This window comes from Pipistrellus kuhlii, unplaced genomic scaffold, assembly GCF_014108245.1.
Source record: "Pipistrellus kuhlii isolate mPipKuh1 unplaced genomic scaffold, mPipKuh1.p scaffold_m20_p_7, whole genome shotgun sequence".
Classification (NCBI taxonomy): domain Eukaryota; kingdom Metazoa; phylum Chordata; class Mammalia; order Chiroptera; family Vespertilionidae; genus Pipistrellus; species Pipistrellus kuhlii.
Genome location: NW_023425573.1, coordinates 32,644,114 through 32,771,628, shown reverse-complemented (window position 1 = coordinate 32,771,628; position 127,515 = coordinate 32,644,114). Strand labels below are relative to the sequence as shown.

General features: G+C 37.1%; 1 pseudogene; it reads left to right on the top strand.

Annotated features, from left to right (window-relative positions):
• Positions 1–7,877: 7,877 nt before the first annotated feature.
• Positions 7,878–85,500, top strand: LOC118709263 (annotated as a pseudogene).
• Positions 85,501–127,515: the final 42,015 nt, after the last annotated feature.

The window sequence follows — 127,515 nt, the reverse complement described above, 5'->3', positions numbered from 1 at the left end:
AGATGCAGAAGAGAGATTGAAGGCATGAGAATCTGGGAATGAGTGGCACAACTTAGATGTTCAATAACTCAATAACAAACAAATGCACTGAATGGCTAGATGAATACTGTCTCTTCATACAAGCCTTATCTGCAGTTACCCAATATGCTAATGAGTGTTGTGATTTATAATATCTATTTGATCTCAGTCCAGTTTCTGGCACAGAGTTCCTAAAACCCTTGGAATTTCCTAAGTGGTGAGAGCAACCAAAGTGTCTCTTGTTATGTTAATTACTTAAGGATGAGAGTTGGTTCCCAGGAGATCTCAACATGTGATAAGAGGATTAGAACTAACTCCCTCCTCCTCTCAAGGGGAGAGAAGCTGGAGATTGAGTCAGTTGCAGATGGCCAGGGACTGGATCATGCCTGTGCCATGAAAACACACAAGAGAACAGCTTTGGAGAGCTTCCAGGTTGCTGACCACTTGGAGATTCACCCTTTCCCCATGCCTTTCCCAGCGCATCTTTGTCATCTGGCTGATCCTGAGCTGTGTACCTTTTTATAATGAACTGGTGACCTAGTCAATACCATGTTTCTCTGAGTTGCTTTAACAAACTGATTAAACCCAAGGAGAGGCATTATGGGGACATCTGATTTATAGCTGATTGGTCAGAATTTCAGTCTGGACTTGTGAATGACTGGCATGTAATGAGTTGCCAAAATGTGTATGTGGGGGAAAGGAGGAAGGGGTTGGTCTTTAACCTTCAAACATAGCTGATTGATCATGGGGGCAGGCAGTCTTACAGGACTGAACCCCTTCTCTGTGGAATCCAATACTCTCTTTGGATAGATAGTGTCCAAGAATTGCTTGCTGGTGGGGAAGACCCTCCTTCCTCATGTTGAAATTGATTCTCCGAACACTAATAATAGCTTACCTTAGTATTGTGTAGCCTAAACATCTAAACTGTGCCAGGCATTGACCATTCCAGACTCCTGCTTAAAGGTAGTAGAAACACTGTGAGAATCCAACCTTGTCATTTTAAAGATTGTGTGGCCTGTGTGTTTGGGTAGGTATAAAAGACTGACACTCTGACACTGGGCCTTGCTTCCCCAAGAGTCTGCCTTGACCAGCAGCTGTGACCCATTGCTCTTTGAGGCTTTGCCTACAGGCTTCTCAACAGAGCTTGGGCTTCTGTGAGCCACCACATCTGCTCGCGGCACACTAGGGAGACCTGCCTCCCTTAAGATATGTCATGTCTATCACGGAGGCACCAGATGCCTGACAGCAGGAGAATATGAATGAATGCTGTAGAAGATGGTTCAGGAAAGATTACGGAATTGTTTCAATTGCCTGCATGGGTTTCCGTTGATGGTTTCTATAAATAAAATGTTGTTCACGTGATTATTTAGAATCATTTGGCAATTCAGATTGTCTCCAGATATTCCAGATATTGTCTACTCGTCCTAGAATCACGAAGTGGTTGATAAGATTGACTGCTACTGAGTGCTTAGCAGTGTCTCTTATTTGCAAGCTCCAGATCTCAGTGCCAATATTTATTTGAGAAGTACTTTGCACGTCTCTCCACAGTGAATATTTGTGCTGATTACAGTGTGAACACTTCTATGGTTATGCAACCTTATTTTGGTAATATGTGTTTTTGAATGCAGGGCCATAATTTGCTCATAATAAAAATAAATAGATATGCAACAATACTTGACCATAGCTTTTTAGAGATACTTGTTTCTGGTGGAGTGTCTGTTCATAAAGATCTTTGCATATTTAATACCTTTACTTTTGCAAATTACAATCAACAGTTTTTTTAAGAGAACATTGGAAACCCATGCTATAGACTGTGTAAAGCGTAATACATTTAACATCTTAACAAGAGCTACTGGCACTTGAAAGATGTTAAAATGAAAACTTGGCTGGATTTGATTTTTATGAAACCAGCTGCTTGCCTTTTATCCCTCTATGAATTAATGGATACTTTTTTATTATAGGGCAAGTAGGACTAGGGGGATCGATTGTTTGCACTTCCCTTCGGTCATACTTCTATTGATGTGACAAGGGAGTAACCTCCAGCCGATTTTTGACCCCTCAGCTTGACGCTCAGGCAGTACCAGTTTTTGTTTATTCAATTATTTCAGTGCCAAAGCCACGCCTGGATGCTCCATGTCATTCAGCTAGTGTTAAGGTACAAGGAGAGGATAAATGAAAAATGTTTAAATGCATAATATCCATAGCACTGGTTTGGGGTTGGGGGCTCTGAGGTGTGAATATGTAAGCTGTTACAGAGGCTGAAAAAAACAACAAGCAATTGTTAAATAATAAAAGCTTTTGGTAATTACTAGTCCCACCGCCTTAGCTATAACCTGCAAAATATTCTGCATGCCATTACATATCCTGTGATCCATCCCATCTCCCATGAGACAGAGATGAATGCTGCAATACCAAAGAAGGAAAATGTGATTACACCAGATTTTATTGTAATACCATTATAGATTTGTTGCCATAATAATGTAGGATGCACATTGCTTTACTTCAGTAAGTTTTTATTTTTCACATTCCTCCCTAGAGATTTGAGAGCCTCGGTGTCTATAAAATTGCAACGCTGAATCTATACAATTGGAAAGCCCATCTATTGTTCTAAAGCTAGCTTTAATCTGATCACACAGGTAGGCATAAACCATCATAGTAACAGAATGTATATCCCTTGTTGTGTAAATTTCCCATCACTGGGCTCCTGTCTTCAGTGTACCTTAATATTTAAAGTATATCTAGACACATTGAGATTTTCCCTCCATTTTAGTCATTTTTATTCATGGGATGAAATGGATTCTGCAGTATTATGGATTTCAAACTTAAACAACCAAAAGCAATGGTGCCAGCCTTCCTCACACTATTTCCTTTAAAATATTGATAGAAAACATATATCAGTCAGTCTTATTAAAACAAAGCAAAGGGCTACCCTCTCACATTTTTGCTTGTTCCTGTGCCAGTACTAATATGTTAATACCATCAAAATTCATTGTACATTATTAATTCATGGAGTCAGGTGTCTTCTGAATATTACATTTTATGCAATTAGAACCTTTTTGTAAAACAAACACTATAACTGTACTATGGTCTTGTATTCCAGATTCATCCACCTCACTCCATACACACCCTCACTCCCCTGCCCTAGCTACCACCAGACCGCTTTCCCAGTGCCCACTTTTAAATTCTCTTATCCATTTCCCACATAGGAAACACAGTATTCTTTTAAACTAGAGGCCTGGTGCACAAATTTGTGCATGGGTGAGGTTCCTCGGCCTGACTGGTGATCAATGCCTATCAGGGGGCCGGCTGGCCAGGGGGAGAGATCGGGGGAGGTTGGCCATCAAGGAGGTGTGGGGGCATGGGAGGTCAGCTGTGGGAGCACACTAACCACCAGGGGGCAGCTTTTGCATTGAGCACCTGTGCCTGGTGGTCAGTGTACATCATAGCAACTGTTTAACTGGTCGTTCCAGTCATTCAGGTTATTTTGGTCATGCTGTCATGATTGCTTAGGCTTTTATATATATATATAGATTATAATATAGGTTATATCTGTTTACATAAACATAGAAAACTTTTGATATTACATTTAAAATCAAATATTATATAAACTTTGTATTCTGGTTTACAAAGCCCAACTCCTGCCTACCTCTGCAACATTACTTCCCGTTGCCTCCGCTCAGCCTCACTTACACTCCCAGCTTGGGGACTATGACTGTGCCAGTCCTCTGCTGTGATGGCTCTTCCTCTGGCTTTTTTAATTCCTGATTCTCCTTTGCACCCTCCAGGTCTTAGTTTAAATATCACCTGCCAGAAAGGTTTCCTTCCTGACCACCTTGCTTTAAGTATGATCCCAAGCCTCCTACATCATCGCCATTTTCTTTCACAGCACCCCCTTCTGTTTTCAAACGTCTGTCATTATTTAATTAATATTTAACTGCCTATATTTCCCCATAGGCTAAGTATTTGATTAGGACAGGAATGTTGTCTGTACTTTTCACCTTTATAGCTCAAGAGCCTAACTGTGGAGACAGTCACATGGGAAGTGGTAGGCAGGCAGACTGATGTTCCCGTGGTTACCGCTTAATATATTCTTATCTATTTCTGCTTACTCACTTCTGCCCCATCATCTACTTCACTTTCTTTTTTTCAAAATAGGCATTTCAAAGTTATTTTAAGTTATATTACCTTGTCATTGTCCATTTATAATTCAAAAATAATCCTAATGTTATTATTTGACTACCGTATTTTCCGGCATATAAGACGACTTTTGAAACGAAAAAGAGTCAACTGAAAATCGGGGGCAAAAGACCAAAATTGCACAAAAATTACCTGCAGATCTTGACGGCAAAGTAAGTCTTTTCTTTGAAGTGGGGGGTAGTCTTATACAGCGAATATAGGCCTAAACCTATGTTTTAACTGTAAAAATGAGGGGGTCGTCTTATACGCTGGAAAATACGGCTGAGTATTTTCTTCTGTAACTAGGATTGTTTCTTCGTATATCAAGTATATTAGTTGTGTTCAGTAACAAATGATTACAAAATGTCGGCTTAGACAGTGAAAGTTTGTATCTGCTTTTGTTTCATATCCCAGGCACATCAGCAAAAGCCGTTGCTCCACATAGTCATTCAGAGATACAAACAAATGAACAGATATCTCCATAGAAGGAAAGAGAAAAGCACACTGGGACTCAGAGGAGGTGCAGAAGTAAAGGCCCAGCTGTGAAGCAATGCAAACTACTGTGGGGCCTTGGGCCTTCTTTTGGCAGCTCTGGGGCTCTCTGACCCAGCTTCAGTTTGTTAGGTAATTTCAGGTTACAAAGGGCCAGGCCATTCATATGCAAAAGCCTCTGCGCACAGCTTGGGTAGGGTTGTAAATTGGGTGGGGCAGCGTCTCAGGGCAGAGCAAACAGCTATGGCTGATCCTCAGCCCTGCCTTAAGAGGCCCCTGGGTCTCAGTGTCCCTCAGTAATCGCTGCAAGCACCTCTGAGAGAAAGCTGCCCTTGCGTAGTGCCTGAAGCTAGACAGTCCAGTTTCTCCCCATATGAGTCTGGGTCTCCAGAGTCTCACCGGGGAACTGGAGTTCAGTGCAGCTGGGAACTTGGGTCTCCCTCCCTACTGAAAACAACTGTGTACTCAGTTGCCAGCCCTTTCCGTGCACGTGTCTCTGTACCTCAGCACTTTACTTCTGCACCTCCTCTGAGTCTCAGTGTGCTTTTCTCTTTCCTTCTAGTTGTAGAATTTCCACTCAGCCAGCCTTCCTGTGGTTCTGGATGATGTCCATTCTGTCTTTTAGTTGTAGTTTTGAAGTGGTTGTGTGAGGCAGCAAGTTCAGGTGTTTACCTATGCTGCCATCTTGGTTTCTCCTCATGTGTTTCTGTTTTTAAGGATCCTGCACATTTTCCATTGCCAAAAAATTGCAAGTATTCTAAATAACTTCCCTCCTGTGGCAAGCTAATGAAATGCCTACTTTTCTTAAACCGTATATAGGAACACTGCTTCTAGAAAGTTTTTTCCAGCTAACACCATCACTTTAAGTGTTTAGCACAATCTTATCATCATAATAAACCTTACAGTTATGACATATAACTGTGGTTCATGTCCTTTGGAAAAAAAAAAAAAAAAAAAAAAACACCACAGAAATCTTAGATATTTGAGGCAATTCGTAGGGGTCAAAAGAAGCAATTTTTTCATGTATGGAACCCACACCTCTTGGCCTTGCCCCATTTTCACCTCCTAGAATATCCCATTTCTGCTATCAGACTCAGAAAGGCTAAGACCAAAACCAAAGATTTAACTCTGAGATGTCTGTGAGCAGTGGATGGTGGTGGTGTCTCCTTGCAAATAATGACCAGAGAAAAATCCACAATATCTGAGGGTAGAGCAAATTGCTAATTGGAATATAAGAAAATCAGTTTGTATACTGAAATAGGGTGGTTCTAAAGGGGAAGAACGTTAGAACTGGTGTTGAGAAACTAAGTTTAGCTGAGTAACAAGACTGGAATCCAGGTTAAAGATAGAGTCAAGAGAAACAGATGGGACAGGCATTGAGCAGTAAGCACTGTTGAATAACCAGAACAGAAATAGTGTCAGAACTAGAACCAAGAAAAATACAGAAACCAATTCACTGAAGAAGCCATGGACATCGGAGTCTTCCAGGCTTGTTAGGAGAAAGAAAAACCTTCCCTTGAGGTACAGGGTAAGTTTTGAAGTATTAGCCAAAAGCTTCACTTGCCTTAAAAGAACTTTGTTTCTGGGTAGTCAGAAAATTGTACATTGTTTACTACACACAATTACACGCTATTCATTATACACATTGGCTGTGGGAAAACTTAATTGTACCATATTATAGACTTTAGGTGAGGATTAAATAAAATTAAGTACTTAAAGCACTTAGCACAGAGCTCCTTAAAAGTTAGCTTCAAAATAATAACTGATGTTGAAGGGAGGTTGTGTATGTAAATTATATTGAAGGAGGTCACTAAATCCTTTTCTGTTCCTAAGTCATTTCTACTTTGTTAAGATCTTTAAACTTATTTCTCCTTGACTTCCATACAGACTTGGCCTTAGTTTAAATCAGTGGTTCTCAAAGTGTCATCCAGGGTCCCTGGGGAGGGGAGTGTCTTCAGGACTCCTTCAAGGAGTCTGTGAGGTCAAGATGATTTCATAATAATATTATGATATTATTTGCCTATTTTACTCTCACCTCCTCTCAAGTATTCTGCAGACTTTTCCAGAAGCTATGTGATAGGGGGTGATGGCATGACTGTCATGTAGATAGAATATGTGTTTGTATGCTCTTCTGCTTTAAACTTCCCTCATATTTTGTTTCTACTATGGTGCATATTTGTAAGAATAACCCATATAATTATAAGCTCTTTGAGATGTTCAATAATTTTTAAGAGTGGGAAGGGATCCTAAAACCAAAAAGACTGAGAAATGCTAGTTTAAGCTGTCATCTATTGCCTTAACTTTTACGACTGTCTCCTAATATATTTCTGTCTTTCTCTCATTTCTCCCAGGTGTTCATTCAAAAATGAAAAATCTGATTATATTGCATCTCTTTTTAAAGTTTATAGATATAAGGTTATTATATATAGGTTACTATATATATAATAACTTTTAAGATGGGAAAGTAGCATAGCACAGTGAAACAAACAAGAGAGCCTTTGATTTCACCTATGGCTGAATCTGATTTCAATATGTGCAGGACTCTGCTAATTGCCCTCCAGTAACAATTTCTCTCTTTTTCATTTTTGTAATATAACCCCTGAGTTTTATCTTAGCACATGGCATTATCACTAAAAATTATTTCTTGATGATGTGTGTGGTTCTATGATGGGCATTGGGAGATGAACACAAGTGACATATATGTAATTTCTGGGTCAAGTTGTAAAAAAAAGAAAGAAGTTGGCTTATTTCCACTTCTTTCTTCTCTCCTGCAAGCTTCAAAGGGGGCTAGAGGGTGCTGAGCCAGCCAGCTTTAAGCCTGTGGGTGAAGACCATACTTACCTACTGGAGATTGTCTGCCCAAGTCTGTACTGTTTCAGTTGGGCGGGGGCGGGGGGGGCAGGGGATTAGCCCCTATCTTGAATCCATTTTGACCAAGCAAGCAAAGACTTGGGCTTAACCTTGACTAAGTGCCTACATGACCTACATCTCTGAGGTAAATTTGTATAAAAGGCTCTTTCTAGATATTTTTAGGTTCCTACACTGAGTTCCCATTAATCTAGACTTGCTCTGAGCAATCTTTCATTTTTTATTTATTCTTTCTTTCAAAATTAATGAAGTATGGCAGGCACTGTGCACAATAGTATAACATATCTTTAGTCACCATTCAGTGCATCCATCAACACTACGGGATGCAGAATGAAGAAAGCAGTACCCTGATGGTCAAGCAGAGCAAAGTGATGCTTGTTGAGGTCCCGCTGCTTGTGGATAACCCCCAAAACCATGTGATTTGGCTTTTAGCTATTGAGCCTCCAGAAGTGATCAGGTTTCAGATTTATTAGAGGGGAACAATTAAGAAAAAAGGGGGTCACTAGTCACTGGTTCAGTATTTGAAGTGCAGGGTGGGGTCTGTGCAAAGAGTATGTGTTTGTGACTAAAACCATCTTCCATGAAGCCTGGGCTATTTTAGAGCCCAGGGTAAGATTGAATGTGCCTGTAGAAGATAAATGAGCTAAGCTCATCAAGAGCTGGCGAGGCCAAATAAGGGTTTGTCTGGGACTCTGGAATTACATCTTTCAGCAATATAATTTTCCATGTAAAAAGGGAGCATACTTTCCCAGCCCATTTATTGTTTAATATTGAATTTTGGCCAATTTGGGCAATTGACAGTGTTGTTATTACATTTTTGCTGAAAATGATTTAAAATTATATATTGTTTTTAGGTCAAATCATATGAAATTGCTGCTTTGTGCATCAAACATGGAGTTAAAGGTCCCCAAAACTGACCTGAAGTACAGGAAGGCTTCTTTTCAGAGATCTCAATGTGCAAGAATTGCAGGTAAGTCACCACCAAAGGACTGCAGCATCTTAAGTGGCTGAATCTCGGAGAGATGTCAAAATGCCAAAGGTAAAACCTTAACCTCTACATCTGCCTGAGGTCTGTCTAATGCTAAATTATACAGCTTTTCTTCTCTCCTTACATATCTTATGCAAGTGCTTCTCAATGGGAGATTCTAATTGGAATCCTGCTGGCAAGGGAATCTGTGGACTTTAGTTTCTAGGTTTTGCACCCTGTGATGCAGTGGGGAACCTAAAAGAGTTTCAGCCTATGTAATATTATTTTTATTAGACTACTAGAGGCCCGGAGCACAAATTCGTGCACAGGTGGTGTCCAACTGGGTGGTCTGCTGGTTTCAGGCGAAACCTGCAGTTCAAGGCTGCCTGCAGCTCCTACTTGCCGCTCCTGCTCATCCCACATCCACTGTGCCTGCTGGCTTCACTGTGCCTGCTGTGGGCTAGCACCCAATCAATCCCAATTGGGAAATGCTTGTGCTGCCACAGTAGCACTTCCAACCATGAGCCCTGTGTCTTGCACTCTCCCAAGGGGAGTGGCCTGCAGGACCAGGCTGAAACCATCTTGCCCCAAATGATCCCTATTGTGAAAGAATGCAGGCCAGGCTAAGGGACCTCACCAGTGCACAGTAGGGCCAGGGAGGGACTACAGGAGGGCTTCAGGGCATGTCTGGCCCATCTTGCTCAGTTCTGATTGCCTGGACAGCAAGTTAACCTACCGGTCAGAGCATCTGCCCTGTGGTGGTCAGTGCATGTCATAGCAAGTGGTTGAGCAGCCTTAGCATATCATTAGCATATTATACTCTGATTGGTTATTCAGTTGTTCTGCCATTTGGTCTATTTACATATTACCCTTTTATTGTATAGGATGGATAGCATTTCCATAGTGGAATAAATAAGAGTTTAGGCAGAAAGAGATAGTAGAGGAGGAGTGTGTCGATTCGTACATCAGACTCTTACTCTCAAGTGGCCCTTTCCCTTTGGTCCCTCTGCTTCTCAGCTCCCCCTCTGTTGTGGATAAGCAGAGATGCTAGCACTCATACTCCAGGTGTGCGTGTGGACTTCCTCTAATATCCACAAAAGAAAGACTTTCAGAGTTAGTTTTCTGTTAGTATTTCTTCATTCAAGGACTGAAAGTCACATCTATTGTTTTAAAATTGGGGTAGTTGGAATTGTTTGAAAATATATTACCCATTAACTAGGAATGAGAGATGTCTGGGATTCTATGCTATGACATTAAATATATGCTTTATTCATTGGTGCTCATTCAGAATATAAATTGATGTGTTATTGTTAATGAAAATATAATTTTTTGTTTGGTAAAGATGCCCTGGGACTCACTACTTCTGATTTTCAGATTGATTTTTTAAGAAACCAGTGGCATATCTAAGCCATGGGGCTTTCACTGTAATTACATCTGATTCCTGGACATTACTATATTAATGCTGAACTATTAGTTTAGTAATGGCCACTGATATACTTTTCATTTTTATTTTCATAATATCATCTATCTATGGAAGGCACCTAATTTGTCATAAATGAAAGTTGGTATTTTTAAGATATACTTTTAAATGGTAATTCCTTATGGCTGGACGACAGCAGCTCATGTTGAGAGATTTTATCATTTTTTTCAATATGTCATTGTTAATTCATTTTGCAATCTGTTTAAACCTGTTTTGGTTGTCAGTCATTAAAGATGAAATCATCAAATGCCTTGCACACTGTCCTTTAGGCATAAATTTAAGTGCAATTATCTGTGAAAACAGTTTCATGTTTCTTAGAATTGTTTATTTTGAATAACTTTTGAGATTTGAAAAAAAAAAAGAGAGATGAGTAAAATTACTTAGGGATAATACCAATGTATCTTTCTTCAAATTACCTTTTTTTTTTTTTTTTTTTTTTTTTACATTTTTCATGGATCTAAATATTCAGACCTGTTGTAGAAAATATATTTTATTTATTTATTTATTTTGATTTTTTTCCTCCCTCCCTCCCATACATACCCTCCCTCCCCAGAGTTTTATGTTCATTGGTTGTACTTATATGCATGTATACAAGTCCTTCAGTTGATCTATTATTGTAGAAAATATATTTTAAAATGAAAATTCAAACCATATGTAATTCTACTACCTAGAAATACCACCATTTAAAAAGATATATTTTCTCCTTGGTCTAATGGCTTAGTTGGTTTGAGCATGGTCCCATAGACTAAAAAGGTTGATTCAATTCCCAGTCAAGGCACATACCTAGCTTATGGATTCAATCCCTGGTCAGAGGATGTACAGGGAGCAACTGAGCGATGTTTCTCTCACATCAATGTTTTGATCTCTCTCCCTTCTTCTCTCTAAAATCAATAAAAACATATCTTTGGGTGAGGTTTGGAAAAATCTTATCGATCAATAGATAAATATCTCCTTTCTTCTATTTTAAAATTTGAATGCAGTAGTAGATATGCATGTTGTGGTATGCACACATGAATAAGGATGTATATTTTCTCTAAGAATTCAAATTAGATAATTAGATAATTACATCATTATCTCAATTCATTGGGGTTCTGCTTCCCAGCATATATTGACAGTTTAGCTCGAATAAACTCACAAAAATTTTTTTACAGGTTTCAATGTTTGTTTTTTTACATTAACATTATTATTTCTTACCATTTCTTAACATTACTTTTATTTACCATTTAATAGAAAACTTCATCAGCATTTCATGTTGGAAAGTAAAATTTGAGTGCAGATTTATTTTTACTTGTTTGTTGATGACCTGAAAGTTTTATAGATCTAGATTTTAGTTGTTATGGGTGGATCAGCTCAATATATATATTTCTAAATGTCAAACCAGCCTTGCATCCTCAGGGGGGAAAATCAATTTGGTTATGACACATAATGCTTTTTTAGGTATTTCAGAATTCTATTTGCTAATATTTTGTTAGAGACTTTTTATGTCTATATTTGTCTGTAGTTTTGCTTTGTTTAGAATTAGTACTGTATTAATGCGATTTGTTATGAGGTTAATACTGGCCTCATAAAACAAATTGGAAATGTTCCTTACTCTTCTGTATTTTAAATGAGGTCCGTGTAGAATTCATGTTCATTTTTCTTTAAATACTTAATAGAATTCTCCAATGAAACCATTTTGTCCTGGAGACATCTTCTTTGGGAACTTTCAATTTATGAATTCAGTTTCTTTAATGGTTAGATGACTATTCGGATTATTTCATCTTGGTTGAATTTTGGCAGTTCGTGGTTTTGAAATTGGTCCAGTTCTTTTAGGTTGTTGAATTAAGGAGCATAAAATTGCTCATAGTATTTCATTTTTAATGGCTGCAGGAGTCTATAGTGATTTTTTTTTTTTTAAATCAGGTTAATTTTACAAAAAAAATAAAATGCACGGATCTGAACAGCATAGTTTGATGAGCTTTGAACTATATACACCCATATAACCATTGCTGAAATCAAAATGAGAACTATTTCCACCACTCTGAGAAGTTCCCTCGTGCTCCTTGTCAGCCAATAAACAGCACTCCGGAGGAGACCATTCTAGAATGGGGTTGGCTGGTTAAGCTGGTTTGCTTGTATAAATTCATTTTTTAAATGTACCTGTACTGCTTGCTGCTTCCATGCACAAGGGTGAAGCTGAGTGGTTGAGACTGAGACATTATGACCCTGCACTGGGTCTTTTCTGGATTTGTAAGTGTTCCTGTGGAGACCCAGCCTCCTCAGCAATGGAAATTGGCATGCCATAAAGATAGAGATTGCCTCCTTGTGTCCCACAGAAACATTTACTCTTCTCCTTGGAAGAGCATATATTTACATTTCAAAGAAGGATGAAACTGGGAGCCATTGGTTTTCATTTCAAAGGACTGTAAAATAGGAACCTTCCTATTTTCCTTCCCAATAAAGATGTATTTACATTAGGGAGATAAGACTGATGTCCTTCTCTCAGGAGGAATGGCGGACAGATGTATAGCAAATCCTATACAAACTTCCAGATTTATAACTCTGGGGTTCTCCGGTGGTACAAAAACTTCCTTTTTTGTACTTCAGGCCAAAACTGATGATTTTCATTACATCAGCCTGAAGGGAGAGAATGGGAAGTGAGACCTATGCAGTGATTGCATGTAATAATAGTCTGCCTGCGATCCAGAAACTTCTTGTTTGCTTTCAAGACAGCATAAATGAATATAGATACTGAAAATTTATTATCACAAAGCCTAAAGTATTTATTATCTGGCCCTTTACAGAAAAAGTTGGCCAACATCAGTTCTAGAATAGTGCTTGAACTAAAATACATAGGATCATAAGTTTATATAATACTCTGTCTGGTTTCTTTTGTTCAACATAAGGCTTTACAGATATATCCATATTGTACATATCCAGGGTTCTTTTAATCTGTAAGTGAATTCCATTATGTGACTATTTTTTACAATTTTACAATTTGATTATGAAAACAGACAATGAGTGGTTCTGGGCTGCCTGTCACTACTTGAGCCAATTAAGCAGAGACAGGATTGAATCATATATGAGCGTTTTTATTTTCCAATATTGCCAGCAGCATGGGGCTACTGTTACAGATTCCAGGCAATTTGGGCTGGGGATTGGAAAGGGGGAGGGGGGGATGCCTAAGGACTCCATTGTTTGACAGGAAGTTCTGGGAGAAGGAGAATGAACCACATTTTGAGGTGAACTCCTAGGTCTGGGGTGTATAACTCCCAGCCAGGTCAGAATATGCTTTCTTTAATCAGAACAAAACAATCTCAGGTAACAGAGCATGATTACTGTGGATGAAAGGGGCCACATGCTGACCTGACAAGCTCAGGGGAGGCCTGTGTGGCGATCTTGCAAACTCATAAAACCACAAAGGATGGTCTGAAATTAAACTTTAACTAAAAGCAGTTACAGTGGGCAGTTACGTCCTAAGCCGGTATCTTTTTTTTTATTAATATATTTTATTGATTTTATACAGAGAGGAAGGGAGAGAGATAGAGAGTTAGAAACATCGATGAGAGAGAGTCATCGATCAGCTGCCTCTTGCACACCCCCTACTGGGGATATGCCCACAACCAAGGTACATGCCCTTGACCAGAATCGAACCCGGGACCCTTCAGTCCCCAAGCCGACGCTCTATCCATTAAACCAAACCGGTCCTGGCTAGACCGGTATCTTCACTGACAAGGTCAACCTTTACCTTAACTGAGTCTTTTTGCATCTATAATAACATACCCTTGAAGTATCTGGGTAACTTGTAACTTCCCATTTTCTGGAGTCCTTGGGACACAACCAAATATGCTGCGCACCAGGATAGATACCACACATTCCTTCATTATCATGTTAATTGTTCCTGTACCCCCCTAAGTATGTGTCCATCATTTTACTTTTTATCTAATCCCAGGGTTTCCCCACTTTTGCTTTCTCCCGGCCTCTCTAATCCATCACCAATGGATTTCATGTGACTCACCTATGTCCCTTCCTTGATTGCAATGTATAAATACAGATGTAACCCACCAATTTCCAGAGCATCATCTCAATTCATTGATGTTCTGCTTCCCGGCATATGTTGGCAGTATGGCTCAAATAAACTCCCAAAATTTTTTCACAGGTTTCAATGTTTGTTTTTTTATGTTAACATTACTATTTCTTATAACTATAGCTAGTCCCCACTATCCTATTTCTCCCTCCCAGTCCAAGTTATTCATTTTCTGTTGATGAACGTTTGAGTTGTTTTCAGTTTTCATTTGTTGGAAATGAAGTTATTATGAGCATGCTGGTACAATTCTTTGTAGACATATGCTTTCACTTTCCTTGGGTATAATTTCTGAGTCATAGGAAAGAAATACCAGTATGTTTAACTTTATTTTAAACAAAAACCTCATTTGCCACAAGTGGTTGCATCATTACACATTGTCAATGTCAATGCATTAGAGTTCCAATTGATCCAAACCATTAGCAGTACTTACTATGTGTTAGGTTTGATGGAGCAATGGACTTGATACCCTTCCCCCAGGAACTGGCTTTCCAGGTCATTTCGCTATGGACGTTCCCTTTGCTGAAGACCACTTTTCGATTGTGGCGACCACATTCCAATCTCTCCGCTCCGGGTATGCATAAAGAGGTCTCCGCCCAGAAAAATCCCACCAAAAGCCATTTAAAAGCCGCTGACTCCCCTCACTGGGTGCTGGAGTCCTCCAGGCTCAGCCACCTGGTGTGAGGATGATCGAATTCGTAATCCCTCACCACTCTGGCCTCCTGTGCTCCTCCTTTGGTGACCTAACACTATGATCTTTTTAGTTTAATCCGTTCTCTGGGTGAGAACTGGTACCTTTTTGTGGTCTTGTTACTGGAAAGGGGACCTGGCCCTTGGTGGGTCTGCCTAGAGCAAGCCAGTCGTGTGTGGGTTCTTGACTTGGTACAGAAAAAATTTCACATGAGTCCAGGTGAATTTTAGAGGATGTTTATTAAAGCTGGGGACAGTGATCTAAGAAAGAGCTGGGGCAGGTGCCTAGGCTGGTCTGCACTGACTCACTAAGAAGTCCAAGAAAAGGGACCTTTGGAACAGATTCAGAGGGTTTGTCTGGGACAGACTGCTGCTGCCCTTTGCTGCCCTGGTTGTAAGCTTTGTCGGGTCCCTTAGAGTTTAGCAGATGCATGCCTGTGGAGGAAGGAGTTGGCAGAGAGTGTGGGGGCAGGGAGGAGAGGCACTGTGTGCTCCTGAAAGAGAGCACATGCTGGACTTTCCTTTTGAGGGATTTTAAAGGCTGGGCGGGAGTGGGGGGGTGGGGGTGAGGTTAGACCTCGCTGGTTTTGCTCGGTGGTTAGAGCATCAGCCTGCAGACCAAAGGGGTCCAAGGTTGGACTCAAGTCAAGTGATGCAGAAGACCAGAGAAAAACTAAGCAATGCTTTTAGAGAAAATGAGTTACGCTGTTAATTCGCCTGCAGACTCAGCGCAGAGTAACTTCCCAAATCTGAGTAAAGTAACATGCAGGGGGCTTCTCTTTTATATCTTTCTGGGGCCTTTGTCCCACAAATATGGATTATGCTTCTGGACTTTTTGTGGTTTTGCAAGAAGGCCCCCAGGTGTTGGGGTCTCCAGGCCATATCTGATGGTCTGGCCTGGCTCCAGCATTAATAACCCACCCTCCCCCTCCAGGGCAGTTCACTATTCCCAGTTTTATGGCCTCTGTATTTAGATAACAGGTTCTGCAAGAAGAGTTTCTGGGAAAGAGGCAATGACTTAATTATAGGTTACCAAGAATGTACACTGGGCTTGCTGGCACAGATACAGATTGCTAGCCCCACACATATCAGGGTTACATTGGAATTAGCCCTTTTCAGCCTTCTCAAAGGACATGTACTTCAGTTGCAGGCTTGATCTCCAGCCCTCATAGGGGTGCATGGGGAGGCAACCAGTCCACGTCGATGTTTCTCTCTCTTTCTCCTCTTCCCTTCCACTTTCTAAAAATCAATGGAAAAATATCCTCTGTTGAGGATTAACAAAAAATAGATAAATAAATAAATAAAGGCTAGGTATTTAGGGTATGTCACAGAGGATGACCAATAGAATATTCATCAGCTTTATGCTGTGATACCAAAATGAGATTTATTCTCTTAACTTCATCTGTCCTTGGGTGTGGTTGGCAAATGGCACTAATTGGAAATGTGCTATCTGCCTCTCCCTGAATAGAGTGATTTAAGCTTTGTACCATCATTTGGGAAGAAATGCAAGCCATTTGCTCTTAGGTGTTTCTGGTTTAGGGAAAATAGGACTTACTAGATGGCGGCAAACTGCTGTTGAACTATCTACGTCATTTTTCCTATTCTGCTCGTCCTTGCTTACCAGCCTGTCTCAGTTTTAATTACATTTTTCTAATTACTAATTATGTTGCTCTCTTTTTTATATACTTATTATCAATTAAATGTCTTTTATAAGTACATGTCAAATATGTATTGTTTGTTTTTTAATTTTTTTTTTTGGAAGTTCACTTTATATTTTGGAAAAAGTCATGTATCAGATATATATAATATATATATATAGTGGATATTTTACCCCTATGTGTCACTTACCTCTTCATTTTCTTAAGAATAATTTTTAATGAGAGGTTTTTAACTTTTTGTTTGTTTTGTCTTATGTGTTTTTTAAAGATTTAAAAAAAATTTTTTTAAATTGATTTCAGAAAGAAAGGGAGAGAGAGAAAGAGATAGAAGCATCAATAATGAAAGAAAATCATTGATTGGCTGCCTCCTGAACACTCCACACTTGATCTCGGAGGATTAGGTCCTGCCCAGTGATTGAGCCAGGACCTCTTGTTACATAAGTCGACATTCAACCACTGAGCGACACCAGTTGAGCGAGAGATTTTGAATTTTGATCGAGTCTATTTATCAATTATTCTTTTGTGGTTAATGATTTCTGATCTTAAGAAATCTTTGCCTACTGTGCCATCAGAAAGGTATCCTCTTATGTTTCCTTCCGGAAGCCATGTCCTTTTAGATTCTACATGTAGGTCTATAGGCTGCTTTGAATTAACTTTTACATATGGTGTTAGGAAGGGTGTCAAGCTTGTATTTTTTAATTTGCTTTTATTGTTGTTTTCTATAGAATACCAGGTTTTTCCAGCAACATTTGTTGAAAATATTTCCTTCCCTGATTACTTTCTTTGGTGCCTTTATTGAAATTCATTTTGCCACAGGTGAGTGAATCTATTTCTGACTTCTCTATTCTGTCTGTTAGGTTGTTTGTCTATTCCTATGTTGATACTACACTCACTTAATGTTGGCTTTATGTCATATCTCAAAATTAAGTTGTATTCCAATTATTTTTCTTCAAGAGTTTCTTGGCTATTCTAGTTCTTTTGAATTTCCATATGAATTTTAGAATCAGCTTGTCTACTTCTACAAAATAGTCTGCTGGGATTTTGATTGAATCTATAGATACATTTGGTAACAATTAACATCTAAAAATACTGAGCTCTTTAAATTTATGAACATGTGGGTGTGTAAAAAAAATAATTTTCCTCCCACCTTCTATGTTCTTCTAGCTGGGCTAATAATCAATTTAACAGAGACAAATGAAGAGAGGAAAATTAAGTTTTAGTATGTGCTCACAGGGAATTCAGAAAAGCATGAAAATTCCCAAGACAGTGAGGCAAAATGAGGTGTATATTGTCATGTTGGACAAAGAAAAAAAAGGGGGGGAGGAAAGAGTCTGGGATTTCAAAGAGCAAATAGGCAATTCACAAGCAGCTGAGAAAAATGACAAATTCTTACTAGGCAACTCAGAAACAATGGGGCAGGGGAGAGTCTAATGAACAGGTTTTTACATGGAACCTTCCTATCTGCCATACTTAATTCAAATGTGCTAAGGCAATTATGCTAAGGTTCCTATCCCAAAGTAGGTTTTCCTCTCCGAATCTTAAAGAGAAGGAAAGGGGACTGTAAAAACAAAGCCCAAAGCTCTTCCTGAGTTTGCTGGGCTTTATTTCTTTTCAGCTTGAAATAATCTGCATGTCAGGGTGGCACATCCCAAAGAGACTCGCCCGTGACCCCCAAAGCATATCTTCTTATTTAGAGCTTCTTTAAGTTCTCTAAATAACATTCAGTCCTCAGTGTACCTGACTTGTAAACTTTCATTCAATTTATGCCTTAGAGTTCGATGGGAATGTTTTTTAATGCTGTTATGTCTTGTCTTTTATTTTCAATTGGTCAATGCTAGAACGTAAAAATACTATTATTTTAGTAAATGGATCTTGACTCATACAGTCTTACAAAACTCAGTAGTTCTACTACTGTGATTTGCTTATAGATTCATCTGGATTTTCTCAGTACATTAGCACATCTTCTACAAATAGACAGTTTTACTTCATCCTTTTCTAACAAGACACAGATGTAGAGTGGATTTAGCTAACGGGCTACCAAGCTGACACCCTTAGGAGTCTACACTCTTCAACATGCAAGTAAAAATCTTGAAGTCTGCCAAAACCGGTTTGGCTCAGTGGATAGAGCATCGTCGGCCTGCAGACTGAAAGGTCCAAGGTGCGATTCCCGTCAAAGGCCTGTACGTTGGTTGTTTGCGGGCACAACCCGGTAGGGGATGTGCAGGAGGCAGCTAGCTGGTCGGGGTTTCTCTCTCATTGATGTTTCTAGCTCTCTGTCCCTCTCCCTTCCTCTCTGTAAAAAATCCGGACATCCAAAAGGTCTGTGCTGCCCATCACTGCTTGAGCCAATTAAGCAGAGAGAGGATTGAATCATATATGAGCATGTATTCCAATAATGGGAATGGGATAGCAGCAGGTCATCTACAAACATCTGCTCTGCCTCTCCCCATAAGCCATTTAATTATATTGGGTGGAAGGACAATGATTACATTGGAAAGTAGGAATAACAAGCATGAAAAAGTAGGCACAGTATAATCATTACAGTTACAAGTAATGTGGGCTGGGGAGAGTGAGTAGAGAGAGGGTGGGGGAAGGTGGATAGGAAGGTTCCTCCTGGTGCTCCAGGACCAGATTCCAGGCTATAAGGGCAGAAGAGTGTGTGGAGGGGGGAGAGGGAGGGTCACAGAAGACAGGTGCCTCAGGCACCTCTGGCACCAGATTATAGGCAGATAAGGGCTGGGGTTTGCAAAGGACAGATGCCTCCAGGGCTAGATTGTTTCATCCATGAGGTTGTAAATCTTTCTATAATGATAGGTGGGGGACTGCATTCTGATGTTAGCTCCTGTGTCCCAGAGCGTACAACTCTCAGCCAGGTTCCAATGTGCTTTCTCTAATCAGAACAGAACCATCTTACTATTGTAGCTGGTCCACAATATTCTATGTCTGCCCCTAACGTAATTAATACTTACTTGAGCCTAGAACCTGGTCTCTAAGTCGTAGGCCAGACGCCTCCCTTTGACCAAACTACCATTATTTCTGTGAGTATAGAACAGCTCTCAGATAAATGTCGCTTCTATCTTCCCTGCAAGTTAAATTTAGCTGCCCTTTCCAAAACAGCTTCCATCTAGGATGCCCCTCAGCAATGCCTGCTCCCTCCATGCTGAAAAGTTGTAAAAAGGCTGCCTTTCCTAAATCCTCCTAAGTAGTTTTCTTTATTCTTGAAATTAGAAGGAAAAAAAAAAAAAATCCCAGCATATCTGTAGGTATGAGTCTCTTGATTTTGCCTCAAACTAACAGGGAGCTTTCAATCCATAGCCATACGTCTTATTTAAGCCCAAGCACTTTTTTTTTTTTTTTGCTTGTTTTTAATTTTTATCAATGGTCTTCTAGTTATTGAGTTTCAGTTCTTACTAGTATTTTTATTCATTCATTCAGAAATCTTCAGTCTATATATTCTGGGTTTTGTAGTAGGCCCTGGATTAAAAAGTGTTCAAAAAAAAAAAAAAAGTCCATTACAATTGAAATTAGGGGACTGCTGTTTAATTTTGTGCATGGTTCAAATTCTTAGCTCCTAAGTTACAGGTCAGAGAATAGGGAATAAATAAAATACCTCTCCCATCCACTGCTATTTTTTCCCCCTAAGTAGATGACTCTGCTTGGTTATACAAGGCAAATATAGGCTGGCCATTAATCTAATGCTTAGTGGATCTTATCCCCAAATTCTATTAATAACATGTCAGGCAGCAGTGGTTTTCAGTATCCTTGAAAGTTTCCATCTTTTTTAGTGGGAAGTCAGGAGCAGATGTGTCAAAGCCTAAAAGATAGATATTATTCTAAGACAGTATGTGAAATGGTTTTTAATGTAATCATTTTCTTTTCCTAAATAAAAGTGGATTAAAAGTAGGTTTACAGTTGTTCACATGAACAATGATACAATAATTAGTAAATAATAATATCTTTTATTAAATTTCATTTTAAGTTGCCTGGAAATAAGCATCTTATTGTTCAAACCAGTTATCTTTTGTGAACGATTTTGGAATTTATTGCCTTTAAAAAAATAGTCCACTCTTCTATAATTATTACTATCATTACTTCTAAAATACATTCCTTGTTTTGAAATTAAAACACATACACACACACACAAACATGACTCTATAGAGGAAACTAGCCCAAACTAAGACAAATTGCCTGCAGGAGAGGTTAGTTACAAAAGTCAGAAGAAAAATTATTTATACAGTCACTCAGCATCTGATTTTCTGCTAATTCTCTTTAGTAGAGTACCCATTTCCTGAGGATAAGTTTTATACTAATTTTTTTTTAATCACAAAATAATTGCTGCTTCTCCAGGTAACTTTGAACTGTAAGTGAAAATGTTTTGTGCATGAATTTTAAGTCTTTTCTTAGGGCCATCTTTTCTTCCTTTTGTAATAAAATGGACATATAGTTTGCAGAAGAATACTATGCAAATTACTCATGTAGTATCATTTATTCTTTTTCAAATTATACAATTCTCCCTCAGTGCTGAGATCATTTATATTATAAAAGATATGTACATGAAGGAACAATTCACTTGCTTTTATTCTAAGCACCATAATCCTCTGTCCTAAGGCCAGCAGTGTTTTTATCCATGTCTGACCTTCACCTCCTCAGCAGGGATGAAAAGGTGAAGGGAATTTCCTCTGTCAGAGAAGCCTGACCTACAATTCCGGAAGACCATTGTGTAGCAGTACAGCAGGATTTTGAATTTTAGTTAGCAGGAGGAAAAAATAAGAGAGAATAGTCTGATGTAGTGTGATACTACAGAGGACTGGGTCTGAGAATCTGCTCTCAGTTGAGGAACAGACCATTTTAGCATTTAAAGACAGAATTTAGCAAACACATGCCTCTCTTCCTCCCAAAACAAACTTATGATGTTTAGGGTTTCTCTATTATTTGTTTCCACTAACTGGTTTCTGATTTGCCTGAGAAAAGGAGTATAACCTAATGCACTGTTCCTTAACTAATGAGTTTGGATGCTTGTGGATGTTTAGAAAGAATTGCTGTCTCAAAATGCTCGTGGTTTTTTCATTTCTCCTTGCTGACATATTTCAAGGATATAAATTTATGGACCTACAGGGCCCAAGCAGGTAATAAAAGTCATGATTCAAAAAAAAAAAAAAAAGTCTTGATTCCAGCTTGTTATAAAACACTAGCGGTTGGCAGGTCCTAGAGATTATGAGACCACCTACAGCCAAACAAATCCTAGTTTTTAAACATTGTTTTAGCCAAACCAAAACATGGGAGGGAGTGTGAAGGGGGATATGCAAAATTCAGTCCTGAAGACACCAGTTTCTTTCTCTGATTTAGGTGTCTGACACTAAATATATTTCTCTTTAATTCTATCAAAGCCCTTAGAGGGAAGCAGCATTGTTCCCACTTGATCAATGAACAGAAGGCCAAGACTGTGTGTATGCATTTATAAATATATGTAAGTAAATGTGTCTATATGTACTTATATAGATTATTATCATATATGTAAAAGAGGCAGAGTTACATAGCAGAAGGAACACCAAATCTAGGGACAAAGTGGACTTCAGTTCCAGCACTGCCACCAATTCCACATACTAGTACAGCCCCTCTCTGCTTCATTTTTCATCTGTAGAATGAGGATTTGTCATACTTGAGAATTGAGAGGTGAGATGTGTGAAAACACTTCATAAACATAAAAAAGCAAGAGTAACCCAAGGTATGAATTAACTTTCACATAGTGCAAAATGAACCAACACCCATGACTATACAGAGACAATACAGAGTGGGTGGGGAGATGGGTATCTATGGAACTGTGTTGGGCAGAATAAAGGTCTCCCAAAGACGTCCCCATCCTAGTCCACAGACCTATGAGCAGCCTACCATACATGGCAGAGGGGAATGAAGGTGGCAGATGGAATGAGAGTTGCTAATCAGCTGTCCTTCAGGGAAGGGGATTAGCCTGGTTCCCGGATAGGTCCCAGTAATCACACGGTCTCTAAAAGAGAGGCAGAAGCCTAGTCAGAGTCGGAGAAGGAGACGTGATGACAGAAGAGGAGATTGGAGCAATGGGACGGGAGGGCTCAGCCTGACACGGCTGAGTGACTCAGCTGCCAGTAGCTGCCAGCTGCCTGGAGAAGCTGGAGAAGACCAGGAAATAGATTCTCCCCCAGAGCCTCCAGGAAGGTGGCAGCCCTGCTGGCACCTTGATTTCAACCCAAGCAACTCTTTTCAGAACGGTGACCTCCAGAGCTGTGAGACAATAAATTTGTGTTGCTTAAGCCACCACGGTACGGCCATTGGTTACAGCAGCAACAGGACACTAACACAAAAGCTGACTGACGGAGAGGCTGTCAGCTGCTCTCTGCCAAGTTCATCAGTGACTCCCAGCGATTCCAAGGAATGCTAGAGACTGAATACCATTGGACTAAGCCTCTCCTTCGGATCTGATGTCTTTCTGGCTGCTCTGCTTGGTCTGTTTCCCTGCACACAGAGATGCTCATCAGAGAGAATTCCTTGGGCAGGATTTCATGAAATGAGGAAATGTTTGAGGGAGGTAAAGATGCCACTCTCTTAATTGGACTGCTGGTTTCCGGGATGTATACATATACTGAAACATTAAATTCTGTACTTCAAATATTTGCAATGTGTTGTACATCAGTTACACTACAATGAAGCTTCTTTAAAAAAAAATCATGATTTTTAAAAATAGACATTTCTGATTTCCAAGTGTCTCTCGCTATGCTAAGCACAGCAGCAAGCTCAGAAAAGTCCACGGCGCTGACCTGTGATGTGTGCTATGAATTTCACGTGATTCTCAGCTTGCTTCTCGGCAGGAGTCCTGAACAGCAACTTCTTGGAGGCTGTAAAAATGGGATCTGGGTTTTCACTTGGCACCTCATTTTCTCATGTAGCAGTAGCTAATCCTCTCCTTTCCCTTGATAGCTTCATGTGGTGTGAGAAGCACAAAATCACCCATATGCCTGCTCCTGAGTTTCATTGTCCTACCCTGTCTGGACCCGAAGGGAAAGTCTGCCTTTGTTTCAGGAGGCATGTGTGGGGAACAAATTAACTTCCAAGTGAATCCAACTTGCTTTCTGGGTTACCTCATTCATCGACTCTCAATCATACTGGGCTCTACTTCATTTCCAGAACTCATAGTTCAAGACACATACCTTGATGCATGGCAGTGCTGTGATGTGATATTGGAAGGAACTGTCCCCTTATGTTCCCCATCTCTGCCTGTAGCCCGAAGGACACCTCACTGGCATATTTCCCAACTTCCAGGCCCCACAAATACAGTAGTCAGGTTTGGGCTAATCAAGTCACGTAGTTTACTTTATCCACCTGCATTCACTTCAGGTCCTTGCTATAAACTCAAGCAAGTCAATTCTTAGGCTCTTGTCTATTAAATGGGAATGATATTTCATGGTTGTTCCCTCCTTCATACTAATAAACATGATTAATAATGGAAGCTGAAAATATTCACACAGTTATGAGCCCCTCAGAGATGTGGCTAAATAGAAATTATGTGATACGGGTAAGTATTTATTGTAGTCATGCCTAATTGGACAAAGAGAGTGCTGGGGACATTAGGGAGAGTTATTACAGACTCTACAAGTCTCTTTTTAAAGCAGAGATTAAGCCTGCGTCTCATTAGTAAAAGCACCTATTTCATTCAATCACATAACCTCAGGAAGAGTCTGAGAACCTTTTCTGTTCTTTTGCTTCCTCTGGACACCCCCAAATTTCATTTAGGATTTTTACAAAAGTAGATGTATGCAGTCAAATGTTTTTCTCTTTCCATCATTTTTTTCCCTTGAATATAAACTGAATTGATTTAAACACTCTTGTATCAGTAGTTATGGAATCACTGTGATATTTCAAACTTATATTTTTCTATTAGTAAGTGTTTGAAAATTTATAAACCTTACTTAAAATGGATTATGGGAGGCTAGAAGATGAAACTCTGACACACTTGTCATTCAGTGCACACTCCTGACTCCCACAGGAAGAAACACCCTGCATCTCTGACATGAAGTGATACTAATGAACTGACTCAGCAGGAGGAAGTAAAGGTTCCTCCTTGCCCAGTAATAGCTTAGACAATGGAGGCTGCCATGGCTCAGCCAATGGAAGGTCACTACACTGTAAACTTTGAGTTTTTCCCATAGACCCTTGGTTCCTAGAAGAGTGTTCCTCTCCTTTGTGTCTCGGGACTTGTGCGCGATTCCCAATCAGACCACATGTCCCAAAGTACAATTGTTTGCTGATCTTGAATAAATCCATTTTTCTGGAGAAATATCTGTCTATTTGTTTAAGGTCAACAGTATATTACAAAATTGTGTTTCCGGTCTCTTTTTAGAGGTGCAGAAAAGGGTAGCATTTAAAATAAGGCTATGAGGAAAACTTTCCTGTCTGTCTGTCTCTCTGAAAGACACACATGACACACCCACACAAACACCCCTTCTTCCCCGCAGTGTTATGTAGCTATATGGTGAACTTGAGGAGAACCTCAGCTAGTATGGTCTTTGAAATCTTTTGTAGTTGCTTATGCTTTTAGACTTCAGAGTCGTTTTTATCTGCACTCCATCCAGATAATGAAAGAGATGCACACAGCATTCTGTATATTAATGTCAGAAACACCTGCCTCTGGCAAAGCCTTAATGTGTGAACAAAGAAAGGAATTGTTCACACAGCAAAACATACAATGAGAAATGACTATCAGTGGCAGGAACCTCTCTGTTAGAGGAAATTTCAGATCATTTCAATGTTTACATTTGCAACTCAAGCATATTGACAGAGCAATGCAAATAGATGTACACTACGAATTCTAGGAAGAAAATTATTTGCACAGATACTGCAAAGATTTTCTAGCTATGTGAGAAATGAAAATGCATTTTTGCCATATTTGGCAAACTGAATGTTACTTAGAGGACAAACCTCATGTAAACGGGAGATAAGCAGAAATTGATTTGAATATTATTACAGGGCAAAGTAAATAATCATGATGCATTCAGCCTTTATAAATGTGCAAAACCAGATTAATTTTCCCAATTACAAATCTTAGTAATATTAAATGACTTTTAAACATAAAGAAGGATAAGAGGTTGATAGTAATGATAACCCACAAATGTATTATAAGGGATATTAATAAATGTTTGATTAAACAAAAGAGGCAAGGGGATGGGAAAGAAAGGAAGAACACTGTGTTAAAGAGATATCCCCAAGACTTTGCAAGTCTTTAAAAACTAGTACACATTCTGAATATCTAAATAGAGAGTGTGTGATGTTTCCAAATATTTTAAACCCATAAAATCTTTCACAAAGCACTTTAAGGGACTATGAGTTCTGAAGAACATCTAAGTAGCTGAATGTCTTTCCAACTGATTTAAACTTAACTGAACATTCTGGTCTAGTCACTGCTACAATGACCAACATTAAAATCTGATTTTCTACAAATGAATAGAGAGTTTATACAAATGCAAGCAGAGACATCATCATTCTACAATTCAGCTCCTGAAACTCAGGTGTCCATTGCTGAGTGTTGAAGAGGCTATGCCCGAGAATTGCTGACCAGATAGCCACAAAGAAATATTACAAACAGATGCACAAAATATGGGTGAAGTAGCCATTATCCAAGCCGAGAAACTTGATTGTCATGACCAACATCATAATATCAATCCCAAAAGTACAGGCTCAGATTAGTTTTTAAAATTTTACTTACATATAACAAAAAATAAAATGATCAGGGCAACCAGGCAACTGTATCCTCTGCCTAGTACCTCTTCCCTTTGCAATTCAATTCAACTGAGGAGCCAAATTAAAATCAGAGGTTATTTAGTGGCCATGGATCAGAGCAAGAGGAGCTGGCAATGTGACCCACATCATTAATGACATGAGTCCTAGCTTCGTTCCTGGGAGAGCAAGATGGGAGCACTAACAACTGTTTTCCCTTTCATCAGCAGATTTAGACATCGTGCTATAGGCAGTTTACCTAAACCTTTACCCGAATAAATAGGTTGAAAGAACCTATTTTTGCCCATTTTGATTTTTCCATACCATTTTCATAGTCACCTAATCCCCACATTCTGAAAATATGTCTACTTCATTCATAAGAACCTGGTAAATTCAGAGTTCCCACATTGCTCCACCACTTGTCTAGAGGTCTCAACTAATCAATTCCTTTACATAAATTAATCAGAAGTACTCAGATATTATTATCTTTAAATATAATTTTATTTTAAAATGAAGAACTGTGCCAGTGTCTAATACAACTGAGCAGGTGCCACCCACACCCATTAGAATTTTCTCTAGTTACAGCCAAGAGGAGGGAAAACCAAAGTGCTAAAAGGCTAACACCCCTGGGAGCAGGCCACAATTAATGACACACTACAAACTCCTCATCCCCAGATGTGACAGCTCTGGAGTTTATTTTACATCATCTCCCAAGGGTCTCCAGGGCGACTGAGTCACTATTACCCACTGTGATAAGCTGCTCATTAAACACTTTATCATTTATTGTCTTCCTTTCCCTGTCTCACTTCTCCACTTCCCAATTGTTGCTTGGTATGATCATTCCCAAATAAGCTTCCTGTACCTTAAACACTAGTCTCAGAGTTCCAGGGGAACCCAACCTAAGACAATGTATAACTGTAGAATTGAATTAGAAATCTGGTCTGCATCCAGAAATATTTCCTTTCCTCTTGACAGCTCAGTGCATTTTAACTCATTTAAAAACCTATGCCCAGACTTGTATGATTCTGTAGAATTTCAATTTGCATCCATATTATCAATCCATGTCATGTAGTTGCTACTCTACCCTTCTTGGAAAGATCGATGTCCCACCTGTAGTTCGGACCAGGTGTGGAACCTATTGCCTGTGTCATGAAGGGAAGCGAAATGAAAGAATTCCAAACAGCTGGGCTCACTGAGCTGTGTGTTCAGTCTTGGGATGAGTCAAGGTCCAGGCACTGCCATGGCTATCTGCACAGCATGCTACCTCATTTATAACAGAGGAGGTGGCAGTTAGTGTTTTTATGGAATTTTTCTAACTTTAAATTTTTAATTTCTGTGATTCTAACTGCCAAAAATTATTGATAGTTTTTGTTTAATCGATGTAAATTATAATTATTAAAACCACAGAAAAAGATTGGCTTCTAGATTTGCTTCTGGAATATGCAAGATCATGTGCACATTTTTGCATTAGAATTTAGCTTTACACTAATTTTAGACTAACAATGTTTTAAAAATAACTTCTCATTAAGGTCAGTATGGAACATTAAAAAGAATGTGTGTTGTGCTATTTCATTTTATGCTTTACACTTAAGTATCCCAATTGGGAAGTATTGCAATGATCCCTAATGAAAGAAGGAACTCAGTAAACTCAGGTTTTGATGTAAAGAATTGCTAATTTGATTGAACCACTATTGCTTTTTATTTTTTGTGTTGTTGTAGTTTTGTTTTTTTGTGGGGTTTTTATTGGGGGGGGGGCGGCAAGTAGCTGGACACTGGGGACTGTATAGTTGGTTGATAGTTAAGAAAGTTAAGAAAGGCCCATAAAATCGCACTAGCCAGTTTGGCTCAGGGGCTGGAGCACCGACCTGCAGACAGTAGGGTCAAGGGCACATGCCCCGATTGCAGGCTCGATCTCCAGTGCGGGGAGTGCAGGAGGCAGCCAATCAATGATTCTCTCTCATCGTTGATGTTCCTATCTCTCTCTCCCTCTCCCTCTCCCTTCCTCTCTAAAAGTAAAATAAAATAAAAAGGTCCGTAAAAATCTTAAACTTTATATGACCCTGAATTTATGTAAGTTAATCAGAAATACCCTGATTTTAACATTTTTAAAACATATATGTATTTTAAAATGAAGAATATGCTAATTTTCTTAAGTCGGCTCATTAAAAGGAACACACACACATGCGCGCGCGCGCATGCACACACACACACACACACACACACACAACTTCATAATGTTTAAGAAGCTAGGAGCAGAGCAGGTAGTACTCAACTAAACGGAACTCACCTATAAAAGGCATTGTCTCTGACCATGGGAAAGAGACTGGCATTTTATTTTGTAAGTTTCAATCTTCCCAGAAAATGAAAGACCGGCTTTGAGTTGATGTTTTTCCATAGCCTCTAAATACAAGATGGATTAGTAAAAGAAGAACCAAAGCTAGCATCCAAGTGAAAGAGAAAAATCTCTTGTGACTAGATTCCAAACTGGCTTGGGCCAGTCTGACACCTGATGGCCTGCCCTGTGGTCTTGGTGGTGTCTACTCTCCACTGTGTTGCTCTCCAGAGTGGCTTTCTGGATCCCAGTTATGTCATGCTTAACTTCCCTTCTCTCAGCAAGTACCTGTTTGTTCATCTGCCATTCTTTTCTCAAACATTCCAAGTTCTTATTCTGTATTTCAACATCTCTTAGTAAAATAAGAGAACATCTATGTATGTTCCTAGACTTTTTAATGTATTAAATTTAAATTATAGAACTACTTTCTGGATATTCCTGGATACTGGAAATAGATGCCTGCCAAATGGATTCTGAAAACAATTACTCACTATTGTAAGCAATCATTATTCTGATATCCTTCATTTTGTTTCACATAAACATGAGAATCCCCAGTGACATTTCCTCTTGCTTAGGATAAATGGAAATATTTCATGGAAGAAATGAGGAAAAATATGCATGCCTGGGCTCTCATAAAGCCTATGTTAAATGATAGATTTTTTTTTTATATGGAATAACTTGTTTCTTTCTCACACTGTTTCTTGGAAACTACTCATCTGTATTATTCTAATGTAAGATTCTCAGGACCTGTGATATTCTAAATTTAGTCATCATTGATTTCAGAGTTTCGTTTATATTTTCTTTAGCCTCCAAGGGTTTCAATGTCTGGATATAGTCCAACTCCGCTGGATGATAACAGCAGGTTACATTTTATTGACGACTTCCTATTTGCAACTCCTGTGTTGTGCTAAGAGCTTAATCTTCTCGGTAACCCTATGAGATAAGTCTTTATTAATTAGATACATTTTACAAAATACATTTTATGAAAACTAAAGCCTATATATGGTAAGTGTCATGCTCACAGTTACACAGCTAGTCCCTTGTAGGACTAGAATTCAAACTCACACTGATCACAAAGCTCTAAGTAGGGAATTTTATCTAACTTCTCAATTCCTCTTGAACAAAATATTTCAAAGAATATCCTTGGAAAATATTAATCAACTGGAAATAAATTACCAGCTGTCATGATCCTCTCATAGCTCACACATTGCACCCTTCTACCATATAAATACACACCAACAATAAACATTTGGATACACTCCAGTGTCAATTAAAAGAAAATGCAGAATAGAGAATTCTACAAGAGCATTTCACATTTAAAATCATATTCCATTATTTCCCTCATAAATGCCCTTTTCTCCTCCAAATCAGGACCAACTGGGGCTTACTTGTTTACTTTTTCTTTTTTTAAGTACATTTCAGGTCATGTTTGTCAGACATTGCTGTTTGCCCCTGATGTTGCTGAAATGATCCGATGAGTCAGTTGCCCTTCACCGGCATGCCGGGGCATATGAGGATGTACCACAAATGCTTCCCGGCTGTGCTGCCAAATCTCCAGCAATGTGTAAAATGTATTTTGGTTACAGCTAAAGATACATATGGCCATTGAGATGTCTGTCAGATGGAATATGGCACAAAAGAGGTCCCGCGATTTGCTCTGGAGCAGGTTTTGACTTGCTGAAAGGAAGAGGTAAAAGCTGGTTGGTTTTTTCAAGCTGGCTTCAGAGTAACATGGAGGGTTTCTTAGTCAAGTCCAGATCTTAGCCACTTGGGTTTTAAAGGAAGCATTTATCTGCAGTCATTTGTTATTCTCAAGCAGAAACCCCGTGCTAAAGGCCAACTGCTTGAATCCTGTGATGCCTGTGGCTGCTTTTATAGGTTGGTGAAAACGTTGCTATACTATCAATGAGAACATGTGCTAATCCCTGTAAGTGGCGAAACAATTCCAAAAAGCTCAAGAACCACTGACATAGACCGACTTTCGAATTTTGTATACTATTGGCTTTGGAAAAAATTATCTTCCTCCTTTTGCTTCTGGTGACTTTGTTATATTTCAGAAAACCAGTATCTCTTGCTCACCCTACCCTCACCCCCCGAATCTTTTATGATCCCGCTGGAGTCTGACCTTCTGAACAATAATCTATTTTTTTTTACCTGAATAATAATCTTTTTTGTCATACTAGTTTCTGGTTATACCTCAACAAACCAAACCAATTTAACTATTTGAAGTAATTGACTACCGGTAGTTTGTTAGCAGTACTAAGTTAGATATCTGAACAATATGGGTTTCATAACCAATTCTAATTTTTTTACTGCAACTTTTATTTCATTGCTTATAATAGTCTGTTCAGATTTTCTGTTTTTTGTTGATTCAGTCTTGGAAGGTTATATGCTTCTAGGAATTTATCCATTTCTTCCAGAGTGTCCAATTTTTTAGCATATGGTTGTTCATAACATTTTCTTATTAATCCTTTGTATTTCCTGTGGTGTAGTTGTTATTTCTCCTCTTTCATTTCTGATTTTATGAGTATTTATTTAAATCTTCTTTTTTCTTGGTGAGTTTACCAGGTGTACCGGTTAATAATGGCAGATTTTATAATCAAAGACAACACAATAATTTCAAGAGAAACATCAAAAGTGCTTAATTCAAAGTAATGTCCATCGCTAGCTACATATTTCCCCATCTTTCATGTAATTTGTAGATACCATCTCAATAGAACTTTTCTTGTTTTGAGGCAAACCATTCAGAGACCCAATTTTCCACTTCTCTGTATATTTTGAAGTGCTGCTCAAGTGGTAATTGAAGGAGCAAGGTCTGGTGAATACTGCGGGTGGGTTAATTCTCCACAAGCAAGGTCTTTTAACATGTCTTTAACTACTTTTGAGGTGTGTAATGGTGCATCATCATGAAGCAAAATTACTCTGTTCTGTCTTCTGGCACATTCTAGACATTTTACCATCAAAACGTGGTTCAAATTATTTGTTGTCGGTAGCAATCAGTATTAAAGGTTTCACCTGATTTTAGAAGCTCATAGTACACCATACTTTCCTGATCCCACTAAATGCAAAGCATTGTCTTCTTTCTGAAGCAATTGGCTTTGCAGTCAATGTTGATGGTTGACCTGGATCAACCCATGATTTTGTGCATTTGGGATTCTCAGTATAAATCCACTTTTCATCACCAACCACAGTTTGATGCGAAAAAGACTTTCTATTGTGCTGTTGAAGCAACATTTTACTTATGACTTTTCGGTTTTCCATTTGTTTTTCGTTCAGTTGATATGGCACCCATTTTCCTTCTTTTAAAATCTTTCCCATTGCTTGTAAAAGACAGGAAATCGTTTGCTGAGCAACGTTTAATCTTTCTGCAAGTTGTTCCTGAGTTTTAAACACATCTTCATCCAATAATGCTTGTAATTGTTGGTCTTCAAACTTTTTCAGTTGACCTGGACATTCTTTGTCTTTCACATCGAAATCATCACTTTTAAAGCATTTAAAACAGCATTCACAAGTATATTGAGAGGAAGCATGTTCACCATTAGTTCTCTGAAGTATACAATAACTTTCAGCAACACTCTTCTTCAAAATAAAATAATGAATCAAAACTTCCCGCTAATGCTCTTTTTTTGGCATGAAATTCGACATTTTTAAGTGTAAAAATATCTATGATGTTAACACCTTCAGCAAATTTGACATGAAGTTTTGAAGCTTGTTGTCAATACAACAAAATAGCATACATATCAAATCGGATATATATCAATATATGTGTAACATCTATTAGAGAAAAAATCTGCATTATTAACTGGTACACCTGGTAGTTAAATGTTTATCTTGTTTATCTTTTCTAAGAATCAGCTCTTCATTTTGTTGATCTTTTGTTTTTAGATTCTATTTGTTTTATTTTTATGCTAATATTATTTCTCTTCTCCTACTCGCTTTGGGCTTTGTTCTTTTTCTTGTTCCTTTAGGTGTAAGTAAAGTTAGATTGTTTATTTAAAATGTTTGTTGTTTCTCAAGGTAGGCCTGCAATGCTATGAATTTCCCTCTTAGGGCTGCTTTCTCTATGTCCTATAGATTTTGGGGTTGTTGTGATTTCATTTTCCTTTGTCTCAAGATATCTTTTGATTTCTTCCTTGATCTCATTGTTAACCCATCCATTATTTAGTATTAATAACATATTATTAGTTTTATGTGTTTGTGTATTTTTCAGTTTTTTTCTTATAATTGATTTCTTATTTCATACCATTGTGGTTGGAGAAGATGCTCACATGATTTCTTAAATTTACTGATACTAGTGTTTTGTGTCCTAAAATGTGGTCTATCCTGGAAAATGTTCCATGTACACTCAAAAAGAATAAATATTCTGGGGTGAAATACTCTGAAAATATCAGTTAAATCCATCTGGTCCAGTGTGTCATTTGAGAGAGAGAGGGAGGGAGGGAATGATTTTTAGAGTTAGAATTTAAAGCTAAATTTAAGCAAAGTCATAAGGACCCTTGGTTTCATTTTGACACATCTTTATTCTTATATTTCACCTATCTTCATAAAAGCTTTCACTTTCATGTTTTTATCAAGTACAAAAACTGCTCTGGAAATGTGATCCTATATTTGCCTATAAATGTAACTGTGTTCTTGCCAAGAACACAAATTTGTTTGTTTGGCTCATCTCCAAATCCTACCAGTTGCCCTCAGTGAATGTACTGATTTCTTTCCTTAGCTATCCATTTTCCTATCTTAGCCTTTGTGGCTTTATGCACATTTTACTAGATGTTACACTTCCTTGTGTTTAGGTTTTATTTGTATGACACCAAAGTATGAGTCAGTTGGCTCATTACATTTTGCATAGATTGTACATAATGATTTCTAAAATGAAGATTATCATTTCAGTGAGCAAAACTGAAAACATGTGTTTCTTTACCAGAACTGCTTTGACGAAAAACAGAGAAACTTAAAATGTTGAGCTATACATAGTAATCTTTCTACAATCCAATCTTCTTAGCCATGGGAGGTTTGTCCTTCGCTTTCTTTTATATGTACCTTAATATTCTTTAATTTCAACAAGTGAGATCAAAGTAAAGCCTACTTAAATTCTTCAATGTAATAAAAGCAGATATATTTGTGTATGCATGTTAATGTATATATATATATGGTTGCCATATGATTTTACATTTTAATAAAATATGCTCTATATGCTGTGTTATAATAAATATTTATTCTTAAAAATTTAGAAAAGGGAAATAACCATAAAGGAATACAATTAAAATAAACCCAAATGTTAATAGCATTAGCACATTTTTTAAACACCATTTTTCTTATGCTGAATTTTTGTCAGCAATAAGACATTTTATCTATGATTGCCTCAGTGTCCTGTTTTCATTACTTTAAATTTACAATATGTTTTACTACCTAATATTGCAAATACCTCCCTCAATACTTTAAATTTAAATGCATTGCATCTCTGGGATAATTTGGGAGAAAACCTTGTGCCATCATTTCATATAGTTAAAATTCTACCTGGAGGTTTCCTGTTTCTTCAACTTCCCACTCACTTCAGAGAGAAACCAAGCCTGTGCAGGGTTTCTTCCGAGAGAAGCACCTGTCACCTGTTTTTCATCTGTTTGCTGACTTGCTTGTTGTGCCTTAACCTCATCAAATTATGGGCTGTTTGGGTTTCCTGAAGTTACTTTTCAGGCATCCCACACTTCCATAGGCAAGAGAACATAAGTCGCTTTTATCTGGCTCCCACTGCATAGTTCTAGAAGAAATTTTCTGGAGCTTGGAGTCTGTAGATAGTAACTTTAAAACTTTACAACATGGCCCTAGCCATTTTGACTCAGTGGATAGAGCATTGGCCTATGGACTGAAAGGTGATGGGTTTGATTCTGTTCAAGGGTATGTACCTTGGTTGCAAGCTCAATCTTTGGTCCTGGTTGGGGCATGCAGGAGGCAACCTATCAGTGTGTCTCTCTCACATCCATGTTTCTCTGTCTCTCCCTCTTCCTTCCAGTATCTCTAAAAATCAATGGGAAAATATGTTTTGGTAAGAATTAATCAAAACACACACACACACACACACACACACACACACACACAGCAAAAAAACTTTACACCATGGATGAAGGTCAAGGTACACAGAATAATAGCATCTTAAAAGTGTTGGAGTATACACAAGTGTGTGATAATTTGTTGCAGCAGCAATAGAAAACTAATACACAGGTTTTCTTGTGTTGTTTTTATTATTATTATTATGTTGGACATTTCCCTGGGTTTGCTGAGTAGAAAAGGAGATGCAAGGTATTCAGATACCTGCGCTCATGGCCATTATATCAAAAAGTTCTGTAGTGAGAGCATTCAGGAAGAAAGGGAAGAAGGCAATAAGGAAGAGAGAAAGGAAGGAAGGAAAGGGAAGGACAAAGGAGAAAAGAAGGGAGATACTTCAAATATTATGGTTATATTCCAGTTTTAAGTTTTGTCCCCAAGAGATAGAAACTTGCCAAATAATCGTTTTAGTTTGGGGAGAGTCTTAGTCTGACACATGGCACAGTGTCACTAAAATGGTAATTAATGTCATTGGCAGAAAACTGTAAGGAGCATGTTACACAATGTCATGCTCAGAATTGATTGCTAGTTTTATCAACATTTGTAATTGAAAGTGTTCTTGAATTTTTTTCTGTTACTATTATTAAAATATACAAAATTCTATTTTTCAAGGTTATTAGCATTGATAAGAACTCTCATAAGTTACAAAATAAAATGATATCCAAGAGCATCCAAATAAATAATCCTTTCTATTTAAAAAAAAAAAAAGTACCCAAAACTTGAGAATTTAAGAAAAAGAATGGCTACATATCCTTTCAATGTCTCCATGGAATACTGTCTGACAGGCACATCCAAGGACTATGTAAGTCCTGGGGGCAGAACTTTTGCTGCACATACTATTTGCTATTGAAGAAGGCCCAGTTCTGAAGGTTACATGTAAAATTGTATATTTTTGTCCAGTAGAGATGCACATTACTTCCTTACAGTAGAAAAGATAAGCATAAAGATTATGTGTTATTGCCTTATAGGACATTAATCAGTTTTGTTTCTAACATGGCCCATTTATTTCAGCATTCCTTTCCTGACTGATAATATAAACTGCTATTCATCAAATTTTCTCTTAAAGCTGGCTTACTCTTTAGTGGGTTCAAAAATCCTGATGTGTTCTTTTTTTTTTTTGTATGAGAATCATGTTTATAAATTTCTGAAAATTATATTTTGGCATTACACAGTATTTTAGCTATGTATGTATGAGGGTGTGTGTGTGTGTGTGTGTGTGTGAGAGAGAGAGAGAGAGAGAGAGAGAGAGAGAGAGAGAGAGAGAGAATCATTTATGCCATATTAATAAAAAGGATTCTGTGTTGGTCTTAATTATATGTTAGGAATATTAAGAAATATTAGAGAAAGTCAAAACTGTCTTTAATGTCTGAAAATCACTACCCAAAACTGCTAAGCATAATAAATTATGTCTTTTAATACTATTTCTTATTCTGAGATTAAAGTTTCTATAAAAATATTTGAAAAACCAAAATGTAGAATCTAACTTTTGAGTTTGAGCCCCAGAAAATTATTTCTTCTTCTCTTTTACCCTCCATATAGTATATGCAACAGTTTGGGTTTTTTTAATTTGAAATTTAAATACTAAGCAATGAAGAGATTTAAATTTAAAAATTTATAACTGTAGTCATTTGCAGTGTAAAAATGTGGTTTCTTGTGATTTCAAGCTTTTAAAATGTTAATGTAATGCATAGCTATGTAATTTTACAGGACAGTTTCATTTCCCTTGAAAATATGGAGCTCAGTAAAGAGAAATTAATTAAAAAGAAACTAATATGTTTTGCCCTGATTAGTGTGGCTCAGTCAATTCAATATCATCTCGTGCACTGAAGGTTAAAGATTCGATTTTCTGGTCAGGGCACACACCTGGCTGCAGGTTCGATCTTCAGTCAGGGAACATACGGGAGGCAACCTATAGATATGCTTCTCTCACATCATTATTTTTCTCTCTTTCCCTTCCTCCTTCTCTAAAATCAACTAAAAAATCTTTCTTAAAACAAGAAATTAATAAGTTTTAAATATTAAGTTATTTTCCTGGTCCTCTGAGTTCTGTAACATCTAGGCCAGGTGACAAATGTTACTTAAAAAAGGTATTGAACAAGCAATCCTAATTAGGGATTTTTCACAATAAAGGTGCTTTTAGAATGTGTGTTCTATATTTGTTTCACTATATTAATTACCACCAAATATCACAATAATAAAAGTTATGTTGGCATGGAAACCAGTAGAAACATATCTATCAAATACACTAGTTCTCCCTACATGGAATAAAAATCTTCAACATTTGCTCTGCTTAGAATCTTTCTAGTTTGGGACCACATCTGATTTAGAAGGGTAAGTTGATCCATATATGTAAAAATTTTACTTATAGTCTTTAATAATAGATAATATTAAAACTTCAATATTCGTTTAATAGAAGCAAGAGTTATATCTAAATTGTAATAGCAGATTATGTCTTTAATGACAAGTTTGAAAAACCTGAGTATTGTCTTTCACTGTCCAATATGGTGATCATTAGCCACATGTGATATTTGTGCATAAGATTAAATTAATTGAAATTAAATAAAATGTAAAATTCATTCCTTTACTGAATACACTTCTAGTGCTCAGTATCCTCATGTTGTAGGTGGCTCTAGTATTGGACAATGCCAGTGCAGGACATTTCCCTCATTGTAGAAAATGTTACGGGACAATGCAGATTTAGACTTTATCATGTTGATCATGCTTTTCTCTTTTCAAATGTTAAAGAGAGAGTCACTCTTATCTAAACTTAAGCAATATAAGCATGGACAAGTATTCAAGGCAGCAAGTTCAACATCCTTAATTTACTTATGAGGGGAATTTCAATGTGTTTCACATTCATGTACCTACAGGTTTAGTACATAAAACAGTCTCTGCTTGTACTTTAGATTAAAATGCATAGAATGTGTTTCATTCATTCTTAAGATTTCTTAAAATCGTTTTGGTGTTGAGTGATAATCATTTAATTAAAATTAATAAAGACCCAATGAAAATTGGAGAAAGAGACATTTATAGAATACTAAGGGCCCAGTTCCTTTTAAGGTGCATGAATTTGTGCACCTAGAAAGGAAGTGTGGGCCATGAGGCTACAGTGGGCACAAGGGCAGGTCTCAATCCCACTCCAACTGCAGTCCCCTGTCTGCTGGCAGCCCAGCTCCCACTGTCTGATGGCCCTAGCTCCCGTTGTACCCCCTGTCAGATTGGGGCTGGTGCCAGCTGCAGGTGCAAGTGGGGCTGGCACCCTCAGAGAGCGTGAGTGGCAGCTCTAGCACCAGCAGTGGGTGTGAGCAGGGCTGGTGCCAGCAGCAGGTACACCTGGTGGGACCATGGCGTGCAGGAGCAAAGAATTTCAGTAACCACCAGAGGCTCACCCTGATGACAGTAACCAGCACCCCGCCTTGGTCTGGCGCCCCCACTCACTTGCTCCACCATCCCACCACAGCCAGTGCCTTCCATGTTCCGCACTCTGCCACCTGCTGCCAATGCCCACCATGTTGCACACACACTCCCTGGTGGTCAGCACACATCATAATGACCAGTTGTTCAGTTGTTTGGTTGTTCTGCCAATTGGTCTATTTTCATATTAGGGTTTTATACATAGAGAGATAAGTTGTGTTTTATCAATTCAAATTCACTACCCTTAGACCAAAGCCCAATAAAATATATATATATATGGCCCACCCAGCATGGCTCAGTGGTTGAGTGATGACCTATGAACTAGGAAGTTCAATTCCAGGTCAGGTCTTATGCCAGGGTTGCAGGTTCCATTCCCAATGTGGGGTGTGCAGGAGGCAGGTACTCAATGATTCTCTCTCATCATTGATGTTTCTATCTCTCTCTCTTTCTCCCTTCCTCTCTGAAATTAATAAAAATATGTTTGTTTTTTTTAAAGAATGTGGGTAATTTATCTCATGATAACTTGATTTTCAGTCTAAGAAATATTTATTATTTTTATTTAATACATCCATGATTTCCCTTTTTTGGTCCAAATTCTGTAGTCATTACTCTATAACTCAGCAGGATGAAAGGTTAAATCAGCAATTGTTCCAGGCATCTTGTTTCCTGTCCATTCTAATCATAGTCGGGTGAGTCATACTGGTGGTGATAATGATTGCTTTAAAATAACTTAATTTAAATAATTTCTAATATAAAATAAAGGTAAACGGAATACCTTCTATTTTACACTGAGGGATTTTACATGACAATCATTCACTTCTTAATATTAAGTCTATATTTTAATCTTTTTTGTAGACCATGTTATGTTTTTATTCCATTTAATGGAAAGAATGTAGAAACCCTATAAAATTCCTGAAGAATCCCCCCTTGTATGAAAATTTCTAGGCATTATTTATAATTTTAATAACAGATGTTTGCACAGCGATTGATATAACTTGAGAACCGCTGGAAACAATGTTTATGTTTTCAGTTTTCAAGCAGTCAAGCCAATTCCTCTAACATGTTATTGAGAAAAATATGAGACAAGAGGGACATTACTGATATCCTACCCCACCCAGGATCAAGATAACCCAATATTATGTGGAAAGAAAATGGTAATTTGAGTCTTGAGCTAAAGATTCTGATTATTTAAATGTTATTTAAGAGATAAGATACATGGTAAAATGACAATTACATTTAAACATCTTATTTGTGTGTATGTTTAATATAATCTCTCATGTAAAGAGAGCCAAATTGAGTAATTTTAAAACCAAATATTAGCAATGGGGGAAAAATTTAACCTAAACTAAAATTAAAGTATGTTTTTCATCAAATTATATTGATTTACATAAAACCACTTTTGTTCAAATCACTGATGTGTAGCAGTGAAAGATTCATAATCTTACCTAATTACAGCAATCAGAATGTGAATTTCTGAGTCTGAAAAAATGGTTATGTCTCTTGTAGAATACAACAAACGCTCACAAGTTTGAGTTAAAAGCACTCTAATTTCCAACTTTGTATTTAAAACAAAACATAGTACTAGCATGAAAGAATGCTTAACTAGCACAAGATTTATCAGTGTAATTTAACTACGTTAACAGATTGAGAAGAAAAATTATGTTACCATTTCATAAGAAGCAGAAGAAGGCATTTGATCTAATAGACATACAACCATGATTTTTACAATAAAATTTCATTAAACAAGAAATGGAAGGCAATGCCCTAGCTTTATAAAGTATATTTAGCAAAACCTATGCTAAACTCCATACTAAAGAGTAAAATTTTAGGAGCTATCCTATCAAAATCAGGAGGACAATAATTATGGCTTTTATGTCTAGTACAACAACATTGCACTGCAGGTAACTGCAATAATTAGACAAAGAAAAATGCATAAAAAGAATGCAAGAAGCAAAATGTTTGTGTTCGGGCAATATAATTGAATGTAGAGAAAAATCAAAAGACATGCATAAACAAAATCTTATTAATAAGAGAAGACTGAAACTTTGTTGGATGTAAAACTTTGTTGGATGCACTCCCAGTGCGCAAGTGAAAACTAATTATAAAACATAATAGTGAAGACAATGAGAAAATATAATAGTAGCAACAATCAACAACAGTAACAATAGTAACCACTAGCAAAAGATGAGACTTTTATTGAGAAAATTGCAACCATTATTGAAGGCCATGAAAAAGACCTAAGAAATTGTCAAGATACAGTGAGCTCACTAATGAGATGACTCAATATGGTAATTAAGTTAATTCTCCACTCACTCATGGAAATTGAATGAAAATCCCATGGGATTCTATGTGCAACCAGGCAAACTGAGTCTGCAGCTCTTTTTTTCTTTTTCTTTTTCTTTTTTGAGTCTACAGCTCTTATGAAAGAATAAAGTTCCAAGAATTGGCCAGACAATTTTGTAGAAAGTGAAAAGAGATAACTTTTTTTGCCACATATCAAGATCTATAATGAAAATATAATAAAACAAAAAACATTATTTATTGGGGCAAGGATAGCCAATTAATCTAATCAGCAAGTTAGAAATCCCAGAAAGGGCCATACATATGCAGAAACTTGACAGATGATTGAGTTAATAATTGACTGTCATATAGAAAGGAAAAAAAAGGTATCCACCTTATAGCAGAACAAAAATTAGTTGCCAACATATTAAAAACCTAAATGGAAAAAATAAAACATTTAAAAGGCATTAGAATATCCATAACAGAAAACATTAATACACTTATCTATACTCAAAATTTAATTTAAAAAACCACATCATGCCCAAACCGGTTTGGCTCAGTGGTAGAGTGTCAGTCTGTGGACTGAAAGGTCCCAGGTTCGATTTCGGTCAAGAGCATGTACATTGGTTGTGGGCACATCTTCGTTAGGAGGTGTGCAAGAGGCAGCTGGTCGATGTTTCTCTCTCATCAACATTTCTAGCTCTCTATCTCTCTCCCTTCCTCTCTGTAAAAAAATCAATAAAATATATATATTTTTAAAATACATCATGGAGATATATTAAAATACAAACCACAGTATGGAAGAAGATATTGTAATGAATATATAGAATGTTCCAAAAATGTATAAATTTTTGTGTTAAGTATGAGCATCTGAAATCCATAAAAACTCTTTCCAAATCAGTAGGTAAATAGTGAATGACTGAATGGTTTTAAATATATAAAAAGATGCTCAGCTTCACTAATAATCAGCAAAATGCACATTAGTACAATGAGACACCATTTTATAATCATGAGATTGGCAATATTTTTAAAGTTTTACAACACTAAGTTTTGTCAAAGATTAAGGAAAAGAGTGAATTCTCATGTACTGTTATTGGAAATATAAATTAGTTTAAGCCACCTTGGAGAGCAATTTTAAAATATTGAATAATGTTAAGGCGTGTATGCAATTCAATCCAATAGTTCTACTTTGAGAGATACAGATAGAACTCTCTCAGTATGTAGAAATTCTCACTCATACACATAAAGACAGTTATATAAGGATAACCATTAAGGTATTATTGGCATTATTTAAAAATTAGAAATAACTTCAACATCCACCAACAAGGAAATAAATAAGCAAATTGGTGTATGTTTATATATATATTGGGTCGGCAAGTAAGTAATTGCGGATTTTTTAAAGAAAATCAAAGACAATTTTTTCATGGAACTAAATAACTTTATTCTGTAATGTATTGCCCATTTTGATCAATGACCTTTTGCCATCTTTCAGGCAGCATCATAATCCCACGTTCAAAAAACTTCTGGTTTTTATTAGCAAAAAACTGAATCAGGTACAATTTGACATCATCATCATTATTGAAATTTTTACCATTCAAGGAGTTTTGTAAAGATCGAAACAAAAAGTAATCAGATGGTGCAAGGTCAGGACTATATGGTGGATGTGGCAAAACATCCCAACCAAGCTCCATTAATTTTTGCCGAGTGACCAAAGATGTGTGTGGCCTTGCATTGTCATGATGGAATACAACACCTTTTCGATTTGTCAATTTGGGCCGCTTTTCTTCAACTGCATTGTTTAATTTCATTAGTTGTTCAATGTAGACATCAGAATTGATCGTTTGGTTGGGTGGTAAGAGTTCAAAGTAGACAATTCCTTTGTAATCCCACCAAACTGATAACAAAACCTTCTTTTGATGAATATCAGCTTTTGATGTTGTTTGAGTTGGTTCACCTGGCCTGCTCCATGATCTTTTCCGCTTGATATTGTTGTAAACAACCCATTTTTCATCGCCAGTTATCAGTCGTTTTAAAAATGGATCATTTTCATTACGTTTCTTTAGCAAATCGCAGCTGCTAATGAGTTGCGTTAACTGTGATTCTTTCAGTTCGTGAGGAACCCATGTATCGAGTTTTTGAACATAGCCAAGTTGTTTTAAGTGATTTTCAATGCATGTATGTGATACATGAAGCTTCTCTGCAATCTCACGTGTTGTACTGTGACAGTCCGAATTGATTATTGCTTTGATTAGGGCGTCATCAACTTCAACTGGACAACCAGAGCGTTTTTCATCTTTGAGTGAAAAATCACCAGAACAAAATTTGGCAAACCAATTTTGACACTGCCGTTCTTTTAAGGCTTCGTCACCATAAACAGCACATAACTTTTTATGAGCTTGTGATGCGTTTTTCCCTTTGTGGAAATAAAAAATCAAAATATGACGAAAATGTTCCTTTTGATTTTCCATTTTTCAACGAACGCCAAACGAAAACTACAAAACAGATCAAAAAACTTTTTTTACTGATTAACAGCTGAATAGCCAACTATCAAATAACAAAATGTGTTTTACATTTTTACTACGTCTGCAAACCTAAAAATTCAACTGAAGCCATATATGTGTGAAACCCGCAATTACTTACTTGCCGACCCAATATAAAGGAATACTATTTGGCAATGCAGTTAATGAACTGGAAATAAATGCCTGGGCATGGCTATATCTCAGAAACATGATTTTATTTTTATTTTTAATATATTTGTATTGATTTCAGAGAGGCAGGGAGAGAGAGAGAGATAGAAACATCAATGATGAGAGAGAATCATTGATCAGCTGCCTCCTGCAAACCCCCTACTAGGGATAAAGTCTGCAAGCCAGGCAGGTGCCCTGACAGGGAATCGAACTGTGATCTCATGGTTCATAGGTTGATGCCCAACCACTGAGCCAAGGCAGTCAGGCTAGATACATGATTTTAAAGTAAAACTTTTCAAAATTTCAAGCTACTTCAGGGAAGAGTTTTCAAATACTTTGACAAAAAATGTTTCCATTCCTCCCATGCAGCAGGTAACAGCAGGTTCTCTTTTAGAGAGAATCTGCTGTCACATTCACTTTGGTCTCCATCCCACCTTTCTATATCTCCAAAATGCAGACCAAATGTCAGTTGCTATCTTATATTATTTTGATAGAATTATTCTTATAGTATACAGTGTTTTATTTTGTCTGTGTTTTCCTCAAAAAATATATATGAAGTCTTTTGATATAAAGATTTCAAACACAAATAATAACACAACATATTATTTGTAAATATTACACAACTTAACATTGCACATATTGTAACATTTTAAAAACATGAATAGGAAAGATACATATCTTAAGGAAATTATTTATTTCTGAATAAAAGAGTGAATTTGATTAGTAGAAGGAAACTATCTGAGCATTTGATTAAAAGTGAAAGATCAGCAAATCTGGTAAAATATTAAGTTTAGTTAAATCTAGCTTATGGGTTTACAGTTATTTGTTATATTATTCTTGTTTGTACTTCTGAATTATTGTGAAATGGCAAAAATAATTTTAAAAGCGTTCTGTGCAAACAGAAAAACAATAGAGAAAAGTCAATGAAATAAAGAGGAGGGTTTTTTTTTAATCAATAAAACTGACAAATCTCTAGTAAGACTAAAAAGAAACAGAGTAAGAGAGAGAAGACTGAAATTACCAATTTTTTTTTTAATGTAAGACACCCCGTATATGAACAAAATAATAAGGGAATATTCTAAATAACATACATTTGAAAACTTAAACAAAATTGACCAATTCTTTAAAAAAACAACACCATAGCTCATCTATGATGAAGTAGATCATATGGATATCCATATAACTATTAAGTAAATTGAATTCATAGTTTTAAAATCCACCCCCCTCAAAAAAAAAAATCTCTATGCCCAGAAAGTTAAACTGAGAAATTCTACCAAACATTCAAAGAAGTAACATCAATTCTACACAATCTTTTCAAAAACAAAAAAACAGAAGATAAGGAAACAACTCCTAATTCATTTTATGAAACTCGTTTTGCCATAATAAAACCAGACAAAAAGAAAGAAAAAAAACCACTAGGGCCGATATCCCTCATGAATATAGATGCAAATCCTTAACAAATATTAACAAATAGAATGAAAAAACTCTTATAATTCTTTTTAAATTATGCACCATAACTAAGTGGCATTTATTCCAGAGATGCTTCCTCAACAATAAAAATAAAACAATGGAGAACTTTCCCAACTTAATAAGGAATATATACAAAATCCTTTAGCTAACTTAATAGAGAAACACAAAGCTTTCCCACCATGATCAAGTTCAAAGTGCGGATGTTTCCTCCCCCCACTTCTCAGCATCAATCTGGAAGTTCTAGGTAATACAACAAAGCACCAATAAGAAGGAGGAGGAGGAGGGGGAGGGGGAGGGGGAAGGGGAGGGGGAGGGGAAAAGAAAAAGAAATAAAAGATATACAAATTGAAAATGAAGAAATAGAACTGTGTTTGTTTGCAGGTGATGATTGTCCATGTTGAAAATATGAAAGAATTGACAAGAAAATTTCTGAAACTAATAAGTAATTATAGCAAGATTGCAAGTACAAGCTTAATATGCAAACTCAATCACTTTGTTATAATAGTGGCATTGACCAAGTGGATTTAAATTAATACACAGTATCATTTATAAAAACATCAAAAAAATGAAATACTTAGGTATAAATCAAATAAAATATGTATGAGAAAAACGACATAAACTGCGATGAACAAAATCCAAGAACCAAATATGATATATGGAGAGAGATTTCATGTCCACAGAAAGGCAAACTCTATGTTAAGATGTCAGTCCTTTCCAGCTTGATTTATGGATTCAAGACAAGTCAAATAAAAATTTCAGTATGTTATTTTAAAGGTATAAACAAACTGATTCTAAAGTTTATATGGAGAAGAAAAAGTTTCAAAGTATCCAACACAATACTGAAGGAAAAGAACAAAATTGTTTGGTAGACACTACCCAATTCAAGATTTGCTATAAAGCTTCAGAAATCAAAACATGCATTGGCAAAATAATACACAAATAGATAAATGGACATAGTAGAGTCTACTGATCCTGGATAAAGAAGCAAACAGCATGGATGGACAGGGAGAGCATTATGCTAAGGGAAATAAGCAAGCCAGAGAAAGATAAATATCACATGATCTCATTCATTTGTGGAATATAAGGAACAACCTAACTGATGAGCAAAAACAGACCCAGAGACATATACGGATTGAACAGACTGTCAAACCTCACAGAGAAGGGAGGGGAGTGAGGGATAGGCTAAGAGATCAACCAAAGGACTTGTATGCATGCATATAAGCATAACCAATGGAACAGACACTAGGTAATTGAGCGCATGTGCTAGGCAGTGGGAGTGGCAGGAGAGAGGTCAATGGGGGACAAAAGAGATATATGTAATACTTTAAACAATAAGGAATTAAAGAAGAAAAAGCAAAGGCCATAAAATGCAGAAAAGATAATATTTTCAACAAATGATGCTGAGACAGCTGGATATCCACATGCAAAAACATAAATCTTTACATAGACATTACATCTTTCTCAAAATTAATTCAAAATAGATCACAAACCTAAATGTAAAATATAAAACTATAAATGTTCTCGAAGATAACATAGGAGTAAACCTAGATAATCTTGGCTGTGGTGATGTCTTTTTAGATTCAATTCCAAAGACAGGATCCATGAAAGAAATAATTGATAAGCTAGATATCACTAAAATTAAACATTTCTGTTCTATGAAAGACACTGTGAAAAGTGAGAAGACAAACCTCAAAGTGGGAGAAGATACAACAGGTAAAGTACTGTTATCAAAAATACACAAAGAACTCTTAAAACTCAAATATAAGAAAGAAAATGACCCAATTAAAAAATGGGCAAAAACCCTAACAGATACCTCATCAAAGAAGACAAGCAGATGGCAAGTAAGCATGTGAGATGTTCCACGTCATATGGAGTCAGATATCTCATCAACAGTGAAATACCATGACACACTTATTAGAATGGCCAAAATATGAAACAGTGACAACACCAAATGCTGGCAAATGTATGGAGCCAGAGGAACTGCCATTCATTGTTGGTAGGAGTGCCAAAGGGTGCATAACTACTCAAAGACAGTTTGTCAGTTTCTTACAAAACTATGTCCAGTTATAATAGCCTCTGGTATTTATCCAAAGGAGTTAAAAACTTGTGTGCATACGAAGCCTGTGCACAAACGTTTACAGCAGCTTTATTCATAATTGCCAAAAATTGAAAACAACCAAGATATGTCCTCCAATAGGTAACTGGATAAATTATATTGCAATTAAAATGAAATTATAAAAGCAAAATAAGCTATCAAGTCATGAAAGACATGAAGATGTATTTAATTCACTACACTATTCAACAGAAATTATATTGAATACTAACTATGTATGCCTGGTATTGTGATATTCCAGGAACTAGAAATAACATTACAAGCAAACAGATATCATTATCTATGGAGTTTATAGTCTAGAGAGTTATTTAAGAAAAAGAAGACAAAATTGGTAGCTATCAATAGATGGGTGATGTAATGGATGAATAGGGGTTGAAGCTGAGGAACATACATTCGTTTCCAGGGTTCTAAAATGAGTGGTTTTTTGTTCGTTTGCTTCTTTCATTATTCATTTATTTCTATTTATCAGATACCCATATAGAATTTACTACATGCTAGGCTCTCTTCTAGGCACATATTAATTCTTTAAAACAACCCTCCTATTATTTATCCTTATTTTGTGATTGAGAGGCCAAGTAGCTTTTCCAAGGTCACAGAGCTATTGTGTGGGAGCACTGGAATTCCCACTCAGGCAATCCGGCTCATAAATCCGTATTTCTAACCACAAATCCAAGCTACCTCTCACGTGTAACATGTGACAAAAGGCATGTTCCAAGTTCCATGAAAATATAAAGAAAATAATAGCTCTGGTGGGGAAGATGTCAAGCTGAGCTCTTAGAGAACATCCTATTGGTAGGTAGCTTGCTGGATATAAGAATTTAAGAAAGTTAAGAAAGAGGACTGGGCTAAAAGAGTTTCTAATTTATAGATCTAATGAAGGCCTAAAGAGTAGGTGAGTTCACTTAGTGGTGTCCAAACACCAACCCATAGACCATTTCTGGGCCATATTGAAGTTTAGAGCAGGTCTTAGCAAAGTAGTGAAAGAAGGATTGTTGAGGGTTTAGTGCCTATGATGGTTATTTTTATGTGTCAACTGGACTGGGTCCAAAGATGCCCAAATAATCTAGCCCAGTATTATTTCTGGTTGTGTCTGAAGGTGTTTTTAGAAGAGATTTACATATGAATCAGTGAACTGAGTAAAGCAGATGGCCCTTCAATGTGGGTGGGCCTCATCCAATCCATTGAGGGCCTGAAATGAACAAAAAGGCTAAAGAAAGCTGAATTTCCTCTCTCTGCCTGACTGTGAACTGGGACACAAATCTCCTCTTGCTCTGTTCTCCTGGTTCTCAGGCCTTCAGAGTGGGACTGGATTCTACACCATCAATTCTCCAGGTCTCAGGCCCTTCCTGAGTCTCCCAACAAACAGATCATGGGATTTCTCAGCTTCTGGAAGCACATGAGCCACTACCTTATAACAAACCACTTTCTAGAAGATAGATGATGATAGATAGATAGATAGATAGATAGATAGATAGATAGATAGTTCTATTATTCCTGTTTCTCTGTTGAACTCTAATACAGTGCCCAAATTCTATTTTGCATCTTTTACCCCGTACACAATTACAATAGAGAATGCGCACCAAGAACAGTCACCAGAACCTAGCTAAGAGCTAAAGTCAAATAGATCCTAACTTCACACTCTTATCTGAAAAGGACGGAAGGAGAAGAAGGAGTAAAGGAGAGAAGAAAAAAAATAAAAATTTTAAAATACTGGACTAGCCCAGCTGGTGTGGCTCTGTGGTTGAGTATCAACCAGGAGGTCACGTTCAATTCTTGGTCAGGGCATATGTTCAGCTTGTGGGCTCATTCCCCAGTTGGGGGGCCTGTTGGAGGCAGCCAATCATCAATTCTCTCTCATTACTGGTGTTTCTATCACTCCATCCCTCTTCTTTCCTCTCTGAAATCAATAGAAAATAAATATATATTAAAAAAAAAAAAACTGGACTGAAAATACCTATCATTTTCTAATTAAGGTATCGATAGTCTGATAAATTTCTATTTATGATGTAACTTGTACATATACTTTCTTACTCTCTTAAACCTATGGAATTCCTAAAACACCTAAATTTCAGTTATATTAGCATCATGTATAGACTCTCCTGTTTTGAGCCAAACAAGGGTCAAGGACCTAACACTAAATTGCAGACATTACCCTCACAGGCCTCAGGACTTGACTCCGGGGTTGCTATGTATATGGAATCGGGGAACCTTGAAGCAAATGTATTCACAGAGTTTCCAAAAACAATTAGCTCCTGGACTCATATCAGTGGTAGAATCTCTGATCTTTGGATTTCTTTCTGTGTTTCCCTCTTATTAGTAAGCAATGCAGCAGTTTTCTAAACTATTCTTTTGTTTAAAACATTAATTCTTCATTCTTTCATGGGATTATCTTTTGTGATTAGTGTAGAATGTTGCCACCAGTCTTAAGATAATAAAGTGTGAACAAAGTATGTTCAGTAATCATTATTGCAGGCTCGTGCTTTGATTATGGGGGGCTTTTTTTATTGCAAAGTAAGTGGTACAACTTCATGATGGGATTTCCAGTCTCAGACAAGAGCTAATGTGGGGCATTTAAAACAGGAGTCGGGGAATTCCAGAAAGTGGGGGAAGTTTCTGAGAGTGACAGTGAGCAGGCAAAGGCAGCAACATTTGCAAAGTGAGTAAATGCGAAGGGAAGATAGAAGATAACCATTCAAAAATAATAAGAACAAAAATAAAATAGGAATATTAGTAAAATATTTGCTTCGGAAAATGTTATACTCATTTCATTCAGCAACATTTATTGATTGCCCCCTCTGTGACTGGCTCTGTGAGAGAGAGCACAGCTGTGAATAAAACATTACCTCAGAACTAGGAGTCTAGTGTGGAAGACAGGTTAAAAAATAATGAAGATTCAATGTGTTAAGCACTATAATAAGGTTATAAAAATGCTGTGAAAAGGCAATTGAGAGTAATTCATTCTTACCACGAGGATTAAGAAAGGATTCACAAGGTGGCATTTGACCCTCAATCCAAAATTGAAGAGCAAAGATTATTTGAGGATAATTATTGAGTAAATAATATATTCTTATAATTTATTCTTATTTTATACTTACTAACAACCCCTAATTTTAGAATGTTCTCTGGCTATATGAATACAAAAATCATTTAAAAACTTTATTGTGAGCTAACTACGTTTTGGCTAATTCTTTACTTTTAAATTTTTTTCATTTACAGTTTACATTCAATACAGGATAGTGGTTAGCCAATCATTTACTTTATAAAGTGTTCCCCTCCTTATATGGCCAGTACTCACCTTGCTCTCTACATATGTGTAATTCCTTTGATAGAAATATAATTTTGAAAAATGATTCTCTCTGTATAATTTTTACTGAGATGTTTGACCAGATTTTCTCTAAATTGGCCTAAAAGTCACTCACTTCTCTCTTAAAATTTGAAAATTCATTCCTCTCAAAAATGATTAGTTTTATTTGAATTTACAGCAACTCCTATAATTCCAGCATAAATTAATTAATGCAGTTTTAATATCAATAATACTAGAGTATTATCTCAGTTTGGGTCTGAAGATAACAGAGCAAGTGACAAAAAGACTAAAATATAAAGTGATCATATTGGTTACTGCCTAGCACATTGCCTGCAGGCCATGGGTTTTCCTGTTTAAATAAGTTATAATATATCAGCATGAACAATTTAATTATTTAAAACGAATTTAATAAATCTATTTAGAATGAGATCAGTCAAACCACTTACTAAAATAAACTGCCCATTTGTCTGAATAACTCAACTATCTAATCAGATCCTGTAGTCAAAACAGTTTTCCATGTGGAAGAAGATTTAGTCTTTGTCTTCATGTAGATAATACGCACTGACAATAATTAACATTAATGGAGTCGTCTAGTGTGGAAACAAGAAAAGCTCCAGCCCTTACTACATAACAGCAGTCACTGGCTTTCCAGTCCTTCTCAGTACTTTCCTGGTTTAAAAACTGTTGAATTTTTATCTGCCAACCTGCAAATCACAGTAGCAGGCAATATGCTGAATCTTCTTCAGGAGGAGAGAAAAACAAAAGAAAAACATGCAGGGATTCTTGTGAACACAGAACAGAAAGTGTAAGAGAATGGTGTCAGATGCTAGCACCTTCCTTTTTTGTATAAGTCAGTGCCTGTTTTCATCATGGAAGATATGACAAATGCAGAGCTCCCTTTGAAATCAGAAAGTAAATGCTTCAACCTGAACTTCAAAATCTGTGCTTCGAGCTTCTTGGAGAGCTAGAATTTGAGTCCCGAGCTGTCATTTGTTTCCAAATTGTATTTCAGTTTCCCAGAAGACATAGTAAAAAGGAAAAACAAAACAACAACACACACACACACACACACACACACACACACACACACACACACACAAAAAGCCCTTTTCCAGAAACCGCAGCAGTTTGAAAGATTTATTTTGCTGTTGTTTAAAAAGAAAGGTTGGCTTTGCATTCCCTAAGAGTAAATAGCCAATGGAATGGTACCATTGTAGAGAGACTCTTTGAAAGAATTGTAAGTACATTTGATTTGAAAGCTTAAAGTAATTTAACATTTTCTAATCATCTGCTTTTTGTAATAGTCTGATATTTTCTTATAAACCATGATTATCTTAAACACTTTAACATGTTTGAGGACTCTTTCAGTCGGAATTTTTAGAGAAGAAGCTAACGAACTTACGGATTTTGTGGATTGATATTTTGGAATGAAAATTACAAATATTTTTCCTTGACACATTAAATGTATGTGTGGTGAGATAGTTTATGCATATTAGACAAGAAAAAAATAAATAATACTTAATCTATTAAACTCTGTGTATATATAAAATAAAGAATAAAATAAAACTAAAGGTTGTTTAAAAAGTAATACAGGTGACTCTTGCAGAGAGGACACTGAAAAGTGAAGTCACCTGTCAGGAGATGGTCTTAATGCTCCCCTCATATAAAAGAGTTCCTCCAGAAATGGCATAAAATATACCTTTGGTGACAGGGACCACCTTTTCTTCTGAAAATGAGTAATAGAGGTTTATTTAATCAGTAATTTCAAAACTGTCTGAATGCTTTAAAATTTTACAATTTTATTTGTCACAGATGCTTACATATTTATGTTGGTCAGTCATCATTTTCAAGGGTTAGAGGAGGATGGGTTTTTATTTTTGTTCTGTCAAGAATCAGGCGCATGATGGACACAAAGCAGGTCCGTCACATGATCACAATGCCACATGGGCTCCTCCCCACAGGGGCAGGTCAGTGACCGGAGGGTCTGTGCAAGCAACAGAGCCAACTGGCTGTCAGGTGTGAAGGGGAAATTCCTGGAAGAATATAGTCTGCACACTGTAGGGAGGTTGTTCTGGGAAATACGTTAATAGCTAATAGCACAGGCCAAATATAATACATAACATAGCAGTCCAAAGGGATTCTGGAAGTTAGGACTTTCTGGCCAAGACCACAAAAACTACATCGCACGTCAGAATTAGACACTCATAGCAAGGCACACCCCATCTTCATTCGAAGCCCTCTGTGCCTGGTTCTGGCTGGAAGCGGGTGAGGATGGCGAGGAATCCCCCCTTCCCCTGCTGTCACAGAAGTGGGGTCCTGCCTCCCATGGACACTGCACCCAGTGTGATCTTTTGTTTTTAAAAAATGTCAACTATTAGAAGCAGAACAGAAACAGAGAAGAAAACACACAAAAAAGTCTGTGACATAACTGTTCCCTTTTCTTTTATAAATGATATAAAATATGAAGACAAGTGCAGAAATACAAAGCCCATCTTTTAGTCTCGCCTGATTTTCCTCCAGAGCCCTCTGACACATTCTGGAAGCTAATTTAAATGACTGCAATGCATTTGAATGTCTTAAATGAAAGACCATTTTCAAAACATTTTTTCATTCAATTGGAATTGTAATGAAACCTCAAACAATCTATTTATACACATTTTATAAATGATATGACACTACACTGCTGAATAAAATGTGAAAGAAGCAATAAGCTAACAGTTGTTCTGTGAACATGGTATCCATACATTTGAAAAAATACAGAATGACTTTGAGTGTAATACCTTATCTTAGGAGAAAATGTCATTGAAGTAGATCGATGATTTGTAGTAAAAATGGAAATATGAAGAGATTAATAGCTAATAGCATAGGCCAAATATAATAAATAGCATAGCAGTCCAAATTTGTCTGTAACATAAAAAATAAAACAAAAATCTAGTACAGGTAGAGTTCTCAGGAATTAAACAAAAATGAAATCCACCCATGGAAATAATTTTCAAACGATTTTTCCCCAATAGTTCCTAAGGAGTGCTCGGATGGTTGAGTTTGGAAATCTCAGTCCAGAATACTAAAAACCTGTGTCCAAATCCATTCTCCACACAGGCACCAAAGCTGACTTGCTAAAACACAAATCAGATCAAGGCCTCTGCTTGTTTTCTATGCTTAGAATGTCCTTGCTTCTTTCCTACCTTCCTTCTTCATGGCCAGTTATTTCTCAGCCATCATATCTCAGCTTAAATGTATACCCCCACCCACCCCAACATTTAGCAAAGAAAAATGTAAAATTCTTAAATTCTTATTGTCTATGATCCCTAACCCTTCTCCTCCCCCCAAGGACTATATATACATCTTGAGATTAGTGGACCGGTCTGTTTCTCCCTACACATTTCACGGTATCTGGCATGTAGCAAATAGTCAATTAATATTGGTTGTACCTATTAATGTTTTAAATAAAGATTTTAATCTATCATTTTCTACATTTCTGAAAGGTCGGGTATATTTTATATGAAATAGTATTTTGTTTCATGATTCATATGAATTCTTTTTAGACAGATGAGATGAAAGTATAAATCTTCCATTTCAATAAGGCAAGCTAATTGCCTGTAGTTTCAGACTAAGGAGATGTCCTATGATTAACATAGAACTCGTGTATATATAGCAATTGCTAAGAGAGGAGCCAAGGAGACAGGCTGATGGGATAGGAATCCGGGAGGAAATATATATGAACTGTGGAACTCAGATAAATTACTCTGACACGCAACTTACTTTTCTGAAAAATGGGAAAAAATACTCCCATCATTGGATTGAGATGAGGATTAAATAAGACACCACAAAGAAAGCATCTAATATACATCTGACATAGTATGAGCAGTCATTATTGTTACCCAAGTGAAGTCTCCAAGTTCAGTCCACTTTCGTATATTCAAAATTGCAACATTTTTCACAATCATTAGAAAGCGATCTTTTTTAGTTGCTTGCCAAGTTGCCCTAGTGATGAAGTCATTTTAGAGTTTGTGTTATGCTATCTTTCCAAACTCATGCCAAAAGCTATTTTTCCCACCATTTTATTTTATTTTATTTTATTTGTTTTATTTTATTTTAAATGCATGGGAAAACTGAGGCACAGAGAAGTAAAGTGATGTATGCTGGTCATGTAGCAAGCTAGTGAGCTCCACCAGTTACTTTGGAGTATCAGCCTTCATCAGTTATTCTGATCTGTTTCCAACTTTAACATATTTTGGTGATTTGAAATGTTGGATTTAACATTTTAAAAAAGAAATTGAACCTGATCTGCACCTGGCATTATTTATTATTCCAAAGTATTTGAATTCCACCCAGTTCCAAATTCTCATCTGCAAAAAGTGCTAGCAAGCAGAGAAGCTATCTTTGAAACTATTACTTTTTATAATAGTTTCCTCTAGCTCTTATCTCCACGTGCTATGGCATAATTTCAAAATCTGTGGTTACACAATACTGGTCTAATAATTGTATACTCATTGTTATCAAATAGTGTTCAGAAAAGAATGAATAGTATTTTTATAATAACAATAAAAGCAAAGGAAAATATACCGTATTTTTCGGACCATAAGACACACTTTTTTCCCCCCAGAAGTGGAGGGAAAATGTCCCTGCATCTTATGGTCCAAATATAGCCTACACATATACTTTAAAAAAAAAAGTTTTTTTATTTGCCCGGCTCTGTGTGATCTCTGTGTGCTTGCCCGGCTATAAAATGGTTCTAAATGCTGCTGTTTACTTTACAGGGTTGATTACATGTGTTTATGACTGTGATGTCGGGTTTTAATGCACATAAAATATTTTAGGACACTATTTGTTTCAGAATCTTTTTTTCTTCATTTCCCTTCTCTAAAAACTGGTGCGTCTTATGGTCCGGTGCGTCTTATGGTCCGAAAAATACGGTAAAGTTGTCTTTTTTTATGAAAAATAAAAAGACTCATCACCTGAACTCATAGCAGATGATCCTGGTTATTAACTTCATGGATAGGACAATGTGTGCACATTAACAGGCCTTGTAATCCTTGTCAGCCCAAGTCCTATGATTATTGCATCTTCTTTCAATCTACAAATGCTTCAGTTGTTTCTTCCAGGAGGTTTTGTGAGCACTGTTACTAAACAAAACTTAGTCAGTGGCCGTAGATTTGAAAAATATCTATAAGAAATTTTTGCTTGCGTATAGAAAAATAAAATTACAGAATCATAGAATGTGGACTTGAAAACATTCAAGCCCCACCCCTGACACCAAGCTGGTGACTTCTGAACAAAATACTCACAACTCAAAATATAACTCATTCTCTTTCTACTTATCTTTGCTATTGGAATTGTTTGGCTTCATTAGGTTCAAATAAGCCTTCTTTGGAAGCTTCTGGATATGCCTTAAAGAGCTTCACAAAATACTTTTCTAATGTGACATTCCATAAAAGTAAGAAGACAGTGATTTACTCCCACGCCCAAAATATTTTAGTTAGCATTTGAAATATTGAATTAATTATCTTCAAAAAGGTGGATTCAGTCTGCACCCTTAAGTTACCATTTCTACAGTGTAAATATTTCAGGTCCTTTTGTCGGTGGGTGGTTTATTCATAACTAAGAGTTTATTCTTGGCTTCTTACTTAAGAAATGGAGTTTTAAAAATTAAATCTATTTAGACTAATCTTATTCTTCCTTTATTTGAAGAATTCAATAAAGTTAGAGCATCTATTGGGCTAAATGGTGGCCCCCACAGATATTTATATATATATATATACTGACCCCTGAAATCTATGAATGTGACCTTTGGAAAGGGGTTCTTTGCCAATGTAATTAAGTTAAGGATCTGGAGGTGAGATCAGCCAGGAGTTAGAGCGAGCCATAAATCTCATGACAGGTATCCTTATGTGAGATTCACAGAGGAGAAATGCATGGAGAGAAAAGAACACACAGAGAAGGCCATGAAAAAACAGGGACAAAAATTGAAGTTAGGTAGCCACAGCCAAGGAAATCCTGAACCTCCAGAAGCTGGAAGAGTCAATAAAGAATCATCAGAGGGAAAACAACTTCATTTTAGACTACACTCCAGAAATGTGAAAGAATAAATGTCTGTTGTTACAAGGTACCCAGTTTGTGGTAGACTGTTATGGCCACCCTGGGTCACTGATTCTGAGCTTTCTATACTTCTGCATTCCCAAATCTATTACGCAGAGCACGTGCCAAGTGTGATAACCTGTTCTCCCTTTGTCTCAGAGTAACTTCACCTTCACCTTCCTTGTGTTTCATTTAAGATTGATATATTTGTGTTTTTTAATCTCACTTTCAATGCTTACTATTGGGGAAGATCCAAGAGATACCCTTGTACTCAAGCTGCTAACTAAAAGCTTAGATGGATCTGGAAAATCATAGCTATACTAGAGGCCTAGTGCACCAGGGAAGGAGGCTGTCCCTCAGCCCGGCCTGTGCCCTCTTGCAATCCAGGACTCCTCCGGTAGGGTCCCTAGGCCTGGCCGGCAATCAGGGCCGATTGGGGCTTTCCTTTCCTTGGCTGCTAGCAGCTGGTCCTGCCCCCACTGCTGCCACTACTTGCCATCTGTGTGGCACTTACCTCCCCAACACTGGTCTCCTCCCTCTTTGGGCAACAGGTGTGGGGTACAATCACTTGGCTGGCTTGGGCCTCCCTCTTCTTGGACATATAGTATCCTCCTTATGTTCTATCTCCAAATGTCTTCTTTATATATTGATATAATGATACCAGTCATACTGGATTAGAGACCCAACCTACTTAAATAAGATCTCATTTTAACTCAACTAGTTACTTCTTCTTCAATGACACTATCTCCAAATAAGGTCATTTGCTGAGGTACTGGGGGTTGGGACTTTAATGTAAGAATTTTACAGGGACATAACTTAACCCATAGCAGCCATCCAGATTAAGTACTTTTGAGGTATGCACTATATGTTCAGCATTGTGCTCTCCCATATGAAGTGGGGAAGAAAACTTTTACGATTTCTACTCTCAAAAAATTTCCTTGAATGGACATATGAACAATGACTAAAAAAAAAATTGATTATTTAATTTGTGTACTAATATGGACTTAAGGTAACAAACATGTTCTGGGAAGGAGCAAACAGGTGTTTGTTTTTGTTTGTTTGTTTAAATATATTACAAACATTAGAAAGGTTACTTTAAGTAAACATTAGAGAAAGTAGGATCTTAAAAAGATATTTACATACCCATGTTCATAGCAGCATTATTTACAATAGCTAAGTGGTGAAACAACCCAAATGTCTATCAACATGGGTGGATAAACAAAATGTAATCTTTAAATATAATAGACTATCATTCAATAAGTAATGATATAAAAAAGAAAGGAAATCCTGTCAAATAATACAATGTGGATGGACCTAAAGGACATTATTTTAAGTGAAATAAGCCAGTCAAACGAAGAGAAATACTATATAATTTCATGTATATATCATTGTCAAATCAAATAAATAAGTAGAATGATGGTTACCAAGGGTTAAGGGGAGGAGTAACAGGAGAATTGTTTAATGGAGACAGAGTTTGTTTGATAAAATGAAAGAACTCTAGAGATGTGTTTCACAGCAATGTAAATACATTTGACAATGCTGAACTGTACACTTAAAATGTTTAAGATGATAAATTTCATGCTGTTTTTAACAACAATAAAAATAAAAATAAAAAGCCAAGAACTGATTTGTTCTAGGATTAAGAAGCAATTAAACACACACTCTAAAGAAAGAAGTGAAAATAGTACAGGGACAGCACATAGTTCATGAAGGTCATGAAAGACAAAAAATGATTGGTGAAATATGAAAGGACAGAGGCAACTAAAGAGAAATCACTCCCACTTCCCCTGAATCAGAAAAAGGACATTAGTAGAAATTTGGTGAATAAAAAATAAACTAAATAAAATTTAAAAGTTTTAAAGATAAAGTTTAGTTTAATTAATAAAATTGTCCCAAAATTTCTTTCCTGTTCTTGATAATTTACTATGGTAAGATAAGATGTTAACATTAGAGAAAAAGAGGATCCTATCTAATAAAGAGGAAATATGCTAATTGACCATCACTCCCCCACAAAACAATGGTGCCCACAGCCAATAAAGAGGGAATATGCTAATTAACTGCCATGCCCTCACAAGATGGCAGCACCCACAGCCACAAACAAGATGGTAGTGCCCAGTCTCCTCAGCCCCACCTCATCCAGTTGGAGTCCCCTAGTCCCCTCAGCCATGCCTCATCCATCTTCAGACCCCAAGTCCCCCCAGCCCTACCTCACCCAGTCCCCACAGCATCCAGCCTCATCAAGCGGAGTCCCCAGCCCCCTCAGCCCCACAGGGGAAGGCAGTTGGGGGCAATCTGGCCAGCAGGGAAGGGCAGTTGGAGATGATCATGCCAGCAGAGGAGAAGTTAGGCATCAATCAGGCTGGCATGGGAGCAGTTAGGGGGCTATCAGGTTAGCAGGCAGAGGCAGTTAGGGCGATCAAGCAGGCAGGCAGGTAAGTGGTTAGAAGCCAGCAGTCCCAGATTGTGAGAGGGATGTCTGACTGCCAATTTAGGCAATCAGACATCCCCCAAGGGGTCCCAGATTGGAGAGGGTGCAGGCTGGGCTGAGGGACATCCCCCACCCTATGCACAAATTTTATACACCAGGCCTCTAGGAGAGTTATAAACACCTTCTTTGAACTATTTTTACACATTTTCTGTAAGTCTAAAATGTATTCAGAATTTTAAAAAATGGACATTAGGAAAGATACTACAGCACAGTATAAACTGCTATGTTTAAATTCTAGTGTTGCCACTTAATAGCTGTGTGATTTTATTTTTTTTTTTAAAGTTACTTAACCTCTCTGGTACTCACCTACATAGCATATATAAATTGCGGATACTAACAACATGTACCTAATGTGCTTTTTATGATGATTAAATGAGTCAATGTTAGTAAAGTAGCATATTACAAGCACTACGGAAGTAATGGATATAAAGTAAATAATTGTTAGGAGAAATGTTGGCTACTTCAGAATGCAATTAGATAGTCTTGCAATTGGTTCATAAAATATCCAGAGTCTCTGAAGAGAAAGCAGAGAAACAAATCACTTAGAAAAGGCGTAGTTTTGGATAAAAAAGAAACAAACACAACACACTTTTTTCATTGACGCTAGAGGATGAGGGTGGGATGGTATGTATCTAATTGCAAATAGAAGATCTAAGGACTTTCTTGCCTAAGATACGCTTTTTGTTGTTTTTTGTGTGTGGTTTTTGTTTTGTTTTTAATAAAGGAGAGAGCAGGATTCTTGACTAAATATGAGAGGGAGGAAGGAGTTACAGCAATTGGCCTATTTGTTTGTAGTTGGGCATTAAGGAACCTTCTTGGGAAGGAAAAAAAATCAGATGACTACTGTAGACATGCTGATAACTCAACTCTTATAAATAGATGGATGATTTTTGCTAGAAGGAGAGCCCTTATTTATGGTATTCTTTTAGCAGGATATTCCCATTTTAAGATTACTTATGATAAACAGACCCAGGTTGTATAGATTTATGGAGCATAGCACTCTGGAAAATGTCATGCAAGCTAAGTGACTATTTGGGGTACAAACTGGAGATATTTCATAGCCTAAATGTTTCCACCATATAAGGTGACAATGTGAGTATCTTTTTTCTTTTCTTTTCTTTTTTTAATATATTTTTATTGATTTCAGAGAGGAAGGGAGAAAGAAAGAATATCCATTACAATGAGAGAGAATCATTGCCCCCCTCCCCACTGGGGATGGAGCCCACAACCCAGGCATGTGCCCTTGACTGGAATGGAACTCGGGACCCTTCAGTCTGCAGACTGATGCTCTATCCCAATGGTTGGCAAACTTATTCGTCAACAGAGCCACATATCAACAGTACAACATTGAAATTTCTTTTGAGAGCCACATTTTTAAAACTTAAACTATATAGGTAGGTACATTGTTATTAACATAATTAGGGTACTCCTAAGCTGGCCTTTGCTAAAAACTCAAGGGGCCAAAGAGCCACATGTGGCTCACGAGCCGCAGTTTGCTGACCACTGCTCTATCCACTGAGCAAAAGCAGTCAGGGCCATGAGTATTTCTTAGAGACCCCATCTATTTTTCTGACTACATTGTGCATATCTAATGCAGCAGTGATGGATTCTGAGAGCTATGCAGGATGTCTTAGATCTCTCCATGGTTCCCCTGTGCCTTTTGATTGTTTGTTATTTTGAAAGAATTAGTAAAGCTTGATACTGGATGAGATGGGTCATTTATGTGAGCTAATTTGACAGTCCAATCCTTTGGGTTAGCTCAGTGAACAGGAAATGATGAGCAAGAGGTTTGAGGAAATTAAGTTTGTAAAAGAGAAGGGAGCTGACAAAGGCACATAGTGTTGAAGACTCAGCCAGGACCAAAGGCAATGAGTGGGTAGTGGCTCCAGTCCCCAGAGATGTGTGATTTCTCCAGTAGGGCTACGAACCTGAATATACAAACAGAGAGGAACAGAGAGGGTGGATGGTTCAGCTAACGGAATTGGGTGTTTTTAAGGGTGACAGACAAAATGAGAAGATGAGGAATTGAAGGAAGAGGGAGAGGGGAGGAAGAGGCATTTTGAATTCATTGTCCTCCCACTTCTCATAAGCACTTTATTTAATCTCTCTTTGCCTAATTTCCTCATGCATGAAATGGGATAATAATTCCTGCTTCATAGGCTTGTCATATGCTTTAAATAAGATAATGTGTATAAGGCACTTAGGACAATATTAAGTGCATGGGAAATTATAATTTTCAACTAAATTAATCAAAACAAAATGAAGAGATCAAGAAGATCAAGGCCTTGATGAAATCAAGACATGATTAGTAGTAATAAAAAATTGAGAGGATTGAAAGAATCTGAAGATGGTCTGGGAATGGGATATTTGAGTTTACAATTTCAAGGATGAAATAGTTCCAGGAAATGAAATGATCTAGGGTGGGGGCCCCAGGGTCTCATAGGTAGCTAACATGCATGCCTGTGCTGATCGCTCTCCCTGATAAAAATCCCACAACTGTGAGACTTCTGGAATAGATCCCAAAACAGTCAGTTTTAACATTTTTGCTTTTCACTAAAGTAAGCATTATATAAACACAACTTACCTCTAGCTTATAAAAAAAAATTTTGCTACACCAAATTTATTATTTTTAGCTTATAAATTCTTAAGTAACACTTTGAAGAATCCTATTGAAATAGATAAATTTGGTTTTTATTACTTCCTATGTAATGAAAATATTGGTGAGAACAACTGTGCTTCTCCAATCCTTTTGACCCCAGTGGATCTACCATTTCCCCATGAATAACATATTAACTGAGGTCCATTAAGCAATGAGCCAAGAATGGCAGGTTTCATTTAAATTACATTATAAACAACACTCCATTTGGCTAATTTACAGGATCAAAGCATAATTATTCGAGCATAGTTTTCAAAGAACAAATTAATTCAAATCACTAACAGATTTGCAGAAATTGGTTATGAGATATAGTATTTCAACAGGATAAATTATTTAAACTAACATTACTTATTGAAGTTAATAGTAATGCACTTGATAATAATTCGCAGAGATGTTTAATCAAAGGAAAACTTGTAAAAATGATCCCTGGCCTATGTGACTCAGCCTGCACATCGAAGGATCACAGGTTCGATTCCCAGTCTACAGCACATACTGGGTTGCAGGTTCATTCCCCAATAGATGTATTTCTCTCACATCAATATTTCTCTCTTTCCTTCCTTCCTCCCTCTCTTCCACTCTATCTAAAAATAACTCCAGCCAAAACCGGTTTGGCTCAGTGGATAGAGCATCAGCCTGCGGACTGAAGGGTCTCAGGTTCAATTCCAGTCAAGGGCATGTACCTTGGTTGCGGACACATCCCCAGTGGGAGGTGTGCAGGAGGCAGCTGATCGATGTTTCTCTCTCATCAATGTTTCTAACTTTCTTTTTCTCTTCCTCTCCCTTCTTTTCTGTAAAAAAAATCAATAAAATGGTTTTTTTTTAAATACAGTGTCTTAAAAAAAAAAAAAAGCAATTGTAGGGTTTTAGGAGAGTGTGAGGGGCTTATAGGTCAGGTTTACATTGAAAACTTACTCTAAAAAGATTCCTCCTCCTGAGACCCTTGCCCGTTGACTTTTAGTTTCTACTTACTTTTTGGAACTCACCTCTCCAAAGGCAGTTTCTCAGAGAAGCCCTCTGTGGTACCCCAGATTCCACCTGGTTTTCCTGTCACACAGCTGGTGTTCTTCCTTCAAAGTATCACAAATAGAATAGAATCATTAATAATATATTTTTAAAAAACCTTACATATAAATAGGATTTTAAAAACAAATCATTCCATGTGTATCATATTTGCTATTTAAACAAATTCTGTCGTTAATTTTTGAAACATCATCTCCTCTTAGATATATTTTCAGTTTGAAGCAATAGACTGAGTATTCTAAGTTACTTATTTAACAGTGCACTTATGTTTTCAAATATTTCCAGATTTATAATTTTTAAGAGTAAAAATAATTTACTGGGTTTTCTCTTAAAATCATGATTCTTGTGCTAAAATCTTTTTAACTCATTTCTCTTTGTTATAACACCTAGCTTCTTTCAAATACTGAGAAATCTCTTATGAACAACATGTTTTTCTCATATGTAAGATAAACCAATTGATTTTTTTTTTTTAGCAAAAAAAATCAGGTCATGGGAGAAAGAGCAAGGTGTTTGATATATTCATTCATTCTAAAATGGGCAGGCTTGTGTAAATGAGAAGTAAAAGGTTATTTAAATGAAGAAGGTTAAGACCCAAAAGGTTATGACATAGTTGGATCATTCTCATTACGGAAACATTAACATAGATGAGTACAATCTGCAGACCAGCTAAATCCAAATTGCACAACTGCACCCAAGGGAACTGAAATGATTTTAATAGTTTCCTTAAACATAGAGCTAAATAATCTGAGTTCAAAAGAGTTGCTAAGTTATTTAGAAGGACTGTTTAATCTTTCACAGTAAAATATTAAACCAGAGATTTTTTTGATCTATCACTTATTTTTAGAGAGTAATAAATTTATTATTCACATATTCTGAATGAGCTTGCATCAATCACTATGAGACATTCAATCAAATTCATATTGAAAAATGAAATGGTAAATGCATTTAAATTCAAGAAAGCCAATTTGGGGCAATTGACTATAATTAAGAATGTTCACTGGAATGAAGACTACTAGATTCATGAATTTATAAGAAAGAGCCTTGAAAACACTAAGAGTTAAATATCAGAGTTGGAATTTTAACATCCAACTGAAAAGAATGAAACAGGAAAGGTTTGTATGAGTGAACAAGTAGCTGAGTGACTATATATGAGTGTGTGTGTGTGTGTGTGTGTGTGTGTGTGTGTAGAACCACAGTTAAAGTTACCAAAAGAAATTGTGATTCTTCCTCCTTCTCAACCCCCACAGCTTTACCACCATCAGAGAGTGATATTACAATCATGTGTCACTCAGCAACAGGGACACATTCTGAGAGATGCATCCATTGGCCATTTCATCATTGTGCAGACAGGGGCCATGATGAACAAAACAACACGGTACTAAATCAAGCACAAGAGAAAACGATGAGGTCAAGAGACACCATAGACACAAAATGTATGATGCTGCTACCAGCATAACAAGGCACACTGTTTTACAGCAATTTTTTTTTATAAGTTGGAAAATTACACCCTAAAATAATGATAAAAAGTCTAGTGTAGTAAATACATATGAGTCATTTATTATATTACGAAGTGTTATGTAGTGTGCATAACTGGATATACTATGCTTTTATACCTCTAGCAGCAGTAGGTTTGTTTACACCACCATCACCACTAATGTGTAAATGACTGTGCCATTTAGACATCACTAAATGATAGAGATGTTTTTTGCTCCCTTGCAATCGGAAACCAGTCACAGATGTGATCCACTATTGTCCAGAACCGTCATTATGCAGCTTACAACGGTATCCTTCCTCCCAGTAAATAAAAGTTTGGAATCTGAGTTTCTACATAAGTTAAGAAACATTGACAGAAAAGGCGTTGAAGGATATACTTTCAGAAGTCTATGCCCTGGTGGTATAGTAGTAGACAAATTCACTTCTAAAACCATGCTTTCAGGGAGAAGCAACACGTTTCCTGCCACCCTCTTGAGTATATACTGTTTGAGCAAATAACATCCACAGTTATTATTCCTGCAAGCACAAGTCAGCCAATTCAGAATAAACTGTGCCTGCTTGTGAAACAGATATTTTCACCATTAGTTTGAAGTTTTAAAAAGATGGTGCATCCTTAAATGCAATTAAATGCGATGCCCTGAGCTTGGTAAAATGCCAGTAACACCTTCAATTGGCTTTTCCCCAAGAAGCACCATATTGATGTCACTGGCAGGCACTGTTGCCAATTTAGTTCTTTTGACTGCACAATCTTCAAAAGAGGAGTTCTAAATTTAACTAAAAGCACTTGCCATAATGCCAAAAACTAACATATTTGGTTGCCTTCACTCTTCCAACAACGGTGCTTGAAAAACTGCCAAGTGCCTAACAATCAGGTAGGAGCCATAGGCAGAGTGAGGGGAATACAGAGTTAGGTTTAAAGGCTGTGGGTGTTCGGTGAAGGAGAGAACCTATTCTCACTTCTTCAGCGATTGCAGCAACAGCTTCCAGCGACCTGCTCTGCCTGACCCCACCAATCCAAGCATTATTCCTTTCCTGCCCAGCAGAAACCTAGCACAGGCTCCAGTGACTCTTAAATTTTCTAATCTTTTTGTCTGTTAACTATTTCCACCCTGCAAATTCTCAACGAGAGGACATTCCAAGCTTCCATTGTCTCTATTCATAAGTCTAGGGGGGTTTTTTTTTGTGTGTGTGTGTTTTTCTGGGAAACTTTTCATAATGAAGAGAAAAAAAACACCACTATTACAGAGTTTAGACATCTAACCTCAAAGAGGCCTTTAGAACAACCTAGTAATCCTTTGATTTCTATAAGCATCTCCTTCTCTTATTCTTTTCTGCAAAAACTCATACCCCCAATTAGTCTCTGTAAATCCACTGTTCAATCCCTATTCCTCATGCTCAACAGAGGTTGCCTAAAAACACAAAGAGAAAATCAGGGTTATAAAGCATGAACTCCCTCAAAGTCTGGATTTCATACTCGCTTCCTAAGGCTTCCCCCACAACCCCACGACCCCACATACACACACACACACACACACACACACACACACACACACACACACCCATACCCTCCTCTCTGAGCCTAATTTTCCTACCAGGGCTCCAGAGCTCACGAGTCTCCTCCAAGGCCTTCCTGCAGCCATTTTTAGTCCTTGACATCTTCACTTGGTTCCCCCCCACTGGCTCTTCCCTGTCCACCTGCAGACTTTGTCAATCTCTCCTCTTTGCAAACAATGCCCCCACAGCACTGTGCCACTCCATCTTCTGACTTCACCTCTTTGGTATCTACAACCACTGCTTTTTGTCAGATTATAAAGGTTCACTATAGAATAGTTATTTGGAAACTTTTAAAATGTATAATTAAATAAGAGTTGCTATAATCCCATAGTCCAGAAATGAGCATTTTACTTAACTCTATAACACTTCAGTGTATTCCCTCCAGTATTTTATTCTACATATTTATTGATATATGAATGGATTGTTTTATTTTGTAACAAAATGTTAACCTACGTTTAACATACCTTAAATTCTAATGTTTTCACTTATTATGACAAGAATATTATCTATGTCACCATTAAATTATGAAAAATAATTTAATGGCACCATGTTAGCTCATTTTTTGCTGCTCATTTCTTTTCCCCACATGGTGGTATTAACAATATCTTATAGTATTTGTAAGTTTAATGGATAATTAAATACACATGTATTTAAATTTGGGGGAATTGGGGCATTATTTTATCTGTGTTTACTGGCCATTTGATCTTCTCTTGTGAAATATCTGTTGGGATTTTTTGCCCACTTTTCTATTTTCTTCTGAGGCTGTTTAATTAAGAGTATTGACCATCATTGTGTGTTCCAATAATTTCCCCACTTTTTTATGTGCCTTTTAATTTTCATGATGTTATTTAAAATTTAAATACTCAGATTTCCTTTTAGACTCACTCTGTTGGTTTTACGTCCTGTACATCGTCTCCTTCCCGAAAATCTAAATAATTTTCTTTTTCATAGAGACTTGAACTATTTACATTTAACTCTTTCACAGCCCCTATAATTTACTTTGGGCTACAGTATGAGGTGAAAACCCAGATTAACTTGATATTTTTCTTAGTGATGTCAGTAACGTTTATTAAGTCACATCCCTGTGCTTTCTGGTGACATATATGCCATCTTTATCCTATGTTCTGTGATGCCAATTGCCCTTCTGTGCTCTGCTCTGTGTCCTAAGCATGCGGCCTGCATAGACATGTTCCACATTAACGGGCTGCCAGGGTTCCCAGCAGGAGGCACTGATGGGAAGGGGGGGAAAGCCAAGGATTTCTCCCCTTTTTCTGCTCCAGGTGGTATCTTGGGCAGGGATGGACTTCCCCTCAGGCACTCCTTCCCTCTGCAGACAAGCATCCCATGATTGCACCCAGTTCCCTAGCTGGCCCAGCCCCTGAGCTCAGGGACTCCACTCCCCCTTTTTGTCCCTGCAGAACAGGGGGGTGGCAGCTGTGGCTGATTGTGAATCTTTGGGGGCTTTTCAGGCTCTTCTGTTATCTGTGCCACCAGTTACTTGTATTACATTCCCTCTGCTCTGAATATTCAGTTTAATATCAGTTTTCAAGCTCTCTTGCTATTCATTGATATATGTGTTCTTTTCTGGACCAGGGTTACAATTTTAATGATTGTAATTTTTCTTAAAATATTTTCATTTCAGCCGAGACCGGTTTGGCTCAATGGATAGAGCGTCGGCTTGGGGACTGAAGGGTCCCAGGTTCGATTCCGGTCAAGGGCATGTACCTTGGTTGCGGGCATATCCCCAGTAGGGGGTGTGCAAGAGGCAGCTGATCGATGACTCTCTCTCATCGATGTTTCTAACTCTCTATCTCTCTCTCTTCCTCTCTGTACAAAAATCAATAAAATATATTAAAAAAAAATATATATATATATTTTCATTTCACTCATCTTTTTTAAAAAATGTTATTGCCTAACTTTGTTCATAAAAACAAATTTTTCCAAGTGAACTTTAAAAAGATATTGTCAATATATTTTACATATTAAAAATATACTCACACGAGTAAACAAATCTACATATACAAAATGTTTATTAAAGAATTGTTTATACCCTAGCTGGTTTGGCTCAGTGGGTAGAGCCTGCAGACTAAAGGGTTCCGGGTTCAATTACGGTCAATGGCATGTACCTTGGTTGCAGGCTTAATCCTTGGTTGGTCCTGATCGGGGCACATGTGGAAGGCAACCAATGGGTGAGTCTCCCTCACATCAATGTTGTTTCTCTCTCTTTGTTGCTCCCCCTCCCTTCCACTTTCTAAACACCAATGGCAAAAATACCCTCGGTTGAGGATTAATTTAAAAAAATAATTGTACTCATAAAGAAAACTGGGGGGAAAATGTTAAATAAATTTATGATATATTTATACATTGTGATACTCTAGGACTTTAAAAAGAATATGACATGGCGAAACCTGTTTGGCTCAGTGGATAGAGCATAGGCCTGAGGACTGAAAGGACCCAGGTTCAATTCCCATCAAGGGCATGTACCTTGGTTGCGGGCACATCCCCAGTAGGGGGTATGTAAGAAGCAACTGATCGATGATTCTCTCTCATCAATGTTTCTAACTCTCTATCCTTCTCTCTTTTCCTCTCTGCAAAAAAATCAATAAAATATATATATATTTTTTAAAAGAATATGACATGTATATGCTATGGGAGCATAAATTGCTATAATTATTTTGGAAAATTCTTTGGCCATACCTACTAGAACTAATTATGTGAATGCTCTATCACCTGGCTATTCCACTTCTAGATATAGACCCAACATAAATATGTACATATGTTCACAAAAAGACATACAAGAATATTCCCAGCAGCTCTATCCATAAAATGCTCAGTGGGGAGACAACCCAAATATCCACTAACAAAAGAGTGTATAAACTATATTATATTCACGTAATGTGCTATGGCAATGAAAAGCCAAACTACTGAATGACTCATAAGTGTAATGTTGAGTATGAAACCAGACACAACAAAAATATGATGTATGAATCCACTTAAAGTTAAAAAGTAGGTAATAATAATCAATGCTGTAGAAGTCACAATAGTGTTTACCTTTGGAGAATTGGGATCAGAAAAGGATGTAAGGAAGGATGATTTCTGTACTTTTTATATGTAGATAAATTTCAGCTTTCGAAGTTTAAAAATATATAAGGTAGATCCATATGTATTGATGTAGAAAGATATCCAAGTTATGCTGCTAAGTTAAATAAAATAGTTGTTAGAGGGTACATAAAGAAAGAGTCCCATATGTGTTAAAAAAAAAAAAAAAGACTATCATATATGTGTGTCTCTGTGTGTATAAATATATATCTATGTCTGAATGAATACATAGACACATATGCTTACACACAAGAGAAAGAGAATGAAAAACTTGATTTGATTTTATCCCCCCATAAAAATTGAAGTATTTTCATAATAAAAATTATCAATAAAAAAATGAATGGAATATTTGTGTCACAATGCATTGAAGCTGTAAGTTAATTTAGGGAAATAAGTCTATCTGATAGTACTATATTGCGAGCCAGAAACATGGTATGTCTCACCATGTGCTCACCTCTTCTTTTATACCTCCAGTCAAGATTTTTTAAAAATATATCCTTATTGACTTCAAAGCAGGAGGGAGAGGGGGAGAGATCTGTTGCCTCCTGCATGCCTCCTACTGGGGCTCGAACCAGCAACCTGGCATGTGCACTGGGCTGTAATCGAACCTGGGACCCTTCAGTCTGCAGGCCCACACTCTATCCACTGAGCCAAACCAGCTACGGCTCTTCAGTTAAGATTTTTAACTTCCTTTCTATAAGCCCTGCATGACTCTTGAGAGGTTATTTCTGTGTGCTATTTGTTTATTTATCATTGCTCTTATGAATTAAATAGTTTGATAGCTAGGTTTCTCAAGAGAGAAATCTAACCTCTTTATTTCCCATTCATTTCTAACCTGCTCAACTCTAATGAAGCTGTTCTGGCAGATTATCAACTGCCAAGTACAACAGATGGCTTCTATTTTTTAGCATGACACTTTTAGACAGTTATAAGTTCATTGATTCAATAAATATTTGTTGATTACTTGATATATGCTAGACCCAGTGCTATGCACTGTAGGTAAACACAAGCCCTGCTGTCAAGCTTCTTATACCTTAATGGAGAAAACAATAAATGGGTACTTTCAACACACTGAAGTACAGATGTGCACAAGACTCTATGGCAAACATCAGAGCGACACCTACACAGACTTGGATGACTAGAAACCACTTCCCAGAACAGATATTGTATAAATTGAAATTTAACTCTTAAGAGGAAGATGAGAATGATGACTATTTTAGACATAGATAAAATTATTTAATAATCTGCAGAAGGTCAGAATCAAGGGAAAGAACATATTTATGTGCATGTAAGGAAATGCTAATAATTCAGTATGGCTGGGTCATAGAATTTGAGGTAGGAAATTATAGAAAGTTAGACTACATTAAGAAGAAAGCGGGTCATAATGTCATTCTAAGGAGTTTAGAGTTCAGTGACAAGCCACTAATGCTATTGAAGGCTGGGGCTGATTTGATAAAATGTGCACTTTAGAAAACGGAATTAAGCTCAGGGTGAAGAATAGATTAGGATAGTGGGGCTACTGGAAGCAAGGAACCCCTTCTTAGTAATCTGGACAGTGGAAATGAAAGGGAGTGATAAGATTCCTGAAGTCATAAATAAGTAAAAGTGAGAAGACTGTAATTAATCGACAGGTAAGAATTGAGGGGAATCGAGGATGAAAATCAGGTCCTCACCTGGCAAACAAAGTTAATTGTGGCTCCACTGACTAAAATGAAACTAACAAGAACTATTTTGGGAAGATAGGAAGCGACGCGATGATGAGTTTAGTTTGAGAAATGTGGGTTTGGGGATGCTTGTACAGCACAGCAAGAGGCAGTGGGGGTTTTCAGCCTTGTCTTCAGGAGCTGTATTTGGGAAGGAGTGCTAGATTTGAGAACCATGAGCATTTGGTAGGTGAAAAAATTCAAGTGGATGAGACCACAGAAGTTAAGAACACAGACCAAGTGGTTAAGGAACAGGCTCTGTGCGGTCAGATTTGGGTATGCATCTTGCTTCAGTTACCTGCAATGCTCAGGCTCCGTAACTTCTTTATAAGGAAGGAATAATACCAGTACCTACCTCATAAGACTTTATGAAGATTAAAATATTATCTATAAGTTTGTTATAAGTTTGAAGATAAACTCTGATGATCTGACATCTTTAAAAGGAAAACAGAAAGAAAAAAAAGAAGAAAAAAACAAACAAAAAAAAAAAAAACCACTTCATAAAAGAATCTGAGAAGCAACAGCCAGAAAGTTTGGATGAAAATCAGGAGAAGTAATGTCATGTTGGTCAAAAGGAGGGGTGGGGAAGAAGGAAGGAGCATTTCAAGATGATAAGTGGACAGCACTTTTAAAATGCAGTGATAGAGGCAAATAAAATAGGGACTTCTTTCTTGAAGGAGCGTGGTGTTTTAGAAACAGAAACCAGATTACAATTAGGCTGAGGAATGAACAGAAGGTGAGAAAAATGAAGACAGTCTTTATGTTCATTGAATGTTAAAAGAGAAAAGATGCTAGTGAATGATAGAGGGCTGGTTGTTAATAAAATTAGAGGCTTGACCACGTAAATGCTGACAGAAAGGGATCTTGGGATGAGATTGGTTGTATATGTTGAAAAGAAAAGATAGGCGATAGTAAAGATTTAAGGATCAGGTGGGAGAAGATGGATCCAGGACACAGGAACACAAAGGTCCTTTATTAGAAGGAAGGACATTTATAACACTGAGACCTAAAGGAAGGGAGGCAAGAGAAGGGCAGGAGCTGGTAGGGCTGCAAAGGTGGTGGGAGGAGTTTGAGGAAAGATCCATCTGATACTATTTCTTTTCTCTTTAAATTGCCTGCCCTGAGTGAAGCATGAGACAGAGAGATCAAAGGTTGGTGGGGGGAAAAATAATTGAAAAAATTTGCTGTGGAAATGGGAAGAGGGAATCAATTAGAGAAACTCAGAAAGTTTTCCAGGCATCTTTCAGGACCTGGTTATTGTTAAAACTGTTAACTTGTCAGATCATTGGACTGTGTGTGTGTGTGTGTGTGTGTGTGTGTGTGTGTGTATGTGTGTGTCCACACGCTAATTTTCTTTAGTAGTATTTAGTAGCCCAGGAATGAGAATGGAGAAAGTGAGCAATGAATTAGGCTTAAACTTTCATTTTGCTGGTGGATACAGGGAGGAGAAAATATCAAGAACTAAGAAAAATGGCAAGAAAGGAACTCAAATGGTATAGTAGGGCCAGAGAAGGAAGTGAAGAAAGGAGGGAACAATGATTAAAAGTAAAGAGAAAGAGAGCAAGGAATTGTAGATCCTGAAAGGTTATGAAGTAGTAGTGGGAGGATCTGGAAGAATAAGAGCTTGTGATACAAGAGCAAGTTGTGAGTATTTCAGAAATGGAGCACTACCTGATGAAACGTGAACTGAGTTGGAGGCACGAAGGTGCCTATCTGAAATGGAATGGATGTGAAGATCATTGGTGTGGATAAAACCAGCCAATGTGAAGCTAGGCTACTCTGAAAGACCAATCAATGATCACTGCAGCTATGCCAGATAATGACAGTATAAAGGTAGAAAGAAAGATGCATCAGGGGCCAAAATATATAATGGATGAAAGGCAATGGCTGGAAACTTTATGAGAGCAAAATAGGTGTAGAAGATGATGCTATAAGGGGGTCATAAACCTCCAAGGAGGGGAGAGGTGAGGAATCATAAAGCCTATGACTGTGGCATTGAGGCAGGAGAATCTGGGGCTGGCCCACCCCACCCCCAGCCTGGTGTGGGAAAATGAGTGGCACCCACTCAAGACGGATGCTGGAGAAGCCAGTTTTCAGTGCAGGCCATGAAGTGGATCCAGGGTAAAGATGCAGGAGAGGTAGATTGCATAAAACAGGCATCACACAGGGAGGTGTGGAAGGGAATGGGAGGTGGAGAACAAGCCCTTTTGAACTGAGTATGAAATGGGAAACAACACACTATGGGAGACTTTAAATTAGGGGTAGCGACTACAAATAATAGGAATGCGAGGCACTATGGGATCCATTGATTCTCACTGCAAGCATTTCACACCTAAACTATTCTAATAAGCTCCTGGCTGGCCACTCTGCTTCCAGCTTTGCTCTTTTAAATTCATCATCTGGATTCGATGACATGAAATGTAGCTTTGATTCTGTCATCTGTATCCCTGATTCAAATTCTCTACTGTTTTCATCAAATCTTCAGGACTGATTGCAAATTCCTAAAATTAGCATTGCATACAAGTTTCTGCAGCTATGTGGCTCCTGCCCACCTTCCCCGTCTTACCTCCCAGAACGTCCTAAAAATGTACCCTGAACCCCAGACACCAAACAGCACAAAATTTCCCCAAACTCCATACACTCTAAACAGAGATTAGGGGGAAAGAACATTCCAGGTGGAATAAGCAGTTTGAAGAGAGATATAAACTCCAAGAAATGTCAAGAGGTAAAATTTAACTGGACTCCAAAACATAACTAGATAAGACATGAAAAATAAGAATTGCTCAGAGCTACGATTCTTGAATGAAGCCCTGCCTCTTGGCAATGTGTTAGAAAGTAGGTGCTATTAATTTTTCTCAAGGAGTTACATTCTAGGCACCTACCAGACTAAATATTTTTTTATTAGGATACACTTGTCTGATGTTGCTCTTAGTAATTACTGTACACATGACCTTTCCCTCATCTTTCCGGGTTTTATATAGTCCAATTTTTTTCATGTCGAGAGACATGTTGGTTGAGAAGGACCCTTCACAGCATGGAACATAACTGACACCTTGCAAAAATGTGTGCAAGTTTGTGTATTTTTCAAAGATAATGAGGACAAAGATTTAAAATCTGTTTAAACATTTCCTGGCAAAATGTATATACATCGTGCCAAAAAGGAATTGCATATTGCATGCCTTCAATCTGTTTTTGAAATATTTGTAGACACAGGCAACATCTGTTCCACTGGACCAAGACACACTGCAAGTGCTAATAACTTTGAACAGCTCTGGTTTGAAAAGTTGGTACTTGAAAATTAAGTTTTTTTAAACAGATGCACGCTGAAGTTCTTCTCTAACTGAATTTTAAAAAATGTTAAGTTAGGGAAATTATAAAGAAAATATTTTACAAAATAAACCAAAGTCAAAAACTGAAGGAATTCGCTGAATGATGTAATCATGAATTAAAAAATACTATGCAAAATATAAGATTGTAGTCCAATTCTGTTAAGTATATAAGGGGGTAAGGGAGTGAAGCACTAAGGGACCTATCTACAAATATATAAAAGAGATTCCCATTTTTCTACTAAAAATATATTGGCATACACAAAGTCTCTATTTAAAATGGACACCAGCTTGCCTGGCTGGTGTGGCTCAGCAGTTTAGCATTGACCCAGAAACTGAGAGGTTGCTGGCTTGATTCCCAAAAGGGGGTGTGCAGGAGGCAGCTGATCAATGATGCTCCTCCTTATCAGTGTTTTTATCTCTCTATCCCCTTCCCTTTCTCTCTCTCTAAAAGCCAATAAAACATATTTAAAAAATAAAGTAAACACCAGCTCTACATAATTAGAGCATTATAGCAATAGGTCTTACACATGGAAATGAGCTACTATATTCATGTATACTTTTTGGCATGTGTTATTAGAGAAACTTTAGTTTCACTGTGGAATTATGTATCTGAAATATGATCAACTTTATATTATAAACCCTAATTAGAACTAAAATTGCTTAAAAATGAGAAAAAGTATTCAAAAAAATAAAAACTCAACCTGATTAATGATTAGAAAATACATAACGTACCAGCAGTGACCAAATTTGTCAACTGGAGTAACTTCATCCCAGGAAAGTGTAAGTCTGAATTAAAGTAGATGACAGTAAGATTCACTTAATAAAAAATCAGTTTTGCAGTAAATTACATGGAATGGTAGACATTTCTTTTTATGGTAACAGAAGGAAAGTCTTTGGCAAAGTGCTGGTTGTCATCAATCAGTATTTCTCTAATCCTAGGAAGCTATATTTTAGTGCATTGTGATATTCATTTGAGTGTGATATTCATTTGAGTACAATTTTTAAAAATATTTTTTATTGACTTCAGAGAGAAAGAGAAAGGGAGAAAGAGATAAAAACATCAATGATGAGAGAGAATCATTTATCAGTTGCCTCCGCACACCTCCCACTGGGGATCAAATCCACAACCCAGACATGTGCCCTGACTGGGAATGGAGCCATGACCTCCTAGTTCATAGGTTGATATTCAACCACTGAGCCACGCTGGCCAGGCAATACAATTTTTTAAATGAAAAATAACATATTAGAAAATATGAAATTGCATGACATATAGAAGGGGTAAGAATTGTTCTGTTAAACCTTGGTTTCAAATGTGTATGTGTGAGAAAGATATGACATGTATTTCTTATTGTAGATCATAGTCCAAAAAAAATGGTTGAAACCCACTACCTCTGTGGAAAATATTATATTTCATCCTCTTTGGAGGCTAGTGCAATTTGTGCTAAAGAGCAGATATAAATCAGAGAAGATTCTGGGCCAGATAAAGTCTGGGGTATTACAGACTCCTTGGATGGCCCAAGAGAGGAAACTGAGGCAATTATTAAGATGCAAATATACCTGTCAGTGCAATTCCTTCCACCTTCCCCTCTTATGCTAAGCCAAGAGAGATAAATTATTTATTTATAGCTAAAGCAATTAAAATATTCTCTCTCTCCATGCAGGAAATGATCATCAAAATTAGCTTTCAAAGACAGGTCTTCTTAAATACACACATAAGAAAACTATGAAAATCATAAAACATCTGAAGTAAAACCTTACAGGAAGGAAGCAACAAAGAACTGAAAGAATCATAAATATTTTCCGGGGCATATGAAAAATCGACTTAACCATGAAAAATAACAGGCTGAATTATAAATCTTAAAAATATGTGATCGTTAGTATTAAGTTAATTACAGAGGAATGAGGTTGAAATGATAAATTTGGCTTTAAAAAAAAAGAAAGAAAAAAGGATGCAAAAAACAATTGAACAATTCCGAAAAGTTTTAAAGGGGAAAGATATATGAAACGAGAAGTTAATGCCAACCAAAATGTTACCGAACTCAAAGGGTTTATTACTTGGGGTGCTTTATTCAAGAACTAGATGTTGTCATAAAGTAGCTCTATTTACTTGCAGCGAGTAGAAGAGACAGGTGGATTCACAGCCAAAGCTCTGTTTCCAGGAAGAGAAGCTTAGTCATTGCTTATATACGCTATTTGGTCAGTTTCATGTTGATTTCTTCTTTGCAGTTGGCTGCACTTATCTGGTTGAGTTCCTATCAAGCTCATTCCTTTTATAGCTGCATCTGCAAAATACTGTTCTACATGTTAACATTTAGCAAGATAGCAGCTAGTAAGAACAGCAGAGACTCTGAGACACTCTTTATCTAAAAAAAAAAGAATTCACGTAAAAGACAAATATTGAAATAATAGAAGGCAGGGAAAATGTATTATATAATAAGAAAGTTTGATAACTATAAACATATTTTTAAAATTAGGTCAAGTAAAGCTCAAACATATAAATTACAAAACAGGATATGTGCTACTTATTAAAAGTTAGGGATTTTCAAGTGTGTAAAAAAATAAAATCTAAATGTATGGTGTTTACAAAAGATTTATTTGAAACTATGAAACAAAATTGTTTGAAAAGAAAAATATATCAGAAAATTATTAACAAACACAAAGCAGATCTAAAAATGTCAATGTCGGACAAAATAGAAATCAATAATAACATGAAAAAGAAAAAGAATGATAAATATAAATGAAAGAAACAATATAAAATGGTACATACTCTTTATAGTTTAAGTTCTTAAAAAAATATATAAAACAAAAATGGGGAGAAATGCAAGTGAAATTAATAAGTATGCAATATAGTCAGAAATTTTAATATATCTTGCTTACAAATTGACAGATCAAGTAAACTAAAATTAATTAAAGCTACTTAGAACTCAAAACCACAGACAATTTTCAAAATTGGTTTTATAAATAATGAATATATGAAGAACTTTGTACACGAGGGAACATTCATTAAAATTTACCAAGTTTTACTCCACAGTCTGATCTCAAAGCAGTAAAATCATCGAGCCACTCATATTTACATTTATAAAGTGTTTACTATGTGCCTGGCATTGCTTATTCCAAGCAATGGTTTTCAGATTTAGCAAATAAAGGTACAAGATGCCCAGTTAAATAAGAATTTAAGTATACAGTGAATATTTTTAGGGGATTTTGGAATTTTTAGAAATTTGAAGAGATAATAAATTTTTAAAGCTTTGTGAGAAACAGAGAAATATTCTCATATATTATATTTTTAAGATAAATTTGTAACCTGGATGCCCAAATTAGACAAACCTGACACAAAAAAATGGACCATAGACATATCTACTTTTAATTACACCTGTAAAATTTCTAAATGCTAATTTAATAGATTTAATATAGCAGTGAATTAAAAGTTGCCTGACACCAGAAATAGAACGAAGATTCAACATCACAAAGTATTTTAATGTAACTTACATTTTTAAAATTAAGGGGGGAAAGCAATAAAATATTGCAATTAATGAAAAATCCACTTATTAAAAGTGACAACTATTTATAATAGTTTTTATATTTGATAAATGTGTAATACAAGAACAAAGTTTTCTAACTTGAAAAATATCTATCTAAACATCAGCAATGACAAATTTGAAAGTGTAATAAATAAATGTCCTAGTCATATTTGAAAACAACAGCAAGTGTAAGAAAATATCTAGGAATAAAATTAATGTAAATGTATAATAGCTATATATATATATATATATATATATATATATATATATATATATACACATACATACATATATGTATATATATGAAGCTAATATGCAAAGTGTCCCCTCGGGAGTTCAACCAGAGATCAGGAATTCAATCGCTCACTATGACATGCCCAGGGGGTTGCTGGAATGAAGGAAGGCCCTAGCCAGCAACCAGAAGGAAGGCCCTGGCCTGCAGCTGGAAGGTCCAGACAGGCCCTGATAACCAACCAGGCCTAGGGATCCTACCCATGCACGAGTTTTGTGCACCGGGCCTCTAGTCTATAATAAAAACTTTACTGTGGGACGTAAAAGAGAATATAGTTAAATTAAAAAATAAAAAATAAAACATTCCCTATTCTAAATGGAAATAAAGTATAATAAAAGTAATTATTCTCAAAGTAAATTACAGAATAAATGCAATCACAAATCAAAGCCTAAGATTTTTAAAAATAAAACTTGACAGTAGTTTCCAGAAAAGATGTACAAGTAGCCACACACATACACGCACACACACAAAAATCAAAATAAGGAAGAAGGTTGAGAATTTATGCTATCAGATTTTTAAATATACTTGTAGCAATTAGCCCTAGCCAGTTTAGCTCAATTCCAGTCAAAGGCACTTGCCTGGGTTGTGGGCTCCACCCCCAGTAAGGGGCATACAGAATCAATGATTCTCATCATTAATGCTTCTTTGTCTCTCTTCCTCTCCTTTCCTCTCTGAAATCAATAAAAACATCTTTAAAAAAATAAAATAGCTGAAACCGGTTTGGCTCAGTGGTAGAGCATTGGTCTGCGGACTGAAAGGTCCCAGGTTTGATTCCGGTCAAGAGCATGTACATTGGTTGTGGGCACATCCCCGGTGGGGGGTGTGCAAGAAGCAGCTGGTCGATGTTTCTCTCTCATCGACGTTTCTAGCTCTCTATCTCTCTCCCTTTCTCTCTGTAAAAAATCAATAAAATATATATTTTTTAAAATAAAAAATAAAATAAATACAAGTGTAGCAATTAGAATAAATTGACAATAATGCATTAATATATAAATGGAGGAAAACCAAATCTATGATGAAGAACACTCCAAACCAATGAAAATAAGAATAAAAAAAATGGAGGTGGGGGCAAAAATTGTTAGGTTCCTAATTTGGAGCCAAAGGAAAAATGAACATATATTCTAGGTAGTTTAAAAACACAAATGTCTAAAGTAAAACTATAAAAAGCACCCAAAGGTAATATATTTGTAACCTTGGGTTACAGGGGACCTTTGAAAGATATAAAGTGCAAATGGCATAAAAAAAGAAACTATTGATACATTTGGCATTAATATTTAAAACATGTGCATAAAAATAATAATATCCCTACCACTATTTTTAGTGTTTACCATTAAGCTATTTAGAATCTTCAGAGAAAATGGCTTAAAACTAAGAACATGAACAAGAGCAGAGAGAACTACCACATGTTCGAGGTCTACTCTGTAACTGACATCAGGCGAGGGGCTTGACCTTGGCTCTCCCATTTAATCCCAGGGAATCCGCATCAGTCCTGAAGGGAATGTCACTGTCATCATGTTGCTGAGGAAGAAGCACAGGACAAGAAGGAAACAGTAGGCTCAGTAAGAAATGATTTAGTGTAACATTGGTAGAGTCTGGACCAGATTTCCGGGTGTGAGCCTGTAATATGTTACAAAGTGCTAAATAACACTTTTTTAACATTCAGTGGTGAGAGCAATCGTTTAAATCTACTCCCTAGGTTTTAATGAGACTGCTGGTGTGCTGAGGACACTGATACTGTTAGTAGAGAGTAGTGGTAATCAGCTAAGACTGTGTCTTGTGTAAATTGTCACTTCATATAGCACTTTTATTCTGAATACTAGATGCAGTAATTTTGTTTTTTTGGAAGTTTGGGGACCACTAAGTAGAGTCAGTAAAAGACTTAACGACAGAGTACTCTGGGAGAAATTTCGGGTCTTCAAAGTGCCTGCTGATTTTAAAAAGACGGAATCTGCCGAAACCAGTTTGGCTCAGTGGATAGAGCGTCGGCCTGCAGACTGAAAGGTCCCAGGTTTGATTCTGGTGAAGGGCATGTACCTTGGTTGCGGGCACATCCCCAGCAGGAGGTGTGCAAGAGGCAGCTGATCGATTATTTTCTCCCTCGTCGATGTTTCTAACTTTCAATCCCTCTCTCTTCCTCCCTGTAAAAAATCAATAAAATATATTTAAAAAATAAAAATAAAAAGACTGAATCTACTTAAAGAAGCTAAGATCCTATTACTCAAGTTAACAGATAATAGGTAGATATCTTCAGTGTGTGGGTTTTTGTCTATTGCTAAGAATAATTCTAAAATATTTATAGTATTTTAAATCCTGCCAGTCCCTGCCCTGCATGGTTAGTCGAATTGAAATACCTTCAGTCTACTAGGTTAATTCCAACCACCCCATCCTGAAGTCCTTCAATCTACTATGTGCTTTCCAAATCCTACAGTGGGTAAAGGACACTGGTGAATATGGTCACTCAAAATATAGGATTTGGGATGGCTAGAGTAAGATCTTGGCCCAAAATGCCAACAAAAAATGTGGAAACTTGTCTAGTGAGCTCTCCCCTCTGAACCCCACTTATGGGACTTGATGTGTGCCCCATATTCAGGGCCTGGCAAGTCTATGACTCTTCCCAGTCTCTTAGGTGGTTTAGTTCTGCATCTGTATCCACAGGCAGTTGTTGGATGGGCTTTAACATGAATGAATGGCCTGGAATCCAAGTGCTGCCATTCCCTGACTATTTCTATGTTTGCTGAGTTCCCATGGTCAAGGTGACTTAGATTGACAGCCCACCTTTTTGAAAAGGAACATTCTTTCGCAGATGTGAACAATTCCCCACCAATAAATCTGGAAGAGGGGAGAATACAAAACATTGCTTGAATTAAAAAGGAAAAATTAAAATGTTGGTGCTCGGTTATTATGGTACATGATCTCAACAAACAAACAGGTAAAAATATTTATTTTGATGCATGGTTTAACATTTTTTAAACTCATATCATTTGCCACAGCCAATAGAATTTTTAGTTGTTTTCACTTTGAACATTTGAGTTAGAGTGTAACATTTGTGCATAAATGTCATTTGGCCAGAAAAAGACTGCTGCCTTGTATAAGCTGAAACAATCAGAGTTTTCCATTGAAACAAATTGGAAAATATGTAAATGGAAAGCAGTGCAGTTATAGTTCTGTGAGATTAATGCCATCTACAACATGAGAAAAGGATGAGTCTAAGCTTTTCTCTTTCAGTAAGAAACTTATAAAGTAGAGAATCCTTTGTTCTCCTTTTTGAGAATACAGTCTCATACCTTCAGTGTTTTCCTTCTCAACACATAATTGATCTCGGAATGACATTCACTTTGAGTGTGGATAGTTGCACCTTTGGGATAGAAGCGGTTGTTTCTATCTTTATCATTTTGTACAATAGCTCTAGTAGGAGAACTATTTTCTCCAAAAATTACCACTTCAGAGACCTAGAAAACTCAACAATGTCATTTTGTATGTTTATAAAAAACAAAACAGTCTTGCTACTATAAACTGAGTAAAGGAAAAAGGCAATTGAACTAATAGTACTTTATTGCTGGAAATATACCACAGGTCATTAAAAATAGAGGCATGTAAAATATTTAAGGACATAGTTAAAATAGTCTTGTATTAAAACTTTTGAAAAGGATTTTAAAAATAGGAAAGATTTTTGTAGACTAGCAAAAAAAAATTAGTGGAACTTTTAAAAAAGTACAGATATAAAAAATTTTCAATGTATTTTTCTTATCTTTTTCCTTTTTGAGAAGAGACCTTATACATAAAAGAGAGAATAAAATGTTCCATACTTACTCAGTGAATATTGAAAAATATGGATTATGAATTAATAATTAAGTAATTTTTTTCTCTTAGCTAAATTAGCAAATCATCATTGTTCTTTTATAATTTTTTAAAATATATTTTATTGATTTTTTACAGAGAAGAAGGGAGAGTGACAGAGAGTTAAAAACATTGGATGAGAGAGAAACATCGATCAGCTGCCTCCTGCACACCCCCTATTGGGGATGTGCCTGAAACCAAGGTACATGCCCTTGACTAGAATCAAACCTGGGACCCTTCACTCTGCAGGCTGACACTCCATCCACTGAGCCAAACCGATTAGGGCTGTTCTTTCATAATTTATTTTTAATTCTAATTAACCAAAATAGTATATTTATCCAACTATAGATAAAGACTCAATATCATATAACTTGAGTGAACTATATAAACATCATGGCTGGAAAAAATAAAAACTAAGGATCAGGTAAGTATAATTTAAGTATAAATATATGACCAATGTTGTACATGTATTTTTTTTCATGTATTTTTTTTTCCTTCTCCAAAGTTTATAGGTAGACTTAGTGATTATTAAATGAAGAGACTAGTGATGACCTGACTCAAATATTTTACAATATTTGAAATATATAGGGTGTTCCCCAAAATGTATATACACTTTGAATGATTATACCAGTAAAGTCAGTGTTTATTAACATGCAGTTCATTTTCAAAATTTAAAAGAATCTACAGAAATGAATAATTTTTTGGTCCAAACCTGTTTTCAAACTGTTGACTGTTTTGGTCCAGGCACCACTGATAATGTGAAGCAACGGGATTGCAAATATAAAAAATCATTTGTTCAGTATTTGTCTGTCCTCAACTCGTCGATTTTTACCAGTTTTGTAATGTAAACTTTGTCTTTTATGTATCCCCATTAAAAAAAGTCTAGTGGCACTTTAGGAAATTTTCTTTGTTCAGAGCTTAATCTGGCTTCACCCATTATTTCAAATCAGTTAAATGTGAAAGGAATGAAAATTAAGTGAGTTATCAGCTGTTAAAGTATTTATATTTTTTGACACCCTATATTTATAAGCAATAATTAACTTCAGTCACTGATTAGATTGTGTGCCAGTTAGGTTCAAATTGACTTTTCATTAAATATAAATATTTAATATTGTATTTGTTAAACAACATACAAATAGCAAAGTATTGTATTTATTAATTATTAATATTTACCAAATAGCTTGATAAGAACTTTTTATACTTGCCTTCAAGTTGAAATTCTAATTTACACACTAAAATTTATTCTACATTGTCCTCTATTGATTTTATTATATCTTTATCAGTATTCTAAAATCTCAAAAACTTTTTCAAATTTATCTTTTTAACTTGGTATTTGTTTACGTAAGTACCTAAAAAAAGAGAAAATCAAGAAAGATAAAAAGGAAAATTTTATGTTAGCTAATATTTGATCATTTTTTACACAATTAAAAATATTATTTATGAGATTTATTTAGAATGTTGGCCTTTCTATAATTAAAAAATATAATGTCCTAAAGTTATTATAGCTTTCATTAAAAATTTTTCATGTTTTTTATATGGTTAAACATATTTTTCTATTAGAAATAAATGTATTATATCTTAGCCTAAAAATACAAGACATTAAGAAGAAATATCATTTATAAAAGAATTCAGTATACATTTCCTAAAAACATTTATCCTCTGCTTTCTAATTCAAACTATGGAAAGCAATTTGCACACAATTTTTACAAGTTCAATTATTCAATAATGTATTAAAAAGATATATTTTTCTCATATCATGAGCACAAAATCAGTATGGGCCATTATATCCTATCTCTGTAAAAGAGAATATGAAAATCCAATGAGGTCATGCCTTTGCCTCATTATTTAAATACAGAATAGGTTCGTTGTGGATATTTCCTATTCAGCAATGAATATCCTAGTTTACTGATATTTTCACTCAAAGAAGCTCATGTTCACAGTTTTATACCTGAAATAACCACAGTCCAGAAAAAAATTTAATGAAAATGACCTTTAATATTGGTATTATATATCTAGTGATCAGCATATTCAACTGATTATCATTTTCATAGGGGCACATGAATATTTTATAAGTTAGCATTTATTTTTTGCAGAAAAAAAAAACCTATTTTAAACCCATAAGCAAGGTATTATGTGCTTTACTTATAGTTTATTTATGGTATCTCTAGATTATTTTGAATAATAAAGCTTAAAGTGTAGAACTGAACCTTAGATACTTGACAGTGTAAGAAATCTCTTCATATAAGAGTCAATTAAGAAAGTTTTAGCCTGACTGGTGTGGCTAACTGGTTTACTGTCAGCCTGTGAACCAGGAGAGTATGGTTCAATTCCCAGTGAGGGTACATACCCAAGTTGTGTGCTCGATCCCCAGTGTAGGGTGTGCAGTAGGCAACCAGTCAATGATTCTCTCTCATCATTGTTTTTATCTCTCTTTCTCTCCCTCCCTCTCTGAAATCAATAAAAAAAACTTTTTTTTAAAGGATTATACTAGCATACCTCATTTTATTACACTTGGCTTTATTGCGTTTTACAGATACTGCATTTTTTACAAATTGAAGATTGTGGCAACCCTGCATTGACCACGCCTACTGGTGCCATTTTTCAAACAGCATTTGCTCACTTTTTGTCTCTGTGTCACATTTTGGTAATTCTCACAATATTTCAAATGTTTTCATTATTATGATATTTGATATAGAGATCTATCATAATTGATTTTTGATGTTGCTATTTTAATTGTTTTGGGGCACAATGAACCTCGCACAATGAACAACAGTAAACTTAATTGACAAATGAGTGTGTTCTGACTGCACCACCGACCTTCTCTCCCTCTCTTTGGGTTTCCCTGTTCCTTGAAACACAACAATATTGAAATTAGACCAATTAATAACCCGATAGGAGCTCCTGTGTATCCTAATGAAAGGAAGAGTTGCACATCTCCCACTTTACATCAAAGCTAGAAATGAGTAAGCTTAGTGAGGAAAGCCAAGCTAGGCCAAAAGCTGGGCCAGCCAGCTGAGTTGTGAATGCAAAGAAAAAGTTCTTGAAAGAAATTAAAAGTAATATACTCAAGTGAACACAAAAATGACAAGCAAGAGAAACAGCATTATTGCTGGTATGGAGAAAGTTTTAGTGATCTGGAGAGAACAGCAAACCAGCCATAAAATTATCTTAAGTCAGAGCCTAATCCGGAGCAAGGTCCTAACTCGCTGCAATCCTAGGAAGGCTGAGAGAAGTGAGGAAGCCACAGAAGATATGTTTGAAGCTAGCAGCGGTTGGCTCATGTGATTTAAGGAAAGAAGTCAGCTCCATAACATAAAAATGCAAAGAGAAGCAGCAAGTGCTGATATAGAAGCTGCAGCACATTATCCAGAAGACCTGGCTAAGATCATTCTAAAAGGTAGCACACGAAATAGACTTTCTATGTAGATGAAACAGCTCTATATTGGGAGGAAATGCCATCTGGGACTTTCAGAGTTAGAGTCAATGACTGGCTTCAGAGCTTCAAAGACAGGCTGAGTCTCTGGTTAGGGACTAACGCCGTGGAAGCCTACATATTCCATTCTGAAAATACAAGGGCCCTTAAGAATTATGCTAAATCTACTCTGCCTGTTCTCTTAAATGGATCATCAGAGCCTGGATGACAGCACATCTGGTTTACTGCATATGCTAAGCCCACTGCTGAGACCTAATGCTCAGAAAAAAGAAAAGATTCTTTTCAAAATATTACTGCTCTCTGACAATGCACCTCGTCACTCTAGAGCTCTGATGGAGATGTACAGGAAGATGAATGTTGTTTTCAAGCCTGTTAACAGAACATCCACTCTGCAGCCCACGGATCAAGAAGTAATTTTGACTTTCAAGTCTTATTATTTAAGAAGTATATTTTGTAAAGCTATGGCTGCCCTATATGGTCATTCCTCTAATGGATCTGGGTCAAGTAAACTGAAAATCTTACAGAAAGGATTTACCATTCTAGATGCCATTAAGAGCATTTGTGATTCATGGAAAGACATCAAAATATCAACGTTGATAGGAGTTTGGAAGATGTTGACTCCAACCTTCAGGGATGACTTTGAGGTGATAGTTCAGTGGAGAAAGTAATTGCAAATGAGGAAATAGCGAGAGAACTAGAATTAGAAGTGGAGCCTGAAGATATGACTGCATTGCTGTGATCTCCTGTTAAAATGTTAACAGATATGGAGTTGCTTCTTATAGATGAGCAAAGAAGGTGATTTTGTGAGATGGAATCTACTCCTGGAAGATGCTATTTTAGATTGTGGACATGACAGCAAACACGTGGAATATGTAAATAAGTTTATTATGTAAACTTAGTTGATAAAGCAGTATCAGGGTTTGAGAGGACTGACTCCAATTTTGAAAGAGGTTCTACTGTGGGTATAATGCTATCAAATAGCAAGGCATTCTACAGAGAAATTGTTCTTGAAAGGAAGAAACAATTGGTGTGACCAACTTCATTGTTGACACATTCTAAGAAATTGTCACAGCCACCCCTGCCTTCAGCAGCCACCACCCTAACCATTCAGCAGCCATCAGAATTGGTTATGACTCATTGAAGATTCAGATGATAGTTAGCATTTTTTTTTTAGCAATGAAGTATTTTTTAATTATGTTCTTTACATTTTTAGACATATGCTATTGTATACTTACTAGACTAAAGTCTAGTATCAATATAAACATAACTTTTGTGTGCACTGGGAAACTAAAAATGTGTATGACTCACTTTATTGCAGTTGTCTGGAACCAAACTCATAATATCTCAGAGGTATGTTTGTATTTGTGCGGCAGGGTACCTAGTAATCTAAGCTTTGCCTTTTTGAAACAAAAGTCAAGTTTTGATGAATGTTGAAGGGATGTATGAAGAAAAATGTTTGTGATAGATAAATAGGTATGCATATGTGAATGACAGGTTGACTCTGAGGTAGCAGAAAGTAATGGGATATATAATGAAGAAAAATGAATGCACTTAAAAGCTTTCAAGCACAAAATTTTCAAAATTCTGTGCTAATCGTTGACTACTCAAACTGAGCAAATGCTCTTACTAAACCTTGTTTAGTTGGGATTAAGAAAAACAAATCACCTTGAAGCATTTATTCATTGTTTTGAGAGTCACTAGACTGTCCTAGTTTACAAATACCAGTTGGGCACTAGTTACTCCTGATGAAGAGTAACTTGTTGTGGTTGTTTGCTACTTGATACCTTATTGAAATACAGGACCTCATAAGGGAGGAGAGAGAAAATTTTCCTATCAACAGATTTCAATCTAACTTACTCCCCATGCTCACAATTTGAAGTAGTCTGGTGGGGGTGTCACTGACAGAAAAGGACATCCAAGACTACATGGAGGATGTTGCTGTGATATAAGAGAGAATCTTGAGAAGTACCTTAGTGTATGACTGTGACTAGAAGCCATTTCAAGCCTCTTTGTTTCACCATTAAGGTACAAAGGAAGTATTCTACATAAGACTATGAATAAAAAGTTATAATCTGGATGCCAAGTACAGAAATGTAGCCTAACAAAGAGTCCATGACTGAATGAAAAGGGATAGTCGTTGCAGTATGCAAGGAACAAAATACAGTAGCAGTATTCTGTGGTGGACACAGAGGCAAGGGCAGCCCTGAGTCAGGAGCCTATAGTGAACCGATCAACATGTCCCACTGCTCACCACCTCATGACCTAAAGCAGTTCCAACTTCAGACCTGAGTAAACCCCAGGAAGACTGGACAACTGTCCCAAGGGCGCCCTAAATGGGGGATTCTGGGCTTCTGCCTGCATGGCTCATGGCAATCGAGAAGGTGTGGGGTCAAGTAATCCACTAAAGAAATAGAAAAGATACTGTATTTGTAGATGTGGCTGGAGAAGTGGGTCCTTCTGGTCACATCCAGTTCATCAAGCTAGAAAAGATGTATGAATGTACTTGTTCAGGTAGATAATTCGAATTCCAATTCTTGTTTAGAGCTTGTAGTAGTATGTTTCCCTTTTAAAATAAATTTTTTTAAACTTCCCATTGGGGAAAAAGTACAGACATTTTTCTTCAGAGTATTTTATCTATATCTAGTAAATAAAATTGAGCAATAGAGATAGGACTTTACACTTGCTTCACACTTACCGTGTTGCTTATGCTATTACATTTCAGCATCACTGCATCCCAGTAAGTTAAGCCAAATTACTGTTTGGGTTTTCAAGACTCAGAGAATAAATAACGCTGGAAAAGTTAAACACTCGGGTCTTTTGGACTAAGTCACTTTGCATTAAAATAACAGAGAACCACACACAGAAAAGCCAAGTACGCTTTAAGGGCCTTAGACTTAAGAGTATAAAGGGAGTGGACATTTGTCTCCCTGCACACTCTGGCCAATGTCCATTGCAACTACCTACCTCTTTAAATTTTTCAGAGCAGAGAAGGTAGAAGAGGAAGATGGCAATGGTGCTTGTCAAAAGAAGAACCAGAAAGAAGATTCCCTAATCCCCCCTTCGCCATCTTTCCCAAAACGTGGTCAAAGGGCTCTAAGCTATGAGTTACATGGGGGCTTGTTCCAGATGAATAGCTCGAGGCTCCCTCCTGTAGCTGGGATCTCTCAGGTGGCCTCTGGGGACCCTCCTTTCTGAAAGTCTTCCCCAGTGGTGAGTCTGCAACCTGGCGTGGAAGGGCCACTGTCCCCTCTCCGCAAGGAATGCCTTACGTATTAAAGTCCTCGTGTTGAAGTCATTTGATTAGCAGTATTTTCAATATCACATAATTTGTTTATAAAGCCCTAATGAGTCAGTCCGTGTTTAAATCATTATAAATCCCAGAAAATTACTCTTTGCACTTTTCCATCTCTTTTAGTTAATTAACCAGAAATAGATCAGCTTACGAATCGGCTTTGGAGATGAAACGGATTTGTTTTTAAATATGTCCCTTCTGTTTTCAACTAGCGTAATATGTTGTAGCCTAAGGAAAGTATATATAAAACATGAAAAGGAAAGGTCAATATTGAAATTGGAATCTTGTAATAAAAATGAAATGGAAAATTTGCATATGGTTAGTTTACACTGATGCTGCCAGAGCTTCAGCTACTCCCTTTCAGTGAGTCAGACAGGACTGCTTAGGTCACCCTTGCTATTTCCAGAACCGACCATGCACATCTTGGCCTCAGAGCATTTGTCTTCACTGCTTGCTCTGCCCAGAGTGCTTTCCCCCAGACACCTGCACGGTCACTCCCTTAGGGTGCTCCCTGTCACCACAGGAGGGAAGCCTTCCGTGACGGCTCTGTGTAAAACACGCCCCTCATCTATTCCCATCACATCACCTTGCTTTAGTATTCCTCGTAGCACTGTTTGTCACATGGCATATTTTAAATATTTATTTGTGGTTGATTTTCAGAAAACCAAAAGGTGAGTTCTATGAGAACAAGGACTTTATCTATTTTTTGTTTTGTTTTGTTTTGTTTTGTTTTTCATTTTCATTGCTTTTATCTCCTTTGGTGAAGATGCCTGGACCATGATAGATGCTCAAGAAAATTGGGGTTACCATTAAGTTAGGCTACCTGCCCGTAGTACCTGTGCGAAGACACTGCTTATTAACTCAGTCAGTAAAGCTCTGCCTGGGTCTGTGCCACATCCAGGGCTCCGGCTTCTGAGAGTGATGGTCTGCTCTAGCGGGGAGAAGGCCGGCTGCTTAGTCACTTGTTTATGTCAAGGCATAAAGTACTTCTGAGAACCATTTTCAGTCTAGGCAGGCCCTTCCTAAAATCTGGCTTTGAGCTAATATTTTAACTCTCAACAAGGAGACTTCACACTGGACTCCTTTCTCATTTAGGTATCAGACCAATAATGCCTCTTGCTCCAACCTGCTACTCAGCCTATGCTTGGTTTAGTTTGGTTTGGTTTTGTTTGGTTTGGTTTGGTTTGGTTTTTGGTAGTGCCTAGCATCTCAGTTCAGCTACTTCTCACTCTGGCTTTGAGATTCTTCTTTATTTCTGGCACATGGGGATTTCTCTCTTGGGTTAATGACCAGCTGTCTATTCAAAACATTTGTTAGCTTTTAGCCAGCATGTCCATGTGCTGGTGACAAGAGAAACATCGGCTAAAATCTGGTCATGGGAACTGAAATTTTCTTAAATACCTGAAAGACTGTGCTTATAACTCTGGGTAATATAGTATAGGTGGTGAATAATTGTGTTGATTCATTTCTGTAGCAATGTTCTCTGAGAACTCTGGTGAAAAATAAAAAACATAGTTCTTTCTCTATTGATTTTTCACCTCATTGTTTTTAAAAATATGCTTCTGAAGGGCCAATTTCTAAATCTTCCATTACCATTTCATGACTGTTTTTGTGAATCATTGGTATTTCATAGCCCTATGAGTGTAAATTATTATTCCAAAGATCCTATGTCATATTCAGAGTACCACATTGGAGTCTTAGGCATAGGTTATGTTATTTCATCTCAAGGTGCCAATAAAATATTCTCAAAAAGCTCTCACTAAAGATAACTTAGTATAGAGTCTCTTAATGTGAGCAAAGATAAAAATACTCAGAGAAAGTTAAATGCACAGGAGAGCCCAGATCAGAGAAAGAACACATTTATAATTGAGTAGTTTTTACAAAACTCAATAGAATTTGAACAGAAAATATGTCTTCCTTCAATACCACTGTATGAAATGCTTTTCTGAGGAGCTAGATCTCCCCATTTCATTAAGTAGATGGCAGAATATATCCAACATATTTTAGACAATTATTAGATAATTTATTTATGATTCTTTAAGAAGAAATGCCTTCCCAAAATATTTTTCTTTTCTTCTTTAATTTCAGTGTAGTGTTTTCAATAGCTTTATCCCAAGAATACTAATAATTATAAGGAGAAAATGTCCAGGTATTTTTTTTTAATCATCACACAGTAATTACTTTGGAAACAATACTATAATAGAAAACAGCAAATTTAGATTTAACAATTACTAATATGTCTTGTGTCTACATAATGTCAAAGTAATAGGTTAACTAAACATGCTCTTCTCTGGACTGAGTCACATTAATTAATAAACCAGTGGAAATTATCTTTGCCATCTGTATGGGCAAAGGAATTGATTAACTGATTTGGTTTAATAGGAAGTCTAAAGATTGTTTACATTAATTTTACCATCCATATGAAAGCCACTTTGGAGTATTCTCTCAGTTTCAAAAAGAAAATCATGATTAATGTACTTATAATTTCTTCATAATATATAATAGTAATTCAGAATGAAAAGAATATCTTTGGCCGAAACCAGTTTGGCTCAGTGGATAGAGCTTCAGCCTGCAGACTAAAAGGTCCCAGGATTGATTCCTGTCAAGGACATGTACCTTAATTGCAGTCACATCTCCAGTAGGGGATGTGCAAGAGGCAGCTGATCGATAATTCTCTCTCATTGATGTTTCTAACTCTCTATCCCTCTCCCTTCCTCTCTGTAAAAAATCAATAAAATATATTTTTAAAATTTATTTTAAAAATTTTAAAAAATAATATCTTTGGTTCAAGTTAGTGAGAGAGAGAATCAAATAAGAGCCGAAACATTAGAGTGAGGTTGACTGGGTTCAATCCACTTACTAGGTGAGTGACCTTCAGAAAGTTACTTCAACTATAAAGTTTCCTTTTGATTATAACAGTATAAGGTTGTTACAGGATGAAATAATTATAATTACATAGAAAACAACTGCTTGCCTGCTTACCTTCCTGATTGCCCCTAACCACTTCTGCCTGCCAGCCTGATCACCCCCTAACCACTGCCCTGCCAGCCTGACTGATGTTTACTGCTCCCCTGCCAGCCTGTTTGCCCCCAACTTTCCTCCTCTGCCGGCTTGGTCACCCCTAACTGCCCTCCCCTGAAGGCTTGATCACCCGCAGCTGCACTCCTTTGCAGGCCTGGTGCCTCCCAACTGCCCTCCCCTGCTGGCCATCTTGCAGTGGTCATCTTGTGTCCACATGGGGGCAGGATCTTTGACCACATAGGAGCAGCCATCTTGTGTGTTGGAGTGATGGTCAATCTCCATATTACTCTTTTATTTGATAGGATTACTAGTGCATATGGATACCTTCAGTTGAAAAGTAGTCCAACTTCTATATAAGTCCTCAACATTGATTTTCTACATTTTTATACTACTGAAAAATTTTGTATGAAAATATTTTTATTAAATCCAACTCTGAAAGCAAATATTTTTCCTGCAGTTAGAAAGGTGCACTTTTGTCCTGGGTAGGATATCTTTCTTTTGCCCCTATTAATACCTTTTCCACTCTTCTCCACCTGCTCTCTACTCTGGGAGACTCTTGTAGAATATAATGGGTTCCCTTACTCACTGACGTACTGTTGGGTTTGGTTCATGGAGAACATAGGCACGAGACTGAAAAGAAGGAAGAGAGTGAAATTATGGTATTTATACCACAGACAGATGGATCTTTCAACCAAAAGCCACAGTTCCTGAGAGCAAGCCTCTTCTATGTCCCTAGTTTTCAGGTTCTATTGTAGTCCCATGTCATTCTTAACTGTCCCTTGTTACCACTCCTGATTATTGAAGTATCCCTTGCAGTTCCCCCATACCTGGCCTACAATAAACACCCCCTTTATTGAACTATTAGAAGCCCGTTGCATGAATTCATGCATGGCTGGGGGTCTGGTCAGGCTGGCCCAATAGGGGCCATTGGGGCTGGGCCGGCAGGGGAGAGAGGATGTGGGAGGTTGACTGGCCAGCCCAGTCACCGTTTGGGGTGGGAGGGCCGATCAGGAGGAGGGCCTGCTGGGGTGAGGGGCCGCAGGAGATTGGCCAGTAGATCCCGATCTGCTCAGTTGGCCACTGCAGTGCGCATCATAGTGATGAGTCATTCTGGTTGTTGCAATCATTCTGTCGTTTTGATCGCTTGGCTTTTATATGTGTGTGTGTGTGTGTGTGTGTGTGTGTGTGTGTGTATGTGTGTGTGTGTATATATATATATATATATATATATATATATATATATATATATTGTCAAATTACAATGTGAATATGCCATTTCAGCACACTCAAAATACTCAAAGTTTCTGCCAAGACCATGACTAATAGCTTACCTAAAAATCTGTGACTTAACTCAAAATATATGCTTTACTTTATTCTAGAAAACAGATCTTACAGAATACTTGGGTTTTGTTCATTTTTAGTGCCCTTTAACATTTCATTCTGCCACTTTCTTTCCCTGCGTTCTCTCAAGGTGTTTAAGGCCTGGCCCCTCTACTGCCCCACACTCTTTTCTGAACCAACCATCTAGTGGTACTTCCCTTCTAGTGGTCTTCTGTTTCCCCAACATCAACATTTACCTGTCTTAGTTCCATTTTCTTAAACACCTGGGAATTGTGTTAACATGATTGTTGGTTAGTATATTTCTAGGTTAATAGATCTTTCCTGGAAGCAAAGGCTTAATACAAAAAATTGGGTATTTTTCTAGAATAAAACATATTTTAGGATGGGCAGCTTTGCACTGCTTCAGAATTATTTTCTAGAGGTGACTGTTTAATATTTGACTCTATTTCCAGGCAGAGTATAGTTAATAAAGATGTGTTCTTAGCAAAAACCTGAGGATTATAAAAGTGAATGCAACAGTAATATTAAACATGTAATAATAGATTAAAAGGATTTTGTCTGCAAATAAATTAAGGCGCAAATTGTCTAACAACACTACTCTGCTAGTAATTGTTGAAAGCCCATTGTCTGTAATAATGATGAACAAATTTTAGTATTCTTTCTTTTCATAATTTTAAAAGATTAAGAAGGATTTGATTTTTAAAGATATATAGAATTTACAGCTTACTTATATATACCTGGATTCTGGTGATGTCCATTTTGTAGAGATACTTTTTTAAAAAGGCATTCAATTTTAAAAATGTTAAATGTTATTTTCTCATGTTTAAAGTTATTCCAAAAAAGAAATTTGGTAGCATTGTCTCCTCGCAAGTAGTAGAAAGTCATAAGCTATTTAAATCACTTACTCTTTATTTTTAAATTTCTCTATACTGTTTTCAGTGTATGATTTAATTCCACTTCTCAAGACAGATATTGCTTCTATATATTTTAGTATGATTTGAAGCTTGATGAAAAAATGATTGAGAGAAATATAATATCATCAATTTTTTTAAAAAAATGGCTTCATTAATACAATAATTTTATATTTTAAAAATAATTTTGAAAATCTTGGCATCACATAACTACTATATATATTTAATTATTATTAAGAATATATATATAGAAGTAATATCTATGTTTTGATAAGTGGAAGTAAATCATACAGTGAAAACAGTATAGAAAAATTTAAAAAAATAAAGAGTAAGTGGATTTTAAACATGAAAAATAATGCACAGTTATAGGTTCAGAAAGAGGGGAAATTTTATGTTAATGATTACCAGATGGAAATATGTTTGGTTTGTTTGTCCTGGGATCACCTCTCCAACATGAGTTTACATGTTACAGTCCATTCTAATCAATATGCTAATTCCTATGATCCCTGAGAAAAGAGGAACTCATGAGGTGAGGCTCACAATTAACCTGACTCTGCCTGGGTACCATTTCCCGACCACAGCAGAGAACACTAGAGTCCAAACAACATGGAATTGCCGTTGGTATGAGATAGAAAAGATGGAGCATGGGGTAGCTTCAATGACTGGATTTTGAGCAAGTTACTGAGGAAGAGGAAATAGCCTACAGAAGAGGGCCAGAGTTGTACAGGGTTCCCTACAAATATTTTCTGAAGGCTAGATGGCAGATTGACTGTGCAAGACTCTCCAGGGCTTTCAAGAGAATGGCTGCTAAGGAATTTAGGACAGAACAGAACCTGGAGATGTTGGAGATCTAGCCCAGCCAGAGAAGAGAAATTTCTTTAAGCCTTGTGGTATCCAGCGAGATGACAGGAAGAACAAACCTTAACTTTAAGAACCATGCCTTAGAATAGGGCTTACTTTAGAACTGGTATAACAAAGCCTAAAATTGTGCTTGGAAAATACTGTTTAAATGTTTTGAGTCATACAAAGCTGAAGAGCTTGGAAACTATTTGGGATTCCCATAGATTTGTCCTAACATAGTAAAAACAAGCCTACAGAGGTTCAAACGGACCAGCCAGCGATGGCAACAACTATGGAAACAAAAATCAACACTCCTCAAAGGGAGATAATAGATTCCAGAATCTCTACGAAGTGTCATTGATGATGCCCAGTGTCCAGGGGTCTTGAAGTGACAGAAATAGAATCATATGCCTTGGAAAACCCAAGCAACGTTATCTTTACAACTTCTACAATGGAGATAACTTAGGACAGATTTCATCTTAGAAAAAAAATTATAATTTTTTTAAAAAAATAAAAGTATTTTGATAAAAAGTATATCATGAGGATTCTAGTACCCAAAAGTAAGTGGTCTCCAATGTGATTGTGGGCACTGAAGGAATGATATACTTGGAAACTTGGGTTATTCATGAGAAAGCAGACCAGAAGACCAAAGCTGCAGATGTCTGGTGGATTAAGGGGGATGGTGAAAGAAACTTGTAACAACACAAGAAATGTGAAGCTGTCTAATGCCAGTGCCAGTTGATGGAAATTTAAAACGTAGCATTGTTTGGCTCAGTGGATAGGGCGTCGGCTTGTGGACTGAGGGGTCCCAGGTTGTGGCTACATCCGGGGGGGGGGGGGGGGGGGCGGGTGCAAGAGGCAGCTGATCTATGTTTTTCTCTCATTGATGTTTCTAACTCTCTATCCCTCTCCCTTCCTTTCTGTAAAAAATAAATAAAATATATATTTTTTTAAAAAGTAGCATTGATTTCCTTGCATCATCAAAAGCAGAGGTGAGATTGCACGATTGAAGCCGATCTTCATGATGATCTGAACAGAGAGAGCACTATATATATATATATATATATATATATATATATATATATCCATTCAGAGAGAGAAAATAGACTGGGGTTCTACATCCCTGTGCCACAGCCTCTTCAGACATGAGGAGCGCTGCACCAGAGCACCCTCCTCCTCTCCCGCAGCCTGACGTCATTTCAGTTCTTACTTGGGAATCCACCCAAGGCCCAGAGCACAAGGATGTTCTGTCCACGATTTTAAATAAAAACAACTTTATTATAAAAATTTAGAAATGGCCGAAGGAGGGAAACTTTTCCTACTCGTGGGCACTTCCCTAAATGCACAAAAGATTGCATTGTGCTGTACCCAGTAATTATTATTTAGCATCTGTATAGGACTTTATATTTACAAAGTGCTTTGTAGTCTTTTATATTATTATTCCTCACAGCAGTCTTATGAGGTAGGTTGGTATTGTTATGTCTATTTTACCCCACATCAGGAGGTCCCTCTTTGAAGTACTTTGAAATAAGCCTTGAAGACTCAAAACCCTTTTGTGTATCTGGAAGAACAAGGTGAGGAAAAAAAAAACCCTGGTGAAAGCTGGTGTTAAAAAGGGAATCCCAAAGGGACCTGTGTGCTGGAGAAGGAGATCAGAGACCAAAACAGAAGCTAGAAATTGCATCAGTTTGATTTTGGGGAGGAAATGGGCGGCCTGACTATGGTGAGATTCATAAAGTAGGCTAGTTATAGGGCCCGTTTTTTCCCCCTCATTTCTCTAGGAAACCTGGTCTGGGGTATTGATAAGTTGTTGATAAAACAAGTATTTTTATATGATATCCAAATAAGATTGCTAAATGCCCTTCATCTTAATTTTCTGGTTTTTATATCATCCAAATGATGATATCATACATGATGAAATGCAATGCAATTAGCCACTGGTTCTGTTAGATATCCAAGCATTAATTAATTAGCATATAGGGAGGAATTTTGATTTTTATAACCTGGGAAGATAAACTATCATTTTTTCCATTATAAAAATGTTTCTACTTGTTTGGGAAATAAATAAAAGTTGGAAAATTTCATCCATACTCCCAAGTAACTAAGACAGTCAGTATTATATTTCCTTCACATTTTTGTCTAAGCATATTTTACATGATTCTGATTATATAATGCATATAATTTTATTTAACATTTTTAATGTGAACATCATTCTCTGTTTTGATTAAGAAACACTAAGACCTACGGCCCTTTTCAGCCTGTAGTAATTTACTGAGTACTAAAAAGCACAGAAATTTTAGCATTACTCTAAAATAGTATTACCTTAAAAATAGCATTACTTTTAAACTCAAATATAACAAATTTCTCTTGTAATGGCAGAAAATGTTCTCAATTTATATGAAGTAGATCATCAGTCTCATGGGTTTAAATATTATCTATATGTTGATAACTGCCAACTTATATGCTCATATTTCTCTTCAGAATTCCAGACATGTATATCCAGCTGCCTACTCTGTCTTTTCATTTGAATGTTTAATGGGCATCTTAAGCCTAAAAAGACCCAAACAAAACTCTTGATATCAGTTTATTTTCACACTGCCACTAAGCCTGCCCCTCTGGGATCCTCCTGTCTGAGCTAATGGAAACCCTACAATGCTTGCAGATGCTCAGGCAAAACTAGGAATCAGTCTTCATTTCTATCGCTCCCAACACCCTATTTATTAGCAAATTCTCTCAACTAGATCTTAAAAATCTAACCTCTGCCCATGATCTCTACTGAAGTCACTCAAGTCCAAGTCACTAGTTTCTGGATTATCACATTAGACTACTATTTGGTCTCTGCTTCTGCCCTTACTCATTTTAACACTACTGACAATCTAGCAGCTAATGATATCTTGTTCAAACCTACACAATACATCCGTCCTTCGATGGAAACCTTGTAAACATCTTTTTGTTTGTTTGTTTGTTTTTTCACTTAGAACATAAGTTTTTCTTGGGTTTTAACCCATGCAATCTGCCCCTTGCCCCCAATATACACATTCTTTAGCTCTTGAACCTCATCTCATCTCCGACTGCTGCCCAAGGTATCCAGCACAGCTGGACTCCTACTAGGAACATCAGGCATCCTCCTACCTTGGGATTTTTTCACTTCTTATCCCGCTACCTGAAATGCTGTTTCTCCAAATAGTCACACATCTTCCTCCCACAGCTATACCCTTCACTCCATCTAACTTTTATCAGCTAGTCCCAGCACTGAACCACCCATCTCTCTTCCTTCCCTACATTCTTTCTCTTATTGTTTACTTTGGGTTAACATCCTACATGTTTTTTATTTATCCTAATTACTATATTCTTTCCCCACTTCTAGGATGTAAACTAGAATGTAACAAGAATATGAGGCTGAGGATTTTGGTCTGTTTTGTCTGTTGCTCTATTTCCAGTACCTATAGCAATATCCAATGCACAGTGTGTGCCAAATAAATATTTGTTGGATAAATGGACCTTTTCAGGCAGAGAGCATGTGGAAATCACTCTTAACAAATATACTTAATTTTAAAATTAGGGTACAGTGGAAAGTTCGAAGCAAAATGTATTTAGAAACAAGGCAAAGTAAAGTAATGAGATGCCCCATAGGCCTCTTGCCAAAGTTGATAACAGCTCCTCAGCTTAGGAAGAAGTCATTGGTGATCGAGGCCAAGGTTTTTGATGTAGCCTGTTCTCTTTGGAAGATTCAGGACAGTATTAGAACACAACAAAGCCCTTTCTGCATTGTCAACGGTAACTTGGGAATTCTGTGTAATAAATAATTTCCCACAACCCCTGGTTCTCATCCCATCTTTAGGGAAAAATTAATCACAGAAAAAGAATGTTATGTTGCTCATATGTCATTATTGAACCAAATGAATATACATTAAATGTAAATAATTATAGACATAACAAAATTAACTTTGTGCAGCAACCCATTTGATTTCCAAAATGTCCTTATAGTTCGTAAAAATATAATGATTTGCACCAGGTTCTATGGCAATATCCAAAACTTATAAGATTTCTATGAGAGGGAAGTAACTAAAAACAAATAAAATATTACCATTTTAATGAAGTGCCCCTTAAGGATAAACAAATAGAATTTATTCAAAGTCTAGTAATAGGACAAATTAATGTTCCAAAGTAACAAAAAGAAAAAAATTAACTGAATCAGCACAAAAGAATAATTAAGGTGAGGTTAAGTTATCAAAATCAGTTTTCAAAACAAAGCAACTTAATAGTCATTTTAATTGTCTATGGTGGGGGAAATCCTTAAAGAATTAGATCTATATAAGCCAAACAGCTTATTCAGGTCATTTCTTAAACCTTAAAAATAGGCTTAAATGGAAGCAAAGTCTTAGAGGTTTAGACTTTGTTTTTATTTACTAACATCACTCCACTACAGGGACAACTTCTCACTTTTTCTGAAGGCACTGACACAAATTTTGGTGATTATTGCTGTGTGCCAGGCCATATGTTGCACAGCATAGTATGGCATGTGGTAGGCTCACTTCGTAGCAATGCAATTTTAGAATTTGAAGATATCTACACATATGAAAACTATCAAGTAACTATATTTTACCCTGATTAATATCTGTATATATCACTTCAAAACTATCCTTCTAAAAATATACTGCATTTATTTTACCAAAAAAATGTACAATGTACAGCTTTTGAAATGTCATTCTTATTATCATGTAAGACCATATTCAGATTTTCTTGTGTAAGCTTTTTAATTGCTAATTACTGAAGAAGCTTGTGATATGAAAATACTCTGCCAAATAGGTAAAATTAAGATAAAATAGGGTTATGAAAACAAAACTCCCAAATACAATGCTTTCTTTCTTTAATCAATAAATTTCTCAAGTGTATTGTGTATAGTTCTAATAAGTGCTTAATCATCTAGGCATTAGCAACATCTGAGAATTCCCTTCAAGATGTGAATTGGCTCTGTTAAAAGTTGAAGAACAGAAATGAAACGTTTGTCTCACTCCACTATAATACAAATTCAATATTCATGTTAGAATTACCCATCACAGAGGTAGTCTTAGCTATTCACACTATCACACTCCTGGAGTTCAACTTTGGGAATCTCCTAGAAATTCCCTTCCTGGAATTACCAAATAACATAATTTGAGGAGCGTTTTAGTTCATTTGTATCTGTACAGACACCAAAATAAATTTGAATCCTTAATTCATTTAACAAAGATTTATTGATCCCTTTGCATAAACTAGTAATTGCTCTATTCCTAGAAATTTAATATTCAACCAGATATATGTGGAGCAAGGAGGACATTGTGTAGGACAGAATTAAATAATTTAAAAATTCCAGTTAGCCATGACAGGTTGAATACAAGAGTGTACCTGAAGGGCCACTAAAATGACAATTTAAAAAAGGCACAAATTCACAAAGACAATGAGAATAGAAGAGAATGGGTAATAGGTAGTATAAGTCAACAAAACTGAGAAAAATGGAAAGTAGATGGATACTTGGCTTAGGTTTTAGTGTTCACCTCTCTGCTGAGTTCTGGGTAGGGAGAATAGGTGAATGCTGGGGACATTAAGAGATAAACTCATCAGAAATCCTGGAAGAGGCACTAGCTGTCTCTGACATGAGATGTGTAAGATTAGGCTAAAGACAACTGAGTTGATTAAAAATCTGAAGGAAGAGTAATTGGGCCCCTCTAGTCTCTGCACCAGCCAGGTGGTTTACTTTGTAGATTGCAAAGGTAAACATAGTTAATATGTGTTTTATGTCGAATGGCCCAATATTCTCAACATGCCTAACTTCATAGCAGCTCTATAGGGTTAAACCAAGAGGCCTCAACATCTACAGAGTAAATGTAATCCTGTGTGCTCATTGGAAGACACTCAGCTCCTTTTCCTTCTACTCCCAGGACATTTGTTACCTAGTTTATATACTCCTTCCTCTGTCCCACTCTCCTGCTAACTTTCCCTCTTTGCCCAACAAGCACTGCAAGTCTTTCTACTAACTACTATCACTTGGGTGAGTAGTGAAGTGAGATGAGAATGCAGTGTCATTGAGGCAGCTTACCTTGTGCATTCCACAACTTTTAAGTAGGAGAGAGCAGAAATGAGAAGCTCTGTAGTCAGTAGGAAGAGAGAGAATTCTACTCAGCAGAACCTGATGTTGTTGAGAGACTCTTGTTTTAGCCTGAGTGCCTAATACGTGCCTGGCATTGTGTAGGACACAAGGAAGAATGCAAGGATAAATCTACAAGATCCAGATATTTGAGCCAGCAATGGAAATATTGGGAATTGACTTTTGTGAGAACATGGAACTGAATCTAACCTCCCTGAGGAATGTTGAAGGATATGACAAAGTGTATGTGCTAGATACACTGTCAAGGGCAACCATAGAAGAGACTGATAAAGAATCATGAGGAACAAAACCTCAGAGTAAGCTCAGCGTAACTACTGATGCAAATTGGTTATCTGCTGACTGTTTACTAAAAGTAGGATGATGTGTAACAACTGCAGCTTAAATTCCACATAAATAGAGCTGAAAATCACTACAATTTTGTAGCTGCTAGCTACCTGCACGCATTCAAGATATTTGCTTTGCTAAAACATAACATGAGTGAATTCTAAATTTATGAATTAGAATGTTTCTTTGGATCTCAATTTCTTCTGTTCCCTTCCCCCCACAATCCTGTTTATGTATAGGCAAAACTGAACAATAAGAAAAGTATATATGTGCACTATTATTCAAAACAGTCCTATCATTCAAAGACTTGTCATGAATATTTAACTAGAAAATTCATTCTACAACCTTTAGAACTCTTTCAAGTAATAAGATTTCATAATGGATTCAATTCTTAGCAAAATGTCATTTACAAAGTATTTTTAGTAAAATAATAAAACATGAGTTTGAGCCATCTCAGAATCAAAGGGCATTTTAATGCAAGAGTAACATGTCCTTGCCCTTTCTGTCTGTGTGATTGTGGCAGACAAGACTGAATAGGGGAGTAGGGGGACATTTTAAAATATCCAAAAAAATGTATCACCTTGTCCTGAGTATGTTATTTCAACAAATTAGATCATAAAGGTAAGCATACTTAATATGTGTTTTATGTTGAATGGTCCAAAATACTCAATATGCCTAACTTCATGGCAGCTCTAGGGTTCACAGTGTTTTATGGTAGTCAAGTGTCCTTATTCCAAAGTCATAGTTTTGTCTGTTTGCATAATCAGTTACCAATATTTTGCCCTTGCCACAGTTTTCTCCCATTCTTAGAATGTATTGTAGTGGGTTTATTATTGTAATTTCATTTTGGTCACAAACCAGGAGTAATTCACTTTTTTTCATTTGATTTGTGCTATTTATAAAGTGACACATCAACTATTATCAAAGTTCTAACAGCTCTAGTTATTAAAACACTGTTGCTGAGCTCTGTTTGGAAGAATTCTCATTTGACTTCATCGTCCAAATCCGGTCAACAATGGCTTTACATAAACTCGAATGATAAGCTCATCTTACCATGAAAACAAATTCCATGTGTTCACACTTTAGCATTTCAGTGTATAACAGTGCACAAATATTCTTATTTGCTTTATGTATCTTACGTGTGACTCAAATGTTTCTTCAAATGCCATCCTCCAAAACACATCTTTCTCTAACAAGTGCTGAAAAAACACGTGTAATGTGTGTTTATAGAATCATATTCATGTCAGGTAGGAAAACGCATACCATGTTGGCGTCAAGTGGGTTATATCAAAAGGAGCTTGTGTTTTGTTCTCTGGTAAGAGGCAGGTGGTCTAGCCACCCGCTTGAACAACTGGCAGCTCAGTTGACATTCTGCAGAGCAGCTGCCTCCTATTTTAACTGGCATTGCTTCACAGAGTACACGTCACTTGTATAACTTGTAACACATTGGCAGGAACTGACCTTACTATCATACTATTGTGTAGTTTTTGAGCCGGTTATCTAGTTTGTTCACGTTAAATAGCTCGTAGAGGTCTACTAATTATTTGTCTTTACCAATAGGTAGTGTGATTAATAATCCTTGAACTTTTCTGAGTGTCGTTAATGCCATATTACTATAACTTCTTTAGGAGTTGTTAAAGAGAATTTGAAATATTCTATCAGAATGAATCAACCAAACACTATGTTTTAAGAACTATATACTGTGCCCAGTCAGCATGGCCCAATGGTTGAACGTTGACCTAAGAACCTGGAGACACAATCCCCAATGTGGGTCATGCTGCGGCAACCAATCAATGATTCTCTCTCATCATTGATGTTTCTATCTCCCTCGCCCTCTCTCTTCCTCTATGAAATCAATAAAAAAAATATATTGAACTTGAAAGGTAACGATAATATAATAAGCTTCAGAACCTAAATACTATTGTTTGGTTTTAACTGGTTAATGAATCCCTCTTCATCAGTACGTGGTGAGACCCTTAACCTCCTGGGAAATGCCTGGGTCTAGGACAGGCTCTTTATTTCATGGCCTGCTTATCCTCTTTACTGATCCCATTCCGCTCTACTTCAATCTGATCGGCTCCTTGTCATCAGAGCTTCTGATATTAAATAAGGAAATGTCTAATTCTCTGTCTCTATCTGCTTCAAGACCATTCTTCCAGCAACAGGTTCTTTACCAGCGGCCTCAAAAGATCAGGACTGTGGTGATTTGTCTGAAGCTGTTTTCATAAGCATAGCACTGTCCTTCTTTAAAAAGTACACACCCTTCATTTCTTTCTAAGTCTTGACCTACATGGATGGAAACAGTAAAATGGCTACTGCAGTCACCAACTTTCTAACCCTCACCCCTCTCTGTTTACAGTTTTGTACAGTTATTTTTTCTAAGACTTAATGCAGCAGCTAACGGAGTTTTCTATCTCACTCTAGATCCTGGCAAGAGGAAAACAGAACAGCTTCCAGGCTTGACGTAACATAAAAAGCCTCCCTTTGGGATCCTCCTGTTTAGACTCACGCATTCCTCTGCCCACTGCCTCCCAGCTCCAGTGCCTGGAGCCTGGCTGTTTAACTGTTCAGTGATCACTTTCCCCAGGGCTGCCTATGCAGAAGCAGAACAGATCCAAAATTATTTAGACCACGAGGTCAGGCCTACCAATTAATTTTTCATAGACACGTTAGTCGAGTTGACTGCCACACATAAAAAAATCCATTGGACCAAAATTTGACCATTTGGCCCAAAATTACTATTCAATCAGAAGCTGGTATAGTTGCCAGTGTTTGCTCCTTAGAGTGTCAAGGCACAAATTTATAATTTGTCTCGGTCTCCTCTCTTCCCTTATATAAAAAGCAACTGGTTGCTAATCCAGCCAAATCTTAGAAACTTTCAAAGGAAAAAAAAAACAAGCCTTTGCAAACTGAAATGAAAGACAAATCACTTCAATAGCTTAGACTTGAACTTCGAAAAGTGTCAAACTGAACTAATCACAGTGGGAACTGATGGAGTATTAGCAATGGTTTCAAGTTATTGTGATTTTTCAACGTCTGTCTCACATTTTGGGCTGTCTGTCACATCTAATTGCTTTGGAAATTCTATCTTCAGTGCTAGTTCTCTGTTTAGGGCCTCAGGGAACAGCTATAAAAATGAATTAGTCCCATGAAAAGAGACTATGTATGGGTGTCTTGTGCATGACATTTGGACTATAGAATAAGCATTCTGTAACCTTGACTTGACAGAAGTGCAGGGTAGTAGAAGCACATCAGAGAAGGCAATGAATACAAACCCAGACAGGATTCTGTGTGGCTCCACCAGACCCAACCCCTATTCAATGTCTAGAGGGACATATCATAAACCAATTTACTGATTTCTTCACTGGGAGATCTGCTAAGACAATTGCCAAAAAAGTAAAACAACAATTCTCTTTCCTGATTCATTTAGTGCAGTTTTCCTATTATATCCACTAAAACACCTTACTTTCATAAGCAGTGGTACCAGGAAGTGATGATTTGAATAATCCTCTGGAGGAGTGTAGGGCCAAGTGGTTAAGATCAGTGGTTCTTTCACAAGTATGCAGCCTTCTAGTTGTATGGCCTTGGGCTAGTTATTTAACCACTAACCCCAATCCTCTCGTCTATAAAATGAAAACATGATAATACTGAACTCGTAGAATGGAGATTAAATGGGATAAGGCATATAGAGACCTGGCATAGTACATCCTATGGTACTTTGTTACAGCAACCTGAACTGAGTAGCACCTAAGAGTCCTGTGCAGCGTGGTTAGAGATATCAGTCAGCAGGCAGGCAGGAGATGGTTAGACAGTGACATCCAAGTTCTGCTCGCCCAGAGAGGAGGCTCACGGTGCTGCCCAGGGAGCATCCCAGTGCTGCACGTGAACGTGAGTGTCATTGCAGCTCCCATTCAGAAAGGGGCTCTTCCCACTGAAGAGGACAATTATAAGGTGTAACCTTCCCCAGAGACCCGCAGAGAAGGCTGGGGATGGAGCTGACCCCGTTAGAAGGAGCTGCAGGGCAAACAGAGCCAGGTGCCTGCATTGTGCAGAGTGTGTCAAAGGCAAGCGAAACCTCGGGTTCATGTAAAGGCTGTATGTTATTTAAGTTTACGGAGCTTGGGAATGGACTAAAAGAACAAAACATCAACCCGGGCAGTCTGTAAACATAAAATCTGATGGAGTGCCTGTAAGAGACGCTGCAGAACTTGGACCATTAGGAAGAAAGGAAAATTCAACCTAACCAGGACAAGGCATATATGCTTGTCTGTGATAATGATCACCAGCTTGCGACAAGAAACTGAAAGTGAATGTCATTATTTCAGCAAATAGTTCTTGTGCTACATCAGAGTACAAAAAACAAAGAGACAAAAAGACCCGCCCTCAAGGACCGTGACACTGAAGGATCTGGGTGGGTGAGAGGAGAAAAGATTGGCATGAAGCCTTAAACACAATAAATCCGTAAATGATACCATCTCTTTGAAAATACTAAAGGCTGCGGGGAAAGAAAAAGTAGAGTAGAAATGGGCAGGTGAGTTTGGGAGAAGAGACCATTTGCAAAATGTCAAGTAGTAGGTCACACCAGGCCTCCTTGAAAAGGTGACATTTGAGCAAACACTTGAAAGAGGTGAAGAAATTAGCAGGTATCTGAGGGAAGAGAAGGCTTAGAGTACACAGTTCACGCATTGGTAGCAGGCACTTAAGCTTAAGTTTTGGTGTCGTAAAATGTGTATTTCATTCATTCACATATGTGATATTTATACATGTATTTTAAGCGTGTATTATCATTTTCAGACAAATCCTTTTCTTGCCTCCTTAAAGACGAAGTTAAAGAACCCTTCCAGGCATCTTTAGAGACAGATTCTGTGGGTTCTTAAGACCTTAAACTACTAACAACCACAGGCAGGATTCTGGACCCTGGAGTAAGCAGAAGGAAGGAAGCAGACCCCATTTATAAAACGTTGCTTTGTAACGGATCACTCCTGTCTCAGCATGTTTCATGTCAGGTCACAGAGAGGAAATGAGTATGTCAGGAACCCTCCCTGAAGAGTAATTAAAAAGCAATTTAGCTCAATATCAAACTTCCACTTTGGACGTTTATAGTCACAGGTAAACTCTGCTTTTCCTATGTCTAAGGCCGATGTTAAAAGCTTACGAGGAGGTGTAGAACAGTCAAAGAACGTTTTCACACCAACCCTTCCTGCTACCCCAGCCCTCCGGGAGGGCTGTCTTCGGGAAAATGAAGTATGATTTAATATGTAAATTTATATTATTCTTGGAGCAAGATGTGTTACATATTTTTTTCTATATAAAAACAATTCAATGAACCCCTTATGCTTTACCCCTAGGTTTCAGTAATGACGGGAGCAGCTGGAGAAGGGTGGTAACTCAAGCCAAAATGTGATGTAATTGTTGAAAGAGCCCTTCAAATCTTAAGGCAACATTCATGTGTGTATAGTATCCAGACCCTAAAAGTGATATCTCCACTTTATTTTGCGTCGCTCCTGTCACATCTAACTACTAAACTCATTTCTGAGCATCACATGTCGGGAAGTGTCAAGAGGCAATAGTGGGCCCTGACTGATTTGGCTCAGTGGAGAGGGCATCAACCTGTGGGCTGAAGGGCTCCAGGTTCGATTCCAGTTAGGGGCAGGTACTTTGCTTGTGGGCACATCCGCAATGGGGGGGTGTGCAGTAGGCAGCTGATCGATGTTTCTAACTCTCTATCCCTCTCCCTTCCTCTCTATAAAAAAAAATCAATAAAATATATTTTTAAAAAGAAGCAATATTGATGTGGGACTACAGAAACTGCCATGTGAGGGATGGTTAGCTACCACAGCTAAGGACAAGCTAAGACAGAATCTCAACTGTTTGGAGGGCTGACATAGTGGTTATCACAGATTTTAGTACATTATGTACAATGAAATGTGGCACAGTGCCAGACAGTTAAAAAGAAGCAGATTTTGGCACAGGATAAGAGGAAACTCTGAAAATTAGACCTTTCTAGACAAAAAAAATAAAAATAAAAAAGTGGCTTATAAGCTTGTAAACTAACTCCTGGTTGTTAAAGTAGTAAAAAGAAAAATTTAGATGGTGAACTACAGTCAGAATTCCCATATATAATGGGAGCTGAGTATTTAGGCTTGGCCTCTAAAGAATTTTCCCATATTCCTTGATTTTATGGGGTCTCTGAATGAGCAACAGCTAATCAGAAAACCCTTCTCTTGTAAATTACACATGTCCCATAAAACTTAGTGTACATTTGGGAAATTTGATTTATACTTTTGTTGGTGTCATTATAATCATCCAAGCTATCATGCCCCAAATTAAAAAGTGCTAGAAGGTAGATGATACAGCTTAGTGAGTTAATTTTCTTTAATGACAATGATGAATTGGGTCACTCTACTTCTGAATTTATTACCTTTTATCTCCACACACATCCTTTTGGCTGCTTCATGATACCAGAATTGGGCTCTGCAGCCTTCATTCTCCTTTGGGGCAGGTAGGGAAGGGGGGGGGGGGCGCCTGAGGGGGGAAAAGAGGGAGAGGTGGGAGGGAGCCTCCTTGTTAGGTTCTGCCCATAGAGAGAGCTAAAGAGAGACTGCTAGGCTGACAGAGGGAGGAGTGAGGGTTTCCTCTTCTAGTGTTTTGTTTTCACCTGTGGTGGGAAAATCTGTGTTCCTGGGGTTCTTAGAGCCTTCTCCACAGCAGTGGAAGCTCTCAAAGTTCTGCAATCGCAGATAACCTCCATCCACTTTTTCCACCAGGTAGCATGTTCTGGAGATAGCCAACTGCCGCTCATCAGGGCTCTAACTCTCAGCTGGGGAGAGACCCTTTCCTCTAGAAGTTTCTTCCTTTCTCACTTTTCCCTAAGTGCTCAGAGTAGCTTCTTCCTACATTTGCTACCTCTGACTGCCTTACCTTAGGGATCTCTTACCTCTGTTAGTAGTTAACCATCCCATACCTAGTTGGTAAGACTTTATATTTTCCTGTTCACATTATTGTTTTGTTTCTTATCCCCTGACTGAAACCTGATGAATACAAGACTTGACAGCAAAAATAAGAGCAAATTAAGCAAACAAACAAACAAACAAACCAAAGTCTCTCATTGTTGGTTTTCCCTAAAACTATCATACAGTAAATAAGAAATGTTATTCTCTTTCCCCTGGTTTGGTGATTAGTTCTGGGGTGGTGGTTGGGTGGAAATGGTTTTAAATATGTTTCACTAGACACCAGTCCTGTTCTGATAAGTGCTTGACAAGTAGAATATATATATTTATGGTCTTCCAACAACTCTCCTGACCATAGCCCCAAAGGACTGCTTAGAAATATTTGAAGCCAGAAGCTTGACATGATAATCAGTTGCATAAAGTCTCATGATAAAAAGAAATGAACACATGTCACACTAGCTTCTTTGGTGTCAGATTTAACTGAATCCAGTGATTACAAAAAGGATGCTAAAAACTTAGGTCCTACTTTAATTAGTCTACTTTTCAAATAATACATGATGAATTTTTTATGAGTGCACTCATAATAAATTCTCTACAGAGATCAATAGACTCTAGATACCTGTAATTGACCCAAATGATAAGAAACAAGATAATAATCACCAGAAACAAATGATGGAATAGAGGATTCCAAACCCTAAAAGTCAGATGTTCACCATTTCCCTGTTCTCCAGCCTCTGAGAGACTTTTAATTGCTCAACTTCACTTTTTTGTTATGCTGATTTACAGGGAGTTGTGCTGGAGGTTACCAGTAGAGATTATTACAGAATTAAAGAAGCCAAACAGTGGCTTCACTCTGCAACAGAATGAAGCATGGGTGGCAAAGAAAAAAGCAAATTAAAGGCCATTTAAGAACAGAAAAATAGGGGATGGGGAAAAGTGGGGATTGTGTCAGAGAAGATCCAGAAAGAATCTGAGTGACAGAGTTTAGAGAGGAAATAAAATGTGTGATTACAGTAAAGGCAGGAATTTGAAGGCAGGAATATAATAGAAAAATTAATATTTTCCTGTATGATGCCTGTTTAGTACTCTCCATAATGCCATCAACAAAATTCAATAAGTTTTTTCATTTCTTTTCAAGAATTTTTCTGCTTTAATTGGTGTGGCCTATGGGAGGGTTTTCTTTTTTCTTTTTGTTTGTTTTTTTTGTTTGTTTGTTTGTTTTAAATATATTTTATTGATATTTTTATAGGGAGGAAGGGAGAGAGATAGAGAGTTAGAAACATCGATGAGAGAGAAACATCCCCTACTCCCTACTGGGGCTGTACATGCCCTTGACCGGAATCAAACCTGGGACCCTTGAGTCCCAAGCTGATGCTCTATCCACTGAGAAAAACTGGTTAGGGCTCTTTTTTATTTTTTGGATATGATGGGAGAAAAGAGTCAAGTCTCAAGATGGCCCGGTTTTATTCAGGACCCAGTTGAAAAGAGGAGAAAACATTTCCAGACTATGGTATGCCTTTCTATTACAAGCTTTGATTTATCAGTTTTTCATTTTTTAAAAAGTATGCAACTTGAAAAAGTAGTAAATCCCTATATCTCTTTCTATATATATACATATATATATATTCCCTTCTTTCTACTCCAGACTTCATGACATAATTTAAGTGTATCCTCTATTGTCCCCTTAAATATGTCAAAATAATCTATATAATAAAAGCATAAGGAACCATTATGGCAAAACGACCACCACAACCCGACCTATGACGCACACTGACCACCAGGGACAGACACTCAGTGCAGGAGCTGCCCCCTGGTGGTCAGTGCACTCCACAGGGGAGTGCTGCTCAGCCAGAGGTCATGGCTGACTAGCACAGCAGTAGTGGCTGGATCCTCTCCACCTCTGCAACAGCGCTAAGGAGCAGCAAGCAGAACAGTAAGGAGCAGCAAGCAGGAGGGCAGTAAGGAACGAGGGGTCCCAGACTGGGAGAAGGATGTCCAACTGTGGGAAGTGAGCCTCAGCCTGCAGGTGGACACTCCCTGAGGGGTCCTGGACAGGCAGGACTGAGTTACCCCCTTCCTCGCTCCCCAGTGCACAAATTTCGTGCACTAGGCCTCTAGTGCATATAATACATAATAGCTGAACCTCTGCATCTTCCTCTTCCCTCTCACATCTTCACTCTAAAAGCCATCTCCACATTTGCTTCCGGAAAACACAACCTAAGACAGAGAAGTAAACTAGAAGGTATTTCTCTTGGTTATTTTAAACAGCAACCAAAAAAAAAAAAAAAAAAAAAAAATATATATATATATATATATATATATATATATATATATGCAAGCAAAAAAATAAATATTTGCAACATATATTTTTGAGCTCTCACAATTTAAGTCTGCAATATGCATGTGCTTAGTGTGTACATATGGTTTTGGATACAGATATTTTTATTAATATTATTTAACACACAATACTTTGTAGCAAATCTGTCCACCTATTGGTCTTTTGCAGTGCCCTTGTGCTATTCCATAGTGGATTTCTTAACTGTCTCCAAATGTATGGCTTTCAATTGTTTTCTGTTTTGCCACTGCTTAAAATAGTGCTGTTATAAATTTTTGTTACACAAATTGCTGTCTTTCTTTCTTGATTAATTCTTTTGATAAATGCTTTTCGGGGTGTTTGATTAGAGTTCTCTGAATTCCAGCACAGGGACCAGTTAGGAGAAGAGAAGGGAGAATAAAAGAGGAAAGAACGAAGATTCACATAACAACCAGCTTTTCCTTTATTTCTGGTGAAAGATGTATGTTAAGGGTGTATATATAAATCTAGTGCACCCTGAAATTTCATCAAGTCCTGGCTAACCTCTTTTTTCCTCTGAATCCTTCTTAAATAACCCTACTTTACATTAATTTGTACTTTGAATATGAATATTGAATTATATTAATTTGCAGCACCATTATTCAAAATCTAGTTTGGGGAAGGGGGGTTCAGAGGATAAACAAGTTTAGGCAAGGCTGCACATTAAATAATCTTCTTGAAGGTTAATAATGTAAAGAGGTATTTTAAAGGCAGAATTGTTGCAACAAAGAAATTGTTAAATCAATGCATACCTACAGTAGAATTAATATTATAAGGAAAAGTTTGTGAAACAATGGTGTATATGTCATCATAAAAAACTTACAGAAAATAATTATTATGAATACACATATAATGCACACATATAGCTCGCTAGTTAAGATGTAACTATCTTCCTAGAAAATCCCATTTATGCTGTTACATTAGTAGCCCCTCTAGCAAATTTTAGGTGTTTTACAAAGGTTTATGAAATTGCATTAAACATCTGTTAAAAATCATTTATTCATTGCTAGACATTTGTATAATATAGCTTTAAAGAAAGATAACAGCTGAGGGAAGCTACAGAGAAGTAGCATAGAAAATATGTTGAATTACTTTTCTTATACATATCAAGTTGCTCTGTGAGAAAAGAGCACTCAGCAGATGTACAGATCCATTATCTTCTCACATGGCAATTCTCCAGAAAAATGTGAGCAGGTTTGGAACATTAATACACACAGACTGAGGTGCAGAGCAGAGAACACGAAAATGACTGGCCAAACATAATGGAACATAGGTGAGCTTAAATCAGGATATTAAACACTGAGGTCCACCAGGTAACGAAGCACCCAAATGTATAATAATCCTGCGAAATATTGGGAGTAGCAGATTTCCAGCAGAAGTATCTACTTGCCACTCCTACATTAAAACCCATGGACTTGGGGAGGGAGGGGATATGGGGGAGGGAGGGAGGGGGGCAAAAAAAAAATCATTAAAATATGTAAAAAATAAATTAATTAATTAATTTAAAAAAAACAAACCCATGGACAGTGGTTTTTCACATATTGTCATTTCAGCCTTGACTCTCTCCAAAGGCTCATAGGATCCTACTTCCTGACTGACATAACCTGTGTTTTCAGAAACAGGTGTGTCTATAAGTCTACATCTGGTGGTAAATATTAAAGATAGGAGATGAGAATTCTGGAGCAGCCTACTTCTTTCCTTCTCACTTGTCATTGCCACTGTTTGCTACACTATTGTAGACTGAGCTCCACATGCTGAGAAGTCCCCTCTTATCTTGAAATTGTCAATTGTATTTCTCTCTGTATTTTTAAATGTTAATAAAATTTTTTGATTTTAACCCCTTATTTTAAAATTGAGAAAACTAAGAACTATGAAGCTGAAAGCACTTGCCTAGACTCAGGTAATGAATTTTCTGTAAATTTGAACAAAAATACTGTGTCTCTTGGCTCCAAATACAACTTTTTTTCACTACATTATTCTAAGAAACTTTGGAAGTATTTTAAAAACAATATTGCATTATGGTTAAAGAATACAATTTCTGAAGTTAGGAAGACCAAGGTAACAAAAGGAATATTTAACTCCTCTAAGCTTTGTTTATTCATTAGTGAAAGTAATATTACTCTTTATGACATAGTATTGTTATTGTAAGCTTTAACTAACATAGAAAAATAGCTAAGTACCAAAAACTATTCATTATAATTAACTATTGCATATGTAAGTAAAATTTGTTCACTATATATTACCATAGTCTTCAAAAACTGCACATAGATTTTTATCAAGCTTGGAGACTGGTCTCATGTAAATTGTAAGTCAGGTGTCATATTCAAATTCATGCTGACTTCTGATTCTGGGGAAATGCGTAAGGAGTAGTATCTCATCCTCCCTATTCTACCTACTAGGATCCTGGATGTTACATCTAAAATAAACAGAAGGAGATGTTGAAAGGTGAAAAGAAAAAAGTCAGGCAGGTCAGGGAATTCAAAACCGAAGCAACTACAAGGTAGTGAATTTCTTGCATTTTCTTCTTGCTTCATACATTCCAGAATGGGTACTGAAGAAGCCAGCAACCGGAAAACACCAATGACACAGACCAACAGAAACCCCACGAAAAGTATGCTCTCTCTTGACTGGAAAGGGGCAGCTCAACAAGACAGAAAACATTTAGACAAAACCACAGAAAATCTTGCAGTCCCATCAGTACAAGCAAGGGCCTGGGGAGAGTTTAGACTCCACCCTCGCCAGGGGGTAAGGAGCTGCCACAACCTCCTCCCTACCTCCAGGGCGGTATCAAAGAGGGCCTATGGGAAGCTGAGACTTCCATCTCTATCTGGGCGGTATCAAAGAGGGCCTATGGGAAGCTGAGACTTCCATCTCTATCTGTTGGCAAAAAGGACCTCCTCTGTAGTGTCTTGAGAGAGAATGGGGGAGTGAGAGGAGACTTGGATTTCCACCCACACAGCTCCCTTCCACCTAATCCTGAAACCTTTTACAAACATCAACTCAAAAAAAAATCATAGATTTAAATATACAAAGTAAACTGTAAGACTTTTAAAAAATAGCATGAGACAATTTTCCAGCCCTAGGGCTCAATGAAGAGTTCTTAGACATGACACCAAAATCACAATCCTTAAAAGTGAAATACCAATAAATTGGACCTCGCCAAAATTAAAAACTTTTGCTCTGTGAAAGATCTCTTAAGATGTTGAAAAGACAAGCAACAAAGTAGGAAAAATTATTTGCAAACATCTGACAAAGTACTTATCTAGAACTTTTAAAAGTGAACAGTAAAAATAAATAATCTGATTAGAACATGGGCAAAAGACAGGAAGGTACATTTTTACCAAAGATGGCAAGTAAACATGTGGGGGGGAATGTTCAGCATCACTAGCTGTTAGGGAAATGCAAATTCAAGCCATGATGAGGTATCACTGTTCACCTCTCAGCATGATGAAATAAAACTATTTCATATCTAATTTTATATCTTGCTAGCAAGTGCTAGCAAGAATACAGAGCATAATCTGTTATGCATTGCTGGTAGGAATATAAAATGGTACAGCCACGCAGGAAAACAGGTTGGCAATTTCTTAAAAACAATTAAACATACACTTACCATACAACCCAGCAATTGCACTCCTAGGCATTTATCTCAGAGAAATGAAACAACTTTTGAAACAGCTTTATTGTAATAGCTCAAAACTGGAAACAACCAAAATGTAATACTTCTCAGCAACAGAAAGAAAGGAACTATTGATACACACAACTTGGATGGATCTCAAGGACACTGGGGGCTATGTGAAAAAAAAAAAAAATGTTCAAAGGCTACAAATGCTGTGAGTCTGTTAATGTTAACATTCTTGAGAAATGATAAAATGGTAGAAAAGGGAAACATGAAAGGTTTGCCACGGGTTAGGGGTGGTGTGGGGGAGAGCGTTGGCCTTGGCTATTAAGGGGTAGCACTTAATGTACCATCAGTCCATTGTCTGAAATCGGAGGGCGGTCTTTGTGGTGATGGAATCGTTCTCTCTTTCTTGATTGCATTGATGGTTGTAGGAGCCTGCACATGAGGTACAATAAGAGAATCATACACTTACATCAAGTCAGTGTCAGATTCCTGTCTTTGATGTTGTGTTGCATTATGTTAGACAGACTCCTTAGAGGAAACTGGCTGGAGGATACATGGGGCCTCTGTGCACTATCTTTGCAAATTTCTGTGAATCTTTACTTCAAAATAAAAAGTATGTTTTGGGAGAATTTCTGAGAAGCAACAGAGGCTTATATGACTTCCGGTCAGAAGAACCATGTTCTGCTAAGGGCGTTTGAAAGCAAAGGGACACAAAGGAAAGTTGGTTCCCAAGGAGGGAGACATGCCATAGGCAGAGCTTTATGTGCCTGAGAAAACACCTTTCCTTTCCAAGTAGATTTAATGTGTTGTTGTTTTTTGTTGTTGTTAATCCTCACGCGAATATATTTTTCCATTGATTTTTAGAGAGAGTGGAAGGGAGAGGGAAAGACAGAGAGAGAGAAACTTCGATGTGAGAGAGACACATTATTGGTCGCCTCCCACACACACCCCAGTGAGGATCAAGCCTGCAACCGAGGTAGGTATCTTTGACCAGAATCAAACTCAGGATCCTTCAGTCCACAGGCCAAAGCTCCATCCACTGAGCTAACAGGCCAGGGCGAGAATTGATGGCTTTTAAGCCCGAACTACAGATTAGAATAAAGTGTGAGCTTTAAAAATGTTCTGTGTCCAGTGATTCTGACTCCTCTGGGTTGGGGTGATCATAATTATCTAGAATTCAGTGTTTCCCAAAGTGTGGTATGCGTACCCCCAGTGGTACAAAAGAGTTTGGTTGGGGTACGCGTTGCACTGGAGTTTGGTGGGGATATGCACTGCACCGTGCTTAGCTGCGCCTAATTCTACGTTCTCATGAGTACGAGGGGTACTCAGTGTTACAAAAATTATAGAAGGGGTACACATATGTCAAAAGTTTGGGAAACACTGAATTCTAGATGATTCTAGAGTGCAATCCAGACTGACATACACCAACCATAGTACACCAAGGAATGTAACATCAGTCCAGTGTCTGAAATCTGACATTATTCCAAGCCCTGTAAAGGAAAAGTAAACCCAAAGTTTTCTTTTATTCTAATACTGAACTTATTTTAAGACCAGTTACTGAACCCTCTTAACTTTCTAAATTTTAATTAATGCAATATCCAGAACCCAGGTGGGGTAAAAAATAACATAGGTGATTATTCACAGGCTATGTTTGAAAAAGAAACCAATATTTTACTCTTTGGGTATCACTGATTGTTTTAAATAATCCTTTTACTTTCTCACTGCTATTAATACGATGCAAGGAAAAAGTGCTCTAAGTTGCAGGCATTCATCTGTGATGAACCACTTCTGGAAGGGGCAGTTCTATAGGGTGCAAGCCCGGCTGAATAGAAGCGGGATCCTTTCCCATTGCCCAGCAGAGCAGGATTGATTCTATAAAAAGGAATCAATAAAAATTTAAACATTCAAAAGTAGGAAGCTTTATAGTAATTGCTACAATTATGAAAGGTTATCAACATGCCACATTAATATATACAGTTTCTATTAGACTTTATTTAACAGTTACTGATGTTCTGAGCAATGCTGGTTACCGCAGTTAATACATAACTGAGATACAAGCAGAACCTGGGAACCGGTCTGGGTTCAGAGATATAGGACTCTGCTCACGTCCCTGCTATTTGACCCCGGATGAGTTCTTCATCAGACTCCTCCTATGTAAATGTTAAATAGCAATATTTTGAGGAATGAAATAAATAATATAGAAAAGCATTCTAAATTTCAATGTATTAAACATCTTGTCATTGTCACAATTGTTACCATTTTAAAAATTCAACTCTTAATTGGCAGCTGCCTACTTACAAGTCTATGAAACTATATTTTTCTAGAAGTTAGAGTTTATATAAAAAGAGCAAGTTTTTCATGATCAAAAGTACTATATGGTGAATCAATTGTTAATTGAAAGGTGTTGGTTTTCAAATTACAAATTACCGTCATATTTGTTGGCATTGATGAATCCCATGAACTAATTATAACTCACAGAAGTGACCAGCTAGTCCTTAGTATATTGAGCATGTGGCATGCAAATTTTATATGCCACTCAAAGCTTTCCTTTTAGAAATCTAACATATATTTGATTTCTCTCTCTAGTCTTTCCATTAAAGGACACTTTAGCTGTGGTGTCACTACATTTTAAGCTTTCAATTTGGGAGCAGGAAATGTCTAATAGTGTCCATCTGGCTGTTAGTATTCCATGCCCTGAACAGTGTAGAGAACCACAAGAGTATCAGGAAGAATCCAAGCTGTCTGTAGCATTCAATACTAATTGGAAAGTATAAACATGATATTGAAATGTATAAGAATAGGGAGGGGATATATAGGGGGGGGGGGAGGCAATGTTAAAATATGTACACAGATAATAATTTAATTTTAAAAATGTAAAAAAAGAAAAGAAAAGAAATGTATAAGAATAAATGACTCATTGATACATTTTTAAATTTCACAAATATAAAATTTTACAACAATCCTAAATAATAAATTATTTAAATAAGCTGAGGTGAATAAGCTATATAAGAATAATTGAATAATAGTTTTAAAACTAGCAATGACTTAATGAAAATCACAAATCACTTTTTGGGGACACTTTTACCCATAAGTTATATTATCCACATGTTGCCTATAAATTTTAACTTTGTAATTAACAAAAATATTCTAATATAAAAGTATGGAGGCTTGCCTTCTTTTACATGTTTATATATGTAAGTAATTTCCTGTTTCTATGTTAAGCATACTAATTCTACATCGTTAAGAAAATTACTGTTGCCGAAACCGGTTTGGCTCAGTGGATAGAGCATCGGCCTGTGGACTGAAAGGTCCTGGGTTCAGTTCCAGTCAAGGGCATGTACCTTGGTTGCTGGCACATCCCCAGTAGGGGGTGTGCAAGAGGCAGCTGATTGATGATTCTCTCTTATCAATGTTTCTAACTCTCTATCCCTCTCTCTTCCTCTCTGTAAAAAATCAATAAAATATATATTTAAAAAATTACTGTGAAACTTGATATTGAAAGTACTATAAACTTGGTGATTCCTCAGTATTTATCATTTTCCTATACTGCAGGTTTTTTGTTTCTCAAATTGAGAAATATATTTTAAAGTATACCTGTGGGTTGTCCTTATATATACAAGTAAAAGGCAATGTGATTTTATTTGTATATCTCTCTTTATCCCAAACAGCAATAGAATGCCCTATTATAAATAGCTACACCATCCCATTAAAAAAAATTAGAGAAACTAACATAAGTATTAAAGTGAATAAAGAAAAAATAAGTTGAAGTGCAAAGTAAGGTTAGAATGCATATGGCTTGGTGTATTTGCCAGAGAAAGGCTACAAATTTAGCTCTAGGAGAAAAATATGATTGAGCAATGACACAAAGTGTCCAGATGTTCCGAGGATGGGGTCAGTTCTGGTGCGAAAAGAGAGAAAGTCACAAATAAAATGGAAAAGGCGCACATTTCTTATAACTGGACATTCAAGATAAAAATCCAGAAATGGATATACATAAGACATACTAACATATCTATACCTAGACTACCTTACAATAAACACCACCCTTGCTCCCTCGTCTTGGTCTCATTCTATTATCAGAACCTTGAGAGCAGATGGGGTAGTGGAGAACAGAAAACCTTAGGTCAGCTGACATAATCTTCTTGTCTAATATTATGAACAGTCTTGATGCACTGCACCGGTAACTAGGTATTTTCCTTATAGAAACTTACTGCCAAGAAAATCAAGATTTGAGCACTAGCCAAACAAATGTACAAAGGAGGCCACGGGTAAATCCCAAGATTAATTAATGTCAAAATAATTAAATCAGATGCCCATAGTATCCAAGAAAAAAATCACTGGATTTGACTCAAAATGCATGAAGTAGATGTAGATAAATTCTCCTTGCTTTTGGCTGAGAAGGGAAGTTTAAGGTTGAGAAAACACGGGGCCAAGAGGAGTAAGGGGAGTGGGGCCGAGTGGAGGAGAAAGATGGCTTCCTACCAGCTTTCTATGCACAGGCCAGCTCCCAGTTAGCCTTACCCTGGGTAGATGTCTGCAAGCCTCAACCAGCCACTGCGCTCAGCCTTCTCAGAGCAAGATGGGAGAGAAAGGCACGTTTGCCAACTCAGAGAAGGAATCAGCAAACTACACAAAGAGACTATTTTCAGTACCATTTAGGAATAGAGACAAAAAATACACCTTAATATGTAAAAACACATCGTTTCCAAATTTAGAAATTCCTGAAATAATGACTAAAAACATCATAGAGGGTGTTTCCTCACAGGAAGAGGAAGGAACTCAGAGAACACAGAGAGAACAGAACTCAAGAAAGAGAAAATGAAAATGAAGTGGAGAAGGCTGTGGGGTAGGAAGGGGCAAAGGGCCAGGAAGAGGAAACCAGCCACGAATTTACCTCACTGCAGTTTGGCGCCGTGGAGCCTAAACTAACAGGCAGGATTTATTTGAGATACCAAGTCTCTGGCAAGGTTCCCCTTCTTGATAGCCTTTACGTGAGCAGAAATAGGCTAGAACTCCACATGGAGTTAAAACCGGTTTGGCTCAGTGGATAGACCGTTGGCCTGCAGACTGAAAGGTCTCAGGTTTGATTCAGGTCAAGGGCATGTACCTTGGTTGCCGGCACATCCCCAGTAGGGGGTGTGCAAGAGGCAGCTGATCGATGATTCTCTCTCATCAATGTTTCTATCTATCCCTCTCGCTTCCTCTCTGTAAAAAATCAATAAAATATATATACTTTTTAAAACTCCCCATGGAAATTTTAAATATGGTGGGGGTGGACAAGTGGCTTCTATAGTCTTAATAATAGTATTTTTAAAAATCCTCATCCAAAGGGGGAGAGAGAGAGAAGAGAGAAACATTGATCGGTTGCCTGCTGTATGCTCCCGACCTGAGATCAAACCCACAACCTAGGTATGTGCCCTTTAACCAGGAATCAAACCCAAAACTTTTCAGTGCATGGGAAGACACAACAACGAACTAAGCTACCTGGCCAGGGCAACTATTGATTTTAGTTATTATAGGGAGGCATCATCTTGGACCCTCATCTGGAACATTTACTTAATGAGATACAGAAAAACCTTCTCTGTGGCTTTCTCATTTACAAGGCAATCTCATGAATGGGTCCTGAAGATATTATCATAATTAAGTTCTGGGGTATATAGCAATGCAAAATCCTGGTAAACTGGACTCTTCTCTTAGGAGAAGTATGTTTGTAGATAAACTCCAAAATCACTGAATACTTTCTGTATATGGGAGAATGCAAGGATTGGGGGGGGGGGGGGGCTACTAAGGAGAAATTTTTTCTTTTCTTTAGAGATCATAAAACTTGATTGAAATGACAACTAAAGAAAACCACACATAACATGTATAATATGAAATGCTGGGAATAGAAAAATGGAAAAAGTAATGGCTTGCAACTGCTTCTGTTTAAAGACTGAAAATATTATATATTCAAGAAATAGACTAATATGGTAAGGGTAAGGTGAATCACTGGCTAGCATTAAATTTGAACTGTAAATTTGAACTGTGGGTCTTGAACTGTTGGTCTGTGGAAAAGTGGTGACAGACAATTAGAAAGGAGCTCAATGAGAAAAGGTACAAAGTGAAGAATATAAAAGAAGCATATTAGGGTCAAGAATCAAGAGGTAATATAAAAGATGCCAGAAGTAATAAAAAGATGAACTTGGCCGAAACCGGTTTGGCTGAAGGGTTCAGTCTGCAGACTGAAAGGTCCCAGGTTCGATTCTGGTCAAGGGCATGTACATTGGTTGTGGGCACATCCCCGGTAGGGGGTGTACAAGAGGCAGCTGGTCGATGTTTCTCTCTCATCGACGTTTTTAACTCTCTATTCCTCTCCCTTCCTCTCTGTAAAAAACCAATAAAATACATATATTTTTTTAAAAACAGGTATCTGAAATGTGCACATGTATGTGTGCTGTTGTTTTTGTTGTCCTCATGGTTGTCATTCGGAGGAAATGTTTTACACTGATTAAGTTACCTCTGGAAAAATAAATCGCCTCTTCTGTCATAAGAGATGTGGAATGGAGTCTGTTTTCTAGTGGCTTTTTATTGAGACTTTTATTTCAACCTAGAGGCCAGGTGCACGAATTTGTGCATGGATGGGGTCCCTCAGCCTGGCCAGCAATTGGGGCAAATGGGGGCCATCTCACCCAGTCCTGATGGGGTTTGATGAGGGCCAGCTGGCTAGGGTGAGGGACCACAGGAGGTTGGCTGGCTTGAGGGAGGGATCGTGGGAGGTTAGTTGGCCAAAGGAGGTTGGTGTGGGAGTACCAGGGGGCAGCTCCTGAGTTGAGTGTCTGCCACCTGTTGGTCAGTGCGCATCATAGCTACTGGCCAGTTGTCCAGTTATCTGGTCATCTGGTCATAACAGTTGCTTAGTCTTTTATTTATATAGATGTAATAAGAAGAATTTGGAGACAAATGATGTTATTAAAATACTAGAGGGCCAGTGCACAGATTAGTGCACCATGGGGTCCCTTGGCCTGGCCTGTGCTCTCTTCAATCTGGGACCCCTCAGGGGATGTAAGAATGCTGATTTTGGCCCAGTCCCCACAGGCCAGGCCAAGGGGCCCCACCAGTGCACAAATCCATGCACTGGTCCTCTAACGTGCATATAAAATCTTTAGTCAATCTCTTCCCACTCTTCTTCCTCCCCCTTCCCTCTGAGATTCATCAGTCTGTTCACTGTTTCCATGCCTGTGGTTTCTACTCCTACACTGAGCGTCTGCCCCTGGTGGTCAGTGTACATCATAGCTACCAGCCAGTCAGCCGGTCGCTTAGGCTTTTATATATATAGATTGTCTTAGGTCAGTGGTCAGCAAACTCATTAGTCAACAGAGCCAAATATCAACAGTACATCAATTGAAATTTCTTTTGAGAGCCAAATTTTTTAAACTTAAACTTTTTCTAACTCCACTTCAAAATTGTCTCACCCAGACCGTGGTATTTTGTGGAAGAGCCACACTCAAGGGGCCAAAGAGCCACATGTGGCTCTCAAGCTGCAGTTTGCAAACCACGGTCTTAGATGACTAAAGGAACACTCTAGAGCTATTGTGATAACTACAACTGATGGTTGGTTTTATTTAATCATATTTCTAAGATTTAAAATCTGGAAAGAATTGTCAAGATAATTTACCTTGAAGTTGGATCAGAGAAAGATACTATTGTCCTTAAATTATATTACAGAATATCTTATAAAAGAATGAGTTTAACAATCCATTCAACTTTTTTTTTACTGCCATGCTATCAAAGTAATAATAATTGAATGTTTAGCATTCACAGTGTGAAAGGTGCTGAATAATATTCTTTACAAAATAGCAAATGATAGCGTCCTCCGATGCAGAAATCTGTGGAAATGCTGTGTAAATATTTGAGGTAAGAATTTGGTTTGAAGTGTTTAGAAAAAGGAATGAGATATTTAAATGAGACAAATGGCTTAGAGGCTTAATGGAAACAGATGGGTAGCAATTAGAGGGAAAGCTGAGCCGGGAGCACCAAGCAAAGAGTTCCCGGCTGGAGGAAAGCAGATGCTCTGAGCCCCGGAATGGGAGGACTGAGAAAGCAGAGTAGAAATTGCTTACTCCAGCCTTTGTTTAACCTTTACCTGTAAGTAAAAAATAAAAGAGCATAGAAGTTTAAGATAGGAAAATAGCTTAAGCAATGCTACCAGATGAAAGTCATGTGTAAGTCACAGCAGCTGTAATATTTTCTCTCTCTCCTTCCTACTTTCCTACCTCCCCTTCTTTCTAGTCACTTCCCACCAAAAATTAGGATTTTTTTTTTATAGCTTTGTCATTTTCTTCATTTTGTCAGAAAAGGATCGCAAAGTTCCACACAACTCCAATCTTGAGTTCATGGAGTGTAAAGGAGAGAGGAAAACAAAGGAACACAAACAAACTATTCTTAAAAGGATGGAGTAGAAGGGGTTTGGCTACTCATTTTTTTTTTTTTTTCCCGATGTTCAGGAAGTCTAGCAAAACTGAATAAAGCAGGAAAAAGGAGGGGATAATACGATTTACAGATTTATCAGGTACACTTTTAAGAGCAACTGTTTGCATCCCCAGTTTGGGAGGATTCATTTTTAACTAGGATAAGGGGGCAAGTAGAGAAAGGTGTGGAACTGCGGCATTATTATATTCTTGGTTTGTTCTGATTATATTTAATGATTCCACAGTATATTTAAAATATACCACACTTAACATTTATTGATGTTTCCTTTTTTAAAAAAAAACAATGTTTCTTTTATCAATTTTAGAGACAGAGGGAGAACATCAATGATGAGAGAGAATCATCAATTGGGGGCCTCCTGCTCACCCCCCACTGGGGATCAAACCCTAAACCTGGGCATGTGCCCTGACCAGAAATCAAACAGCCGACCTCCTGGTGCCTGGGAGGATGATCAACAAACTGATGTTTCCTTTTTTGAGGCTATCATCTAAATAACCTGAGGCATTAGTGTTTTGACAGAAAGTGCTGGGCATACTTGTAACTACTAACCTTTATAATCTTCAAACATGTATTTTGACCACTAAAACCCTAATTGAAATCATGTTATGTCAAATAAGATGGATAGTACAAGAAACAGTATACAAGAAGAATGAAAATATTTGGGAGGAAAATAAATCTTTATAATTACTGGCTGGTGTTTGGGGAAAAGCAGATGCTTGCTCTTAAGGAGAGCAGCTCACTTTAATTATGGAGATTCCTTGCTTTTATTGGTAATGGAAAGACACTGAAGTTTTCAAATCAAGTTATAATAAATATGTATGTCTACTGAAGTGGAATGAAGAAGTAGATATTAAATAAATATAATTTGTAGCAGAAAAATAAATATTAGAAATTACCTAAGCTTGATAATTAGCACCAAGTATCTTCACGGAAAATTTAGCCACTTTTAAATTTATATCGGAGAGAGTGAGAAGTATTCAAAGAAATACCCATGCCTTGCCACGGTGGCTCAGTGGTTGAGTGTCTACCTATAAGCCAGGAGGTCACAGTTCAATTCCCTGTCAGGGTACATGCCAGGTTTTCAGGCTCTATCTCTAGTGGGGGGCGTATAGGAGGCAGCCAATCAATGATTCTCTCTAATCATTGATGTTTCTATCTATCTCTCTCTCCCTCTCCCTTCCTCTTTGAAACTAACAAACATGTGTTTTTAAAAAAGAAATAGAACAAAATAAGTGACCAAAATTCTTAAAGAAGCATGAATTCTCCATTTCAAAAAGCTTGGGTTAACGTACTGTGTAGGAGCCATTATATGTCAGGGGGAAAAATCTAGCTGACAGAAAGCCAAACTAAATATTATCTCTGCCCTCGGGGAAATTTCAATCTAGCTGAGGAAATTAAACAAATAAAAATAACCCAAAGTGTGGTACTAACTGAACTTAATCCAAATTAAGTAGGGTTGTACAGTGTATACTACAAAGTTTAACATAAACTTCACATTCATTTAAATATATGAATATAAAGACGCTCTGGCTTCAACAGTCCAGATGCCATTAATCACCTGTTTTGGTTCCGAGGATTTGGCTGACGTGGGGAGCAGACTTGTTTCCCCTCTTATCTCAGCCCAGCATAGAGTGCCTGTTGTTAAATGTCCTAAGTGCGCTCTCCTCTGAACAGTGATGATTGGTATTATTATGCACATTTTACAAATAAAGAAATTAAGACTCAGAGAAGTTAAAAAATATGTATTTTTAAAAATATGTTTTTTTAAAAAATACGTATTTATTGATTTCAGAGAAGAAGGGAATAGAAAGAGGGAGAGATGAACATCAATGATGAGAAAGAATCATTGATCAGCTGCCTCCTATACACCCCACACTGGGGATTGAGCCTGCAACCCAGGCATGTGCTTGGACCAGGAATCGAACTATGACCTCCTGGTTCATAGGTTGATGCTCAACCACTGACCCAAACCAGCCAGGTAAAGTCAAGTTTTTACCTAAATGCCACAGGTAGGATTCTTTTGAGTCTAAGTCCTAATATTTTCAATAAAACATGGTCATCTTCCCATGGTATCGCTCATGTTAGAAACATTGGTCTTTTTTGTTGTTATTAATCCTCACCCAAGGATATTTTTCCATTGATTTTTAGAGAGAGTGGAAGGGAGGAGGAGAGACACTCAGAGAGAAACATTGATGTGAGAGAGACACATTGATTGGTTGCCTCCTGCACACTCCCTGCCCAGGGCCAGGGATCAAGCTGCAACTGCAGTACATGCACTTCACTAGAATCAAGCCCAGGACCTTTCAGTCCTTGGGCTGAAGCCAAACCAGCTAGGGTGACTCATTGGTCTTTTAGTAAATTCTCCAGCCAGCCTCCCAGATCCATACATAGGAACAGTAGAAACTGATCTGTGCCAAATTTATGGAGACTATTGCCTTTTCTACATTCATAAATAAGGTATTTCTAGACAAAATGAGAAGAATTGATATCAACTAAGAGTCACTGTCTATAATACAGTATAGTGTGAAGGATTCTGAACACTTGTTTCTGATCAATAGAAAAAGGGCCTTGATTAGTAGTTGATGTTACTATGAGCATAGAAAGTGGAAGTAGTTACACACAGCTCATGTTTTTTTCTTATGCCTAACCTGCTATAGAGTAGCACAGTTTATACATTTTATCTACAGTATAATTTTGCTGATTTATTCTTACTTTATTTTTCTCTACAATCCATGCTATAATCTACCATGACTCTCTGTTTTGCCCTCCCTTATCACACAACACACTAATTTTCTATTCTTGTTTCTAACTATCTACTTAAAACAGTTCTTTTTATAATCATCAGGGGAAAGACCTTTAACCTACTTATTACCTTTATGGAGAGACTATAGTTTGCCACTTTGAATAGGTAGGTATAATATGGACATAAAGAATCAAAGTTAACATGTAAGTATAAAAAGTAAATTATAGTCACAAAGAATTGAATTATGGTTACCATAGTAACCTGAACTATGAATGTTAAGGCTTTCTAAGATAGAAAACTTAACTATAATAATGCAGAAACAGGGATTTTTTTATGCTTAATAAGTCATCGATATTATATATCATGATTGCATGCAATAAATTACTTCTGCAGAGTAAAGAAACTTCAAAGATGATAAATCAGCAATTTTTAAGGTTTAACTTTAAAATGTCCTAGGGGCAGAAAATTATATACCACCTACTGCAAAGTGTCTATTGAAATATGTGTAATAAGAAAAGCAAAAATAAACATTTGGACATATAGTAGTCTTGAAAATAAAGACAAATTTCTAATAAAATCATAGAATCCGAGAATTGGTAAAGACCTTTAGAAATCAGCCCAAAGCATAAATGTGTTGTATAGATTCCCAAGTAGATTGCAGTAGCCTTGGCTTAAACCTCCAGCAGAGATTTTATTTTCTCACCAAGAGGGGGAAAAAAAACACAATCTGTTGTTGTACAGATTGAGGTGTTATTATAAAGTTGTTTCTGTGAGCCAACAATCTGCCTTCTTTTTGCTTTCACCCACAGATTCCTGCTCTGCTCTCCAGAATGACACAGAGTGAAAATAATCCTTATAACAACATTTGACAGACCTTTAGATACTGGAAGACAGCTATTAAGGTTTTTCACTAGTCTGATTCCTAAGGTTAACCTGTTTCATTCAGTTCCTTTAACTCTCCCTGTAGATCATAATTTCCTGACATTTCCAGTATCTACTGGTCACATTACAGATTGTACACGTTTTTCTTGAATGAAGGGGAAATGGGTGCTGAATTGAGCAAAATAACTTTTTCATGTATCAGTTACATTCCAGGCATTGGATTGATGTTGCCTGACTGTCTCAGACAGAAGAGATCTACACTTGTCATAATATCCTTATTAACCATGTGGCCAGCTGAACACTGTAGATTATTTCACATGAACTGCTGCCCAATTGTTTTTTCCTACTGTCTTGTATTTATATGTTTGCATTTCCAAGTCTAGGTAGCAGCTCGTTATTCCTGCTAAATTTCATCTTGCTGTTTTGGTCTGATATTTTTGCTGGAAACGTATTTTTGGCAGGATTGGGAAACAAAGTTTTGGGTGTCAAAGCTGTTGGTACCAAGCTTTTTAAATCTAATAATCAGGTCTCCTAGTTCCATTGATAAAAGTGCTGATCAGGATGGATTCAGGAAAGGATCCCTCTGGTCAGCCATAGTTGCCCTCATTCCAGATTGAAGCAGAGATACTGATACCTTCACCTTGTATTTTTACGTCTAGGGACCCTTTGCATAAAGCCTTTTAAAACTATGATTTTTTTAAAACCTAACAGCCACCCATAAGATTGACGTACAGCAGTGATATCTTTGTTTTATGGAAAGGGGTATTTGCAAGACCACACAGCTTCCAAATGGTACATTTAGAAATAGAAACAGCCTAATTCTTTCCCTTCCGTACTATTTTAGCTTCCAATGGGATCCATGCTTTCCATGAGGAAAACAGGCTCTGTCAATACCCTCAGCTACCACTGAGATCCAGACTGCCTCAGGAAGACAGGAAGATCCTCAATATCTCCTAACCCACCATGTTCTATCCATGGTAAATAAAGCTAACCAATGCTTAAAAATAATATAGCCATCACATTTAGTTATGGTTGTTAAATAAGCTGTGAATATACCTGGACTACCTTATTCCCTATGTTACCAGCTTATCTATTAGGATATTAGAAGTAGTTCTTTCTTCTAAAATCGTTAAAAGCCAGTCTTAACATTTCATATGTACCATTCTAATAACTGTTAAAATATGATCAGATATTTAGAAATGTTTTATCCCAAAAAAGCCATGGAAAACCTTAGATTTTTTTCTAAATAATAATAACTTACATAATCATTGTGCTAACAATAGATAGGTCTTTATTTTTATGAAATGGGGATATTACCTTTCAAGTTCTAAGAATCTTGGCAGGATTCAATTTTTTGAGAACATTGCTAATAACTGACAAAAGTTTCTGTCATCCTGAAATGACACTTCATCTGCTTATGGAGGCTCAAAACTCAGTTGTAGTTCTCAGAAATTTTATTTTACCTCTTTGCACATCTTGGTCTATGAATTCAGTTTCCATTTTTATTTGGAAACCTTACCATTTTGCAGCAAATGTGGAAGCAAATGTTGTCTGTGATGTCTAGAAGCCTGGAATCATTTTCCCCCATTCTAATAATGTATTCCACCCTTTCTTCTTATTATTCTTTCAGCTCTAAACACAACTTAAAAGTCTTATCTGCGATTTCTGGTAACATTTTTTAAAAGCTCAGTTTATTCTGGCTTTTAATCTTTCCGATGTTATTTCTAGATGTTTGTGCTACTCTTTGAATGAATTCTATTTTGGAGTCTCCCCAATTTTTACACATTTCTTTAAACAAAAGATGTTCATTAGAAAGCTTCTGCAGATGACACGATACTGCATACAGAAAGCCCTAAAAATTCCACCAAAAATAAATGAACCATTATAAGGGACTAAATGAATTCAGTAAAGTAGCAGGATAAAAGATAAATACCCAGAAATAAGTTGCACTTTCGTACACTAATAATGAACTCTCAGAAAGGGAAATTAAGAAAACAATCAATTTATAATTGCGTAAAAGATAAAATACTAGCAATAAATTTAATGAAGGATGTAAAAGACCTGTACTTGGAAAATTATAAGACATTGAAGGAAGAAATTGAAGAATATACAAATAAGTGAAAGCATATACCATGTTCATGGATAGAAAGAATTAACATCATAAATATGTGATGGCTGTGGAGAAAAGGGAGCACTTGTGCACTGTTGGTGGGAATATAGATTGGTGCAGCCACTGTGTAAAAACAGTATGGAGTTTCCTCAA